At 36.9% G+C, this 143,802-nt stretch overlaps 9 protein-coding genes and 1 long non-coding RNA gene across 16 annotated transcripts; 7 read left to right on the forward strand and 3 right to left on the reverse strand.

Moving 5' to 3' along the window:
- Positions 1-550: 550 nt before the first annotated feature.
- On the reverse strand, positions 551-28,938 carry rfx1a (regulatory factor X, 1a (influences HLA class II expression)). Of its 4 annotated transcripts, none has more exons than XM_084117926.1 (18): positions 28,770-28,938; positions 24,342-24,701; positions 22,475-22,584; positions 18,851-18,946; positions 16,832-16,929; positions 15,542-15,938; positions 13,010-13,191; positions 12,028-12,147; positions 11,807-11,940; positions 11,584-11,702; positions 11,350-11,459; positions 9,832-9,983; positions 9,490-9,587; positions 8,392-8,541; positions 7,155-7,363; positions 5,905-6,058; positions 5,664-5,709; positions 551-2,062 (listed from the first exon to the last, which is right to left on the reverse strand). In XM_084117926.1, exons 2-18 carry the CDS (start codon positions 24,685-24,687, stop codon positions 1,902-1,904), a joined length of 2,682 nt encoding a protein of 893 aa, XP_083974052.1. In that variant the 5' UTR covers positions 24,688-24,701; positions 28,770-28,938; the 3' UTR covers positions 551-1,901. The 4 variants fall into 4 exon arrangements, with proteins under 4 accessions (XP_083974052.1, XP_083974051.1, XP_083974050.1 ...); XM_084117925.1 differs by having other exon boundaries at positions 13,010-13,209; XM_084117924.1 differs by having other exon boundaries at positions 15,491-15,938.
- Positions 28,939-31,299: 2,361 nt separating this feature from the next.
- rln3a (relaxin 3a) lies at positions 31,300-32,872 on the forward strand (the record flags this gene model as incomplete). Its single annotated transcript, XM_084137945.1, has 2 exons — positions 31,300-31,462; positions 32,583-32,872. 2 exons carry the CDS (start codon positions 31,300-31,302, stop codon positions 32,870-32,872), a joined length of 453 nt encoding a protein of 150 aa, XP_083994071.1.
- A 1,573-nt stretch (positions 32,873-34,445) lies between these two features.
- Positions 34,446-56,374, forward strand: il12rb2l (interleukin 12 receptor, beta 2a, like). Its single transcript, XM_084129858.1, has 15 exons — positions 34,446-34,857; positions 35,314-35,589; positions 36,796-36,934; positions 37,126-37,277; positions 39,146-39,291; positions 43,627-43,771; positions 48,293-48,369; positions 48,493-48,739; positions 50,734-50,922; positions 51,270-51,371; positions 51,831-51,962; positions 54,182-54,325; positions 54,538-54,616; positions 55,263-55,332; positions 55,437-56,374. The coding sequence occupies exons 1-15, from the start codon at positions 34,794-34,796 to the stop codon at positions 55,812-55,814; spliced, it is 2,340 nt and encodes a 779-aa protein (XP_083985984.1). The 5' UTR covers positions 34,446-34,793; the 3' UTR covers positions 55,815-56,374.
- A 1,404-nt stretch (positions 56,375-57,778) lies between these two features.
- On the forward strand, positions 57,779-77,956 carry smarca4a (SWI/SNF related BAF chromatin remodeling complex subunit ATPase 4a). Its single transcript, XM_084129843.1, has 34 exons — positions 57,779-57,893; positions 60,187-60,473; positions 60,583-60,715; positions 61,557-61,994; positions 62,334-62,432; positions 62,597-62,849; positions 62,995-63,121; positions 64,163-64,336; positions 64,492-64,665; positions 64,806-64,982; positions 65,092-65,139; positions 65,630-65,760; positions 65,930-65,984; positions 66,539-66,648; positions 66,780-66,927; positions 67,045-67,208; positions 68,397-68,463; positions 68,641-68,751; positions 68,860-69,102; positions 69,242-69,355; positions 69,827-69,934; positions 70,019-70,105; positions 70,219-70,265; positions 70,355-70,521; positions 70,661-70,824; positions 71,963-72,190; positions 72,292-72,369; positions 72,458-72,676; positions 72,762-73,024; positions 73,595-73,700; positions 73,895-73,996; positions 74,422-74,554; positions 74,702-74,838; positions 77,350-77,956. Exons 2-34 carry the CDS (start codon positions 60,252-60,254, stop codon positions 77,380-77,382), a joined length of 4,860 nt encoding a protein of 1,619 aa, XP_083985969.1. The 5' UTR covers positions 57,779-57,893; positions 60,187-60,251; the 3' UTR covers positions 77,383-77,956.
- A 3,509-nt stretch (positions 77,957-81,465) lies between these two features.
- On the forward strand, positions 81,466-92,823 carry LOC311084479 (uncharacterized protein). Of its 4 annotated transcripts, none has more exons than XM_084116536.1 (6): positions 81,466-81,600; positions 85,716-85,872; positions 90,396-90,554; positions 90,840-90,896; positions 92,128-92,184; positions 92,324-92,823. In XM_084116536.1, exons 2-6 carry the CDS (start codon positions 85,815-85,817, stop codon positions 92,542-92,544), a joined length of 552 nt encoding a protein of 183 aa, XP_083972662.1. In that variant the 5' UTR covers positions 81,466-81,600; positions 85,716-85,814; the 3' UTR covers positions 92,545-92,823. The 4 variants fall into 4 exon arrangements, with proteins under 4 accessions (XP_083972662.1, XP_083972664.1, XP_083972665.1 ...); XM_084116537.1 differs by lacking the exon at positions 81,466-81,600 and adding an exon at positions 85,570-85,588; XM_084116538.1 differs by lacking the exons at positions 92,128-92,184; positions 92,324-92,823 and adding an exon at positions 91,036-91,516.
- A 9,946-nt stretch (positions 92,824-102,769) lies between these two features.
- Positions 102,770-112,728, forward strand: ldlra (low density lipoprotein receptor a). Its single transcript, XM_084116406.1, has 18 exons — positions 102,770-102,992; positions 105,581-105,703; positions 106,219-106,341; positions 106,422-106,799; positions 107,344-107,466; positions 107,560-107,682; positions 107,798-107,917; positions 108,178-108,303; positions 108,384-108,555; positions 108,664-108,891; positions 108,981-109,099; positions 109,187-109,326; positions 109,408-109,549; positions 109,632-109,775; positions 109,876-110,085; positions 110,257-110,337; positions 111,053-111,216; positions 111,383-112,728. The coding sequence occupies exons 1-18, from the start codon at positions 102,935-102,937 to the stop codon at positions 111,413-111,415; spliced, it is 2,607 nt and encodes an 868-aa protein (XP_083972532.1). The 5' UTR covers positions 102,770-102,934; the 3' UTR covers positions 111,416-112,728.
- Positions 112,729-118,911: 6,183 nt separating this feature from the next.
- kri1 (KRI1 homolog) lies at positions 118,912-129,096 on the forward strand. The gene is made up of 19 exons (XM_084116434.1): positions 118,912-119,314; positions 119,864-119,940; positions 120,032-120,137; positions 120,236-120,338; positions 120,520-120,580; positions 121,349-121,398; positions 123,181-123,271; positions 123,409-123,486; positions 123,610-123,722; positions 124,336-124,468; positions 124,594-124,689; positions 124,996-125,166; positions 125,320-125,395; positions 125,929-126,047; positions 126,136-126,307; positions 126,468-126,598; positions 127,507-127,571; positions 127,768-127,863; positions 128,424-129,096. The coding sequence occupies exons 1-19, from the start codon at positions 119,239-119,241 to the stop codon at positions 128,911-128,913; spliced, it is 2,304 nt and encodes a 767-aa protein (XP_083972560.1). The 5' UTR covers positions 118,912-119,238; the 3' UTR covers positions 128,914-129,096.
- Positions 129,097-129,545: 449 nt separating this feature from the next.
- On the forward strand, positions 129,546-135,073 carry spc24 (SPC24 component of NDC80 kinetochore complex). Its single transcript, XM_084116520.1, has 6 exons — positions 129,546-129,647; positions 130,578-130,771; positions 131,365-131,509; positions 133,162-133,266; positions 134,473-134,549; positions 134,640-135,073. The coding sequence occupies exons 2-6, from the start codon at positions 130,597-130,599 to the stop codon at positions 134,744-134,746; spliced, it is 609 nt and encodes a 202-aa protein (XP_083972646.1). The 5' UTR covers positions 129,546-129,647; positions 130,578-130,596; the 3' UTR covers positions 134,747-135,073.
- On the reverse strand, positions 134,881-135,225 carry LOC311084497. The gene is made up of 2 exons (XR_014606541.1): positions 135,090-135,225; positions 134,881-135,030 (listed from the first exon to the last, which is right to left on the reverse strand). It is a non-coding gene; the product is annotated as an uncharacterized lncRNA (long non-coding RNA).
- Positions 135,226-136,105: 880 nt separating this feature from the next.
- s1pr5a (sphingosine-1-phosphate receptor 5a) lies at positions 136,106-140,014 on the reverse strand. Its single transcript, XM_084116474.1, has 2 exons — positions 139,801-140,014; positions 136,106-138,824 (listed from the first exon to the last, which is right to left on the reverse strand). Exon 2 carries the CDS (start codon positions 138,585-138,587, stop codon positions 137,388-137,390), a length of 1,200 nt encoding a protein of 399 aa, XP_083972600.1. The 5' UTR covers positions 138,588-138,824; positions 139,801-140,014; the 3' UTR covers positions 136,106-137,387.
- Positions 140,015-143,802: the final 3,788 nt, after the last annotated feature.

Here is a 143,802-nt window from a genome sequence, read left to right on the forward strand (position 1 = left end):
ATTCTTTGTCACGTTTGCTTTTTTTTTTTTTTTTGGACAGGATATCACACTTACAAACTGCAGTTAGGTTGTTAGCAAGACACCTACAACAACGTAGATGTGAAACTGCAGGTTTTAAGAGTGCATGAGGAAAAAAAACTACAACTTGATATAACTACATATTTGAAACAATTCACAATTTTAGAAATTATTAATTTATTCATATTTTAAATTAAAAACATCTGGATTCAATTTGATAACGGCAAAGGCACATCCATTCTCATGGTTCAGATTACTCAAAACACTGCCACACTTTTTTGTGTTTGACTTTTTTTTTTTTTAAGCAAGAAATGGAAACAACTTTTAAAAAAAAGTGAAAAGGGAAATTCATTTTGTTATGGCTGTCATACAGAGAAGGTCTACAGAGATTGTGATATGTTTCTTGTGGTTCAGTCAAGAGAATCAGAGAGAAAGAAAAGCTTTATATGCTGGTTTGAGATCAGTCAGCATCTTGTGCGCTGCTCAATACTCCCATCAGATATACAGCAGCAAAAATCATTGTTTACATATGTTGAATGATATGGGATATAGTTTTAATGTACTTTAGGTCTCTCAAATTGATCAATAAATAATCATTAATGTCACAACACAAGAAAAGGATTAAACAAACGAGTCTTGAGAAGGACAGGGCAGAAAGATCTTTTCGCTCTCTACTTCTACATTTCCTAGCTATATGGGCAGTGGTGTCAAGTTTGTTTGAAGAGTTCTAGTAAAATATCTTGACCCGAATCTCAAATACACAGCAAACCATCAAATATGCACTAAACAGTGTTAGACAATGCTGTACACATCAAGATTGTCACCATGTGACCATATTAAAAAAAGTAAAAGGACAGAAACATCTAATGTCTTGTACCAACCTCAAGAGGAAAAAGTGCAACAAAATGTTTTTAAATAAATAAATAAATAAATAAAAGGGGAAAAAAGAAGAGAGCCAAGTCATACTGGGAAAAAAAAACTTCCTCTCGTTTCTGGCAAACTGCTGTCATTTGCAGAGGTATGTATCCTAGCCCTAGAATTATTATTTTTTTTTTTTTAACAGAACCCAGCTGAATCACGTACACCTAGCAGACTCATGGGAAATCGAGTTTTTAAAGAGCTGGGCTATAATATGCTTTAAACATTTAATGACATGGCAGTCACTGAAGGCATCGAGAACTAAAAAAATGGTACCACTGACCAAAACAACTATCAACACTTCTTGAAATCCACGAACGGTCATTCGCACATGCACAAAAACACGCATTCGCGCTAGCCATTAGCCAATAAAACGATAAGGTCCCGGGGTCACTCACCATCACACAAACAACACACGGATAGGCAGAAAGTATACATCAACACACAACACACACACTTACAGTCCATCTTTTCTCCCTACACAACCCTTATAGGTTCAAAAAGCTTGACTGACAGTTTCATTCAAGGTTTCAGTAGCCAATCAGAGTTCAGTCCGTCACGAACGACTCTTGGGATCCAGTTGCAGCAGTTTTCATTTGTGTTCTTGCGTCTTAACAGCTATAGACACAGAATCAGGTTTAGATTCAAGGGCTATTCTTAGTGAGCGATACACCCGGTCTAAGATCTCGATATGATACGTTCATCGATGATCGCGTTCATGTTATGAGCGTGTGTGTCTCTGTGTTTCAGTGAATGCTTGTGTATATGTGCATTTGAGACATCGACGGGCATGGAAATGTACATACGAACATCTGAAATGTTGTGTAAATATGTAAGCTGCAGCATTTATGTTTTTTTAGATGCATGTGTTGGTTTAAGTGCACAAATCAGGGGTGATTATCATGTGGAGTGTGTGCTTGTAGGGGCATGTGTGTGTGTGTGTGTGTGTGTGTGTGTTTAAGTTCTCAGTTATCCATGCTTCCTGTGGTGAACAGCACCCTCTGGTCGGTTCGAGCCAGCTTGGCGGGCGGTTCCAGAGATTCGTCCCCGATAGCGCCCATATCAGACTGCAGAGACAACTCCTGACACTCATCCTCACTGTCTTCTTCCTCCTCCTCTTCCTCTTCTGAGGCACACAGACATACAGAGAATGTCAATTATAAAAATACATGTATTTTATTCAGTACTAAAAATGATTCATAATCTCAATCAATAATTTTAAAAGTACAATAAAACTTTATTACAAATGACTGAAAATAAGAATTACTTATTATTATTGCCTATTATTATAAATACCAATACATTTTTATTATTTTATTTTTATTTTATACATATTTTCAAAACACGTAAAATTCTTAAAAAATATCTGATTTATTATAAATTAATTTTCATTACATTAAATAATTAATTTTAAATACACATACATTTTTTTATTTTAATATAAATTCAATGTATTTTTTATAAGTTTATTTATTTATTTTTAATTCAAAAATCGATAATGTAATTTTAAATGTCAGATGTATTAATTACAAATCACTGTAAATAATAATTCATATAAATACATTTAAAGGCACAATGTGTAAGATTTTTTTAATTAAAATATCCAAAAACCACTATAACAATGTTATATTTTTTTTCCACTTGTGTACTTAAATTATCCCAAATGTTTCCAACAGTTTAAATCCAATGATGTTTAAATTGCATTGATGGCCTGTCAATGACGCCATATCCGCGTAACCCCCGGTTTCCGGTTATACTTCCGTAGAAACCATGGAAACACGTTTATTGACAGAAAACTGATCATTGTTAAATAGCTCAACACAGTTAAGGTGATGATACACGGGGAAACTTTTGAGCAATGAGCAATGTTGCTGGGCAATCCCTGTGTCTCACCCGGTTGCCCGTTGACGGCAACATGCCCAGCAACATTGCTCAAAAAGTTGCCCCGTGTATCATTCATCACCATAAGTCTTGTTTTTGTTGTTGTTCTTGTTGTTGTTTTCTTGATTTACCGCGAGTAACATGTTTTTACCACGTGTTACGTCCTATGTTATTATTTGTCTGGGGTTGTTTCTCCCCCCCCCTTTTCTCTCTTTACTTTCACTCTTAGCAGGATGATGCGGCTACCTGATTGGTTTATCCATCTGTCAATCATCGAGATGCTTGGTGACGATCCGACGCGGCTTCAACAATGAGGGCGCGCCATGTGCCTATAAAGAGCGCACCTGTGTGGGAGGCGGGAGTGATTTGCACGCTAGAGCACGCATGTTTTGCCCTGTACTATTTTAATGTTTGAGAAACACAGTGTTCTTTGAGAACTTGGTAACTAGAGGCTTATTTGGTCTGTCTTTTCTCTGTGAGTATTTTGCCGTTTTTTTTTTTCTGATCTGGTTGTTAAACCTGTTATTAAACGGGGAAGAGAAAAGAACAGGTGAGATATCAAGTGATATACATGTGCCACACTGAGTTGTCAATTGTGTATAGAACACTAGTTTAGTGACATGTGCCATTCTTTGTATTTTTCGGTTTGTAGTAAGAGTAGTTTACTCAGCGTCTATGACGCTGAAGATGGTTTTGGTTTTGGTTTTTGATGAATGTTAATTCATAATATAAATTGTTTTTGTTTATATCTAGTAAGATTGGTTTTGGTTTTGTTTCTTTCTTTGATTTGGCACGGCCTAGTTCTTTTCTCTTTACCTCTTTCTTTTGTGAACCTTTTCCTTGGTTATGATTTGTATATTTGTACAGTTTGTATAGTTGTACATTTATGTAAATAAGTATATTGGGGTATTCTTTTCATCTCGTTTCTCACTGTAATAAATTATCACCTTAACTAAATTAGACTGGTTTGTGTGAGATGTTTTCCAGTACACGTTCAGTGTTTTGATGTTGCACGCCTTCTACTCCCTAGACTCAAAAGGTTTGTAACACCATGCCTCAGAGATAATGCTATCTTTTCATGTGACTAACATAACATTTAATCGTAAAATATGCATAAACAACAAAATGAAAGGAGCGTCAGTGGCCGACTGCAGCATTTAAAGGGTAACTCAACCCCTGGCCAGAGCCTGACTCCACCCACTGGCAATATTTGAAAAATGCTGGAAAAGTGGGCAGAGCCCAGCGGAGATAGAGGGGACGAACAGAGGGCGGGACTGAGCGGGGGGGCGTGCACCTGAGACTCTTTTCAATGGCGCGTGCTCTCTGTACTGTGGGCGCAGATGAGTTGCCATATGAGAACAACTGACATCTCTATTTTTTCATACAGATTACATAAACAGAGAATATTTGTTTTCGTTTTGAATTAGATAATTTAATAGCAGCGACTTAAATGTTTATAAAGATATTGCTTATGCCTGTGTGACTAGTATTCGCTGAGTTTTGTTTAAGTTTAGAGACGTGCTCCAGAAAAAAAGTTCACGGAGGTGCACAGCCAGAAAGCACACCCTGTTTATCTTCTTTATTTTACAAAAGCACAATGTTTTGTTTCGATTGTAAGTGGACACATAAAAAATAGACATTTAACAGTTTATTTTTTTCATATTTCTTAAGTCTGTATGACCTTAAATGACAGAGTATTGTAAGTCTATTTTGCTGCTATGTGAAAAAATCCAGCAAAACGCGCCGGCGCGTTTGTCGACCGCAGAGGGTTAACTTTAGCCTAATAGGAAGGAACATAAATTGTGACTAAAAATATATGCTCACTCACATCAAGACGCCGCTGCAGTGGTGAAGTCCATGCAGGAGGAGCAGCGTTTGGCACTGCATCGCTTTTCAGCGCGAGCTGTTTGGAGAAGCTAAATAACTATATAAATGCTATGCTAACTAGATGCTAATATCCTGATCGTTTTCAATACTCGCAATTCCAACTCCTGACTCGCTACAGTGGTTTTGACGAAACAAGATGCTTTTATACCAGGGGCTGCCAAGGGCGTGGTGAGCTGGTACCTGCTTACAGTGGCTACTTTAGTTAAATTTTCCTATTGGATGTTGTGGTATCCAATAAGAAAATTTAACTAAAGTAGCCACCATTCAACCTGAAGAGGGCAGCACTCAGACGTTTTTACACCATATATTGTAATACCCAAATGTCAAAACATTTACTCGAATCAATGAACAGCACTAATAAAGCCCCAGTCTTACAAATCATTAACTAAAAAAAGTTGTTTTAGGGTTTACCCTTTAAGCATAATAAAAACAGCAGCGTAAAATGTCCCAGGCTCTCGGCCCCACCCTGCTTCATACCACAGTAACGTTAATAAAACTTTTATACATAAGCTCATCCAAGCCTGCCTGAGTCCCATCGGATTGCTTCCCATCGGCTGAGAAGGTGAAGACGACAACTCCCATGATTCCACGCTCATTCACGCCGCCAAGCTACGCCTTTGTTATTGTTTGAATAAGAGGACTTTAACAGCGAAACTTACTGTGCCTTTAAAAATACACTAAATGGTGAGTGGTGCACACTTCCTCAAGTCACTGCCATGATGCAAGGGTGTTGCTATTTGGCTGCTAAGGTGTTCTGAATGTTTTAGTGCATTGCTATGTGGTTACTTGAGTCCTTTGGGAAGCTAATGCGATTTTTTCACTAAACCCGAATTTTGTAAATGAAGGAGAAGTCTGTGATTGAGAATATATCAAGCTTTGGCATAGCAAATCTATCCGTGTGCTTGTTTGTTATTTAAAAGATTATTAAGCGTTTGGTTTTTGTGCGTAAAACTACTAACCTTTATCAGGATCGAGTGGGTTCAGACTTCGGCCAAGACTTGCAAACTTAAAGAGCAAAAGAGAGAATTATGACATTTAAAACACTCCTTTCAATTCACACTCAGTCATTCACAGTTCCCTCAGTCTTATATCCTGTTATGAGTAGCATGACGCAATATTTTTTGTTTCGTATAACTCATCGAAATGAGAAGTGTGTCTGAGATTAATGATTTTTGTTTCTGAGTGCGTGTGTGTTTGTACCTCTCCCATGACCGCAATGGGAGTTTCACCCTTGGCCTGGGCAACTCTGTGCTCGATCAGATAGTACATGTACTCATCATAGAGCAGACGGATTAGGTGAAATGAGCCGAAACTTGCAGCACTGCGGAGAGTCAGGTCTCTGATCACCATCGAGCTAAAGAGAGAACAAAGAAAGAATACAGGAAGTGTGAGAAAGAAGAGAGTTGTTGAGTGGGGAAGACGCATGAGATGAGTAAGAGGGAAACATACTTGAAAGTACAGTTAGTGGCACCAACAATCAGTGCAAACCTAACACGCAATGTGAAAACTGCTCCAAACAGCAAAATTGTGTTGCCTTTAAGCATTTATTGTTTTAGAAAAATCTAAGAGAGCGTTGCATACATCTGTCATGGATACAGAAGTCCCACAATGAATTGCAACAAACTCTGAGAATATTTTCAAGAACTTTTTCAAGAAGACTAACAGAGTTGAAGGAAATTATATATAGATATATTTTATTAAAATATAGGCCTATTTTATTCAAAACTACAAAATAGTGATAAAGAAAAATAGACAGTCTTTCTCAATAATTCATTTAATTTGTTTGATTATATATATATATAATGTATTTTTCTTTTTAATTATAAATGTAAAACTAATTTTAAAAATAACTTTATATTTATATTATATTTATAAAGTTTATTAGTAACTAATAAATTAGTTCAAATTAAGTGTTTTATTATAAATTTAATGTCTTTTTTATATTTGTGCTTTAATTTTAGTTAGTTATTTCATTATATACAGTACTTACGGAGCCCCACACATGACATACGGACAAAAATATACATATCGTGGCCCCAAAATAAGAATTTGTTCCTATTTGTTCATAGCGACACTGTACTAATTTCTGATTTTGAGCTTTCTATTCATCAAAGAATCCTGAAATAAATGTATCACAGTTTCCACAACAGTGATAATAATAAAAAAGCGAATCATAATATTAGAATGATTGGAAGACTGGAGTAATGATGCTGAAAACTCAGTTGTGATTCACACTCAAAATTCTAAATCTTTTGTAATTTTCATTTTACACATGGAAGAAAAAATTTAGCCTTTCCATCACAGGAATCCATTTCAAATAGAAAACAGTTCTCAGTAGGTTTTGGAACAGGATTAATGTGTCACTTCATGTTCTTGTCCAGCCCAGAGAACAAATCCCTCGTGATGAGCACACCCTCGTGTGAATGTTAGTACAACCTTCTGGAGCCCACCTGTAAAAGCTCCACTTCAGCAGGAAGAGTTTAGCTGCTTTTGGAAAGGCAGAGCTGGACTGGTACGGCTTTAAGACCTGCGAGACCACACCATCCAGCCAGGCTGCCCACTGCTCCAGAGAGTTCTGCTGCTGAAGGGTCAGTTTAAAGTCCTGCTCCAGCCGCTGCACCACCCGGTCCTCACACCGGCACACCCAAGAGGCCTGTTCCTACAGGAGGAAGCACATGGGGATTCAAAAACCCGAACTAAATGAAATATCTATTAATGATCCTTCAGAGATCATTCTGATATGCCGATTCACTGCTCAAGAAGCATTTATTATTATTATCAGTGTTGAAAACAGTTGTGCTGCTTCATATTTTTGAGGAAACCATGAAGTATAAAAATAAAATAAAATAAAAATTCTATTCAGCAAGGGCGAATTAAATTGATTAGAAGTGACAGTAAAGACATTTATAATGTTACAAAAAATTATATTTCAAATAAATGCTGTTCTTTTAGCGTATCGGGGTTTCCACAAAAATATTAAGCAGCAAAAACTGTTTTGTTTTTTTTACATTTTGATATTAAGAACCATTTGTCTGTCTGTCTGTCTATCTATCTATCTATCTATCTATCTATCTATCTATCTATCTATCTATCTATCTATTTTTTTTCTTTTTTCTTTTCTTTTTTTTCTAACTATTTGTTTTCTATCCATCCATCCATCCATCCATCCATCCATCTATCAAAAACAGCAAAATAAACTATATATTTACTTTCTGAAGAAAATGTGAGAATGTGAAAATGTCAGCATTTCCCTTTTTGTTATTTCCTAGCCCTAGCGGTTAAAGCTATGACCAAAATGTTACCAAAAATGGTTTTCATTCCACAAGGGTTGATCTACAAACGATCACCATTGTGCTCTTGAGTAAGACACCTTACCCAGCGGTGACCTTATTAATATGTGTACTGAAAGTCATTTTGGATAAAATCATCAGCTAAATGACGGCTGGCATACTCAGCAAAACCACTAATTAAAATCACTTTCAAGGAAACAAACTGTATGTTATGCTAAACACTCAGTTGGGTTTCCGTTTCCCTAATAGCTAGACAGACCACAAACACCCACATGCATACAAAAAGTGAGTGTTCATCTCACATGGTGACAGATGAAAGCTCTAGTTCAGTCCTCATAAATAGTGTCCAGTTTCAAATCTAACTGAAATGTGAGGGGGTTTGTTTAGTCACACACACCTGCACATTGGCAAAGTCCACTCTGTTGAGGTCACTGAGCATCTGGTTGATCTGCGCTGTGTTTTGCAGGACGGCACGAGCTGCCTGGGCCAGGTGATTTAGAGAGGTGTATCTGCGCAGAGTCTGAGCGAAAGCGCTTGCAGACGTCACCTAAAAACAAAGGCCAATTCACAGAGGAAAGATGCAATAAGTAACAGTTTTATTATCTAATGTTTAATTATTTGTTTGTTGGGTATGTATAATTTAAATAGCTAAAATACCACGGTTGTATGTATTTACTAGGGATTTTGTTTTGCTATTAAATATCATTTAAAATTAAAACAGTATAAAGAGAACTCTCTTAATCCAAATGAAATTCATTAGGGAAAGTTTTTAAGTCTTTAAACACTTTCAATTTTAGTAAACTCCCCTAGTTTAAAATTGCATGCGTGACTACTATGTTTCACAAGCACACTGTTTTAAGTTCCTGTTAGACCAAGCGCACTAACTCTTATTAGTCATTCATAAAAACAGATGTTTTATGGTATTGTACTGTACCACTGTACTACTGTAGTGGTTGACCAATGCAGACACTCTGAATGAAAATACAAATTCAATCTCTGACAGTAGATGGCGCTTATGGAACAGCAGAAATATATCGTTTTTTCCAGTTATATCTGTAAACAAGCAGCACTGCGCCTATAAACCCTATTATTAGGTGTTATTTGTTGTAACTTTGATTAACCAATTTTGATGTAGCTTGATACTGAGCCAAGCATCGATGAATTTGAACTTCCCTGACACTGAGGTAGTTAAATAGCTCCATGCTTCTCAGGCATACATCATGCAGGGCTGCTGCACGTGATCATGATCCATAAGCTTTTCAGGTTTTTCCCGCTTTCCCTTCAATCAGTAGCGCTGTTTCATTCTGGCTTTGGCAGTGCATAAAGGCTAATTTTTGTGATATCACCAACAAAATTTAGTTCAAGTTTAATTCAAGCACTTTCAAGGATCTATGTTTGTTTTCACATACTTTCAAGAAGCGTGGGTACCCTTTCAATAAGAGTACCGTTCAAACATTTAACAAACATTTAAGGTCTCTTTTTTTATTTCACTGACCTTGACACGAACCATCTCTTCAGGAATGTTCATCATGGCATTAGTCAACCAGCTCTCGAGACTCTTGGCAAAGTTTCGGATGGCTTGTGTTAAGGCACCTTGGAGAAAGAATTCAGAATTAATTTCAGCAAAATATATGATGTTGTCTGGCAGTGGACGCCCATAATTGGTACCCAACAGCCCTGATATTGACCCACAAGTTAGCAAGATGAAGGTGAATGTGAGTGAAAAGAGGCCCCTGTTGGCAAAATGTGACTTACTTGATAGATCACCACCGGCTCTTGCACATACTGCTGCATATTAAAATGCAAATCTGTAGTGAGAGTACATTGGTCAACTCACTGGGAATAGGTCTCAGAACGTCTGGGATGAGCATCTCCACCAGGCCCTGGTACAGTGTGTTGTCGCAGTCACGACTCCAGCGAAGCACTGGATCATATTTACAGAGCTGCACCAAACATGATTTGGGCAGCCTCTTCTCCGACTCATCATGTCTAATAAAACATCCGAAGAAAAACGGATAGTGTTTAGTGTCTAATTATTCATTAACTCTATGAAGCCTACTTTAACATATTTGATTCAAGAATTTCTAAGACCGTGTCTAAACCAGACGCAAGCGGCGCAACGCAACACTACAACAGAAAATAGAACCCATTAGGCCTTGTGTCCACCAAAGCGTTTTTAGCTAATTGAAAACGCTAGGCGCTCTGCTAAAAATGCCTAGCTGTGGGCGCTTGAGAGCGTTTTGGCAGCGCAGAGGTTTTTTCAGCTGAGACGCTTTGCTTGCTATTATACAGAATCATTTCACAGATAGTTTGTTTCTGTGTTGTTTCTATATAAAAATGTTGATTCATTGTAAAGTATTTGCTCTGGCTCTTGTTTTAAATTATTTTGTTCCGTCATTATGCTTTTTGTCATCTGTTGACGTCGTACAAGCGGAATGTGGCGGTTGGTCGGTGTGGTATTGTCCCGCCCCTCCTGGGTAAAAAGTGACAGTGATGAGCGCTGCTTTTTATCCAAAGTTGAACATTTTTCAACTCTCCTGTAAAAAAAACACAGTGTTCAGCGCTTCAGCATGAAAAAGACGCTCAGCTATGGAAGCTTGTTTACGCCACAGAATAAAATAAATATTATTATTTAAAATAGAATTGTGACTTTTTCCTCAGAATTGCCCGTTTATATCACCCAATTCTGACTTTATATGTCCCAATTGCGTGTTATAAAGTCAGAATTGTGAGATGTAAACACGCAATTCATGCAATTTTTTCTTGCAATTGCTAGTTTATATCTCACAATTCTGAGATAAAAAGTGAGATGTAAACTCGCAATTGTGAGAAAAAAGTCCGAATTGTGAGATAAAAAGTTGCAATTACCTTTTTTTTTTTATTCTATGGCAGAAATAAACTTCCATACTTAGCACCTCGTTACGCTCCTGGCATTTTAAAAACACGGTGCTCCCATTGAAATCAATCGGAAAAATACACCAGTCACGTGAAAAAATGCTTTGGTGGACACACGGCCTTAAAATCAGAGATGCTGTCTATACTAGATGCGGCGTTACGCAAAGCGACACAACAAATTCCAGACATTAAACTGATGCCCCGTTCTATTTTTGACGTACTTCAAGCATTCACGCTACTTCTGACATGAAGAACAAAGGGATTTGCACCGGTCGTTTTGTCACATCCTGTGTAGGCCGCCTCAAGCTGTTGCGACAACTGTCGCGTCCAGTGTAGACACGGAGTAAGGCCTCAACCACCCAAGAGCCACATTAATAAATTCCTCCTGAACTCATGTAACAGTGAAAACCTTGACATGTGTTGGTCTAAAGGAGTTTGTTGTACTGAGAAGTAAACTTACACAGCTAGTGTTGCTGAGTCTCCTGCCTGACTTTCACTGAACCTCCAAAATGTTTTCCAAAGAGTCTCCACCAAAGGGAACTGAAGGTTGACCATTACATCAAGAATGGCCTAAAGAAACACACAACATCAGATAAAAACAGCTTGAAAAGATATTTAGCTCATAAACAGATATTTTTTGCAATGCAGACAGAAAATCAATGGATTCAAACAGAGAAGAAGAGACAAGACTCACTTCGCAGTGTTCTCTGTAGAGCAGCTGAAAGCTCTTGAGATGTTCCAGCTCAATGCCCTCTGGTAAAGCTTTACCCTGCAGGTCAACATCAGGGAATTCGGGGAGAGCTCTGGACGCATCTAAATATCAAGGATTACAGCAACCATATAATGACTTGTTCAAACAAACAGATTCACTAAAACAAATTGAACACAATCAGTCATGTGTATATTAAAAATCTCACCTAGAAACTGCTGGTACTGCTGGACCTGGGTGCTGATGTCCGACAGACCCGAGCTCTGCTGCTGCTGCTGTTGCTGTCCAGAGCCTGAAGACATCCCGTTAGTGATTCCCTCCACCTTCTGTACCGGCTTCAACCTGCAGGGATACAGAATCAGACGTACTGAGAAACACAGGAACCAGAGAGACTGAGAGCATGAAATGACAGAGAGCATGTGTGTCGACCTCTGTTTCTGAGAGAAGGGCTGCTGCCTCATGGCCAGGTGCTGCTGGTCCTCCATCAGTCGGAGCAGAGACGAGTTCGCTTTGATCCGCAGTCCATAGTAGTGATATTTGGAATTCCCTCTGGAACAAACACACCAAAGCTTCAGTGCACCTGCATGACCTGAACCATTGGATCATGGAGGCTTCTAACCACATACGTGTATATATGCATGACTCACAAAAACATACACTACTGCTTAATTAATACACTAAAAACTATGAATATATAATATATATACTATTGTTCAAAAGTTTGGGGTCGGCTAGATTTTTTTATGTTTTTGAAAGAAGTATTTATTTTATTAAAAAAAATACAGTAATATTGTGAAATATTATTACAATTTAAAATAAATGTTCTCTATTTTAATATACTTTAAAATGTAATTTATTCCAGTGATGTTAAAGCTGAATTTTCAGCATCATTACTCCAGTCTTCAGTGTCACATGATCCTTCAGAAATCATTGTAATATGCTGATTTGGTGCTCAAGAATCATTTCTTATTATTAATGTTGAAAACAGTTTTGCTGCTTAATATCTTTGTGGAAAAAGTGATACGTTCTTTTTTCTTTGATGTATAGAAAGTTCAAAAGATCAGAAATATAATTTTTTTTGTAACATTATAAGTGTCTTTACTGTTACTTTTGATTTAATGTGTCCTTGCTGAATAAAAGTATTAATTTCTTTCAAGAAAAGAAAAGAAAACATCTTACTGACCCCAAACTTTTTATTGTAGTGTATGCCACATGAATTTACCGTGAGTTGATGTCTGTGAGCGAATCATTCTTATAAACTGATTCTGATTTGAATATATAGACAATGAAACAATCTAACTTAGACAAAAACTTAGTGATAAACAACTACGTTTCACTTGAATCTGAACAAACTGATTCACTTAAATAAACTGGGCGCTAACAGACAGAGGTCACGTGACCTTTCTCTCACCGTGTGCCGAGACGTCTGGTCCTCAACCCCATGAACACCGAGCGGATGAGTTTTCCAAAGGACGCTGCATTGACAGGTTCCAGCTTTTGCTCCTGACAGTGCAGCAGGTAGTGGCAGTAAAGAGTGGACCGGGGCAAACTCACCCCTTCTGCGGTCTCATAATTATCCAACAACCACTGCACCTGAGGGCCAGAGGACAGCTGCCGGGATAAGACACACACACAGCCATACACACACTCAGACAGAGAGCCCAGGCTAAAGGATGACCTAAGATACACGCAAACGCCTAAATGCAAACATGTGCGTGCGCTTTTGCATGCAGACACCGCTCATGCATATGCACTGTAATTATGCATTCATGCATAGTTTATGTTATATCATTTAAAGTCAACAAAAAACAGCATTCACTAACCCATTTTAGTTCACTTTAAAGCAAAACAAAATATTCAAGTGGAAAACAACGTAGGACAGAACTTGATTTTATTTCTCATGAATTGATTGGATGATAGGAAGCAGTTGTTCTGGATCGGAATGTGTGGAATTTTAATTTCATGTTGACTTTAAATAAACAACAAATGGCATTATTTAGCCATGTCTATACAAATATTCTCATTCTGACAGCTTCATGAAAACATACAGTGCTGTGAATGTCTTTGTCTTAATTTCTGAGTTTGTGCACATTTCTTATAGATTGTGGTAATATATAGCCTGGTGTTAAAATGAAAACAAAGTTTTGGTGTGTCTTTCATTTATCTGGTGTTCAAGGTTTCAGTATGCAAGAGTTGTAGAGTTTAGTAGAGTTGGGTAATAAGTAGCAAAAAAATTTGGTTTGGGAGAAAAATCTTGTACCAAAAGTTGTTTATATGTCTATGTGGTGTTTTTAATATGTTTTAAGGCAAACCATGTGGAAATTCATAAGTCAACATCATTGCTGAGTATTTTCTCCTTAAAACGCCATTGAACCAAAGACAGTCTCAAAAACGCAGTTTGAAATGTAGCCAATCACATCAACGTGCGGGCGGGATTTAGCATATCATGAACTGCTCTCTGAAGCAGGGGAGTCTCAAAAGAAGCCAGGTTATCCCAGTACATTTTTCTGTTGATATGAAAAATCAGGTACATTTAGCAATATAGCGGATTAATTATATATGTGACGGACATTACGATGTTAAGATGAACTATATGCCTTTCTCCACTGAGCTACTATGTTGTTCGAAGCGTTTCTAAGGATACTGATTTTCAGAAAGCAGCTGTCTGACTCTGAGATGGTGAACGGGAACATGGTTTGTGTAACATTAGCGACACATTATTAGCTGTTTGATAACGTAGTAAAAAAAAAGGCTAATCATATCAATTACTTTTATGTGTTCGGCGTTGTAAAGATCGATAACATTGTGCAGCGTTTACTACAGTAAAGTTGACCAAGTGGATCTCTGAGCTGGTGTGATTGAGTGGAGGCGGGGCTAATTAGCATATTCATGGATCCGCGTAGATTAAATGAACATTTTTTCCATTCACTGGAAAAAACTTAAAGATGAGTTTAAAGATGAGTTTTAAGGGTTAAAATTAATGACTACAGGGGGACTTTAAGTGTTTTGTTGAAAGAAGTCTCTTATCCTCATCAAGGCTGCATTTATTTGATCAAAAATACAGTAAAAACAGTAATATTGTGAATTATTATTGCAATTTTAAATAACTGTTGTCTATTTGAATATATTTGAATATATTTTAAGATGTAATTTATTCCTGTGATGGTAAAGCTGAATTTTCAGCATCATTACTCCAGTCTTCAGTGTCACATGATCCTTCAGAAATCATTCTAATATGCTGATTTGCTGCACAAGAAACATTTCTTATCATTATCAACTATGAAAACAGTTGCGCTGCTTAATACATTAGTAAATATGATGACATTCAGGATACAAATATGCAAAAATACAGAAAATCAGACAGGGGGCAAACACTTTTTTCCCCGCACTGTATGCCTCTCGACAACTGTTTCTGCGTGCCGTGGCATACAAGACGAGTATGCAATGAAACATTAAATCAATGGAATGCCTCAATCATTACCTGAAAGAATTTTGTATGTGCAGCAAATTTGGAAGGCTGCTGTATATATGAACATGTTGAACAGGACCACACAAGGCCCTCTGTCTCTCATAGATAATATGAATATGGTCATGACTGAATGTAATGTTTTCTTCGATGAATACGACAGCACAGTGAAAGCCTTAGCAAGCATCAATGATGAGCTACATGTCAACTGGACATGTGTCGTCATAGAAATAGCATTCTGACAAAGGTCAGTCTGATGGCTTTATTTAAATAAAACTGAATTTGGAAGTATCACTGTGCTCTCTGACACGTGGAACTGATCAATGAGATCGCCATGCGTTTAAATTCGTTTGGGTGGCAGAAAGAGGAGGGAATCTGTGAGTGGCGATGAGTGACGATTAAGCCCCGCCCCTGCTGTCGTCATACCTTTTTGTCTGCCGACGGCACGCTATTGTCCTCGCCTTCGTTTATACTCACGGTGGACGGAGAGGCACGGGTGGGGTGCGGATAACCGTGACCGTTTCCGCTGCTGCCGGTGCCGCTGCCGGCCAGCATATAGCCGCCCTGAATCACGTAGCTCCCGCTGCTACCGTTAGCCTCGCCCCCGGAATCTCCAGAACCGTTCGCTGATGTCCCCGTGGCTGCCACTACAGCTGTGACTCCACCTACAGCCGCCGTCGTGGGATTGGCCACGATCTGCCCTGTCCCTGCCACAAACATGGACACCCCAGGGGATCCTGTTGTGACTGAGACGGTGAGAGGGGTGCCGGGGGACGTGGCCTCAGAACCGGAGGCAGGGGTGCTCTCGTAGTACTGTCCAGCAGTGGTCTGGGTATACAGAGGGGTCTCTGTGTAGGGGAAACTGCTGGAACGACTGTGAGAAAATGACAAGGGTCAGGATTCAGAATTTTTATCAAAAAAACTTGGGCTTTTCACACATTGTGAGCATAATTAGGGGCAGTGTGGCCTAATGGTTAGAGAGTTGTAACCCCAAGGTCACGGGTTCGAGTCTCAGTATCAACAGGAAATGTAGGTTGGGGAAGTCAATAAACACACAAAACTGAGGTGCCCCTGAGCAAGGCGCCTAACCACCAATCGCTCCCCGGGCGCCGCAGCAAAAATGGCTGCCCACTGCTCTGGGTGTGTATGTGTTCAATACTCACTGCTGTGTGTGTGCACTTGGTTGGGTGAAATGCCGAGCACAAATTCCGAGTATGGGAAACCACACTTGGCAACACGTCACTTCAAAATGGTCTTGTTCTATTTTTAAAACTGTTAATTTTCAGCTGTATTTTCAGAATCATTACTCCAGTCTTCAGTGTCACATGATCCTTCAGAAATCATTCTAATATGATGATTTGACGCTCCATTTTTGATGAATAGAAATATTTTGTAACATTATAAATGCATCCTTGCTGAATAAAAATATTAATTTTTTTAAAAATGTATATATATTTCATTGACAAACTTTTGAACAGAATAGTACAAAAAAACCCGTAAAATTGGAATGAAATAAAAATTCTCCCTATCTATTCTGTCATTGAATTCCATAGTATGGAAATGTTTGGGTGAACTATCCCTTTAAACCCTGTCCCTGCAAGCTCACATTCATCTTTCTCCACTTTTGAATAAAACGGCCAAAATCCAACAACAGTGACTTTAATGAAGAGTTAACTGAGGAAGCATGTTTAGTGTGAAAAGCCCTGTAGCTGATTCAGCACAGATGCACAATGCTGGGGCCGAGCGATGGTTTCCATGAATACTCACATGGTGCTGGTGGTGTAGTTAGCATCTCCTCCTTCCACATACTGCACCTGGTTAGTATACACATGCTGGACTGGCACCTGTTGGAGCTGCTGCTGTACCTGTGGCACACATACAACAATACACAAATTGAGAAGGTACAATTGACACCATCACAGTTCTGCAATAAACTTGTTTATATATATATATATTTAATGTCTGCAACCACATTCAGTGCACTAATTCAGTGTTTCCCAACCTTTTAGTCTTATGTACCCGTCAAAAAACATCACATCCTCAACAGCAAACTAAAAGCTTTTTTGGAATGTGTTAAAAATAGATCATTTTTTATTTATTTAGATATACTTATATATTTTGTATATCTACACTACACTTCAACCATTGTGGTCAGTACATTTTTAATAGATTTTTCTATTTTATTATTAAAAAGAATACTAATTAAATTGATCAAAAGTGACAGTAAATACATTTATAATGTTACAAAATATTTCTATTACAAATAAACGTTCTACTTATTAAAGAATCCTAAAAAAAAAATCATTGTTTCTACATTGATAATAATAAGAAATGTTTCTTGAGCATCAAATCAGCATATTATATTGATTTCTAAATGTGCCAAAATGTGACACTGAAGACTGGAGTGATGATGCTGAAAGGAATAAGTTACATTTTTAATTATATTTAAAAAAAAAAACTAATTTCAAATTGTTATTTTTGTTTTTGTTATTTTTACTGTATTTATTAGCAAACAAATGCAGCCTTGGTGGGCAAAAACAAACAAACATTAATTTAAAAAACATTAAAAAATATATCATTTACAGACCCCAAACTTTTTTTTATTTATTATTAATTATAATAATTTAAGTTATGTTCTATAGTCTTTACAAAGCAAAATACCCAATGTATCCTGTGAAGTACATGGACCCCTGGTTGGAAATCACTGCGCTAACTGATCTAACACAATCTCTCGCTGATTGACCACAGCTTCACCTACACACTGTTTTAGCTAAAGTCACCTACGCTATGGGCTGAGGACATCTCATAGAGGAAAGACTGCACATCTGGCACAGCAGCAGAGGTGTAGGAGACCCCGTCTGTCTCCCAGCCCACCGACATGACAGGTAGAGAGAAGGTGACGGGCGAATAAGCGACAGGTAGAGATGGGGGGAAACAAGATGAGTAATCCAGCAAACCTCCATTAACAGTTGCGTAAGATAAACTGTCTCCAAACGTGTTAGTGAGTTTCTCTAGTAGTACTACTGCTGGCCTACGCTCCAACCAGTCTTCTATCTCTCTCTTTCTCTTCAATTCACTCTCTCTCTGTGCATCACTTCCTCTCTGTCTGAGAAAAGGGCTCTGAAAGCAACCATTAGAGGGTTAGACGACTGCCTGCTTAGAGAACTTTTCATTAAAGGAATGGTTAAGAAACTTTTTTTTAAGATAAACTATTCCTTTAATGTAAGATGGCATGATTATGAACATTACATGAAATGCACATGAAATGTATTTTATATTGGTCACGGGTTGAACTTGTCTTGACATCATAAGCCATGTTTCCATACACTTATTTTTTGTCAATTTTGGAATACTTGCATAAAAAAGCTGGATGAAAATGCACATAAAAGAACGTATGCTCTCAACTGAGGCGGATGTTTTTTTATCCAATCAGAAGATGCGCATAAACTACAAAGGAAAGACATTTACCGCAAGATAAAATTACAATGTTTTTTGAGTTTCGTCTGCGTACTCTGAGACGCAAAAAAAACCAGCCACATTGCAGTAACTTCCATATTTATTACAGAATTTCTGTGCCAATTTCCCAGGAAGTGATGATTTGGTTCTCTTGAACACATGGGATGGAAACGGTGCTTTATTCGTAAATGTTTTAAATTTTGCGCTTTAAATTCAAATTTGAAGTTAAATTCACTACTTTGGATGGAAACATAGCTAGTGGCATCAAATTGACAGCAAAGCCAGTCTGAACTGACATAATAACACATTTATATAAGAGAGACAGCTTACCTCCTGTGTCAGGTGCACGGATTGTAGGCTGGTGACATTCAGCTGGGGGCTCGGCTCGGTTTTCGTTGTCTGAGATGTGGCTTGAACTACTGACCTCTGTTAAACGATTGCAGGGGAAATGAAAAACATTAGCTCGCTGAACAAGCAACTGTAAGAATGACAAACCACAGTCTAATTGTTCAAAACTGGGCCAAGGTTTACAGCTCTAATGCTTGTTCTCATTAAAAAGCTTTACTTCTGAAAAAAAAAGAAAAAAAAGAATAGTGCTTGTGTTTTAAACTTGTGTTTAAAATGAGATAAAGACTCCAGTCATATTAGTGGCCTAATTAAAGCCGATTTATTTGGGGCAGAGATGTTGAGATCACATGTTAACCTGAATACTAATCACATTACCCCTGTTATAAGAATCTTCTCTCTAGGGAATAAATCACTACTAACTGTGAAAAGGGTATTTCTATATTGATATTGGTAACCATAAATTTACTATAATGTTTTAGCTTCATCCACGATGCTAGGTGTCAAAGACCACTGTTGTGCAATATAGCGGTACACAAATACAATATTACTAAATAAACCTTTAAATATGTTTTGGGAACACTACTGTTCAAAAATATTTTCGGTTGGTACATTTTTTAAAATGTTTTTTCTATTTGAATACATTTTAAAATGTAATTTATTTCTGTGACGACAATTTTCAGCATCATTCCTATAGTCTTCAGTGTCACATGATCCTTCAGAAATCATTCTAATATGCTGATTTGATGCTCAAGCAACATTACTCATTATTGTCCATGTTGAAAACAGTGGTGCTGCTTAATATTTCAGCAGGCTTTCGGGGTAACCCTAGTTATGGCCCTGCTACCAATCATGAACCTTTGAACAGTGGTGTACACAAATTGAGTAGTAGTGTAAACTACAAAATAAATTTGTAGTGCAACTTAGGTAAAAAAAAAATATATATATATATATATATATATAAATAGCATATTAATTTTATATAGTTTATAAAAAAACAATGGAAGCCTATGTTGTGATTAACCAGTGAAGAATAACAAATTTTAAGAATCTATTTCAAATATGCTTCCGTACATAACATGAATGATTCTGCTAAGCAAAGTTGCAATTCCTGTTTCTCACCTTTTGTCTTTAATGGCTCTTGGAGCCCCAGCTCCAGACGTTGAATAGTTAGGCTGATTGGATTAGCATATATGCGTTTGAATAGTTATGCTGATTGGGTCTGTTTCTCTTGAGCAAGCCAGATAACCTGCCTAACCAGTTTTCATCCCTACATTTGCATGCTTTGTTTGGATTTGGCTCCACCTTTTTCAGTCCCTCCCTTATAAATGTATAAAAAACTATACTGTATAGAACTAGATTAGACTGTTGGAAGAACTGCAGCAACGCAACGCAAAGTTCTCAATAAAGAATAATGTTTGAACGCGATCCCGACGTCTCCTGGTCTTGCTTCGATGAAGGAATAAAGTTTCCAACAATTTGGTGCCGTGACCCGGATGGAGAAAGTCAACAAAGAACTTCAAGCTCAAAGATCTGAATCTTGAAACTTCAAGCACAAAGAATCTCAAAGACTGAACTTTTCCAGACGGAATCTTTCTCTACAAACAAAAGATTTGGTGAGTTTCACTCCATTCAAAGAACCGTTGCAAACCAGTACAAATTTGTTTTTCCTCTGCGCCGTTCAGAGAAGAAGTTAGCAAACAGCTGTAGAGTTTGGTTAACTAAGTTATCCTCTAAAAGTTTGCTTAAAGTTTGAAGATATCCTCTGCCAGGCAGGGAAGATTAGCATTACATGTTAATATTGTTTTATCCTCTTGCTAGAGAAGGTTTATCCTCTGTAAAGTTAGTGAAGATTTATCCTCTGCTTTATCAGGGACGGTTAGCAGCATGTGCTAATATTTTGTATCCTTTGCTTTAGGCAGAGAAGGATTAGCTTTACGTGCTAGTTATTTCTGTTTATCCTCTGTTCTTGTCGGCATGGAAGTTAAGTGTGAAGTGTTGGTAAATTGGAAAGTTTACAAGTGTACCCTCTGTTGAACAGATAAGTTTTTAGTGTTTTTGATTGTGTGGTAACAAAGAAACTCACAAAATGGTTAGAAGGAATGCTAGACTAATCACCACAACTGAAAAAGGTGGACTAGCTACACCTTTATAGACAGACAGTGAGTTCAAGTCATTGTTAGCACAGCACATGGACTCCATAGTGACTGAGTCAGTCAGATTGAATGTGACAAAGAAATTTGGCATTCACCCAGAAAAAGTATGGTCTATTGAAGAAAGCAAGAAGGTGTTAGGTGCATGTATCAGGAAGAACAATGTGAAAGGCATTATCTGCTGCCACAGAGAATTTGGTTTAGCACTAGCTACACAACAGTCTCAGCGTAACTCAAAGCTAGAGAAACAGAACAAAGAGCTGCGTGCTAAAGTAAGTTTAACATGTTTAAAATGGGCTTTATTTTCTTAGAGCAGTGGTTTCCTCTGTGGTCACTTGCAATGAACGTTAGTGTTGTTCAGGGTTTAGAAAACCACAGAATCCCTCAATCGTCATGTCTCATTCGTTCGAGGTCTGCAGCCTTTTTATAAGAACTTTTTATACAAAACTCAAAAAAACCTCAAACAACAAGCTGTGCTGAATTTTTTTCCATCTGTGGACTGACTGAGGCCCAGGTGTTTAGAAATCCTCTTCCAGCTTTCCAAGCTTCAACAACACTTCTTCTGATCTGATAATCTAACTTAATTAGACCATATTCAGCGAAACATTTGGCATAAAAGAAAACCACAGTTCTGTATGTGTGCATATTATATATATATATGGTCAAAACTACCCGAATTATAATGCATTCTTTTGAACACTTTAATTCATGTTTAATTCAATGTCATATTCAAGACATTCACATACTTAAAGGGTTAGTTCACTCAAAAATGACATTTCTGTCATTAATTACTAACCCTCATGTCGTTCCAAACTCGTAAGACCTTCGTTCATCTTCGGAGCACAAATTAAGATCTTTTTGATTAAATCCGAGAGCTCTCTTATTACCAATTTCAAAGCCCAGAAAGGTAGTAAAGGCAACATTAAAATAGTCCATGTGACTACAGTGGTTCAACCTTAAATTTATGAAGCGATGAGAATACTTTTTGTGTGCAAAAAAAATAAAATAAATAAATGACATAATAATAATAATAATAATAATTTTATTTGTGTACAGATATGGGGGGAAAAATGACTGCATTGACATTTTTTGTCATCATAACCATCATGTTTTCAAGCCAGATAATTCCAAAGGGTTTCTATACACGTTTGTCAATCGGTATATTAATCTATACTACCATTCAAAAGCTTGGAGTCATTAAGATTTTTTTTTGCAACGTTTTTGAAAGAAACAGCACTCAGCAGTCACTTTTAATCAATTGAATGCATCCTTGCTGAATAAAAGTATTAAAGTATTAACCTTTTGAACAGTAGTGTAAATATTAAATTATTTCTTGATTTAAGACTTGAAGCCATTGCAGTGCATTCCAAAGTTGTGCTTGTTTAGGTGAGTGGCGGTGCGGGAGGCTTTACTGTGTATTTGGGTGCACAAGTTTGGTGTTTAGGGTTTGTGTTACCTGTTGTGCGGCCTGAACCTGCTGCACCACCTGCGTAGGAACTCCAGTCTGGACCACAGCAGCAGGAGGACTAGAATCTGACACAGAGTCACTGGAATGAAGAGAACCCTCTACAGCAGAAGAAGAAAAGAGAAAACTGTTTAGGATAGGAGGAAAAAAAATTGAGAAAAAAACAAGTATATTAATTTTAAAATAATATTTTACATTTATGCATTTGACAGACGCTTTTACACAAAGCAACTTGGTACACATTTTATTAAGTTCATGCTTTCTCTGGGAATTGAACTAATAATATGAATAATAATATGAATTAATAAAAATACATTTAAAATAAAAATATATTTATATATTTTATATATATATATATATATATATATATAATTTACCATATATATATATAATTTATGGTAAAATAAACCATTTATAGAGATGATTATTAAAGAAAAATTATAAAAATAGTTGTTGTTTTTTACATTTTCAGAAGAAAATATGAGTGGTGCTTGCCTGTATAAAACACACTGCCATGACAGATTTCCCAGATGTTGCTTGGTGGTAACTAGTAGGGGTTAAACGGATCGTAGTTGGTCCATGATCCGTACGGACCAGGCCACACGGTTCAGCACGCATGCGATTCGTGGATTAATTGCAAAGTTTAACCATCATAGACTGTTTATAGACCATTGTTTACCATTATACCATTATAGAGTTTATCGTTTGCACGTGTTTTGTCTTGCCAATTAACACATTCAAGCTATTTTAAACAATTCCAACAAGAAGAGGCAAAAGAGAACTCAATTCATTATTTGCGCGCTGTCATCTATGCACACAACCAAAGCACGGACACACAGAGAGGCTACGTACTGATAGCGCACGCAGACCGAATTGTTTCCTATTTCACTTCTCCTTGCGCTTGAACGGACACAAAATTATGTCAAAAAACCTGTCTCGGCAAGAATTCTCGTAAACACAGTTGAGAAAGAAATCAGATGTGTATCATTATATCGGATCCGTGCATTAGCTCTTAAAGTGACAGCAGCCTATGAATACCTGCTGCTGTCTGAGTCATTAATGTCAATCAAACAACAAAACACAGCTTTAACAAAGATTAATCTATTAAATCTAATTCATACAGTGAATACTAAAGTGTTATTTTACATTTAGGCCGAATTATTACATATCTGTACCTGAATACTACTTAATCTATGTTTGTAATTAGTGTATTAGTTACTTTTTGTTTACTGACCCCCCTTGCCCCAATTAATTTTTTTAGTTGAACCACTAGTTACTAATGTGCTTTATCTGGTTGCTTAGGGTTGGCTAGGTGGTTTCTAGAATGTATCAAGTGTCTATGTTATTCTGTTCTCTAGATATGTCCCTCCTTCAGTCAAAGAGCCTAAGTACCCACACTTGCGGTCTTTGCACTTGACCACTTGTTTACTTACATGACGTTTTTCCTGTATTTGGCCCAAGTGTTCAAGTAGGTGTGAAGACTGCAAGTGTGTGCGCAGAACTTTTGATTACCCGATGGGACACACTTATATATTATTGCATATAAAAATGCAAATGTTTACAGAGCTCTATTTTGATTTTCAATACTTTGCATTTTAAAATAAACATCTAAATGTATTTTCAGTAGTCCCTATGTAACAGAGGACACAATTTAGTAATTGTGGTCCTTCTAATTAAGTGATAAAAAGCAGTTGCAAAAAGTTGTGCAAAATACAATCATATCTGATGGAAGAAGACATCTATTACCAAAATGATATCTCAATATAGGCATGTATAAAATCAAGGTCTTTTGTTCCCACGTATTTTGCTCATCTTACATCTCAAGACATTCATTCTTAGAGAGTTGATTTACTCTTACCTGTAACTGTGACAACAATGTACTGTGGTGTATTCTGAGCATTGCTGGACTGCGTAGGTGAGCTCTGAATCTCAGCTGTGACATATTGAGTCTGAGTGGGCGGGGCTTGTGCAGGTGGTGCCTGGACGATTGCCTGGCTCTTCTGAGCTTGAGAGGGAGGAGGCGTGGTCTGGCCGGTGGAGGGGGCCGCTGAAGGCGTGGCACCTGTAGTCTGAAGTTCAGCCAGGAATTGTTGGGGAGCTGCTGTCACGGTGGCAGCCTGCCCTGATGTGGGAGTCACACCGCCTCCCTGGGGCTGGGGCTGGGAGCTCTGCTGCAGCTCTCTCACATAAACTGGAGTTGCCATTGGGTTCCCTTGGACTGAGTGCAATAAATCACATGGAATCACATGATAATATGTAAGGTAATGTGTAATACGAGATGTGTAATACATTGCGTAATACATCATGTGTAATACGAGACGTGTAATACGCGCCAGCCTCAAATACCAGGATGAGCTGTCATTATACGGTGGATTAACAGAGTGCATTAGTGCCTGCCCACTTTTTCAGAAGTTTTTTTCCATTCCTTTTTCCCATAGGGATTTTAAAAATTCTTTGTTAAAGTGTTTTAAGCCATTAACCAAACCAATCAGGTACAAGGCTAATCACATTACAACCTTTTTATTTTAAGCAAAAAAAGTATTTGAAAATCAGAAAAAAAGACAAATTGTACAAAACTGTGTACTTTAACTACAAAGAACTACAATCCCATGTAGCATTGTGAACAGCATGATTAATGAGAGATCGAGAAAAATAGGCCTACTCCATAAAGATGGAGAAAAACTATTAATTTAAAGTTGATTATATTTATAGAAGCAATATATTTTAAGTTTATTGCAATATATTATATACAGTATAATCTGTATAATATACAGTTCAAAATATTCAACATATATAGACACACAAAAATATTTAAAGGGGTGGTTGATTATGATTTCACTTTTCTAACTTTAGTTAGTTTGTAATGTTGCTGGTTGAGCATAAACAACATCTGCAGTTACAACACTCAAAGTTCAAAGTAAAGGGAGATATTTACTTTTACCTCCCATCACCAACCCTAAAATGTTTATAAACCCCGCCCCCGGGAACACGATTTATAGATTATCAAGACAGAATATGCTAATCAATGACTAGAACATAAGAAAACAACTTAAACAACTACACATAAGCTACATAAATTCATCAACTAACCATTCAGAAATGTTGTCTACATGTTGTCACTTCTTCTTGAGTCTCTCCATCATTTTCTGACTCCGGTTTGAACATAAAAGGCTAAAAGTTTTTGAAATTTTCAGTGCATGTCTGTGTGAGGAAAAAGGACATGAGCTGTTGAAGCTCCGCCCTCTGTGCCGGGAGCAGCAGCTCATTTGTATTTAAAGGGACAGACACAAAAACGATGCATTTTGCTAACCCTCATAAAAGTGACACTTTTAACATGCTATATAAAAATATCTGTGGGGTATTTTGAGCTAAAACTTCACATACACACTCTGGGGACATCAAATACTTATTTCACATCTTGTGAAAAGGGCATTATACCACCACCTTTAAGGATTTTGAGAGTATAGGAGACCAACATTATTATGTCATTCACAGTGCTACATGGGAGTGGGCGGAGCTAAAGAGCTTTTTAGGCACAATTTGCTTGGCATGATTCTCAGATTTGTGGAATTTTCTATACAGCATCATGGGTAATGCAGTTTTTCACCACAAATTCAACTGTTAAACAGCATTGTTTTAAAAACAAGTTGAAAAAATGCAAACTGATGGCTTCAAGAAGCATATTCCATCGAAAACAACCTCGGAGCTCTGTCTTTAATGGTTTATAAGTTATAAGTAATAAAAAAAAAGTTCCCTATGGAGAAAATGAGTGGAGTTTTTACTTCCGGAACCCAACTGTTCCACTCTATAGAGCAGGGGTGCCCAATCCTACTCCTGCCGATCGACTGTCCTGCACAGTTCATCTCCAACCCTAATCAAACACACCTGCCTTTAATTTTCAAGTGATCCTAAAGACCTTTTGGTTGCTTCAAGTGTGTTGCTTCAAGTGATTAGGGTTGGAGACCCTATGGAGGGTCGGCAGGAGCAGGATTGGGCACCCCTGATATAGAGTGAAACAGTCGGGTTCCAGAAGTAAAGATTCCATTCATTTTCTCCATAAGGAAACAGATTTTCAAAGGTTGTTAATCCATGGTATTTTCTACTGCTGAAGCCATCAGCCTGTTTTTTTAGCTTATTTTTTTAAATAATCGTGTTTAACATTGGAATTCCTGGTGGAAAACTACATTACCCATGATGCTGTACTGAAAATTACACCAATCAGAGAGTCGAAAAAAGCAACACACACCAAAATAGCTCATTAGCTCCACCCACTCCCATGAAGCACTGCGCATGATGTAATCAAGTCAATCTCTCTACGCTCTCAAAATACTGAAATGTTTGCATAATATATGCATATTTTGCAATAAATTTAAAATATAGTTTTTATGCAACATATAATCAACGTTTGTAAATGAGTCATTTTATATTTGTCCATCGTTTTTAATTTGATTACGCTGTTCACAATTTTCACACAGTCGTGTACCTTTGTCTTTTTGTCCAATTTTAAAAAACTTTTTTGCTTCAAATCAAAGTGTGTAGTGTTATGATTCACCTTGAAGCTAATTGGCTTGGTTAATTGTTTATAACGCTTTAACAAAGACTATTTTAAAATCCCTATGGAAAAAAATTTATGGAAAAACCGGAACCAGCGCCGCAGAAAAGGATGACGGGAACTAATGTAATCTATTGACGTCGGAACGTTGTAACTGACCAATCAGAATCAAGCATTTCAGAGAGCTGTGTAATAAAGAAAATATATTAGAAAACTACATTTAAATGCAGTTGTGTGAAATTTCATCCATTCGCTAGGTAAAAACTGCCAATAGTGCAGGATGAATTATGCACTGATGTAAAAACTCAGTCAAACTATGACCAATATTAATAGTAATGCTTGTTAGTTGGGTTTTTACCATTATCACTAATCACTTTTACTAAGTACCACCTTGGCACAACCATACGGTTACAGGAAAGCCCTAAAGACTACAACCATTGTTGGGCCAGCAAAAAGAAGAGGAGGTTCGGGCAGAGCGTTTGGTGTCCTATTACCAGTAACCTGATCACCGCTTGCAAATGAATGAGGGCACACAGAACAAGAACACAAAGTGGGACTCAAAAACTAAAAAATTAAAATTCTATTTAAATTAAGGTGTATTTCTCTAATAAAAAACAACCATATGTAGTCTTAGATCTTTAAAACTCCAATCTCAGTTAGTAAAACCCTTAATTGTTGCTTGTCTTCTACTGTTACCAGCATTTGTTACACAACCTACCCAATAATGTCATGTGTCAGTATCAATTTACTTCATTACTGTTAAGTTACTCTAATCTCTCAAATTCACGATTCAGTTACGCAACAATCCTCGAATCAAGCCTGTATAACGTTACATCTAGTTTACTATGTATTTCTTATGAATGTTGTTGTTGCAATTGTTTTGTTCTGCATCACTTGGTTCATGAAAGGCCCTACATAAATAAAAGTATACTATTATAATAATTATCCACAATAATAATGTATTGTAAATAAAATACAAATATTATTTACATAAATTAACAAGTATTGATATCATCAATAGGATCAATCCAGTCTATTATTATATAATATATGCACATCATAATTAAATCAAAATAAGTATTTGATCGCAGTTACTATAATCATGAAGTAAACTACAAATAATGCAGAAAGATTAAATATATATTGCAGAAAATAATTACATTTTCTTGACGCGCAAACAGTATCTGCGCACTCAAATTCCCTGGTTTGCATGAGGGCATGTGTATATTATTTACAATGAACAGAAGGTTATTTCGGCATATAATTACATATGGTTTCATATCCAATAATCAGTGAGGTTAAGGACAAGAGGGTCCCTGGTTTATCCAGCAATAACTGCGGGTTTGTCCGCGTGCTCGTCGGTGTAACTATGCCAACAGCGTTTATAACACCTGGCTCCATAGCAACGCTAGCCGAATGCTATGTATGGGTGTCTATCTAGCAATGTGTGGTATGGAGACTCGCGTATTATTGCAAACAACACCCGCCATTTTGTACAACCTATCTAGTATATCGTCATAACAACAACGAGCAGCTTTTGCTGAGGCTGTTGGTCATGTCTATCGTTTATGAGAAACATGAGCTGGCTACAGCGCGCGACTCGATCGCTTAGCAATCCCTGCCACCAATAATGATTACTGGACATCGATAGACGCCAAGAATATCATCATCCTCGCACCTGCTTCGGTTTTCAAAATAGTGTGACTTCATATGAAATATAAAAAACGGAATCACCTCTTATTCCGAGTGACTTTTCCAGCGGTACTTTTTGATTTAATGCTTTTTTCAATGAATCGGGTTGTTGTTGTTGTTGATTCTCGTTGCTGGGTTCTTGTCACCACGACTACCGTGGCTATGGCGCTTCGTCCTCACCCAGGCAACTGTTGCTACCCACTCGCTGTGTTCCCGCCCCATTTCTTCGCTCTGATTGGTCCAGGTACAATGACTATAACGCCGCATCTTCCTATTTGTGGAACTGGAGAGCCGATGCGACATTCAGCAGCTGGTTTGTCTGAAGCGTGTCAATCAACACGCGCCTCGCGCTCAGATTGTGCAAACGGGGTGTTTATGTACTGATCTGGAATCAGTCGTGTTGTTCCGTTAAAGTATTACTATTACAGCACAACTGACAGAAAGCTGATCTGAATCTACGAGCTGTTAACACGATCTAGCATAAATACGAAATATAAAAAATTGTACATACTTTGATATATACATTTTTTTTTTTAACCTTTACTCCATTTGACATGATCAAAACATGCCTTAAAATATGTCAAAATATTAAAATACATCACCTATACATTTTACGTTTTTAAATGTAATTAATTACATTTAAATATTATTTAATTAGTATTTGGCTACCTTTATAAAAAAAATACATGTCACTCATGAACGCGATGTATCTGCAATTGCTTCTAAAATAATTAAAATAATATATGCTATATCTGTATAAACTAAAAACACGAGGTCTGTGGCCACCATCCTTGCTTTTTTAATTAAACACACTTTTAATTTTTTTTATTATATTTAAATATTGTTTAATTAGTATTTAATTACTTTTAATAAAAAAATTGAATTTGTGTATTGAATTTGTAAAAAAAAAAAAAAAATGTTATGCATATATTTTGAATAACTTAATAGATCTGGGAAATGACGGACCTTCTCCTTTTATGCTTCTGTAAAAGATTTAAAATAACATATTCTATATTTAAATATTTGTATAAACCAAACACAGACGTCCATGGCCACCATCCTTGCAGGCGAAGTTGTAAACGTCAAACATTATGGTTAATGTCTCTCGAAATGTCATGCTGTTGTCATTGTTATCATCGCATTCATTAAAAATTCATTATTCTGTTGTCATTTTGGAAATTGGCGACCTTTGTCCATGTGGTTACAAAGATTACCATGTGCAATGGACTGTGTTATCATACTTTGAAAATGCCATGCTCGCTACATCTCTTTGTCTCTTAACCTTTAACCTCACAGTCATCACATCTTCTGAAAAAAAAGGAAAAATAAATGATGCATAGAAGTGCAAAGAAGGTAAAACAAGCATTTGGGTGAACTCGGGACACAGATTTATGAGAGGTGTGTTGTTACTTTCATAAGTGATCAGACTTACAATTTTCACCTATAGTGGATGATAAAACGAGTGCTTTTTTTTTTTAGCAGCCATAACCAACTAGAACCCTGTGGCAATTGCATAGCCTGGCATTCCAATATCCTGACAACCAGTCCCTGCTGAAACAATTTAACAGTACTATTGTACTATTTCCACATGATTTCAAAAATAAAAATAAAGCATTCCTACGCTTTCCACAGATGATGTCTATAAAAATACACTTAGACCGCTGAACATATAGTGATTGCTATGAGGATATGAGGAGACTTTCCTCAACCAGCATAATAAAAAAAATTCCGTAGAGAATCATCTATTGAACCTTTAATTTTAAAAAGCTCATAATCAGATTAAAATGACTTTTTTATGGATTGAGTGATATTAAATAAACATAATTTAGGGATTTCCCCTATTTTGCGTTTCTCTTTATATTGACATGCAGGTAAACAAATGAAATGCATATTTTTTTAGTAAGCGTGTTTTTATTTTTAAATTATTTATTTTTATTTTACATTTTTATGATTTAATTAAGTATTTATTTAACCTGTTCGTCATGGACCCCTAATGCACTTTTCATGTTGTAGAATGTACTATATTTTCTTTCTCTTTGTATTTTGTTATATAATAATCTTATTCAATTTATATATGTGATACATTTAGGTCAAAAGTAATGTAAAAGTAATCAAACAGTAGTCAGATTATATGTAATGTAAAAGATTACTAACTACAATTTCTGTCATGAAATGTGTAATCACCACAAACTGTAAGTCAATTTTGAACACAGCAGTGACTTGAAATGAGTCGTATTGCAAATATGATTCATTGATTTAAATGGAGAAAGAGTGTTTCGTGTCACAGTAGGCCATTGCATCTTTTATAATTACACATTCACCTTTCCTGCTCTTGCTTTTGTTTCCAGAAAGGTCTCTGACTTTATCTTACAGGGTTATCTGTGACTCCTGCCTGCCTGCGGGGGTGAGGGGGGGTGTGTATGAGCATGTGTGCCTCTCATCTCTTTATAAGCAGGAATAGGAACCCAGGAAAAATCATCAAACAGGCATCTGGTTCTGAACCAAAGGGATCCCAGCAGGTAACCAGCTTCTGAACATCAACCGCTGCTGTCAGTGAATATCTGCTCTCAGCATGATGTGGAAAACCACAGCGCTCGCAGTGTGTCTGCTGCTGGCCGGAGTAAAGGCACTGGACGGCCCCTCGTATGGGGTCAAATTATGCGGCCGGGAGTTCATCCGCGCTGTCATCTTCACCTGCGGAGGCTCTCGATGGAAACGCTCCTTAACAAACACAGGTTAGTATTGAACACTTATCAGAGCAGGAGTCTTAATTTCACTTTTTACTGGTCAGTTATTTTATTTTTTTGTAAAACTTATAAAATGCTTATATATTTGATTTTTAAAAATGTTGAATTTTAAAATACTTTGAATTAAATGTTAAATGTTTTTTGTAATGTTTTTTAAATGTTTTAAATTAAATGTTTTAATATTTAAAATAAATATTACAAATACATGACCGGTCAAAAGTTTGGATAGGCTACACTTACTCATTCATTATTTTCACTGGGTTTTACTATAGCAAAGTAATAAAAATTCTAAAATAGCAAAAATGGAACTATGGGAATTATGTACACTAATATTCAAAGGTTTGGGGTCAGTATAATTTATTTAAAATAAATGAATTAATACTTTTATTCAGCAATGATGCATTAAATAAATAAAAAAGGGACAGTAAAGACATTTATATGTTACAAAACATTTAAAATAAATGCTGTTTTGAACTTTCTATTCATCAAAAATGGTCAACACAACTGTTTTCAACATTGATAATAATAATAAATGTTTCTTGAGCATCAAATCATCATATTAGAATGATTTCTGAAGGATCATGTGACACCGAAGACTGAAAAAAAAAAAATTCAGTACTATTTTGGATGTTCACATCATTTAAACTTAAATCACATTAAACTGACTTAAAAATGAGTTGAATCTTGTATAACTTATATAAAAAAAAGTTTAAAAAATGCCTAACTTATTTTGATGAGTTAAAGCAATGTAAAAACATATGTTGTCATAACTTCATGTAATATTTCACAGTGATGATGCTGAAAATTCAGCTTTGGCATCAAAGGAATAAATCACATTTTTAAAAATGGAAAACTGTTATTTAAAATTATAATAATACGTCACAATACGTTTTTTTTATCAATAAATGCAACCTTGTTGAGCTTATCCTTCTTTCAAAATAAAATAAAAATCACTCCAACTTTTGAACAGTAGCATATGATTTAAAAACAAAAGCTCAAAACTCTTGAGATTCTTCAAAGTGTATACAAACCTTGTACATATATCACTTACTTATCCATCTTTTGTTTTACAACTATTACATTTATCAACATCTCTTATGTTGCACAGATGAAATACTGGACCTCTTGAACTCGAATGACAATAATGCTGCAGTTACCTCGGTGCTGTACGGTGCTGCAACATCCTCCCAGCATGCATCTGACTCAAGCCTTCCATCACTGGCACAAGGTGAACAGGAAGGTGACGTGTTCATCAGGCCTGCGCGCTCTCTCATATCAGAGGAGGTGCTTGAAGCCTTGCGCTCCGTTGACAGAAAGGGACGCGATGTAGTGGTGGGACTGTCCAACGCCTGCTGCAAGTGGGGCTGCAGCAAAGGAGAAATCAGCTCACTTTGCTAAGACTAACCTTCTCTGTGGCATGAGTGAAGAAAAGAGAGTATGTGTGTGTTTGTGCTTCTACACCCCTTCCTCTTTCTGTCTGTTCATTGCTTGAGAAACTGAAATTGTTTGTTTGCATTGAGCTCCCATGTCACAATTCATTTAAACAGTGATTTTATACATGTTGTAATGTAATGAGTTACTTTTTGTATTCAGTATGTTTAATTTCAATATTTCAATCTTGAATAAAGATGATTATTTGCATTGATCGTTAATGAATCAGTCTGTGCTGAAATATGAACAAAATACAGCGTGTTCACATTGGAAGCTTTTAATTCTATACACTTAGATACAAGTTTAATGCTTTAAATGTAAAATATACAATGAAGAACAGATATTGGTAACACTTTACAATAAGGGTTCATTAGTTAACTAGAAAACATAAGAATTAACAATACTTAGCTTTTACTAATCGTAGTTAATGTTCATTTCAACATTTACTAATACATTATTAAAATCAAAAGTATTTTGTTAACATTAGTTAATGCACTAGTCTTTGAACGAACATGAACAAACGATGAACAGCTGGATTTTTAGCAACTAACATTAATAAAGATCAATAACACTGTAACAAATGTAATGCTCATTGTTAGTTCATGTTAGTGAATACATTAATGAGACAAATGTAAAGTGTAACCCAGATATTTAATGTTAAATTAATTGAAGCACAAGATGGTATTTGGAACATCCTGAAATTAGAGGTGAAATATTATGGGAGACATATCAAATGCTAAAAAAAACAAATCCTGCCCTTTTGTCTTAAATAAGGAAAAATACCACACATAAGTGCTTTCATTAGTTGCAGACATTTGGACAGTGTCTACTCCATTCAAAAGGGGAAGCTAAAAAATCGTTTAGAATGGACAATTTCCACACACACAAAAAAAAACCAACAACAACAACAAAATAACCACTTCCTGGATGCCCACCATGACTAATCATGCATTGACAAATCAAATGAGCCAATCCGCACAGGCACAGCACAATAAGCAAAGCAAAGCCGATATAAAAGAGCTATGGTTGAGTCTGACCCAGTGTAATCAAAAGTGGATCCATTTTTTCTTACTAAATAATATTTTTGACTTGAATAAAAACCAGTTTATTTAGAAGATACCATGTAAAGCACATTTTTAGTTGACCAGTTATATACAGTGTGAGTTTAGTTGGCGCATAGTCTCACAGAAACAAACTAACTTAGTCAAGCAGTTTCCCCTTTTGCTAAAGTTCATTTTACTGTACTGAAGGAATCCAGTAGCTCCTCACTGCAGCACACGAGATCAAGTTCATGTAACGGAAGGAACCAAAGGAAGTTTTTTTTTAATTTTTTTATTGAACACCAAGAACGTAACAAAAACAGAATATACATCTACAATGGCATTGAGAAATACAGATAAAATGAGTTTTAAGCAAGGCACATGTCAGTAAAAATGAACCAAAGGAACGTGCAGAGTATTTTCCCCCGTGATCTGATTGGTCAACGGTTTTGCGTAGTAGTGACGATGTGGGCTTGCCTCGTGCCGCCGCGAGCTCACGTACAGGCGTGGATTGTACAGCGAGTTCACTGACTTCGAGGTTGTCGGAAGAAGGACGAGCACAGCGAGTGCAACTAAAGCGACGGAAAACTTTAGCTGTAACAAACATAAGGGAACAATACAACAAGAAATAGAAAATGCTCGTTCCAGGCTGTAGAGAATGGCGTTATTAAGTGATTACTTTTAAGTGGACCGGCTGAAGAACTTTCATGTGCTCCTTAATGCTGTCAGCGATGTCACTTAGCAGCGAAACAAACAAATGCCTGGACTTCCCGTAAACGTGCTATTACTCGGTTAACGGAACGTTGCGTAATACCGGACTTTTTTTGCGTGCGCGGATGCCGTGAGCGATGGCATGGCAGAATGTAAAATTAAATTTTCTTATGCTACTTCACATGTGGATATGCTCTCAAGGTGAGCAAAACATTTTGTGTGTGTGTGTGTGGAATATTTTATTCTATCATAAATTCTGTGACTATTATGCTTTTTTCGGGAAATGAATATAATAAAATATGTATTTTATATCTTAATATATAATAAAATATAGCACACCTTTCACAAAAATAAGTTTTTAAATGATGAAACATCACAGTTTCAGACATAACAGTACTAATAGCAAAATACCTTACAAAAGTGAAGCTCTAGCAGCATTAGTTGACATCTATTCCAGTAACATTTATACATTAAGTGTCCAAATACTTTTTAGGCAACTTTAACTTTATACAAATTTGTTTTTAATCAGTTTTCACATACATTAAATATTCAAATCATGTCAAAAATATGCATGTTTTTTGTGGAACTGAGTGCAAGTCTGCATCTTTGCTCCCAGTCTGTTCTTGTTGCCTTTCATTGTCTTCTTTATTTATTCAGCCTCTTTTGAAGTGGATGTAAACTGCTGGTGGAATCAAGCTCATCCTGTTGGACACAATGTGTCCGTTGTGTGCCACACGAGTGAACGGGGAAGAGCAAAAAGTTGTGATCTCTTCCAGCTTTATGTTATCACGCCGGGGCATCTGTTACCCAGCATATGTGTCAGTACCAAAGAAACCTTCAACTTCTCTATCGCAAGAGAACATACAGGAGATATTCGCTGCGTGTGCAATGGAAAAACAGACGATACCTGCAATGTAACAGTAAGAGGAGGCTGTGAGTATAACAGAATTGATCATTTATCAACAATGACTTCATTACTGAATCTGGGAATGTTCTGGGTTTCATAAGTTTTATGTACAAGTGTCTATGTTCACATGACACACACACACACACACACACACACACACACACACACACACACACACAAGGATCCCTGAAGGGAATTGTTTACAAAGAAAAACTAAGTAATTATACACAGGATTTTGTTACTCATAACCATAAAATGTAAAGCAGAACCTTACAGCCAAAATAACACACATTAATGAACCGAAATAGGGATGCATGATATATCAGCCACCACATCGGTATTGCCGATATATGATCATTTTTATTATTCTCATTATCGGCCCAATACGAAAATTTGCCTGATATATTAAAGCTGATAAAGAATGGATTATTCCCTTCAGTTGAGACACTTCAGATGCACACTGTTTTCCATAATGGTTTTGAATTGCTTGAAATATGATTGGTATCACCTCAAAAATAGGAAAGTCTGTCATATAGGCTACATAAAATTATAATGAGAACATTATAATTGTGTGCTTGGGACATGGTAATGGTGAGGCTTTTGTTTTTGTAATCTGGCTCTCAAAAAATGATATAAAAATGTAGATTTATCGGCCAAGATATCGGTTATCGGCTTTCAGATATAAAGAATTATCGGTTAACAGTATCGGGCAAAATTTTCATATCAGTGCAAATACAAGATGCATATTTTTTGTTTCTAAGCTCTCTAGGATGTCTTGCCCCATTGGCTTCCATTGTAAGTGCATTACTGAAAGTTGTGTTGCTGTAGCTCAACCAGTAGAGCATGGGTTAAAATCCCAGGGAATGCATGAACTGATAAAATGTATACCTTAAATGCAATTTAAGTAGTTTTGGATACAAGCATTAGCCAAATGTGTAACTGTAAATAATTTTATTTGGTAACAGAGCTTAATCTGAATTGAGTCTGGAACATTCTTTGAGAAATGCTTGTGTTTAAATGATGTCCAAAATTAGACAAGGAGGGGAAGTGTGTGAACACTGGCAGCTTACTTTTGCAGATTTACACATGTGACTTCCTGTTTTCTCAGTCTTGAAATTAAAGGTGCAGCTCTTTGTGTTGGCTATTATGGCTTTGTTTGTTTTTATTTCCCTTCTCTTTACCTATACGTTACTTGTTGGCTTTCCTCAAGAATAGTTTTCCATCTTTTACAGATCCACCCTCTTCCCCATCCCGCCCTAATTGTGCGATTGAAGACTCGAATGAAGAAGACATTCACTGCTCCTGGACGAAATCCAATGAGACAATGATTCCAACCATTTACACTCTTCACTGGAAAGATGGTGTGACAAGGTGTGACAGTGTTCACTTACTAATAAGAAGTCAAAACTTTGTCAAATCAGAAGTCAAACCTCCTAAGTCCAATCGCAAATGACTAATAATTCAAATTAAATATCTAAACTTCATATCATAACTTCATAATCAACATATTTAAACTTCAAATATAAAAGATTAACTTGAACCTTTTTTGTGTTTATATTCAGGAACATTACCTCAAGGGAGAGCGATCAAGAGAATGTGGTCATAAGCCGAAAGGAGTATATAAAAAGCACTTACATTACAGCATGGGTCACTGCCAAAAATGTGTTGGGTTCTGCACAATCTGAAGAGTCTGTCTTCAACACAGGCCATATCAGTAAGTCATGTTTACTCTATTGTAAACCATTTCTCTGAACCATGTGCATGTGCATTTATTGGCTGCATTTGAAGCACAGTAGTCAATTTTCCCGATAATGCTTTATCTGTAGAGTGATAAAGGGATCCTCCATAGGGAGAGACGAGGATCCCTTTACCACTCTACAGATAAAGCGTTGTCGGGAAAATTCGTTTCGCGTACCTACCCCGAAGTGACAAAATAAAATAAAATTCTGTATCAAAATTTATAAGGAAAGACCAGTACTTTGTTTAGGCTTGGTTTGTAGGGAATTACAAACCTGCGCACATATATTCAAACGCTGTGTAGAGAGGATGGTGTCGTCTTAGCGGCCCCTAATTTAATAACAAATGATTGTTGCGACGGAAGCGAATCAATCAAAACTAACTTTAGCTGGAAAATAACTTTATTAAAGAACCGCTATAAAGCCAAAACAATCTCTGTTACCTTAAATTATACGTTTATCTCTGTAAAGCTGCTTTGAAACAGTCTACATTGTTAAAAGCGCTATATAAATGAAGATGACTTGACTTGACTAGTCAGTATACACACTATTCTGATGATGATTATTATTAATAAATGTTTAAAAAAAAGAGCCAGAGTCTCTCTCTTCTCCCTCGATATACAGTACTAATCAAAGTGCTTTTTTAAAGAAATCTGCACAACCATTTTCAACATTAATAATAATAAATGTTTATTGAGCATCAAATCAGCATATCAGATAGCCTGGGTTTCCCCATGCTGCCTTGCTACATATCAGAATGATTTCTGAAGGATCATGTGACACTGAAGACTGGAGTAGCCTAATGCTGTAAATCACAGCTTTGATCACACAAATAAAGTTATTTTAACAGTATTTTATAATATTTTAAGTTTTGATCAAATAGACAACGTCTACATTTATGTGGATACATTTGAAAATGGCGTTTTAACTAACGTTAAAAAAGCTTAAGTCATCTTATTGTGCATGTGTAAATTATAATAAAAGCTCACTGAAATGATACAGCGGGACCAGACATAATAAAGTTCTCAGGCTATTCTTCTGACACGATCGCTTTATTAGCAAAATCTCTCACCACTTCTAGTGTGTCCAGGTCGCATTCAATCACCATTCCATGTATGGAAACGCAATTGCGCTCATGTTTTGACACAGAACAGCAATAGCAGGTACATTTTCTGTCTTCTATTTTGCAGGAACATAATTTGAAGATTGAACAAAGTAACATTTATTTTTAATACATTATGCAAAAACAAGACCAAAGCACGCATATCACTGTCAAAAATATGGTCCGGGCTGGGTGCTCGACAAAAGAAATAACAGAAAAAACAGAAAAAAGTCAGCACACCAAAGCACCAAAATTTGCACAAAATCTAATAGTGGACTCACTCCGTGTTGTTGAATTAAATTTTTTGCATATTTTGGAGCTTTGGTGTGCTGACTTTTGGTGTGCTTAAACACTATGTAAATGAACAGCAGGAACTACAATGCCAGTACACATAGATAACTATCAATATAATATATGTGACATTACTAAATATGTCATCGCAAAAATGGTGTTTTCAAATTTAGCCACTTGGGATAGTGTCTTCAAAAAGCTCTTCTCAGTGTGAATGGAAGGCCAAAACATAGAGGAAAAATATTTGTTTTCAAATGTGGTTAGTGTAGACATGGTCATAAATTGAGCCTTTATTGATCATAAGAGACTAAGAGCCCAGACTTTTGAATGGTAGTGTTGCTCAAGTTAATGAAACTTGCAGGCAAAAACTGTAAGTTTCATCACTTAGAAAAATAATGAATTTAAATGCTTAGTTCTAGCTTTAAATCTTTTCCCTGCTTTTTAATTTTTTAGTTCGTCCAGACCCCCCCGACTATATTACCCACACCTTCATGCCGCTGGTGATCTACTGGAACATGGACTGTATCAGTGTGGGCCCCTTAGACAAGACGTGTCAAGTGCAATACCGCGCACACGATTACATGCTGGACTGGATTCAGGTGAGAGGAGGAATGGAAAATCCCATTTAATTTGATTCAGTTCTCATTCACAAAATTATTATCCGATTCTGATTCAGAATATTTAAAGATTGGTGTCACTGGCTTCATTGGCATTTTCACTCAGGTGTTCAAAAGTGAGTTTCTGTAGTGAGTTAGTCCAGAAGAAAATCCATTCATCTGCAGAATCAGAGGTGTGCGTAAAGTTTAATGAAGTATAATCACATCCATTAAAACAGATGTAGATTAAAAGATGGATCTTTGGGTTTTAAGAATCAGTATTGGATTATTAAAATACAAATCTTAGTAAAACAAAAAGTGTAGATTTTAAACCAGGCCTTAGTAGGACAAACACATTTTTCACTTTGTTTGCTTTTTAATGTAAATTGATTTTTGTTATGACTGTAAGAATGCAATCAAAGATAGCTCGGTTTCACTTTATTTTGACAGTCCACTTTAGACATTCTACTAATTATAAGTTACTTTGCAAGTACATGTCTACTAACTCTCATTGATTTGCATTTAATCATTTAGCAGACGCTGTTATCCAAAGTGAGGGGAGCACTAGAAGCAATCAAACCAACAATAGGGCAACAATATGTAATACAATATGTGCAGTACGGTGTACATTTTAGGACATCCTCAGACCTCAGACATATGTAGACAAGGCATCATGCCTCAGACTAAAAGGCTTCAGTCATTGGACAAAACGGCATCGCGCCTCAGACTGAAAAGCTTCAGGTCTCAGGAAAAACAATGTCAGGTGTCAGGTCTCGTACAATTAGGCATCAGATGAAACAGCTTCAGACAAAAAGGCATCAGACGAAACGGACTCAGACTAAAAGGCATCAGACGAAACGGACTCAGACTAAAAGGCATCAGACATAAATGCATCAGACAAAACGGACTCAGACTAAAAGGCATTGGACGAAACGGACTCAGACTACAAGGCATCAGACATAAAGGCATCAGACGAAACGGACTCAGACTAAAAGGCATCAGACATAAAGGCATCAGACGAAACGGACTCAGATGGAGTTTGGAGATTCGCATTGCCCCGCCCCATATGACATCACATGTACGCGGTTCATAGCTCGAAAGAACGCTTTAACTCCACGATAGTTTGCCAACATACAAACTAGCAAGTTGAAATATGGCATCTAAGTTTTTAAATGTGCAAATAAAACTTGCGAAATGCATGTTCTCTTCTGTAAAAAACATAATTAGTGTAACATTTCATTAAAGCATATATATATATATATATATATATATGCTTTAATTAAATGTTACACTGTTTTAACATTTAATTAAAGCATATAATATATACATAGCTATATATATATATATATATATATATATACTGTATACAGTACAGGCCAAAATTTTTGAAACTATACAATTTTTTTTTTTTAACAAAAAAAGTTTTTAACCCTATACAAATATGGGATACATGCTAGGACAGAGAGAATGTTTTTGAAAGAAGATTCTTCTGCTTATCAATCCTGCATTTATTTGATAAAAAATACAGAAAAAATGTAATATTGTGATATATTATTACAATTTAAAATAATTGGTTTTCAATTTATTATACTTTAAATTATCATTTATTTCTGTGATGCAAAGCTGATTTTTCAGGATCATTACTCCAGATCCTTTAGAAATCATTCTAATATGATGATTCATTATCAAAGTTGGAAACAGTTCTGCTGCTTAATATTTTTTCATAACCTGTGATACATTTTTAGGATACTTTGATGAATAAAACGTAAAAAAATAAAAATAAAATAAGAAGCAAATGTTTTAAAAATATAAATCTTTTGTAACAACAATATACACTGGTCAGTAATTTTGGGGTCAGTAATTTTTTTCTTTCTTTTTTTGAAATAAATCAATACTTTTATTCAGCAAGGATGTGTTAAATTGATAAAAAGTGATAGTAAAGAAGCAGGGGCGGATCACCCCAGTTGGCAGCAACGAATTAAAAATTATGGCCAATTTAACTGTGATTAAATTCAGTATATATACGTCTGCCATATGTTGCCACCCCTCAAAAATTCCTGCACCCCTCTCGCCACACCATAATATTTTTCTAGATCCGCCCCTGTAAAGAAGATTTCTATTATTAGAAAATGTTGTTTTTATTTTGAATAAATGCAGTTCTTTTTAACCTTTTATTCATCAAATATATTAGGCAGCAGAACTGTTTCCAACACTCATAATAAATCAGAATATTAGAATGATTTCTAAAGGATCATGTGATAGACTGGATGTCACATGTGACACTGAAGACTGGAGTAATGATGCTGAAAATTCAGCTTTGCATCACAGAAATAAATGATAATTTAAAGTATAATAAATTGAAAACCAATTATTTTAAATTGTAATAATATATCACAATATTACATTTTGATCAAATAAATGCAGGCTTGATGAGCAGAAGAAACTTCTTTCAAAAACATTAAAAACAGTCATGTTTCCAAACTTTTGGCCTGTACTGTTTATACACTAATTATGTTGAAGAGAACATGCATTTCGCGAGGGCATGTTTTAACATTTAGCCTAATTAAAGCATATAATATACAGTATATATAGCCTATATATATATATATAGCCTATATATATATATATATATATATATATATATATATATATATATATATAATATATATATGCTTTAATTAAATGTTACACTAATTATGCTGTATGCAGAAGAGAACATGCATTTCACGAGTTTTATTTGCACGTTTAAAAAGTTAGATGACATATTCAGCTAGCTTGTATGTTGGCAAACTATCGTGAAGTAAAGCGTTCTTTTTTTCTTTTTCTTTTTTTTCTTTTATTGAATATGTATCAGATAACAAGCGGATATAAAGGACATAGAACTTCTACAGGAATTAAATTATATCAAGTATATGTAAAGCTTCACATATATAAAATAAATAAATAAATAAAAGACATACACAGAGGAAACATTATGCATCAGTGGTATTGTCAAAAATATCATCATAATATTTCAAGAATCTGTCACTTTTCTTGTTTTTAATCAACCTTAGAGACTTCAGAAATGTATCAAGTAAAGCGTTCTTTCGAGCTATGAATCGCGTACATGTGATGTCACATGGGGCGGGGCAATGCGAACCTCCAAACTCCATCTGAGTCCGTTTCGTCCGATGCCTTTTAGTCTGAGGCTGTTTCATCTGATGCCTAATTGTACGAGACCTGACACCTGACATTGTTTTTCCTGAGACCTGAAGCTTTTCAGTCTGAGGCGCGATGCCGTTTTGTCCAATGACTGAAGCCTTTTAGTCTGAGGCATGATGCCTTGTCTACATATGTCTGAGGTCTGAGGATGTCCTAAAATGTACACCGTAGTGCTGTGACAAGTACCAATTAGTCTAGGAAAGTACACCTAGCAAGTTTTTTTTATACATGAAAAAAGAAAAGGAAAAAATGGTTAATAGAAATAGAGTAGAATGTAGAGTAGAATAGAGTGTTAATGTTAATGAGTGTTCAACTAATAAATTGTTCATTTCAATGTGACTTTGTCAACTAACTCTCATTAGAGTATTAGTAGACTGTTATGGTTAGGGTTAGTTTGTATAATAAGTTGACATGTAGTTGCGAAGTTACTTATAGTCAGTAGAATGTCTGTTGGTGGAGCATCAAATTAAAGTTATAGCAGATATTAAGCCTCATGGCTGCCAACTTTCACGCATTTAGCGTGAGATTCGCACAGTTCTCAAGTTCCCACGCCACACATCCATTTTCTCACGCAGTGAAAAATCACGGAGCAAAGAGGACAGCATTAGTTGAGAGAATTTAAAAAAAATTAACATGTAGCTACTGTATCTGATATTTATCCAAATGAATCAATATTGAATCAAGATTGGAATTGACTTACATGTTTATGAATTGAAATTAAGTCAAGCACAGTAGCCTACCAGTCATCGTACCATGTAAACATAACTATTAAACTTCAAAAATCCAAGTGTTTTGACAATCACAACACTCCAAGCTAAACTCAAAAGTTGGCAGCCCTGATTACGCAGACCGTCTAATAACACTCTAATGACTGGTAGTTGAAATGTAGTTGCAAAGTTGCTTATAGTTAGTAGAATGTCTAAAGTGGACCATCATAATAGTGTTGCCAATAATTGAATAGTTTTCATAGTGTCAGAGATTTGTCAATACTAGTTGTAAGATTTAGTTCACCCAAACTCATTAGGAACACCATTGAGGGTGAGTAGCCTAAATGGTGACAGAATTAAAATTTTAGGTGGAACTGAACCTTTAATAAATTGTTCTAGTTAAACCAATTGTTGAATTTTAATTGTGCAGGAGGATGATTTCCAGTCCATGTTTCCGTTGGAGGATTCTCAGCCATTCACAGAGTACTGTTTTCTTGTTCGCTGCCACTGTGGATATGAAGAGAAAGTCATGAGTAACTGGAGTTCAGTGTTTTCAGTCAGAACGCCCCCTGCAGGTCAGAGAAAAACACACATTATCCATTCATTTAGGACATTAACCCTTTAGAACCTGAAGCTAAAATAGGTGTTTTTCACATAATTAGATTTTTTGACTGTAAAATTCTAAACAATGTGCTATCTTCATGTGCAAGGTGTCATCTTTTTCAGAAAAAAATAAGCTTTCAACAAACTACAGTTATTTACCATTATTGTGTGTGGTGAGTTTGTAAATAGAATTTAAATAGACAAAAATAAAAAAAACGAGAATAAATGTACTGATTTTTATTTAGAAAAAAAAACAGAAAAAATCATGAACGAAAGAAACTACCACTTTAAAGTTGAAAAATGAACTATTATACATACAGTGAGGAAAATAAGTATTTGAACACCCTGCTATTTTGCAAGTTCTCCCACTTGGAAATCATGGAGGGGTCTGAAATTGTCATCGTAGGTGCATTTTCACTGTGAGAGACATAATAAAAATAAAAAAAATCCAGAAATCACAATATATGATTTTTTAACTATTTATTTGTATGATACAGCTGCAAATAAGTATTTGAACCAAGCGGCAACATTCTGATCTGAAAAATGAAGCCTACCCGGAAGTGCGAAAAACTGCAATACATCGAAAATCCGCTAGAGGCAGGTCCCAAAAGGGAGCAAATGTCCATAGCCCCCATGTTAAAATGTCCGTTTTCACAGCATAAATTCATGTTTTTACAGGTTGGTCCCATGGACTTTTATTGTATTTTTCGATAGCTTCCGAGTGCCTGACAACTGTGAGGGGGGTGAATTTTTTTCTAACTCGTTAGTTTAGATCGTATTTAGATATAAAATGTATGACAATAAGGGCATGGTTAACTTTGATTGACAGCTTGATTGACAGCTGACAAGGCAGCGCCACGGAGAATGACAACATAAGAAGCGCCATTTTTTAATACAGTTGACATATAATACTACTGTTTCTGTATCATGAAATGTAGTTTTAAGAGTTTTTCAGGCGAGAATGTAGTTGTTTAAAGCTCAAATCTGTGGTTTATTTAAAGATTTATGAAGATTTTATCCAGTTGATCCAGCGATGACCGGGCGCTCGGCGCTTATGTACCCCGCCTGGAGCAACCTTTCCTCGCCTAGACGTTCGTTGGTTTGCCGCCAATGCCGCTGACTCTGGCGTCTCTGTAGTGGTTAAACATGAGATATAATGCGTCTTGTGTATATCTAATGGCCGATTTTTGGTCTCGTGAATCTATAATTTGTTCCCTGGGCAATCGTTTTGGCTGAGGGGAAGTTTCATAACTTTATAAGCTATTTAACTTTACCGTTGTATGGTTAGACTAGAGCGCTGACTTTGTATGTTTGACTGAATTGTTTGCTTTATTTGTATAGCTTCTTATAGCTTTTACTTATACTTTTATAATGGCTAATATTGATAAAACTGAAATTTAATAAAAAGAGACTGGGTTGAGTTTTGTCATTTTAAATTTTAATATAACGAAGATGATCTGTAATGTTGTTTACTGCAAAATCTGTTGTTTAGTACAAATGCACATATTGCCTGGACCATAAAATGTTTAATATTTTTATATTATATTTAAAATGAAAAGAGGCAGGTTTGTGTTTTATATTTTGTTTTTTCATAAATAGGCAAACGTTATGTGCAGTTGAATATAATCAATATGCGTTGCCTGAACCACATTTGTGTGGCTATAATGTTTAAGATTTCTTTAAATGAAAACGAAAAGAGTTAGTATGGTGTTTTATAACATATTTCGTTGCCTAAAATATACAGAGATAACCGGAGTAGCAGAGCGAGCTGAGTGACGCGCGCTGCGTCAGAAGGTGGGCGGGGTTAGGATTTCCCAAGATTTTCCAAGATGGCGCCGCCCATACCCCCCATAAACGGCTTCAAACCCGTTCTTCAGAAAGTCTATGGGTGACGTCACAGACGCTTTGTCCATATTTTTTACAGTCTATGATTTGAACACCTGAGAAAATCAATGTTAATATTTGGTACAGTAGCCTTTGTTTGCAATTACAGAGGTCAAACGTTTCCTGTAGTTTTTCACCAGGTTTGCACACACTGCAGGAGGGATTTTGGCCCACTCCTCCACACAGATCTGTTCAAACAATTCAGTCAAACATACAAAGTCAGCGCTCTAGTCTAACCATACAACGGTAAAGTTAAATAGCTTATAAAGTTATGAAGGCGCAGCCTATGCTCGTTATCAGCTGTCAATCAAGCTGTCAATCAAAGTTAACCACGCCCTTATTTGTCATAAATTTTATATCTAAATACGATCTACTAATGAGTTAGAAAAAAATTCACCCCCCTCACAGTTGTCAGGCACTCGGAACCTATCGAAAAATACAATAAAAGTCCATGGGACCAACCTGTAAAAACATGAATTTATGCTGTGAAAACGGACATTTTAACATAGGGTCTATATGGACATTTGCTCCCTTTTGGGACCTCCCTCTAGCGGATTTTCGATGTATTGCAGTTTTTCGCACTTCCGGGTAGGCTTCATTTTTCAGATTAGAATGTTGCCGCTTGGTCAGAGCCTGACTCCACCCACTGGCAATATTTTAAAAATGCTGGAAAAGGGGGGCGTGACGTTACCATTGGGGGGCGCGAGTGAAAAGCTGAGAGGGAAAATTATGTTTGGTTATTCTGGTTAATGCCAATTTTTGTATTTTGCCTTAATTGTCACTAGGGGGCGATCACAGTTTTAAAAGCTGATATAGCCTATCTTGTTTCAACTGGTAATAATACCCGCTAGCAGCTAGCAAAACTTTTCAGAGTGTAGAAAATAAGATGGATCGTTGGCTGATTTGTAAAAATATAATCGTTGATTCTATGCCTAAAATAACTGGAGCAAACACAGGTGAACCGAAATCTAACAATGACACACCGAAGCTAGAGGAGGCAGAACCTGTGGAGGCAGATCCAAGGCAGATCGAAAGACCCGTGGGAACTGTGCATAGCCTGGCGGGGGGTACAGTGGCGCCAGTGAAAGTGCGAGGGTAACGCAAGCATTCGCAGGCCCACTTAAATTCAACAAAGCGAAGGAGATATCAAGACGATTACATTCGGTATGGATTTACGTGTCTCCAGGTTGATGGGGATGCACGTCCACAATGTGTAATGTGTCCAGAGGTACTAGCAAATGACAGTTTGAAGCTGGGGAAAATGAAGAGACATTTACACACCAAACACCCAACACACATTGATAAAACAATCGTTTTTTTCCGTCGCAAGATTTGCGTGGTCAAAAGCAAGTATTGACTACACAGACTACAACAACTACCAAACTCCAGGCTGCATCTTATGAAGTTTCATACTTCATTGCAAAATCTAAGAAGCCACACACAATTGGCGAGACGCTCATTCTCCCTGCAGCAATAGCCATGTGTCAAGCAATGGATAATGAAAAAATAGAGTCAGCTTAAACAGGTCCCACTGTCAGATAACACCATTGCCCGACGAATAGATGACATGGCAAACGACATAAAGATTCAGCTTATTGATCGTATAAAAAAACCTGGAAAATTTTCCCTACAACTTGATGAATCGACAGATATATCAAATGCAGCACAGCTGCTCATATTTGTCAGATACTGCTATGAGGGGAAACTACACGAAGATATGTTATTTTGCAAGATGTGACCCATATGTATGGGGGGGCCCGAGGCAAAAAGTTTGGGAACCTCTGTCATAGGGCACCACAACTTCCAATAGGAAAATTCAACTGCAATAGCCACCATTAAACCTGAAGAGGGCAGCACTTAGACGTTTTTACACCATATATTGTAGAATTAAAACACTTTATACCCAAATGTCAAAAAAATTACTTGAATCAATGAACCGCATAATAAAGCCCCAGTCTTACCAATCATAAACTAAAAAAAGTTGTTTTAGGGTTTAGTTACCCTTTAATGCACTCATTTACTGTTTTTGAGGATGATCTTGATTCAAATTCACACAGCAGCAGAATACAGTTATCAGTGCTAAATAAATACACACGCAATTCAGTTTTAAACAAGAGTGAACACGATGTTTCGAATCCACTCTGACTCTTCACTATGGTTCAGAAGTTTGTGGTCGCTAATTTTTAAAAAATGTTTTTCTCTTATGTTCACCAAGGCTACATTTATTTGATCAAAAACAGTTAAAACAAACCGTTTCTGTTTTCTATTGTAATATTATTTAAAAATGTCATTTATTCCTGTGAGGACAAAGTTGAAAATCATTCTAATATGCTGATTTGGTGCTCAAAAAACAGTTCTTATTTATTTATTTGAAACAGATTTATATTTATCATTATAAATGTTTTTACTGTTCTTTTTACCCAACATATATATATGTATATATGTATGTATGTATGAATGTTTGAATCATTTTTAAGTTTTTTTTTAATGGTATGGTGTACAGTACATACTACTGCACAGTATGCTTTTAGTATGCTAGCGTTCCATTTTAAATCTATTATATAAAATAATCAATGACGATAATTGTCTGTAATATTCTGTCTTTTCAGCACCGGTTGGACAGCTGGATGTTTGGAGTGATTGTGCCCCTTATTCTGACTACTCCTCCTGTAACATCTATTGGAAAGTAGGCTATACTCCCATAATACATCATTCTAACGGGTTCTTGTTCAGTGGGTCGGTCACGATTCATTACATCATGAATGAGCTGTAGAAATTTGACTGTCTGACATTATTTCCTGTCTCTCAGGAAATGCCCCTGTCTCAGGCTAGAGGGAACATTAGCAACTATATTGTGACACTGAAGCTTAAAAATGGAACTGAGATCAAGCAGGTTACCAGGCAGCAGAGTGACACAGGAAGTAAGCACTGCACCAAGAAGAACTGCCTGCAGCTTATGCGTTTCCCTCTCAAGATTGGTGTTGTGGGAGTTTTTGTGTCAGCCAACACCTCACTGGGCACGTCCGTCCCCACATTCATGCCGTTTCCTGTGAGGGGTATGTCAATGCAAAATTCTGATTCAAAGTTATATTAAGTTATGTTGAGCTTATAATTGATATTTAATTTCAAAATTATTAGTCATTTGCCATTGTCTCTCATTTTGTTCAAGTTCTACTTAAAAATGCAATATATATATATTATAATATAATATTATAATATATACATATATATACAGTTGCAATCGAAATTATTCAACCCCCATTGCAAATCAGGTTTATTGGCAAAATGACTTTCAGCTGTTTGCAATGAACAAATCAAACAAAAGTAATTGAAGTGTTGAGCCATATCAAATTTTCAAGTGGTTTCCCCAAATTTGACTGAAAATGCAACTTTTAATGACTTCTGCAGTTTCAAAATTATTCAACCCCCTGAATAGAATCCCTCACAGCAGCACAAATCTGCAAAAAAGGTGATGTCTCAAGCACACCTGAGCTACACAATCAAGGGCTTCATTAGTTGCACCAGGTGTGCTTGAGCTAGAACACATGAAATATCTGAACTGGTTAGGTTTGTTGAGTGTGACGTTTGACTGCAAGTTAGAAATATGGCCAAAAGAAGTCAAAAGAATGGTCCAAAAAGTTAAGAGAATATATAATTGCCCTTCACAAACAAGGAACAGAATACAAAAAGATAGCGAAGGCACTAAATGTTCCTAGCGATGCAGTTGAAAGCATAGTTTGCAAGTTCAAAGTTAAAGGAACAGTGGTTAAACTACCTGGACAGGGCAGAAAAACGCAGCTATCCAATGGCTGCAACCAGATTGCTGAGAAGGCAGGTTCAGAAAAACCCTAGAGTGACAGCAAAAGACCTGCAGCAAGATGTACTAAACTCATGCGGTTTCCATGCCAGAATTCCAAGACATACACCACTACTGACCCAAAAGCGCAATAAAAGTCTGCTCCAATATGCTCAGAATCACATAAATAAGCCACAGAAGTTTTGGGATTCTGTTCTGTGGACCGATAAAACAAAACTGGATCTTTACTGGAAACCTGCAGCGTGTGGAGGGCAAGATGGATTTATTGAAGTATCATGAAATCCTAGGATAAAACGTCATGTCGTCAGTGAGGAAGCTGAAGCTTCGGCGTCATTGGATCTTCCAACAGGACAATGATCCCAAGCATACCTTAAATTCCACCAAGGCTTGGTTGCAGAAGAAGTCTTGGAAGATTCTACAGTGGCCATCACAGTCACCTGACTTGAACCCATCTCTAGTGGAATTTGAAGAAGGCGGTTGCAGCACGCAAACCCAAGAATATTACTAACTGGAGGCCATTGCTCATGAGGAATAGGCTAAGATTCCTCAGAAACGCGGCCAGAAGCTGGTGTCTGGTTATACATCTCGTTTGCAGCAGATCATAAAAGCAAAAGTGTGTTCTACCAAGTACTAAAGATGCTTGCCATGAAGGGGTTGAATCATTTTGAGACTGCAGAAGTCATTAAAAGTTGCATTTTCTATTGAATTTGGGGAAACCACTTGAAACATTTGTTGTGTTGAGCTATTTCATTTACTTTTGTTTGATTTGTTCATTGCAAACAGTTGAAAGTCTGTAAATGTTGCCATTAAACCTGATTTGCAATGGGGGTTGTAATAATTTTGATTGCAACTGTGTATATATATATATATATATATATATATATATATATCTTTTTTTTTTTTTTTTTATAATAAAATGCAATATACACTACCTTTAAAAAAGATAGTAAGATGTTTTTGAAAGAAATAACACTTTTATTCAGCAAGGACACATTTAATTGATTCAGCATTGAAAGTACAGGAATAAATTATATTTGAAAACAAACATTAAAATAGAAAACAGCTATTTTAAATTGCAATAATATTTCACAATGATACTGTTATTACTGTATTTTTAATAAAATGAATGCAGCCTTGCTGAGCATGAGAGACTTCTTTTTAAAAAATCTTGCCAATCCCAAACCTTTGAATGGTAGTGTAAAATTACATTTCTATGATATTTATGCCCTGCAGGACAGACAACACCTGAGGTGTATCTGAGTGTAATGGGTGAGAAACAGACACTGCGGATCTCATGGTCTGTACACCCACAGTTCTCTGACAGTGTCCTGGAGTATGTTGTCCAGTACGTGTCAGTACCTCGCTGTCCGTGCCTGAGCTGGGTCAGAGTAAACAGAACCAAGACATCTGTCACAATCACAGGTGTGTGTGTGTGTACAGGTTTTAGCTATACTTGTGAGGGCCAAATGTCCTCAGTGAAATATTATTACAACTGACTAGTGAGGACTGGTGGTCCTCACTAGTAAAAAGGATAAAAAAAATCTGCCAATTTTTTTTCTTTAAATCTAGTGTTTTGCACATGTTTCTGTAATGGGTAGGTTTAGGGGGGTTGCTTTAGGCCATAGAAAATATCATTAACCTAATGTAAAATCAATGCAGGTCTATGCAGTGTCTTCACTAATATAGTGAAACAAGTGGATTTGTGAAAGAGAGAAAGCTGTAATTTGTTCCGACCCTAACATTGATTTCACGTTTGTCTCCATCCAAAGGTGACTTCAGGAACTACACAGCATATAATGTGTCACTGTATGCTGTCTTCAACAACCACAGCACTTTCCTCAAGTCAGCGATTGCATACACACTTCAAGGAGGTATGACATCCCTTAAATTACTGACTGCACTTTTGGTTGTTTTATTAACAACAGACCAAAGTCCACAAGACATCAAATAAAATCTGGCTTTTCCGTTTTAATTGCAAATTGTCCAATACGACAGAGAGCCAAAATTCAGAAAAATAACATGGATATTACAATTAAGTAGCAGTGTGTATTTACAAACATACACCCCTGATTAACAGTTTTAATATTAAGCTTATTTGTCAAAAGACACATCCACTGTAGAAGTATATTGCATTGTCAATAATTAGTTTGAATAGTGTAACAATTCCATTCACTTAGATTGATTTCAAAAAAGTGTAATGCATTCCATTCATAAAACATTTTCTCACTTTGAGTTAGTTGTGGCAGTTTTAGGGCACAAAGTATCCTGTAATCAGATTTGCTAGTCATCAAGCCTTCATATTGGTATCATCTCTTTATCTCCCTGCCCAGTTCCTCCTGAAGTCCCACAATTCCTTGTGAAGATCGTCTCTCACTCTTCTGTCATTCTGATGTGGAGCCCTATCCCTGTGCATGAGAGCAAAGGTGTCATCCTGCATTACTTGGTGGGCATCAATGAGTCAGGTAATCCATTATCTCTCCTTTAATGTAAATCTTAAGCTCGGGACAATCCAAACTAATGTAGGGCCGTTTTTGAGCGTCTAGGGCTTCGTTTTTTCAGTGTGTTCTGCACCGTTGGCTCTAGCCAGGTGCCGTCTGGGTTTCTTTGACCGATTCAGCATGTTGATTGAACAGCTAACCAACTCTGATTGGCTGTTCAGCTTATCAAATGAGAAAAGTGAAGAAAGCGAGCAAAGAGGTCAAGACGGTACAGACAGAAGGCTGTTATAATTTTACATCATCTTACCTGAGCGTTCGAATGCATGAATATTTTCATAATGGAATGAAGAAAGTGATCAGTGTGATTGATATTTCAAAATGGTAAACAAGCGCTGCTTTGTTTACGGTTTGTATATCTGCAGTCCTAGTCTCGGTTTCCCTTTTTGAATGATGAAAATAGACTATTGATACCCGTTGATATAGTCAGGTATTTCCTCACATGCAGGAGCAGAACACACGTGCAAGTTGAAATTCGCCTTTAGTCCTTTTGGTGTGTTCAAGCGCAGCTTTTTGGCCGAAACGCAGCTGATGAGAGGCGACAACACAGTCAGCTTTAATCGCTGCTAGTCCTTTGACGTCGGCTTAGTGTGTCCCGGGCTTAAGAAAGTAATGCTTAGTACTTTCATTATATTGTAGACCCTGAGTTTCTATTATTTGACCAACATTGCAACATGAAATATTAATACTTAGACTACCAAGTTTGGGGTCAGTAAGATTTTATTTTTATTTTTTTGAGAGAGAGAAATGCTTTTATTTATTGACCAAAAGTGACCATAAAGACAATTTTAATGTTACAAAAAGAATTATTTTTCTAATAAATGCTGTTCTTTTGAACTTTCTATTCATCAAAGAATCCTAGAATAAAATGTTTCACGGTTTCGACAAAAATATTAAGCGGCACAACTGTCTTAAACATTGATAATAATAAGAAATGTTTCTTGAGCATCAAATCAGCATATTACAATGATTTTTGAAGGATCATGTGACACTGAAGACTGGAGTAATGATGCTGAAAATTCAGCTTTACCATCATAGGAATAAATAATTATTTATTTTAAATTGTAATAATACTTAACAGCATTACTGTTTTACTGTATTTTTGATCAAATAAATCAGGGGTATTCAATTCAGTTCAGTCTCTATATTTCTTTCCCAGCAGAGGTCCGGACAATACTTTAGTAATACCGCAGCCATAGTACTGTAAAAGAATAAGTCCTAAACACTCAAAATATTCATAAAAGATGGGAATCTTGGGCCCCAAGAGCCAAAGCATAGATGTATAAGAATGTTTACCACTATTTACCAAAAAATATATATTTCTCTCAACTGGATATGGATATAAAAAAGGTCAGATGTTTTATCCGGCTATTATTTATTTATTTATTTATTTATTTCACATTTAAACCATGTATGGCAGTGGCACATAGAAGGCCTTGGGACTAAGAAAGCGGGGGGTGCAGTGTTTACCTCTTAAGGAAAGAATGGACCATTTTTATATTTTGCTCAAGTAGGTAATAAACTTCTAAAACAAACAAACTAATAATGAGAACTCTCATCATGGGCACAAAACAAAGTTAACTAGTCATTTCAAAGTTTTTTGTCTTCCCTTGCCATCTCTAAATAATTTTCCAGTTTATAACATTATTTTTTATGAAATGCTTTTAATAACACTAAATGTAAAAAATAATTGTAATTACTGCATTCTCATTTGATTTTCTGCAGCGTTTTAGCAAAAGTATCTATTTTGCTGCTCACCGTGTTTCTGCTACTGTTGTTAAAATAGCCACGTCATCTGCAGCTTTAATGTCTTTATCGGGAGAGAGAAGCGACGCGCACGGAACGGAAAGAGCTTGAATGAAGCGAGTTTGGCTCTAGATAAAAATATTAGTGGATATAGCGCTGAAATAAATGACCCTGGGCGCTTTTGGTGTGAACAGCTCCATTGTTTTGACACACTGCTCACTTTAAACTGTTGAAACGGTAAAATGGCCCGGTACAAATATGTACTTGGTTCCATCTGGACCGCGGGACATAATTTTACTGGGCCCTTTCACCATTTCTACAGGTCCACCATTTGAATACCACTGAAATAAATGTAGCCTTGGTGAGCAGAAGAGACTTCTTTAAAAAAAAAAAACGTTTTAACAGTAGAGTATATCTTTGTCTTCTGGCCTCTTTAACAGGGTATAACGTGAGCAGTGACAGGACCAGCATGCATCTGTCAGACCTGCAGCCGTCCCGGCAGTACCAGGCCTGGGTGAGCGCTGTGAGCGCTGCTGGTGAAGGCGTGAGGAGCATCACCACTTTCTCCACCCCTAAAGAAAAGAGTAAGATGAGCTGTTTCTTTCTTCCTTCCTTCCTTCCTTCCTTCCTTCCTTCCTTCCTTCCTTCCTTCCTTCCTTCCTTCCTTCCTTCCTTTGGGGTTTACATTGCATGCATTGTCCAAAATACTAAGAGGTCTTTGTTTGCATACAGTATGTAGTTCAAAAATTCAACATCAGGTAGTTAACCAGTCATTTCTTTCCATCTCATCTCCTAGGTTATTTTTCTTCAATACTGATGGCTGTATTCATACCATTGTCTTTCCTGATATTAGTCATTGCTTTTAAATGGGTATTGTGAGTATTACCTTTCATTATAATTCCATCATACAATATATTGCCAAAAGTATATGGATGCCCCCTTCTAAATAGTGAGCTTGACTAGTCTAGTCATTTCTGTGAGGATAAATCTTGACCTTAATCTTAATCTTCTACACTTAATGAGCAGGTTCGGGGAATCCACATAATTTTGGCCCTGTTGTGAATTGCATTCCATTCAATTATCAGATAAAAATTATTCCAACTACAGTAGTCAACATTTGAAGTGGATCAAAACAAAACCTTTCATCAAAGTTATACATGAATTTTGAACAATACCTGTTCTTGACTTAGGAGAACTTTGATGAACTTTTTTGATCCACTTCAAATATTGACTACTGTATATCATCCTATTATTTACCATTGCCATGCCAAGCTATCCATTGTATGAAGCGCTATATAAATAAACGTGCCGTGACTTTGCTGGAGTGCCGAATTGCAAAGCTCATGCAAACATACCCACATCGCTATGATCAGATGCTTTCTTAACTGGTGTTTTAGAATTGTAAAAAATAGTACATCTTTTTTTCACCCCTAAGCAAAGAATACAAAAAGAACTATATTAGGTCCTCAACTGGTAAATTAGACGCACTTTGGTAAATTAATATCTGCTGTCTTGGTACAGGTTACGTTACTGTTCCCAGAAGATCCCAGATCCATTAAACAGTAAATCATTTAAACATATGAACTTTCAGGTAAGAATCTAAAGTTTTATAAAGCTATATGAAAGAGATTGTCACCCTTATAAATATGGTAGAATATTTGTTCTTCTAAACTGTGATCTTGGCTTTTCTTCCAGCATGCATGGCCATGGCTCTGTTCTCCGTCGGAAACGCCTCTGAAGATCTGTGAGCTGGAGATCGTGGAGAACCTGCATCCCAACACACCTTCCTCTCCCTCGGAGAATGAACTGGAGAAGATTTTAATCGATGTGGAACCCCAACATTTCCAGGTGCCAGATGGACTGGGCAGAATAAATGTAGGTGGGGAGAAGTGGTTGGAAGACTCTAAGGAATCAAACAGACCAAACATTTCAAAGCAGGACAGCTGGAGAAAAGAGTACAGTGAGATGGTTGATACTGATGAAGAGGAAGGCGCTGGTGGTGAAGAGTGGTGGGACCAGCAACTTGTCTCGGACTATGAAAGACATTTTATGCCGTCCGTTGAGGTGAATTAACTCTGCCATTTCATATTTCATGACGTTTGATCTGTACTGTAGTGCCTTAAATAGAACAATCAGAAATGTCGATTGTTTTACTGAAGAACAACATGTATTGTACTTTATACTTGCACTGAAAAGAGTATTAAGACATGTTATTCATGAAACTCCAAATGTGTCTGTGGGAGAGATCTTGCAGAGCTATGCACAGATTTTTCCAGATTAGCTGCGCTGTTTACAGTTGATGTACAAGTTTTGCTGCCTTAGCGTAATCAAATGGCATAAGGATTGTTTTCAAACGGGTTTCCAGTTCCTGCCACAAACTAATGCCATTGGTTGAGCCAATGTTAGGCTGTTCGGAACAGACCTCAGATCCACAGTCCCATGTGGTTTACACTTTTCAGGGAATTCAGACTACAAATGTCTTATAGTCTCTGCTCATTAAACCTTGTTGGAAAAAGGTATTTCAACATTGAAAACATTGCATTTATGATACGAATGAGACTATTACTGGAAATTATCTTGAATTGAATGTAGATAATTGAATGTTTTTGTACATAATAAATCTTTTTTATGGATGTGCTTCTGTAAGACTGTATTTTGTAATCATTTGTTTGACATGATGTTAGGTTTGCATGTAAACACAGGAGTAGTCACGATTATTAGTCTGTGATGTAGTTTACCTATATTTTGGAAGACTTTTTATTCCTGAGAGTAAAAAATAAAAAGACAAATAACTTTATTTCTAAGCTTAATTGCAGCTTTATATGTCACAAATTATGTTTATTTAAAAAATAAAATAATTTTTTTTTTTTTTTTTACTCTGAGACAAAAACAGGCTTCCATACCATATAGCTTTTTGAGGAATATCAGCCCAGAGCCGGGATGCTTATATGCACAAACATTTTTTAAGACACGTCAACTCAAACTTCTAGCCCCCTAACCCCTAAAATAAAATGACTATTACAATAGTGCCAGTCCTGTAAACACTTGTTTGTCTATATTTGACAATCAAATGGAAGAAAGGTTGAGGATTGGGATTATAAAGTAGATCCATTTAAATAACAGAATTGTTCATATTTTTGTAAGAGGTCTCTTATGTTCACCAAGGTAGCACTTTTAATTAAAAATTACATAAAATACAGTCAAACAGTAATTTAAAATAACTATTTTCTATTTTACTATATTGTAAAATGTCCTTATTCTTGTGATTTAAAGCTGATTTTCCGCATCATTACTCCAGTCTTCAGTGTCACATGATCCTTCAGGTTCTCAAGAAACATTTATTATTATTATCAATGTTGAAAACAGTTGTAGTGCTGTAGAAACTGTTTATGTAACTATTATGTAAAAGTTTATGTTTATGTAAATTTCTTTACAGTCACTTTTGAACAATTTAATGAATCCGTGCTGAATAAAAACTAATATATCTCTCTCTCAAAAATAAAAAAAAATCCTGCTGACCCCACACTTTTTAATGTTGTGTATATCCATGTTATAAAAATTGGTATTTTAGATCCGGTGCTAACAAGTTCAAAAAGGAAAGAATTAGTCAGGATAAAATGTTTTATTTAACCAGCTTTGTTTGTTCATTTATTCGCATAAATATTGAGAAAGGAAAATCAAGATAATCCTCGTTCAACACTTGGTGCCATATTACAGAAACATTCTAACTCAGAATTGTATGTATTTCGTAAACATGCCGATTTCAGACAGGCTTTCTGCAACATTAATTCTCAGAACCTGATTTACTATGCTACAAAACAAAAAAAAATGGACTATGCTACAAAAACTAAAAATATATACAGATATAAAAAGTAGGTTTTCAGTAGGTTTAACCAGTAGCGACACCCATCCCCCATTGCGCCATGCAGTCTACATTCCATCCTACATGATGAGGCTCAACCCAACGGCTTCCGGTCGCTGATGTTAGGGGGCGCTCGCGAGCCGCTGACTGATGCATGCACAGGCCGCTCTAGAGATGCAATCAGACCAGATGGGAGGGGGGAGTGAGAAGGAAAAAGGAACTAGCTGAGCTGCCCTTTGTTTCTAGATTTGCCGAAGAGTACGGGGAAGAGACCGGCGCGAATCTACACTGTAAGTCACGCTCTAAACACGGCACAATGTTTGTAGAACACATGACGTCATGGCGGACTTTTAAATTGATACATTTTTGGAACACCGATAGAACGCGAACAAGTTCTTTGTATCGCCGGTTTGCTTGCGCTCCGATCAGTCCGACATTACAGTGCCAGAGCAGCGTCAGAATGAATGAAGAAGTTTTGGTAATGTAACGCGAGCGGGGTACCGGGGTCAAGCGTACGGAAGGCGGGTGGGATCAATCACCTTTAAAAAGATGCTCGCGGTGTTTATCTCTGTGCTCGAGTTGGATATCTCAAATTATTTCCTTTTTTTTAAAGCACACACAGACAAGGAGAAGCACAGCATGGCCGACTGTAATCACACATACACACAAACCGGCCTTTTGCCCTTCTTTGTCTTTCCTTTTCGCTTTTGTTTATTATTTCCAAACCATTTAAAATGGTATATATAACGTTTAAACTCTGCTCCAACACACACCGTCTTGTGAACACATATCGGGAATGTTTTAACCAGTTAAAAGTCGTTTTGTTTTATGTCTTTGGTTTTAATGGAGCTCTAATCTTCCTCTTGTTCCCTAACGTTAGATCGTTCACGTCCTCAAAAATCACTTAATAGTTAACGCTTTACCACAATTTCCGGTACCTTTGTGAAATGTCCTGCAGCATTACAACGAGATTTATTATAACGTTGAAAACAAATATTAGTGAAGTTAATGGGATATTGTTGGCTAATGTTTAGCTATTCAGTGTTAGCAGGCTGCTAATTCTCGTTAGCCTTTGGGGGAAAATTTGACGTTTATTGTTTTTATCACTGTTTATTAAATCTGTTTTTGATATATTTGTTTTGCACCAATATTAATAATAAGTGTTTGTGAATATTTGGTTATTTTTTTATATATATAAACCCGCTGAAAGCTTGTTAACCGGCATATGCATTTAGCAAGTAATTAATTAACGTTACCTCATTAAAGTTAATTGTTTTGCGTTATTTAGACCTCAGAATGTATTTTCAGTTGTTTCATAAATTAAATCCTATTATGAGAACCGGTAGAAGACGTACTTTATTTTATTCTATAGTTAACCCCGGGGCTAGTTGTCAATTTTGGCTCCAGTAAACATTTCTCAGGGTGGGTTTATTTGTGTCAGTGTTATACTGTTTCTTTGCTACAAAACACTATTGAGCTTTTCCGTTGTTATTTGCAGTTATTAAAATGATACATTTTCCGTATGTCATTATATAGCTGACTGTTGTCTGAATGTATGCCAGTGTAGGCTATTTTTACAGCAATAATACAATTGTAATATTAGTGTACAAATTCTTATTTAAGTTTTCACTGCTAAAGAAAACACATCTGTGTAATTTTATATTTATTTATATATATTTTTTTTAAATCTCATTTTATACTGTTGCAAGCTGTAGTTTATGGTCAAGTCTGATTTGTTTTAAGATATAATAGTTTTTTTAAAATAATATAAAGGCTTTTTATTATTGTTTTAAGGCAAAGTAATTTCTTACGATTTGTTATTTGTTTCAAAGTCACTTTTGAGCAATTTTGAATATTTTAAAATAAAAATATCATGTTTTGCATATTTTAAAGTGACAAAAATGTTGATATAGCCTACAATAGGCAAAATGAAATGCAATCTGATAAGAAAAGCCTCCTTTGGGGTCTTCACTAAAATGTATTCATTGGCATACATTAAGGCACAGATTAATTAACCCATTTTCTTGTCTTATTTCAAGGGCCGTCCTTTTGTAGCCATAACTGGATTAATCTGAAGTTCATGTGATGTATGCAGTGTAATATGTTTTTACAGTTGTACAGAAAATTAGTTTTTTTTTATTTATTAATTGAGGGTTGTGGTTGGTTGCTATATACATGAGTATGAGCTTGAGGAAATATTTGAAGAGTTCAGATGCAAAAGCCTCTAAGTGCCATCTGAAATTTTCTTCTAGAATGATCATTTTTATCAAGCTCGTATATTTAAGTTCAATAATTTCACTTAAATGGCAATGCAAATTACCTATTAATTGTCATTTAAGTGAAATTACTGAACTTAAATATACAAGCTTTATAAAAATTATCATTCTAGAAGAAATTTTCAGATGGCACTTAGAGGCTTTTGCATCTGAACTCTTCATTTTTATTTCTCCTTTCATTGTCATCATTATCATTGTTTTATACAGTATATATTGTACATATGCTGTTTTTAAGCTAGTTTCGGCGTGTTTAATGTGTTGTTGTTGTTTATCAAGCTGCTGGAATTCATCTTATTTTATTTCCCAGGCCTTCTGAAAACAGATACAGAACACTGTTTTTCCGCCTCTTACTACTTCTGGCTCTGCTGAGCGATGTCCACCCCTGACCCTCCTATGGGCGGGACCCCTCGGCCGGGCCCTTCCCCGGGCCCTGGGCCGTCTCCAGGGGCCATGTTAGGGCCTAGTCCTGGACCCTCACCTGGCTCTGCTCATGGCATGATGGGCCCCAGCCCTGGGCCCCCCACCTCAGGACACCCACTACCTCCACAGGGCCCCTCAGGTTACCCCCAGGACAACATGCACCCGATGCACAAGGTACTGACAGGTTTTATCAACATGCATCTGATTCATTTTTAGTTGTGTTCCATGTTTCATTTATGCTGTTTGGTCCATATCATTCTTTATTTTTTTTTATTGTTTGAAGCCCATGGAAGGCATGCACGAGAAGGGCATTCCCGAAGATCAACGCTATGGTCAAATGAAGGGTATGGGCATGAGACAGGGTGGGCACAGTGGCATGGGACCCCCACCCAGTCCTATGGACCAGCACTCTCAAGGTATCTATCTATTGTTCTGTCTGTTATTCTTTTTATCTATCTGTCATTCTATTAATCTTTCTAACTCATTCTATCTATGATATATTATGTAATATACACATGCACATGTGTGAAAATAAGGATATGCAGATGTTTGGTGCGCTCTGTGTTATATGGCAAACAGATGGTGTGCTCGCTGCTAAACTGTTGAGACTGGGTATAAAAAAGCCATCCAACCTGTTTGCTCACATTTCCCTTTGATGTGCACTGCTTTGTTCCTCCACTGGGGCCACACGCACGCTTATTTTCCAGACAGAGAAATGTAGATTGAATGGGGTTGCCCTTTTGAAACGGAAAGACAGACAGTTGTTGGAAACCACAAAGTCATGACAGAAAAAGAAACAAATATTATAAGCAAGCAACAGACATAAGTGTTTTGTGTTTTCTGCAGCTCTGTAATTGTTGTCCACATGCCTAAATTTTACAACTAAATGGCTTGACATTTTTGTCCAGAAAATTTGACTTTTATTTAAAGTTTGCATTTATATTTGTTATAATCTACTAATATAATCTAATATCTTTGTATTTGCCTTAAAGCAAACATCACTGTTGTAATTGATCATACTTTTACCCCATCCCCAAGTATTAAACTGTGTAACCTGTGCGTAACAGACATGAATGACACCTCAAATTGGGATTTATGTACTATAATGTAATTCAGAATGCATTCGCAATTACATTAGCAGTGCATTGAAAAACATCCATGACTCAGCAGTGAATTATGTGAGGGCTAATATTTTTTGGGGAAAATCTAACAGTTACATAAAAAAAAAACAATGACATTTTCTTTCATTTCTTCCAGGTTATCCCTCTCCTCTTGGCGGTTCTGATCATGCCCCTAGCCCGGTACCTTCTAACGGTCCTCCATCTGGCCCCATGATGCCATCTGGTCCTGGTGCTGTCCCAATGGAGGGTGGTGACCCGCAGAACCGGAGCGTAGGTGCAGGTTCGGGACCCAGCGGAGGACCTCCAAATGCAGGTGGGCCTGGTGGACCCGGCGGACCCACTCCTTTCAACCAAAACCAGCTTCACCAGCTGCGGGCACAGATCATGGCCTATAAGATGCTGGCGCGTGGGCAGCCTCTACCTGACCACCTGCAGATGGCGGTGCAGGGGAAGCGGCCCATGCCAGGCATGCAGCAGGGGATGCCCAACATGCCCCCTGCTTCAGGACAAGGAGCAGGACCTCTTGGACCAGGTGGCCCTGTTCCTGGGGGACCCAACTACAATCGACCTCCTGGTAAGGTGACATTTCATAAAAAGTTCATAGCTCTCCAAAAATGCTTTCCTACGGTCAGCCTACAGCGTGAAATTAAAAATGAAAAACATTGCCTACCGTACCTTTAAGATTCTGTTATTTACAAATACTTGATGTATTTTAACATTTTATTCTTTTTAAATAGGCTTTCAGTCTTTCAAAATGCCAAAAAATCTTCTAAACGGTCTAATTGCAAAGTAAAATTTAACAACTTTTTCTTTGGTCTTATAAAGTTTTGGACATGTTCTTGACAGATGTTGGCAGATTCTTACAATTCATTTATTTTAATCTTATTCCATTACAATTGTTTGGATGTTTCAGGAATGGTCGGTCCAAACATGCCTCCTCCAGGACCCTCTGGTGTTCCTCCAGGCCTGCAGGGACAACCCACCAATGGGCCACCTAAATCTTGGCCTGAAGGTCAGTAAATTGTGAAAATTGTCCACAGTCACTACCAAAAAGCAATTTAAATTTAGACTTTGTATTGGATCTGGGAAACCTCAACAGTTATCAGGGTTGTATTAAATGAATTTCTGAGAAAGTAATTTCTTAGTCGCATATTTACGATGCATTTGTAATTCCAGGGCCCATGGTGAACGCTGCCGCCCCTGCAAGTGCCCCACAGAAGCTGATACCTCCTCAGCCCACGGGCCGCCCTTCTCCAGCGCCACCTTCAGTTCCTCCCGCTGCCTCTCCCGTCATGCCCCCTCAGACCCAGTCTCCAGGACAACCGGCCCAGCCGCCCATGGTCCTGCATCAGAAGCAGAACCGCATCACACCCATCCAGAAACCTCGGGGTCTTGACCCAGTGGAGATCCTCCAGGAGAGAGAGTACAGGTGAGATGAGGGTATCCTGATGTGTTTAGGGAAGAAATGGCAAATATTGATGTTTTAGAGTAAAACGCACTTAAATTCAATTCTGGAAACACCACCTTGTTAACTGGTTTCACCAACATTTGATGATGTTGTTTCCATCGGTCAGGTTGCAAGCTCGTATTGCTCATCGTATTCAGGACCTGGAGAACCTTCCAGGCTCTCTGGCTGGAGACCTGAGGACCAAAGCCAACATTGAGCTCAAGGCACTTAGGCTCCTGAACTTTCAGAGACAGGTATGATTTGCATCATATTATTTAGGGATGTGCCAGAGTTACGAGGTTTAGTCACAAGCTCTTAGTATAAAGCTGCTTAATATAAAGTTCTGGTATGAAGTATAGGCAAAAAAAAATATTAATTTTCCAGGCCTTTCCGAATAAGGTATTCGGCTTCGGACACTATTATTATTATTATTATTATTATTATTATTCAATTACTGTTTTATTTTTATTTTTTATATGTGCATATATTTATTTATCCATTATTTGTAATTAATACATTATTTTTATTTAATTTATTTTATGTATGTGTTAATACTACTATGTATTTATATGCCATTATTATGCATTTATTTATTTATTTATTATTTTTCTTATAAATTATAACAACTAAAAATTTATTTAAACATGATTTCCCAAGAAATATCTCACATCTCAATAATTATAATGCATAATGCTCTGGAAGGTGGTTGTAATTGAGTCCTGCCTCATTTTAAAGGGATATTTCACCGCTGGAAAGATGAATGTGTATTTAAATTGGGTCATTTATGTAGTAGAAATGTGAAATTATTTTAGAAGTTGGTGCCTTCTAGACTGAGAAAAGCCATAAAATGTATTTTTGGCTTATGTGGATGAAAGACAACAACTCCCAGAATGCTCTTGCTTCGCTGCCTTACGAGGCCACTCCCAAGCCACGCCTACCGGTTACAGAGGGCAGTATCGGAAGAAATGATACAACTAGGCTACTAGTTGACTCGAAACTGAAAAGACGCAGTTTTATTGTGAGATCCCCCTATGGGCGGGTTGAAAACATGCGGAACGAGCTCCTACTACTGGCTGTAGTCTCGAGCCTCTGGCCAAAAAAGTCTCAGATGACGCAAAATGACGATTTTTTCCAGACACACAATACAGAAATCTCTCGTCTCAGGGGGACATGAGGAGGGAGGGAAGCACGGTCATTCGAAAATACTACCGGGTTTCTACTGATACAAAGCTTAATGCTAATCGGTGAAGTATCCCTTTAATGGTTTTTGACCCATGTTGTCCATGCCAACACAGCTCCGGCAGGAAGTCGTAGTGTGCATGCGGCGCGATACGGCCCTGGAGACCGCGCTGAACGGCAAGGCCTACAAGCGCAGCAAGAGACAGTCCCTGCGTGAAGCTCGCATCACTGAGAAACTGGAGAAACAGCAGAAGATCGAGCAGGAACGTAAGCGGCGACAGAAACATCAGGTACGAGACCGTTCTGGCCTGTTCTTTTAGAGTTCAGTCATGAGACTGTTTTACAAAAGATATGTACAAAGTAATGTTTTAAATGTGACCTGATTCACAAATGACAAAAGACATTGTTTGTGACGGAACCGCCTGTTCTTTTATTGCATTTGTAGGAATATCTCAACAGCATCCTGCAGCATGCTAAAGACTTCAAGGAATACCATCGCTCCATCACCGCAAAGATGCAGAAAGTGACCAAAGCCGTAGCCACGTACCATGCCAACACTGAGAGAGAGCAGAAGAAGGAGAACGAGCGTATCGAGAAGGAGAGAATGAGAAGGCTGATGGTGAGGAGATGCACAGACTTCCCATATTCTCTTGAAATAAGAAACGTTTTTTTGACTTGACAACAACTCAACTTTAAACACAAAATTAAAGCGTTGAACAAATGTCTAAGAAAAGTATGTTTTGTGTGTGTTTCTCTCAGGCTGAAGATGAAGAGGGTTACAGGAAGCTGATCGATCAGAAGAAAGACAAACGTCTGGCTTACTTGCTGCAGCAGACGGACGAGTATGTGGCCAACCTCACCGAGCTCGTCAGGGCTCACAAAGCTGTCCAGGCCCTCAAAGACATGAAGAAGAAGAAGAAGAAAAAGAAGAAGAAGGTGAGTGGATTTAATGGAATAGAATGGGTTCCGTAATGGAATCTAAATGGAGTTGTCCTTGTTTTTCCAGTAGTGTGTGAGATCTTTATGTCTGCTTTTCTACTCACAGAAGCCAGAGAACGCAGAGGGTGTTCCTGCTCTCGGTCCAGATGGAGAGGTGAGATCTTAAAATTGGCAGATATTTGGCTTTTTACTATTAGCTTGGCTGGTCATTTGTGCTAATGTGTCTCTTGTGGCGAGTTTTTTTTTTTTTTTCTCTCTCTCTCTCTCCTTTTTTTTATTTTAAGTTTTGTTTAAAATTTGTAGGTTTAGTTTAAACAATTTTGGGTATATCATATCTAATTGCAGATATTTCTTGGACATGTTGCAGCTGCAGTTGAGAATCACTGTTACATATTATACATATTATAAATATGCTTTTATGTATTTATCATTATTCAATTATTTTAATTTATTTTATATTTTATGTATTATTTATTACTATTATTTTATGTATTTATATATGATTATTATATGTATTTATTTGTAATTTTTCTCATAACTTATAAAATAACAATTCTTTCATTTTTATCAGTTTAAATTGATGAGATGTGTGTGTGTGTATATATATATATATATATATATAATGTTTTTGTCCCCCATTGTAGCCTCTGGATGAGACCAGTCAAATGAGTGATTTACCGGTGAAGGTGATTCACGTGGACAGTGGGAAGATTCTCACCGGCATGGACGCTCCTAAAGCTGGACAGCTGGAGACTTGGCTGGAGGTGAATCCAGGGTGAGTAAGACACACTTTGAGCATCTCATTATTTCAAAATATGAGTATATGCTAATGAAAAGGGTTGGAGTAGCACATCACAACAATTTTATCCCATATATAGTATATTTATATTTATCTGACTAAAGCAGTAGGTTTGTTTGAATGTTATTTTGTTGATTTTCTGTAGGTACGAGGTTGCCCCGCGGTCAGATAGTGAAGATAGTGGCTCAGAGGAGGAAGAGGTATGGCTGTTCTTCAGCTCTCATATCTGGATGTTCAGCATCTCTTGAGCAACACACTGTGCTTTCTGAAAGGGCTTTAAATGCATTTGAAGAGAAAACTCTAGTGTGTGGGCGTGTGTTAACAGCCTTGAGCTGTCAGCAAGTAGGCCATCATCAGAATAAGATTAATGGCTATTTTACCCTGAGATACTGCTGCCATGACCTGATACAGATAGCAAATATTTGCCTTTATGCTCATTTTAACCTTCTGATACTGGTGTCCAATACAGTAGGCTGGTATTTAAAAGCCATTTTAACAATTCACAATACATTCTATAACCTCAGTTTAATTTGATTTATGTGGTTAGTAGTTTTACATTTATACATTTCATAACCATTATTTATTAGCACATAATATATCAAATAAAAAAACTTGAAAAAATATTATGTATATGTAAAATTAATGATTACAAAAAGCATCTAGTTATATCAGCATCTATGTTTAAGTTATTAGTGTTGAATACATATCTTTACATTTTATTGTATTAATGCACCATTGTATTTTCTTCTTAAAGGATGACGACGAGGAGCATCAGCCATCTCAGGCCCCAACAGAGGAGAAGAAGATCATTCCAGATCCAGACTGTGAGGATGTGTCTGAGGTGGATGTCCAGCACATCATTGAGTACGTTACTGGCTTAAAGCTGTACTTTTTACTTTATACAATTGGGCTAATTTCAGACCCGTCCCATGGTCCTTTTTGTAATTCTATTCTGTCATAATGGTGTAAATAAATAAGATCCCTCTCTCTCGCAGGCATGCCAAGCAGGATGTTGACGATGAGTACGGTAGCGCAGCGTTCGCTCGCGGCCTGCAGTCTTACTACGCCGTGGCTCACGCCGTCACGGAGAGGGTGGATAGACAGTCGAGCCTGCTAATCAACGGACAGCTCAAACAGTACCAGGTACACACACACACATACAGACCAACCAAACTGCAAATACACCTAGATGACCTATTTGAACTGCTGAGATTTGATAAATGGCATGTGCTGAAGTTCTTGCATCTGTCCTGTCTGCAGATCAAAGGTCTAGAGTGGCTGGTGTCTCTGTATAACAATAACTTGAATGGCATTTTGGCTGATGAAATGGGTTTGGGAAAAACCATCCAGACCATCGCACTCATCACCTACCTCATGGAGTACAAACGCCTCAACGGACCCTTCCTCATTATCGTCCCCCTCTCGTGAGTCACTTTTCACACTCTACACCAGGGCTATTCTATTAGCTTCATTCGAGGGGGTTTGGTTTGGGGGTTTAGCTTATTTATTGAAACATAACAGTATTGCAGATATATAAGATATATAAAATGTATACCATAATATATAAAAATGTGATCATTTACACCTGTGTGCAACTATTTACTATGAATATATGTATATGAATTATACAAGCTGATAGCTATTGGTAAGAATTGTTTTATTTATAATTATTATAGGCTTTAAATGAAAATATTCTGACAGTGAGACTTGGTAACCACAGATAAAACCATGCATGGATACTCACTCACTACCACTGTATAAAAAATGCCTAAACACCTTCACAAGGACATCATTTCATAACAAAAATGAGTTCTATATTCCTCTACCCACCTAATAAATCTAATGCAGTATAAATGACTGTTTCATCCGATTTAAAACTAGTTAAATCATTGAGTAATTTGTGGTTTGTAACAGAGAGATGTGTCGAATTGAAACGCTTCTCACTGGATGTCGAAACGCTGTTTAATAATGTTGATCGGGAGTAAACGCAACAACTTTAAGCTTGCGTTCCGTTATCCGTAATCCGCAAGTGCGTTTGGCCAGTTCATGGAAAAGAGAGAATCGAAACAAAAGAATTATTAATTCACAAATGATTGGTATCGCTGGTTCATTCGACAGAAATACGCACGGAAAATGTTTCTCAGGTCAGTCAGAGCGCTCATGGTACGCAAAGTGCGGATAGCCATACAGCTGCAGGTGTCAATGCGACCACGTATTGAACCAAATTAGCTGGAAAGGAGGAGGGAGGTTTGGGGTGCCCTCGGGCCGGATGGAGATGTTTGGTGGGCCGCCAATTGAATAGCCCAGCTCTACACTAAGAAATAGAAATTTTTGATAGATGACTTAAATATCTACATTTGGAAAGAATTTATCTTTCTAGAATGATTAGGGTGATTTTGTTGGTGAGTGCATCTGCATAAATAAAAATAAAAACTTTTTGTATGAATCGTCCTTTTGGTCTGGAAAAATGTGGGGTGCTTACACGTGTAATATACTCTTTGCAAGAACAAACTTAAACCTTCTTTTTGCCATTTTTGTATTATTGGTCTATTATATTTGGAAACATTTCAACAGAAATCATTACAGTAATATTTATTTGTTTTCTCTTACAGGACTCTGTCGAACTGGGTGTACGAGTTTGATAAGTGGGCTCCATCTGTGGTGAAAATTTCTTACAAGGTAGTTATACTTGATACATTTATGTAGTATTTAAATGATGTCAAAAATTATTTTTGGCAAATTTAACTGGTTTTCCAAAAATGAATGCAAAGGAATACAAAATAAAACTGTATCTGGAGAACCATGTAGAATATTACAGGATTATTAACTCATTTTCTTTGCTTGTTTTCGTCTTAGGGCTCTCCTGCTGCTCGCCGCGCGTTCCTTCCCATTTTGCGCAGCGGCAAGTTCAACGTGCTAGTCACCACTTACGAGTACATCATCAAAGACAAGCAAGTGCTGGCCAAGGTACAGACCTGCCGATTGTCAAGTTATCATTGTCACCCATTTACATTTTTTTTGCAAAGCTTTTTGACTGCGAGTTCAGTTCCTAATGATTCTTTCTGTCTCTCTCAGCTCCGCTGGAAGTACATGATAGTGGACGAAGGTCACCGTATGAAGAACCACCACTGTAAACTGACTCAGGTGTTGAACACACACTACCTGGCGCCCAGGCGTGTGCTGCTCACCGGCACGCCGCTGCAGAACAAGCTGCCCGAGCTGTGGGCGCTGCTCAACTTCCTGCTGCCCACCATCTTCAAGAGCTGCAGCACCTTCGAGCAGTGGTTCAACGCTCCCTTCGCCATGACTGGAGAGAAGGTAAGCTGATTTCAAATCCAGACGCAAGAGAAGTTTTAGTAGGTGTACTAGCACATTTGGACTGGATACGACAAATTGAAATTCTGTTTTTGTGTCATCTTGCCCTGTAAACGTAGTCGTACAATGTTATGTTTTAAAGGTGGACCTGAATGAAGAAGAGACCATTCTGATCATCCGTCGTCTGCACAAAGTGCTCCGCCCCTTCCTACTCAGGAGACTCAAGAAGGAAGTGGAGGCCCAACTGCCGGAGAAGGTTTGTTTTTGTGCTTGCAAACTATTCAGATAAAACTATTCAATATGGATCTCAATTTGTGTTTGTCCTGAAATACCATACTTTTTTTTTTTTCCTCCCTCCTCAATCAAAAGAAGGATGAAGTAATATTAAACATGTTTAATGCAAGAAATTGTAAAATTGTACAATATTCCAAGCATGTTTTCCACACCGTTTTTTTTACTAAATGGACACATATTATTTAACTCTTTATTTTGTGTTTGTATGCCCCAAAATGACAGTGCTTAGAAATAGACAGCAATATTTATCTACATACACTACTGTTTCAAAATGATTTTGAAAGTTTTTCATGCTCACCAAGGCTGTATTTGTTTGATCCAGAACAACTTTTGTTGTTTCTATTTTAGAATGTAATTTATTCCTGTGATCAGAAACATCTTTTTTTTAAATGTTGAAATGTGAATTTATCCGCCTCTGTTTCCTTATGTTCAGGTGGAATATGTGATCAAGTGCGACATGTCGGCTCTACAGAGAGTGCTGTACAGACACATGCAGGCTAAAGGAGTGCTGCTCACCGACGGCTCGGAGAAAGACAAGAAGGTGAGAAGACATGATTCACGCCGAGAATGTGTGAGGAACGTTCAGTGTCTTTGAACTGGTCTAATATCCATCTACCTGTTACAGGGTAAAGGAGGCACTAAGACTCTGATGAACACTATTATGCAGTTGAGGAAGATTTGTAACCACCCGTACATGTTCCAGCACATTGAGGTGATCATTTGTTTCACATATTCTCTGCCTATGAGGTCTTTTTCATCCTGTATTGCTTATCTTCTGGATTTGTGGCACCTTGTTTGACATATTTTTTGTTGTCTGTTTTGCAGGAATCTTTCTCTGAGCACTTGGGCTTCACCGGAGGCATTGTTCAGGGGTATGTAGAGCACTTTTTCAAGTTTATAAATTTGCATTCTCGTTGGTTTTATCTGTGATTTACCATATTCTGTATCACGTCACCTTTAGACTTGATTTGTACCGTGCCTCTGGTAAGTTTGAGCTGCTAGACCGTATCCTGCCGAAGCTCCGCGCCACCAACCACAAAGTGCTGCTCTTCTGTCAGATGACCTCGCTCATGACCATCATGGAGGACTACTTCGCCTACCGCAACTTCAAATACCTGCGCCTGGACGGTGAGTTGACTTTGACCAGGTTCACATAGATTTTTTTTTTCATTTAATTAAAGGTCTTAGATTTATTAGTTCATTTAAAGACTATCAGTCAAGTTACAGACAGTCTAATCGTGCTGATATCTTTCTTTTGTCCTTGTAGGAACCACTAAGGCTGAGGATCGTGGCACGTTGCTGAAGAACTTTAATGATGCGTCCTTTAATTATTTCATCTTCCTGCTGAGCACCAGAGCAGGAGGTCTGGGGCTGAACCTGCAGTCTGCTGACACTGTTATCATCTTTGACAGCGACTGGAACCCTCACCAGGTACAATACTGTCCCTTGAAATATTTAGTTGTTTATTAAGAGGGGGAGCTCTTAATGTCCACTGACAAAAGTGACTGTATTTTTCACAAATCCTACTCACTTTATTATAGACTGAATAGTTGTATTAGTTCTAACATAATGTATGGAATAGAATCTTTGGAATCATTAGTAACAAATCTTTAGGATAGATTCATTTTCGATTAGAATACTTTGTTCGGAATTGTATCATTTGAATCTTAAGAGTCATTGTAGAATAACATTTATGAATGTTATTTTGTAATTTTTATGTTTTCTTTGCAGAATCTAATCTTTAGTATAAAATCATTGTGGAACAGAATCTTTGGAATAATTCAGTGTTGAATAGAATCATTCTCGAATCATTGTAGAATAGAATGTATAATTGAATATTAATTTGTAAAAAAAAAAAAAAAGTTATAATTAGATTCATTGCAGAATTTAATCTTTAGTATAAAATAATTTTGGATTAGAATCTTTAGAATCATTTGAATAGCATCACTATAAAATAGAATCTTCAGAATCATTTGAATAGCATCACTATAAAATAGAATCTTCAGAATCGGTAGTTAAAGGATCTTTAGAATAAATTCATTGTTGAATAGAATCTTCTGTCTAGAATTATTGTACAATATAATCTTTAGAATTATTGGAATAGTAGAATAGAATGTATAATTGAATGTTAATATTTTTACAATATTCATTGTGGAATCGAATCATTTGAATAGCATCACTGTAAAATAGAATATCTAATTAATTTTAGAATAAAATTTATAAGAGAAAGTTGAATTTATGAACATACTAATGTTAATTTGTTAATTCGTGTTTATTCATAATTGTTCATTATACATCTTGAAATGTTAAAAATTGATTTGTTTATGGAGAAATGAACATCCCCCTCAATTATAATATTGTAATAAATGCTTAAAATGTTTTACATTGCTTGTTAAGTGTTACCATTTAAGCTTTAGTTGAATCTGTGTAAAAGATTCAATGCATGTATCTACAAAGTTGTTCAATAGAATCTTTGGAGTCTCTATATTGCTATAATATTTCTTGTTTTTATGAGTCTGAATTCCGCAATGTTTTATATCTCTGATCGCCTCTCTTTGTTTCCTCATAGGATCTGCAAGCCCAGGATCGCGCCCATCGTATCGGGCAGCAGAATGAGGTGCGAGTGCTGCGTCTGTGTACCGTGAACAGCGTGGAGGAGAAGATCCTGGCCGCTGCCAAATACAAACTGAACGTGGACCAGAAGGTCATCCAGGCCGGCATGTTCGACCAGAAATCCTCCAGCCATGAGCGCAGGGCTTTCCTGCAGGCCATCCTGGAGCACGAAGAGCAGGATGAGGTACAGACACTCATTTATCATGGGCAATTTCAGTGTCCTGTCGACAGGCTCCGTTTTCTGTTGCTGACGTTTACTCTCCTTTGTTTTCTCTCATATCTCAGGAGGAAGATGAAGTACCCGACGATGAGACCGTTAATCAGATGATCGCTAGAAGCGAGGAAGAGTTCGATCACTTCATGGTCAGGAGTGCTACTTGTTTTCGTTTAACTTTTGTCAACTTTTTTTCGACTTTGTTATTCCAATTCTTCCTGATTTCATTTCGACCAGCGCATGGATCTTGACCGCCGTCGTGAAGAGGCTCGTAACCCGAAGCGCAAACCCCGGCTGATGGAGGAGGACGAGCTGCCCACCTGGATCATGAAGGATGATGCGGAGGTGGAGAGGCTCACCTGCGAAGAAGAGGAGGAGAAGATCTTCGGCCGTGGCTCCCGTCAGAGGAAGGAGGTGGACTACAGCGACTCCCTCACGGAGAAACAGTGGCTGAAGGTGAATGAGGAATCCCCACACATCACATTGTTGATTCGTTTGTTGTAAGATGGCAAGCGTATTGACCTATTTTACTGCTTCTCAGGCCATCGAGGAAGGCACCCTTGATGAGATTGAGGAGGAGGTGCGCCACAAGAAAACGACCCGCAAGAGGAAGCGTGACCGTGACCTCGACCTTCCAGGCCCAGCCACGCCCAGCTCCAGTGGGCGGAGCAGAGATAAAGACGACGACAGTAAGAAGCAGAAGAAACGCGGCCGTCCTCCTGCCGAAAAACTCTCTCCCAACCCTGCCACGCTCACCAAGAAGATGAAGAAGACCGTGGATGCCGTTATCAAATACAAGGATGGGTTAGTCTCTTCGATCATGTTCCTGTCTCATTTTTTTCTCAGTTTGAATCATGAACATGCATGCAAAGTGTCGACCCGCTGATGTGTTGTAGAATGTGTGTACAACATGTATCAGTTTATGCATGTTAACTTTGCTGGGAATTGAACCCATGATCTTCTCTACTTTTATTTAAAAATGAAGCCATAGTTACAAAACTGTTTATAAAATGTACATTTTGTAAATGAGTGTTTAAAAATTTGTTGTTTGAACTTAATTTTAAGGGTTTACTTTTTTGGTGAATTATATTGAACCCTATTATATTATATTATATTATATTATATATATTATATTATATTATATTATATTATATTATATTATATTATATTATATTATATTATATTATATTATATTATATTATTCATAACGATTATATCCTGGTTTTTAACATAATACAAGGTCTAGACAAACACAGTCTTACCAAATGGTTCCAGACCAGATACATGCAGTGTTTCCATGCTTATAGAGGTATTTTATGCTTTAATTGATGTAGATTAGATAACATTTTGGAGTAATTTTTTATTTCTCAACAGCAATGGGAGGCAATTGAGTGAGGTGTTTATTCAACTGCCGTCTCGTAAAGAGCTACCGGAATATTACGAACTTATTCGCAAACCTGTGGACTTCAGGAAGATCAAGGTTTGTCAACCATTCATTTAAATGATTAATTTAAAGTTTGTTTTTTTAACTTAAATTTGTTTTGCCTTATGAATGCTTTGGCTGGTTCACAAACACCCATTGAAATACACTAACAAAATCTCAATAGGTAATTCATAATAATATATTAGTAAATAAAGATTCAAGTGTTGAATCCTGTTTTCTGTTCTGTACAGGAGCGCATCAGGAGCCACAAGTACCGCAGTCTGAACGACCTGGAGAAAGACGTCATGCTGCTTTGCCAGAACGCTCAGACCTTCAACCTGGAGGGATCACTGGTAATATTCATCATCCATGTTACACCATTAATAATTACACCAATCAAAAAGCACTAATGGATCAGCTTGTTCTTAAGTTTGTAGGGCATTTTGTTTAATCTTTAAAGTTATTTTTAGGACCATTAAGATGTTTTTGCATCATGACATTGACAATTAGGTTCACTTTCTCCCTTCACTTTATGCTAAATATACCCAAGATGTTTTATTATCACTAATATACTATTGTAGTTGTGTTTTTTTTTTTTTTTTTTAGCATTTTTATATATTTTTTTATTTTAAAGTTTTATTCATTTTGTTTGTAATTTTTGTAAATGTCTTTATAACTTTTAAAAAAAAATTCAGTTCACCTTTTAACTTGTTGAAAATAATAACCCTAGTTAGTCGTACTTCATTTAGCTGATTCAGATGAGATTATTATATTTCAGATCTACGAGGACTCTATCGTGCTGCAGTCTGTGTTCACCAGTGTGCGGCAGAAGATCGAGAAAGAAGTAGAGAGCGAGGGAGAAGAGAGTGAGGAGGAAGAGGACGAGGTAGATGAAGGATCTGAGTCTGAATGTAAGTATCGATGATGATGATGATGATACTGCCACTGTAATTAAAATTTTTGTGAAATTCAGCTATTTTCTAAGCAGAGTATCATGCATGTACAACTCAAATTTAATTGAAGTGAGTCCATGATTAACACACGTGTATGTGTTTTAGCTCGTTCCGTGAAGGTGAAGATAAAGCTGAGTCGAAAGGACAAGGTGGAGAGAGGGAAAGGAAGACGCCGAACTGGACGCAGCTCGCGCCCTAAACCTGTCGTTAGCGACGATGACAGTGAAGATGACCAGGAAGAGGTACTTATGAATAATGAATATTGAACTTAAAGAGAGAGTTCATTCAGTAAAAAGCCTCGTCTTTGTCTCATCCTCATGCCATCCCCACCCAATGTGTATGACATTCTTTCTTCAGATAAATGTAAACAAAGATTTTTAGGAAAATAATCCATGACTGTGAGTCTAAATAACGCAAGTGAATCCGTGCCGCTTGTTTGACACTTTAAAACAGCGATCGTGATTTTAATCCATGCGGCCTCAGTGGATCAACGGCCCTGTTTACACCTGGTATTAAGATGCATTTTGGTTGATCGGATCACAAGTAGACGAGGGAGACATTCCAGTTTACACCTGGTGTTTTAATCCGTCTCTTCTGTCCACTTTCAACCACTGAGGGTCTATGGGCAGTTAAATGCATGTGTTTTGTGTTTTTTCAGATCTTTCTTGTAGTTTACATGAACACGACCGGAGAAAACAGAAAAACATACGGAGAGCATCAGCTTTCGTTTCTTTTCTCACAGCTGCAAGACCATGCAAAGTTGACAAACTCAAAGTTTTAGACACCGTATTTAGCATTAACCAAAACACATCTTAATACTAGGTGTAAACGGGGCCAATGTCTTCTACCGAGAAATGATGTGTTAGAAAAATAGTTATGTGTTAGAAAATTACTATTTTAAACTCTTTTAACTGTAAATAATTACTTGTGGTCTACTATCATACGAGCGTTCTTGAGAGGGACTTTCAAGTACGGAAGAGTTCTTGTGATGTGACATAAGTGTGTTGTGAAGCTTGTGCGAGGAAATAATTTTGAAGCACATGGAACCGCCACAAGTGGACACTGGTGTAGTATGGATTACCCTCACGATCACGTTTTTTTTTTTTTTTTTTTTCTAAAGTGTCAAATGAGCGGCACCGATTCACTAGCATTATATGGACTACTTGAAATAGTTAACCTTTGGTCATTGATAACCCTGGGTAAACGGAATCCTGCATGGGTTATCTTGCTTCACGTTTCACACTGATCATAATCTACCTGAGGTTAACGTTAATCCTGGGTATTCATAAACTGCTGTTTCATACTGTACATTCCTAAACCCTGGGTTAACATTCTTATTAGCATATTTGCAGTGTTAGGCCCCATCCACACTACTGCGTTTTCGTTTAGAAACGGAGACCTTTTGCTACGTTTGCACCTCCCGTCCAGACTAAAACGGCAAAAACGAAGACCTAAAACGGAGAAGTTTAGAAACGCTGCCGACCCTGTTTTGCGTTTTGAAACTCCGGAGGACGTTTTAGTGAAGACGGGTCAAAACGGAGGACTTTAGAAACGATGACGCAGAGGCTCACGCTCGGCTCTATGATTAGGTGTCATCAGTCATGGAGTATGACACAGGTAATATTCAGTACCAGTAAACTCCACCCGCTGGAACAGTTTCTTACTGTAAGAAACTGCCGCGTCTCAGGCGCGGAAAACACGTGCATGCTAGAAATAGAACCGACGCCTATTTTTCATGCGACACGCAAGCATGTTGGAAGCATTTCCAGGCAAAATATAATAGGAAAATATGTTTATATGTCATTTTGACACAAATACATATTAATAAATTACATTTTGATGTTTAAAAGCATTTTTTTACAGTATGTTTGAAAGTCTCTAGGTTTACACCGGCACGCGCATGCCCAGTGTTGGTGAATGGTCACGTGATCCGTGTTTTCAGTCGTTTTAATGTGGACGGAGATCAACTCTAATACGCAGCTAAAACGCTGGTGTGGACGGAGATCGTATTCGTATTTTAATTCTCCGTTTCTAAACTAAACCGCAGTAGTGTGGATGGGGCCTTAGTGTCATTGATTTGATGAACGCTGTGATAGGTTTACATAAATGCTCAAGAATTGCGCATCCTCATATTATATATAGCTGACTTTACTATCAAGTTTGGATGAATGCCGTGATGTGTTAAATAGCACATTACGTGTCCTCATATTATGGTCCTAGCATTATAGCACTAACAAGCCTGCTTAAGGTCACAGCCTCTAGTGTACCTCTTGAGGTCAGGGGAGTGAGGTTTACTCACACAGCTCTTACTAGCGGGCCTCTGTTGCACTCACCCCCTTAAACCTCACTACCATCCGGGTCACGGCACCAATGTGAATGGTTCGAATCCAGCTTGGAGTGGTACGAGTAAGACCGGTCTCAGCAGCATGGGAGTCGAGAGCAAAAGACCGCAAAAGTGGTGTTAACGCTGCTCTGGAGCAGGGTTTCATAAATTACAAGTGTGAAACGTTCCTTTACCCAGGGTTAAAAGTTAAAAGTGTTTAGAATGACAATAACTCGAGGTTAAGCACAGTGTGAAAAGCCCTAGAGATTTCCTAAAAATCTTCCTGTTTATCTTAAAAAGGCATATATATTGGGAATGGTGTGAGGGTGTGAGTTTCAGGTGAACTATCCCTTTAAAGAAAAAGTATAGATATTAAAATATTTATCCTCTTGTTTTTCACTTATGCTAATTGTTTTTCTGTTTTTTACAGGAGCATTCTGTTAGTGGCAGTGATGAAGATTAAACCTCCTTCAGGACCAATTTATGTCTCTCGCTCACTTCTGCAACAGATGCCCTCTCCCGAGGGCCTAGTTTTACCCTTTTTTAGAGAGAGGACACTGATTAAATGAGAAAATGACACTATAAAATGCAGAAAAAAGAAGGCCCCCCATTTGCATATTTAAGCAGACGATATCAATTTATGTATAGCAAGACAGTTTACGTATTGAGCTTTAGTCTTTTCTTTCCATATTTGTTTTTATGATTTTTCACAAGGACGTGACATAAGATGGACAGATATTTGACGGACTGACTCAGTGGACCAGTAAGAGTGGATCATGTTTCAATGTCTTCTTGATTTTAACCGCGTGAACATCACCCCTTCATCCCCCACCCCAGAACGCATTTTGTTTGTGGAAAACGCAACCAGTTAGTTCTCTTTCTGTTTTTCTCTTGATGTCTCTGTTTAAATTAAGATTGCAAACAGGATAAAGGTACTTCCTCCTCGTCAGGAGAAGTGGGGGAGAATAGGGTGTAGGATTCTGTACTGTCAGTGTCACTGGATTTCCAAAATGCACAATAAAAGCGTCTCAGAAATACTCAATGCTTCAGAGTTGTTTTGCACACAAGTCATCTCAGAAATACTCAATGCTTTTGAGGAGTTGTTTTGCACACAAGTCAAGACTTCAAAACTGGTGAAATGCATATAGTTGTGAGTAGAGATTGACCAATTCATAGTTTTCATCTGATGTCACACCCTTTGTAGGAATGCCCTCCATTGCCTGCCAGTTATTTGTTCAAATCACTAATGTAGTAAGGCAGTGATATTAAAAGACCAAATTCAATATACACCTTATTGATGATGCATACAGGTAGACCGATGAACCCATAACCGTAACTTTAACTAGATTTGATCAGTTGACAGTCACATGACCGAAACCTGAGTACTAATCCATTGTGTAATAAATAATTGGCAGATCAGAATAATGGTTTTCCAACTTGATCTCACAGCAATTTGTATGTATTTTATGAGGTGGCTAAATTCGCCCCTAAACCTACCCATCACTGGGATTTAGACATCGTGAGAGGGATGTTGTATGAATTTGTATGCCACCTCGTAAAATGTGTATGAATTGGTCGCGAGATAGCGTTGGATTTTCAATTGTTTTATTTCTGCTTGTAGACTCAATACATTCTTCATCACTATTCAAGGTGAAAGGTGTACTTCATGATTCAAAGAATTAGGATAAAATTAAGAGGTTTTATTGGTGATATAGCAACCAGTGCTCTTAACGTTATAGAAGTCTTTGGATTACAAGACTTTGCACAATTTGTCTTTTACTGTGTGATTCGTGTTGATTTTAGCACTGTGTTGCTACATGACTTTTTGACCCCACTGGCCGATTTCTGTAGTTTTTCTGTTGTTGTCCACTTACTCATGAAGGATCATAGTGCATTTCTCCAGAAAGTCAAACACTGAACTGTTGGTTTTGTGATGTTTGTAAATGTCCTAACATTGACTAACTGTGGAGCACTGGAAATTCCTAACAAGCTTATTTTATCTGATTTGTAAGTGTTTTTTCTTTTTTCTTATTCTTCTTGAGTTAAAAGACTATAATATGTGCAAGACTATAACACGAGAATGAACCTCATTGGTTCTTGTGGAAGCTCAAACGTGGTGCGTAACACGAGAATGAACCTCATTGGTTCTTTTTTTGTGATCAAATTTTTATTTATTTTTTTTCTTTTAGAAAGATAATACATACAGGTATATACAAGCCATAAAAATAGAGTAACCTCATTGGTTCTTGCGGAAGCTCAAACATGCTGCGTAACACGAGAATGAACCTCATTGGTTCTTGTGGAAGCTCAAACGTGCTGCGTAACATGAGAATGAACCTCATTGGTTCTTGCTGAAGCTCAAATGTGCTGCGTAACACGAGAATGAACCTCATTGGTTCTTGAAGAAGCTCAAACGTGCTGAGTAACACGAGAATGAACCATATTGGTTCATGAAGGTCAAACGTGCTGCCTAACACGAGAATGAACCTCATTGGTTCTTGCAGAAGCTCAAATGTGCTGCGTAACATGAGAATGAACCTCATTGGTTCTTGAAGAAGGTCAAACGTTCTGCGTAACACGAGAATGAACCTCATTGGTTCTTGCTGAAGCTCAAACGTGCTGCGTAACACGAGAATGAACCTCATTGGTTCTTGAAGAAGGTCAAACGTGCTGCGTAACACGAGAATGAACCTCATTGGTTCTTGCTGAAGCTCAAATGTGCTGCGTAACATGAGAATGAACCTCATTGGTTCTTGAAGAAGGTCAAACGTTCTGCGTAACACGAGAATGAACCTCATTGGTTCTTGCTGAAGCTCAAACGTGCTGCGTAACACGAGAATGAACCTCATTGGTTCTTGAAGAAGGTCAAACGTGCTGCGTAACACGAGAATGAACCTCATTGGTTCTTGCTGAAGCTCAAATGTGCTGCGTAACACGAGAATGAACCTCAATGGTTCTTGCTGAAGCTCAAACGTGCTGCGTAACACGAGAATGAACCTCATTGGTTCTTGAAGAAGGTCAAACATGCTGAGTGACACGAGAATGAACCTCATTGGTTCTTTTTTTGTGATCAAATTTTTATTTATTTTTTTTCTTTTAGAAAGACAATACATACAGGTATATACAAGCCATAAAAATAGAGTAACCTCATTGGTTCTTGCGGAAGCTCAAACGTGCTGCGTAACACGAGAGTGAACCTCATTGGTTCATGAAAAAGGTCAAACGTGCTGCGTAACACGAGAATGAACCTCATTGGTTCTTGCTGAAGCTCAAATGTGCTGCGTAACACGAGAATGAACCTCAATGGTTCTTGCTGAAGCTCAAACGTGCTGCGTAACACGAGAATGAACCTCATTGGTTCTTGAAGAAGCTCAAACGTGCTGAGTAACACGAGAATGAACCATATTGGTTCATGAAGGTCAAACGTGCTGCGTAACATGAGAATGAACCTCATTGGTTCTTGAAGAAGGTCAAACGTGCTGCGTAACACGAGAATGAACCATATTGGTTCATGAAGGTCAAACGTGCTGCGCAACACGAGAATGAACCTCATTGGTTCTTGCAGAAGCTCAAACATGCTGCGTAACACGAGAATGAACCTCATTGGTTCTTGAAGAAGGTCAAACGTGCTGCGTAACACGAGAATGAACCTCATTGGTTCTTGCAGAAGCTCAAACATGCTGCGTAACATGAGAATGAACCTCATTGGTTCTTGAAGAAGGTCAAACGTGCTGCGTAACACGAGAATGAACCTCATTGGTTCTTGCTGAAGCTCAAACATGCTGAGTGACACGAGAATGAACCTCATTGGTTCATGAAGAATGTCAAACGTGCTGCGTGACAAGAGAATGAACCTCATTGGTTCTTGCAGAAGCTCAAATGTGCTGCGTCACACGAGAATGAACCTCAATGGTTCTTGAAGAAGGTCAAACGTGCTGCGTAACACAAGAATGAACCTCATTGGTTCTTGCAGAAGCTCAAATGTGCTGCGTGACACGAGAATTAACCTCATTGGTTCTTGAAGAAGGTCAAACGTGCTGCGTAACACGAGAATGAACCTCGTTGGTTCTTGCTGAAGCTCAAATGTGCTGTGTAACACGAGAATGAATACTCTTTACGAGAAGTGCCATGGGATTTTTAATGACCACAGAGAGTCAGGACCTCGGTTTAACATCACAACCAGTCTTAGGCTACAGGGTATATGGCTGTGGATGCTTCCTTTTTTCAGGAAAGGGAAAGACATGTTAAGGCACAAATGGATTTTATGTTAAAGGGTTATATGTTTGTTCGGAGCATTTTGTTTTGTAAACGAGGCAGTGTAATGGAGACATTTTCGCGCTAGAACGCTTGTTTTTCAGCGGGAATGCAATTCATTTATTGGTGATATAGCAACCAGTGCTCTTAACGTTATAGAAGTCTTTGGATTACAAGACTTTGCACAATTTGTCCTTTACTGTGTGATTCGTGTTGATTTTAGCACTGTGTTGCTACATGACTTTTTGACCCCACTGGCCGATTTCTGTAGTTTTTCTGTTGTTGTCCACTTACTCATGAAGGATCATAGTGCATTCCTCCAGAAAGTCAAACACTGAACTGTTGGTTTTGTGATGTTTGTAAATGTCCTAACATTGACTAACTGTGGAGCACTGGAAATTCCTAACAAGCTTATTTTATCTGATTTGTAAGTGTTTTTTCTTTTTTCTTATTCTTCTTGAGTTAAAAGACTATAATATGCATGCACTCAAAAAAGGATTGTTACCTTTTGTTCAGTTTAATTAATTAAAATGAGCAAAAGTAACCTGACTTTTTAACATTTTGTCACAGCTTAATTTCATTGTGTTCAATCCACCTACTATATTTAAAACTTAGAGAGAGTTCACCCAAAAAATGAAGATTCTGTCATTAATTACTCACCCGTTCCAAATCCGTAAAACTTTTGTTCATCTTCGGAACACAAATGAAGATTTTTGATTAAATCTGAGAGCTTTCTGTCCCCCAATAGACAGCTATGCAATGACCACTTTGACGCTTCAAAAAGTTCATGAAGAGATCGTAAAACTAATCCATATAAATTGAGCGGTTTAGTCAACATTTTCTGAAGAGACTCAATCGCTTTATGATGAACAAGTTTAATTTAGGGTTTTATTCACATATAAACATTGATCAGAGAACATAAACAGAAGCTCAACCGAGCCTGCTTGATGCGTGTGAACAAACCTCATATGGAAGCTCAAACGTGCTGTGTAACACGAGAATGAACCTCATTGGGTCTTGCTGCCTTAGGACTGCCGCATACTGGATGTTTTTCCCTTTTTACACCATTCTTTGTAAACCCTAGAAATGGTTGTGCGTGAAAATCCCAGTAACTGAGCAGATTGTGAAATACTCAGACCGGCCCGTCTGGCACCAACAACCATGCCACGCTCAAAATTGCTTAAATCACCTTTCTTTCCCATTCTGACATTCAGTTTGGAGTTCAGGAGATTGTCTTGACCAGGACCACACCCCTAAATGCATTGAAGCAACTGCCATGTGATTGGTTGATTAGATAATTGCATCAATGAGAAATTGAACAGGTGTTCCTAATAATCCTTTAGGTGAGTGTACAAGCCATAAAAATAGAGTAACCTCATTGGTTCTTGCAGAAGCTCAAACATGCTGCGTAACACGAGAATGAACCTCATTGGTTCTTGAAGAAGGTCAAACGTGCTGCGTAACACGAGAATGAACCTCATTGGTTCTTGTGGAAGCTCAAATGTGCTGCGTAACACGAGAATGAACCTCATTGGTTCTTGCTGAAGCTCAAATGTGCTGCGTAACACGAGAATGAACCTCATTGGTTCTTGCAGAAGCTCAAATGTGCTGCGTGACACGAGAATGAACCTCATTGGTTCATGAAGAAGGTCAAACGTGCTGCGTAACACGAGAATGAACCTCATTGGTTCTTGCTGAAGCTCAAATGTGCTGCGTAACACGAGAATGAACCTCATTGGTTCTTGCAGAAGCTCAAATGTGCTGCGTGACACGAGAGTGAACCTCATTGGTTCATGAAGAAGGTCAAACGTGCTGCGTAACACGAGAATGAACCTCATTGGTTCTTGCTGAAGCTCAAATGTGCTGCGTAACACGAGAATGAACCTCAATGGTTCTTGCTGAAGCTCAAACATGCTGCGTAACACGAGAATGAACCTCATTGGTTCTTGAAGAAGGTCAAATGTGCTGCGTAACACGAGAATGAACCTCAATGGTTCTTGAAGAAGCTCAAACGTGCTGCGTAACACGAGAATGAACCTCATTGGTTCATGAAGAAGGTCAAACGTGCTGCGTAACACGAGAATGAACCTCATTGGTTCTTGAAGAAGCTCAAACGTGCTGCGTAACACGAGAGTGAACCTCTTTGGTTCATGAAGAAGGTCAAATGTGCTGCGTAACACGAGAATGAACCTCATTGGTTCTTGAAGAAGGTCAAACGTGCTGCGTCACACGAGAATGAACCTCATTGGTTTATGAAGAAGGTCAAACGTGCTGCGTAACACGAGAATGAACCTCATTGGTTCTTGCAGAAGCTCAAATGTGCTGCGTAACACGAGAATGAACCTCATTGGTTCTTGTGGAAGCTCAAATGTGCTGCGTAACACGAGAATGAACCTCATTGGTTCTTTTTTTGTGATCAAATTTTTTTTTCTTTTTTTTCTTTTAGAAAGACAATACATACAGGTATATACAAGCCATAAAAATAGAGTAACCTCATTGGTTCTTGCGGAAGCTCAAACATGCTGCGTAACACGAGAATGAACCTCATTGGTTCTTGCGGAAGCTCAAACATGCTGCGTAACACGAGAATGAACCTCATTGGTTCTTGAAGAAGCTCAAACGTGCTGCGTAACACGAGAATGAACCTCATTGGTTCTTGAAGAAGGTCAAACATGCTGAGTGACACGAGAATGAACCTCATTGGTTCATGAAGAATGTCAAACGTGCTGCGTAACACGAGAATGAACCTCATTGGTTCTTGAAGAAGCTCAAACGTGCTGCGTAACACGAGAATGAACCTCATTGGTTCTTGAAGAAGCTCAAACGTGCTGCGTAACACGAGAATGAACCTCATTGGTTCTTGCTGAAGCTCAAATGTGCTGTGTAACACGAGAATGAACCTCATTGGTTCATGAAGAATGTCAAACGTGCTGCGTAACACGAGAATGAACCTCATTGGTTCTTGAAGAAGCTCAAATGTGCTGCGTAACACGAGAATGAACCTCATTGGTTCATGAAGGTCAAACGTGCTGCGTAACACGAGAATGAACCTCATTGGTTCATGAAGAAGGTCAAACGTGCTGCGTAACACGAGAATTAACCTCATTGGTTCTTGCAGAAGCTCAAATGTGCTGCGTGACACGAGAATGAACCTCATTGGTTCTTGCTGAAGCTCAAATGTGCTGCGTAACACGAGAATGAACCTCATTGGTTCTTGCTGAAGCTCAAATGTGCTGTGTAACACGAGAATGAACCTCATTGGTTCTTGCTGAAGCTCAAATGTGCTGTGTAACACGAGAATGAACCTCATTGGTTCATGAAGAATGTCAAACGTGCTGCGTAACACGAGAATGAACCTCATTGGTTCTTGAAGAAGCTCAAATGTGCTGCGTAACACGAGAATGAACCTCATTGGTTCATGAAGGTCAAACGTGCTGCGTAACACGAGAATGAACCTCATTGGTTCATGAAGAAGGTCAAACGTGCTGCGTAACACGAGAATTAACCTCATTGGTTCTTGCAGAAGCTCAAATGTGCTGCGTGACACGAGAATGAACCTCATTGGTTCTTGCTGAAGCTCAAATGTGCTGCGTAACACGAGAATGAACCTCATTGGTTCTTGCTGAAGCTCAAATGTGCTGCGTAACACGAGAATGAACCTCATTGGTTCTTGCTGAAGCTCAAATGTGCTGTGTAACACGAGAATGAACCTCATTGGTTCTTGCTGAAGCTCAAATGTGCTGTGTAACACGAGAATGAATACTCTTTACGAGAAGTGCCATGGGATTTTTAATGACCACAGAGAGTCAGGACCTCGGTTTAACATCACAACCAGTCTTAGGCTACAGGGTATATGGCTGTGGATGCTTCCTTTTTTCAGGAAAGGGAAAGACATGTTAAGGCACAAATGGATTTTATGTTAAAGGGTTATATGTTTGTTCGGAGCATTTTGTTTTGTAAACGAGGCAGTGTAATGGAGACATTTTCGCGCTAGAACGCTTGTTTTTCAGCGGGAATGCAGTTCATTTGCTCAAAACACCAATTTGACCAATTGCATTAAGGCTACACTAAACCAGGACAGTAATTGTAATATAGGCTGCACGCAAATGAATGTTAATGTAAATTAAAGACCAAGGCAAACGTCTCCTATAAACTGCATGTTGAAATTAGAATAGCACTTAACCATAAACACAAAAGCCACACCACACAATTGGCATTTAAATGGTAAACATGTAACTATAATTGTTGAGTTCTTTCCATCGATCAATTTCTTACTTTCACATTTAAAAGATTTCAAGAGGTTACTTAACTTATACCCTACTTGTCAGTCTGCACAAATACCGATCAACATGCTTGTTTGCTTTTGCGGCCCCTTTAAATAAATACCATGAAGAAACAACATGTTTTAACTTAAGGTAATTAATTAAATCTCTGTAAATTAATAAACAAAGTTATGTTGGACCAACATAAGATTTTCACTTAAGTGTCACTTCTCATATACGCACAATATTTAACTTTTTTTTCTTTCTTTCTTTTTTTTAGGTGGGCGGGTGGAGGCTTAAATGAGACAAATTGATAGCGTTCACGTATTTACCAGCAGTGTCAGACTCAAGAGTAGACGTCCACCTGCTTAATCAGAATATGGGGATCTCATTTATGTTCTTACTGGCAGTCGCTTTGTTCTGTCCTGTTCAAACAAGTGAGTAAATTGTTTTGTTTTGTTTTGTAAAATGTAGGTCTTTCTCTCTTGAAAGTTTTTCTTTTGCTATTTGAGCAAATGGAAAGAAACACTTCTTTTTTTTCCCCATTAAACAACATACAATATAACACAATATTTATAATTCAACTATTAATGTTCTCTTTATTCATTAAAATGCATAGCATTCAGTTATAAATAATTCAAGTCTTAACCTGAAAGCCAAACAATTTGTTATAAATTTTATTTTATAAAATGTATTTAATTTTATTTTATGTTGTATATATTATTCTATTATTGCGGGCTAAACATTAAATGGAAAGGATGTATTAGCCTACTTTATGTAGCCTATACAATAAGTTGCAAGGTTGTGAATGCATTTGTATTTTTTGATGCATTCAATTGTTTACGCATTCAATGCACTTGTAACAGAAATTACATTTGGCTTTAATTTTCGGCTTCTTAGTCTTCTTAGTCACAATCATGAAAGGTTTAAGTAATAGCACAAGTGCATTACCACTTAAACTATTCAGTAGCCTACTATTTTGACATATGTAGCCTACATGCAACTGATGGTAGCATAAACATCTTACATGTAATGTATGGCTCCGCTACATTATGCCTTAATTGTCCATCCGTGTAGGCTACTGTTTTTCTTTGCAGAAGCTTTGTGTTTCCGTTTAGTGAGCTAATAAAATATTTAAACTCAAATCAATATTTTGTGGCAAATAACAGCGGTGTAATAGCCTAAGTCCCGCTGCGGAGTCCAGAGGGTTGTTCCATAAAAGACGCTTAGAAAAGCGGGGATTAAACTCCAAAACCGGACTTGAATGAGCCTAACAAATAAGTTGGGGCTAAAGTGGTTCCATAAAAGGTAATTGAAGTTCACGCAATCTCACTAATTTGATCCAGGTTTATCAAGTCTAGATAATTGCGTGTGCACGCGTTTTTGAAGCAGCCCTAGAGGTCGATCGTGGATCAAATCGATCCACCATCAAACAGCGTATATTTTATGCTGTTTTTTTCCCCCTCAGTGCAAAACTTACATTTTACAGTTATATTCTCCATCTGTAAATGTTAGAAAGTCATGCAAATGTATCCATTTTGCTGCTAATCTTCATATTGAACGAGCGCTGCTGCGCGCATGCGCGCCAAATAGGAGCGCAATAATTCTGACTAAAATATACATTTTGCTTGGAAAATTAATACACGATATTTTATAACACTAGAAATATCTTCTAATTATAATAATTTATCTTTAGGATGTTGGATACGTTGCAGTGAACTTCTAGCGAACAGAAGTACTTCAGTGAACAGAAGTAGCCTAATTCAGGGAAGTTTATTTTAAGAAACTAAATATATAAAGATACAAAATATAGTTTTGGGTATAGGACCTATGCTACTTAATAAAGATGATGTATACTTATTTAGAATGCTGAGAATTACAGCTTTTAATGCAATACTTTTTGGAGAAAGCAAGAATCCCCAGTTTTAAATGAGTAGATTTAGTTTCTAAAGTAGCCTACATTATGGAGAGGATAACATGAAATTAAGAGCAAATGTATACATTTTGAAAAGATATGTGCAACTCTAAAATCAAAGAATATTCCATAAAATAAAGGAATATATATTAGCCTACATTAACTACATTTTTATATAACCCTCCATTTTATTTCTAGTTATTTTATTTATTTACTTATTTAATATTGAATATTTGATATTTAAATAATATTACTTGAATAACTATTAGGAATTATGTGTCATTATAAGAGTTTGATATAAATATGTGAATGTTAGATTTTGAATAATATTTATTTATTGTTTTTTGTCTTTTTCCCCTTAAATCATATGTATGTGTTGGTGGGTATTATCACAAAAGAAAAAAAGTAGAAGGAAAAATAAGGAATATTTATTGGGGGAAAATATGATGTCTTTAAAGAAACTGTCCATTTGTATAATTGTGTTAAATGTGTTTGAATTGAAAGACATAATATATATATATATATATATATATATATATATATATATATATATATATATATATATATATATATATATATATATATATATATATATATATATATGCTAAAATATTTGTTAGTTGGACATTAGATCCCTTATTTAGAATTTTAAACCTACAAGTGTATTTTTATGACAGCAATAACTGTAAAGGGACTATTGGGGTAAATCAAATGTAGGTTAATATACTGTCAATTACTAAGCTCAGATTCATCTTACCAGTTAAAATTTATATTGTGCTTTTGTAATTATTTATTTTCAATTTTGTGATTTTAACTTCTGCTTTAAAAAGCTTTTTTTTAGATTGTGTTCTAATGTTCTTCTAATAATCATAAACATGTACTACAGCTGCCAAACAAAACCAGAGAGAAATGTATTCATAAATCTTTAAAACAGTCTAATTAAATCTTGGGCACAAAACATTCAGCCAGTAAAAAAAGAAAACCTGTAGTATATATATTGTATTTATCTATCTATATCTATAAATACAGTACATATATATATATATATATATATATATAGAGAGAGAGAGAGAGAGAGAGAGAGAGAGAGAGAGAGAGAGAGAGAGAGAGAGAGAGAGAGAGAGAGAGAGAGAGAGAGAGAGAGAGAGAGAGAGAGAGAGAGAGAGAGAGAGAGAGAGAGAGAGAGAGAGAGAGAGAGAGAGAGAGAGAGAGAGAGAGAGAGAGAGAGAGAGAGAGGTCTATATTGTCTAATTTATCATTGTAGCCTTATTTAAATTGATTTTCTGTATACTGTGTATTTATTTTTGGACTAATAATGGTTAATAAAGTCCAATAATGGTATGAGAGAGTGTCAGTGGTAATATCATTGTCTTCCTATTGGTCAGTGTTAGAGGATCTGTGTAACAGCTGAGGCTTAGCCTGACAGTTAGCCTGCCCTGGACCAGGCTAGTTTCCCAGCAAAAGTTGCCAGGGTAACTGAGTTTGAACTATTTTAAGTTTGCTTTATGAAACAGAATCCACCGACAATAAGTCTGACTAACCAAAATAAGCCTGGCTTGTATTCTAATCTTGTTTTATGGAACAACCCTCAGGTAACCCTGTTTGGGTTTATTTAGCAAGAACAAACATCTGGGTGTAGGATACATTATCCTTCAATAGTCTATTATTAATTAAATTTAATCCATGATTTTTTATATAAACGAATATTTGTTCTTTAAGATGAAATAGCATTCACTTTAAATCATTTTTAAAAACATTTGATAAACAATAAACATGTACATTACATGAAGCAACAGATTTGATTTTGATGTTAGCAGCATATGAAAGAAAATATTCCCCTCATCCTTTCCTCGGGTCATTTTGACCCGAAACTCACTTTGAAAAAAAATATATATATTTTTTTTTAAATTGAGTGTTTATCAGAGTGGACTTTAGGACTTTTGTCACACTTGAACCATGAGTACACTTTTTTTTTGACTGGATTCAAGGAATTTTGTGGTTGAAATTTTAAACGGTAACAAATCCTTCCCTCGCTGGGAAGAGGAATAATGGAATGCGAGGAATACTTTGCCTCGGTATATAGAAAAACATAAAAATGCTAAAACTTTTTCAAAAAATTATTTTTATAATGTCTACATGTGTATCTCAAACATAGACAATCTCCCACCCTGATATTCAATAAACAGATTTGTTTGACAGGGAAGCTGTGCATATACACACATGTATACACGCACATGTTCGCGATTGTGCCGCATTCACTCACAAAAAAATAAATGTTTTATATATTTACGGTAGGAAATGTACAAAATATCTTCATGGAACATGATCTTTATATCCAAATGATTTTAGGCATAAAGGAAAAATCGATCATTTTGACAATGTATTGTTCACAAATATATGTGCGACTTGTGACTGGTTTTGTGATCCAGGGTAAAGAAAAAAGCACCCCATTAAAAGGGCACCTAAAGGGCAGGTGCTGAAGCCCCCTTTGATGTCTATGTGTGCATGTGCCTGGCTGGCATAGACTCAAGACCAGATGAAAACTAACAGATACAACAGGTGCCAATAACGCAACTTTGGACATTAAAATGTTGTTGTCAGTCCAAATGCAAAATTCACATGCATATGAACTGATAAAAATATATGCCTTCAATCCAGCATACTTTTCATTGAATAAAATACAAATACAAATACCCTGAGTGGGTTGTTGAGAATCTGACAATTAAAAAAAAATAGATATTTTTTTTTACATGTTGGTCTGTGCACCTGCCTTTAACCTGCATCCGATAATCAAATCTGTCATAAATAGATTTATATAGGTGATATTTTGGAATCAGTGTAATTAATGCTTAAAACGCTTAAGATTTATATTTGGTTTTAATAAATACATTGTTAATGTAAACATACAAAATAGTATTGTATTAGATGCTATTGAAATATGCTGTTGATATTGTGCCTTGAACATGACCTTTCAGAACTCTGTCACTGAAGTATAACTTCTGCCATCAGATGTCATGATTCTCAGTTTGTTTTTGCTTTGATCAGAGGCCAGGACCTGTGGATCCAGTTATTTCAGCTGTGGTGATAAACGCCAAATATGTATACCTATGATATGGAGGTGCGATGGTGACAAGGACTGTCCGAATGATGCGGATGAGGAAGGCTGTGGGGAAGGCTTTCCGTTGCCACAGATAAAAACTTCACGTAAGTATGCAAACCCAGACAGATCGAAAGTGTTCTCTGTGAGCTGGTCCTGCAGTGCGCTATCAGAGCGCCTCTGAAATTCAGTTAAGGGAACCATCTTTCATTATTTTAAGTGTTTGCTGAAAGCATTTGTATTTTTGAGGAATCCAGTGCTGCCAAATCAGTTTTAATGAATAAATATAGTCATACAATGCAAATAATAAAACAAACAAGGCTTGAACTAGAATAACAGAGTTGCTAGGTAACGTTTAACATTCTCCTCTCTCTCTCTCTTGATAACATTAGCTTCTCAAGGTGAAGATGTGCCAGTCACAAGCAAGAACCAAACAGTGCAAAATGAAGGTAAAGCTCATGCTTACAATCTTACAACCATGAGTTAACTAACATGCAGTAGCAACAGCATTCTGCCAGAGAATCTTTTACAACTAACAATGTTTCTGTCACACCCTAATGTTATTAATGTTTTTATTTTTTAATTAAGATGATTTGGGAGGCACTCAGGTGACACCTGCGGCAAGTGGCTCGGACACTGAGAAACACAGAGTCCCTCCAACCAACATTACCATAAATCATGTTATAGAAAAACAATATGAAGTACTGACACTGGAAAAGACTAAGCTAATTTTGGAAATACAAAATCTGAAATTACAGAAAACTAAACTAAAGTTGGAGCTACAAAACCTTGGACATGGAGTGTAGATCTCGTTGACAGTTTACCAAGAATTAATTCATCAATTAATTATATTTGAGATTTTCCTATAGACTTAAGGCCTGTTTCCACTAAGAATGATAACTATAATAACTATAAAGATAACTATACTAGACGTAAGCTCCACCCATTTTCTCTGCAGTGAGCAGCTTCTCGTCTACTTTGCTGGGAGACAAGCAGACGTAGCCTATGTGTGTGAGGAAATATCATATTGTGTTAAAAAATAAATAAATAACAGCGCATGAGAACAGTTCCAGTCTCTGTTTTTATTTGAGCACCCTCAGATACACCTAAGAACATTGTTACGCTGACGCAAAGCTCAAGCTTGAGGTGTAAAACGGCAGTTATGCTCATTTACACGTTTATAATTTGTTTATGGGGTCTACAACTAGAATACAATTACATAATTTAATGTTCAAAAAACATTATTTTTCTGAGAATTTACATTGTTGCAGCACCTGTTTTCACCCTCTGACTGAATGCTCTGTTTTAGTTTCGATTCCTTTAAAACCCGCCTTCTGTCAAGTGCATTTTGCTCTGATTGGTCAGCCAGCCCCAGTCTGTTGTGATTGGTCTACCGCTTAGAGTGTGTCAGAAATATAACGCCCAAGCTCTTACCATAACCGGCGAGTATCTGCTCCAGAGGCTTCCTGAGGCGATGTAAACATGACTATCTGATGATGCACAAAACGAAAGACACAATATGAATGAGAATTGGAACTTTATATCTCACATCTGTGATTTTCTCACATCTTCGACTATTTCCTGTAACTGATTAATTCTCGTGATTGCGACTTTATCTAACAAATGTGTTTTCAGATAGATAGATAACATTCTCCTCTCTCTCTCTCTTGATAACATTAGTTTCTCAAGGTGAAGCTGTGCCAGTCACAAGCAAGAACCAAACAGTGCAAAATGAAGGTAAAGCTCATGCTTACAATCTTACAACCATGAGTTAACTAACATGCAGTAGCAACAGCATTCTGCCAGAGAATCTTTTACAACTAACAATGTTTCTGTCACACCCTAATGTTGCTAATGTTTTTATTTTTTAATTAAGATGATTTGGGAGGCACTCAGGTGACACCTGCGGCAAGTGGCTCGGACACTGAGAAACACAGAGTCCCTCCAACAACCATCATTACCATAAATCATGTTATGGAAAAACAATATGAAGTACTGACACTGGAAAAGACTAAACTAATTTTACTAATACAAAATCTGAAATTAGAGAAAACTAAACTAAAGTTGGAGCTACAAAACCTTGGACATGGAGTGTAGATCTTGTTGACAGTTTACCAAGAATTAATCCATCAATTAATTGTATTTGACAATTTCTGAGATTTTCCTATAGACTTAAGGCCTGTTTTCACTAATGATAACCATAAGGATAACTATAAAGATAACTATACTAGACGTAAGCTCCACCCATTTGCTCTGCAGTGAGCAGCCTCTCGGCTACTTTGCTGGGAGACAAGCAGACGTAGCCTATGTGTGTGAGGAAATATCATATATTAATAAATAAAAAATAAATAAATAATAACACAGCGCATGAAACAGTTCCAGTCTCTGTTTTTTTTTTAGCACGCTTGGATACATTCTGTTGCCGTTCACTGTCACTGTCAGGGACTGTTTTTCTGGCGGAAAAATGGCATGTAATGATTTCACTTTAAATGAAATATGTTATATGCATTCTGTGGTAACAGCAGTTCACACATTCATAACCTAATTCAGATTCACAGCATAAGATTCGCAAAACACTTTCATAAATGCACAAGTTTGTTTCAATGTGCATTGGACTCTGGATAAGGGAACATCAGGTCTTTTTACCACATGAGCTGAGTTTCAGATAGAGAAAATGTATTAAAATTAATTCAAAACCCTTTTATTTTTTACCTGTAGTTAACATGTTGTATTACTGGCAAAGAATTCTCATCTGTTCACAAAAATGCCCTACATTCACAGGTTTAAAATACAGGTCCTTCAGATTTATTGATTGTTTTCATTAGAAATATCTAAAATATATTTGAAGTGTTGTTTATATTTCTATGTGGTGTTTTTAATATGCTTTAAGACAAACTATGTGCAAATTCATAAGTCAACACCATTGCTGAGTATTTTCTCTTTAAAACTGCATTGAACCAAAGACAGTCTCAAAAACGCGGTTTGAAATCGCGGGTGTTTCTGACATCACAAACTACCTTTGTAACCAAACACGTCAACGTGCCGGTGGGCTTAGCATATCATTAACAGCGAACTAGCAGGGGAGTCTCAAAAGAAGACAAGTTATCCCAGTATATTTTTCTGTTTATGTTATGATGAACTATATGTCTTTCTCCACTGACGTTCTGAGTTGTTCAAAGCGTTTCTGATGATTGTTAGAAGGCAGACTGAGATGGCGAACGGGAACAGATGCTGCGTCCCAATTCGCCTACTTATACTACGCCCTAAAAGTATGTACTCTTTTTGTGAAGAAAAAGTACATACTTTTGAGTGTGTATAGCAAAAGAGTAGGCAAGCTTTGGGACATAGCCTACTACTTAACGGACAGATCTGTCGCGTGCATAAACTGCCCTGTCAATCATCTTGTCACAGTTAAAATCCTCCATTCAATCTAATTTAATTTCCTACCGTTTCAGAGAGAAATATATTTGCACGTTTATCTATCTGCCAGTCGTGGGTCTTTCATGCGGAGACTCTCCTCATGTGCTTGCAATATGAATAATGATGCATTTAAAAGTTAATGGCTAAACGTATCTTTACAAAAGTTCACAATGCATCTGCAGATGCAATATAATGTAGACAACATTGAATAAATACATTTTTGTCAGGTTAGATACTGATAATGAATCACTCAAACCCCTTTATCTAAACCTCTCTACATAACCGCCAGACTCGCGCGTCCTCCATGTCTGTAGTTTTTTTTTTAAAACACTTTTCACTCGTGTTTGTAGTTCTACCGAATCCTCGTCCAACGCGCGATGGCTTGTGGGCAATATTATTAGCCGTTAGAGTGTGCATCGATCTGCACTTCGGATTCTGACCGGAAATAGACCATCCGGGTATATTTGGAACACTTATTTCAACATACTACGATTTGGGACGTACTAATTCTATTTTCGAATGCTATTTAGGACGGATAGTATGCGAATTGGGACGCACAGATAGTTTATGTAACATTAGCAACACATTATAAGCTATTTAATAACTAGTCAAGCAAAAGGATAATCATATTAATTATTGTTATGTGTCCGACGTTGTAAAGAGCCATACCATTGTGCAGCGTAAGTTTACCTCAGTAAGTTTGCCGAGTGAATAGAGTGCCGAAGTGATGACGTCATTTTGTAGGACAACCCGGAAGTTAGCGGCGCATGGGTTCCCTCGATCGAAAAGCAATGCATTTTCCCCATAGACTTTTGGAAAATCGCAAAAAATAAGATCTGTGTTCAACAAAGAGTTGTGACCCTAACACGTTTTGTCTATCAAGATAATATTTACAAGCTAATCCAAAATTTATACATTTTGAAGCCTAAATAAAGCCGTCAGATATAAAATGCTAACAGTAGGCTATAAACGGACTACAGCACACCAGCACACCATGGTCGCGGATCAACGTCATCATCAAGCTTCTTCAAACTTTATTTAAAAAACACGCTCGCTCATTATGATCTGCGCTGTGTATGAACCTATTTTTACAGTCTATGGTATGAACACTTATCCACTTTTTCATGAGAAATATTGCCCATTCGTTTTTTCCAAAAATGTTAGAAACTAATTTTGTTTATGCGTGCCTCTCTGAGATTTTTTTTTAAATCTTTTGTTAATGTTTTATTTATTCGTTTATTATTTTGTTAGTTTATATAAACCTTAATATTATTTTCTTTGTGATTAAGATTATTATGCCTGATCATTGTGCCCCAAATAAACTTTAAAGATTATCTTTCACTGTATTATGTTTGATTGTATGTTTGCATACCATTTGCTAATTCGCCAGGAAAAAACGCGCTTTCTCAGAAGCACTAACGTTATGGCCGTATCAATTTCCAGTCCTTTTTCTTAGACGATAGAAAAACCATAAATCGAGGAGAGAACCACTATAAATCTGGACATGAACAGTGCAGCTTAGATTCTGGTTTACTTGCCGGTATTGTAAGGGCCAGCAAGAGGGACAAGGTTAATCGAGTCTTGATAAGTAAAACTAGGGAGAGATAGAGGAGTTATAATAGTGTTCTATGTATTTAAGATAACTATACAAATAATCTCTGAACAAGCATAACACAGTTAAATTCCAAACATTTAATATAATAGTTGTATATAATTATATATGTTGAATTTAAAGAGAATTGTCCAATAGCAAATGCTTATTATAATATATTATAATTAAACCATATATGTTCCCTAAATAAACCACATATACTAATTTTGTTAACATTTTCTAACGTTATATATTTTTACCTGGTAATCCACAAGCCCCAATGTGAGAGCCAGTGTAGTAAATTTTATCTCACATTCACATTACTGTGAGCTACCTGGAGTGTAGTTACAATAGTATACAAGTAGTATACAATAGTTTAACATTTAATTTGTGTGTCAGACAGGCAACTTACAGTGCATTAAGGCTATACATATCAGCGTGTTCTCTGGGAATTGTCCACGTTTATATAGCGAATTAAATATAGTTAACATTTACTACTAAAATAACAAAGATTAATATCATTGTTACCTAATGCCTTATACCGGTAATGCTGTTTACAAATACAATCATATTATTATAAGTGGGTAAAAGCCAAGTTCACAAATATCAGGGTGCAGGACCCACCCTTTCTATAATTATATCCAAACAAGTTACAATAAAAGTCAATAAACCAGGTATTATTTTGAATATTTTAATTAAACATTTCTCAACGTAACGTTAGCCTTTAATAAAACTGCAGCGGATCTAATCTATTAAACAGTGGCAAAGTAAACAAGCTTTTAGATATTTTAAGAGAAAGACAAAAGGTATTTTAGCTGTTGATTTGGTTATGAAAAACGCTTATTCTTGCTACTGCTAGCCTTTTTGACTCCATCTGGCACGAACTATGGGCACGAACCCAGAGTCTCCGCTGGGTAACATCGGACGGAAAATGGTCAAACGAGATTTCATTCGATGACTTGTGGTTGCATCTCGGGACAAAACAAAAATAACGTTATGTATATTAACTGAAAGGTAAACTTCTAAGACCGTGAAGCTGAAACGCGGGCTCGTGAGAGATTTCATGTTTGTCATGATGACGTCTAAAGTCCCCGCCAAAGGATGTAGTCCCTTTTAGCAACTTGTTAGCAACCACCGTTTTTAAGACACAATAAAGTAAAAAAAAAATCACAAGCAGGTTATAACTGGTGTGTTTTATGTCATAGATCAAAACGTGAAAATATTTAGAGGCTTTGTTAACCACAGACCTTATTTCAGGCGATTTAGCAAAAACCCATTCAAAAAACCCATAGACTTTAGGGCGAGGGAACCGGTAGTGCTAAAATGCTAACTCACTTCCGCGTTTTGGCCTACAAAGTGACGTCATAACTTCGGCACTCTATATATGAGCTGGCGTGAGTGAGTGAGTGAGTGGAGGCGGGGCTAATTAGCATATTCATGATCCTCGTTACTAAATGAAGGATGTAGTTACATTCAAGCTATTTTAAGGCATGAAGTTTTTTTTTTCACAGGACAAAACGTATAAATATGTCATTTTGGTGATCAAAGATGAGTTTAACTGGGATAAAATTATTCACTACAGGGGGGCTTTAAGATAGCCTAAATGAATACAATTTAGGCCATCTGCCCTCTACATTGCTCATAACAGGCATCCATCTAATCTAATAAGGTCACACAGGGTTGCAATCTTATTCTTATCAAAATGCTAAACAAGTCACAATGCTAGGCTGTTGTTGAGGTGTTTGCCAAAGCATTGCTATGTTTTGGGAGGTTGAGAAGGGAGCCATAACAGGTGTATTTATTGTATTTATTGTGTATGCTTTCTTTTTGAACACAAGGTGGCGCTGTTAGGCAGAACTAAAAAAGTCTGACCTCACCAGGAACACACAAAACCTAAATGTTTATATAGACTTTTGAGAACGTTTCAGTGTCTACTAAAACAATTAGTGGAGGCTTATTTTTTAACAAGGTAATATTACAGCATTTCCTTGCCTGATTAAATGTGCAGGGCTGCCAACTTTTTGAGTTTAGCTTGGAGTGAGAATTTTTGTTAAAAGGTTTGTTAAAAAAAAGCACATAATAGTAATCAAAATGTGTATTGTGATTGTCAAAACATTTGGTAACTAAACTGAATTTGAGCTTAGTGACAACATGTTACAATGTTTACATGGCACAATGACTGGTAGCTTATATTGTTTTTAGTGCTTGACTCAAATTTCAAGATTTCAATTCATAAGCTTGTAATTCGATTCCAATCTTGATTCAATACTGATTCCTTTTAGAAAAATATCAGGTACAGTAGCTGCATATTCATTTTCTTGAAGGAAAAAATCTCTCAAGTAGTGCTGTAAACATACAGAGAGCCCTGTCAGCTGGTATTATTATTAAAGGCTAAAATTAACAACTCAGATATAATGTTATTATAATAATAACAACTTTATCATATTTTATTTGTGATGTAAGAGTAAAAATACATGTAATATACTGCATATATTTAGCGAAATACTCCGATCTATAGTTAAATTGTTCTTGCTAACTAAGGTAAATGTAACATGACATTGTTCACAGCTGTTTCGAGCCATTAGATGAGACATCATTCATTTCAGTAAGTTGTACTGTATCTTTTAACATTCCTTCTAATGTTCATTTCTGTTTATTTACTATTTTAACTAGCAGTAAAGAGGAAGAGATGATTGGTTCAGGAGGCGTGCCACATTAAAGAGTGCCAAAACGTTATATATTGTTTGAATTTCTTAATAAAACTGATGTAATTGAAAGCTGAGACTTTGTTTCATATCAGAGTAACCTGCTCTGTGAGTTAGCAGCCCTGTCTATTACCACAGGTGTGTCCTGGGGCTGAAAAGTCATCATTTAATCAAAGTCTTTTATCATGTTAATACTGAATTATTGACTGATCTGTTTCCATAGTTTTTAAGAAGCAATCTTGCAAGTCTTGCGTGTCTTTATGCTTTGACACACCTCTTAATCTCTTCCGAAATAACGAACTCTCTTTAAGTCAAATAATTACTTGATTGGCCTGTTCCTATGTTTTATGATGATGTTAGCTACATTGTGAACCTATTGGAACATCTCCAATAAAACATAGTGTACACTTTGAAGACCGAGAAACATTCCACGCAAATCTGTGATATAACACTTGAAAAATACCAGTTAGGACTAGTCTAGAGCAAAGCAAAATATACAACCGGGTGAAATATTTCTTGGAGCGAAGTGAAGACCAACTTTCACATAATGAGAAAATATGAAGAAAAACAAAAACAAAGTAACTCTACCCAAAACTGGATGAACTCCAAAAATAAGTAGCTAGACAGGAAGATCCAACGGTCAAGAGGCTTACGGAAACCCTGAAGAAGTTACAGTAGCTTCTATCTATCTATCTATCTATCTATCTATCTATCTATCTATCTATCTATCTATCTATCTATCTATCTATCTATCTATCTATCTATCTATCTATCTATCTATCTATCTATCTATCTATCTATCTATCTATCTATCTGTCTGTCTGTCTGTCTGTCTGTCTGTCTGTCTGTCTGTCTGTCTGTCTGTCGTCATCCGTACATCCATCCATCCATCCATCTAACTGTCTGTCTTCAGTAATTTAGGAAATGACAATGGGAAGAATTAGCTGGATTTGCCCTTGGGCGTTTTGGTGAAAAAGACAACAAAAGGCACATTATGTGTTCAGTTATACATTCATCTTTAATTGTTATTGATGTCGTAATGGGCGTTTTGGTAAAACAGACAACAAAAGGCGCATTATGTGTTCAGTTACACACTCATTTTTAATTGTTATTGATTTTGAAATATCTGTTTTTTATTCGGTTATTATATGCCTTAATGTTCAGGAATGTCCATGAACGGTTCTCGTTCAAATACTTCATGAGTTTTAATGTTGTAACATAATAGAATGTGCGAAAGCCAAAGGAGTTGAATAAATGTGTACTGTATGCAACTGATCAAGGTCTAAGTGTGTGTTTGCACATGCTAACTAAATAACCTGATTTGCTCAAAGACCATCTGTTACTCGCCGCGCACGGTCTGGTGATAAATGAAGGTGTGGCGAATGAGCCTATTGGTTATCAACACCGGTGACACAAAAACATCCAAGTCACATATCATCCATAAATTAAAAGAAACAAAGAAACTATTCTGAATTGAGAAAACAGCCTGTTTTGAGAGTTGTGGGAAAAAAAGTGCTTATTTGTCAATGGTTCATAAAAGCCTAATTATCTTTATCCAAAAGTATAACTGTTTCTTTCTATTGATTTTGAGATTGCATATGACCCAGGTGTGTTCATGACAGTTTTTGAGAGATTCACCCTAAATATTTTCTGTCTCTGCTAAGAGATCATACAAAATCTTTTGGGTTTTTGCTTTGACAGTCTGTGCTGAAATCATGACTGCATGGTTCAGATGTCCTGTATCCTATCAGGTGATGGGGGAGGTATTTTACTAGGCCACTGGGACCCTGAGAACACTGAGACCTTATTGTTAACATCCCACCCCCTTTGACGGGATGTCATAATCAGCAGTCAGGGCAAGATATTTTGACCGGGGGACTTTGGGGGTTCAGTTTGCTTATAAAATATGTTTGTTCAGTTATCAAAGACTTGTCAGACCTGCTCAGTTTGTTACAAGGAAGTCTACATTTGGGTTCTAGGTGTAAAAAAGCTTTGTTGAGTAATTTAAAAAGATTTGATCATGTGGTAAGATCAAGTCTGACTGTTTTTGCTCAACTAAAGCTTTTTATTTCATGACTAATGCAATCTAGTATACCAGCCAAATACATTTTTGAGAGTTAGACATGCAAGAGCTCCGCATGCTTTTTATATTTTAAAAATGTTGTTGGGATATTAAGTTACATATTCAGTTCTTTTAATCACTTCATTTAATCATATTCATTGTGTTTGCATGTTAAACAGAGAATAACGCTCTCAACATCTAGACAATGCTGTTACTACAAACAAACTAATGTAAACTATTCAGGATGTGAAAAAAGGATGAAGGACACATTAAACTCCCAAACAAGCGTGAAAACACAACTTCTGTGCTCTTACTTTCTATTTGCAGAGTTTAATTGTTGATATAAGATATTGCTTCTGATGCTGAGTTGTTTTTCCCTCATTTTTCTTGCTTTCACATTGAATTATTATTATTATTATTTTTTTTGCATTTGGAATCTATAGTGGCAACAAAAAGCATCAGAAAGTTACATATACACCCAAGTATAAAATGGCTTGTTTTGCTCAAAAACTGGAATGATTTTTTTTTTCTTTTTTTTTCTGTTTTGACAAGCTGGGAAGCTTCCCGGTATAGCTATTAATGTGAGTGATGGGTGGCAGAGTGACGGATCCGGTTTCCGATTGGGGCCAGATGCAGTTTTTCAGGTGAAAAAGAGAACAGATAAGTGTGTTCACCTCACTTGCCCTACACACAAACATTGGACTTTTTATTTGCGCACACACTTGTTGTTTCCTAGTAGGTGTTTTGCGCACCACACACCGTTCTGGCAGAAAACAGTCATTTTTGCAATATCTTTTCATAGTTTATTTCTTCTATACTGTTTATTTGTTCTAAGCTGTTATGCTTACCCAAATATAAACTAAAACTACACTAACATTAAACAATTTATACAAGATGCATTCAGTTGATCAAAAGTGACAGTAAAGACATTTATAATGTTACAAAATGAACTTTTAATTCATCAAAGAATCCTGAAACTTTTTTTCCAACATTGATAATAATAAATGATTCTTGAGCAGCAAATCATCATATTAAAGTGATTTCTGAAGGATCATGTGACTTGATTGGAGTAATGATGCTGAGAATTCAGCTTTGACATCTCTTTACAAATTACATTTTAAAATATATTAAATTAGAAAACAGTTATTATAAATTGCAATAATATTTCACAATATTACTGTTTTATAGAATTTTAGATTATAGAAATGCAGCTTTGATGAAAACTCATCAGCTGTTACCTTTTTTGAATACTCATACACTCATTATGACTTTTTACAACTACATTTTTATGGCCACAACGGTTTCGTTTGTAGACCCGGATGCCACTGTGAAGCTACTACTTTGTTTGTATTCCGTTGATCTGATAGATCACTGCGGTTCCCATGGATGTCAAACACAGAATTTAGCAGAACTGGTTCTAGGGGCCTCCAGCTCCAACTTGCAAATATTTTTCCTCCTTTATAGTTAGGGAAAGTAAGTCTGTTTACACTTTATGATGTGCTTTCAGTAACTTAACATTATTTCTGGCATGCATGCTCTGGAGAACATTTTGACCTCAATTTTTAGCTAAATATTAAGTGAAAACATCATGAAATGTTCAAAAATCTACTCAAGACCGGACAGGAAAAATGACAGGACAACATTGCATTGTTTTGGTGAATGTACCAGTGCTAGTTTAAGAAGACTCTGTGTTCTGATGACGTCCGGGCCACAAGTTCAAGGCTATTGAGTACTTTTTACACAGTGTTTTTACCCTGCTGCTAATTTGTCTAGTTAAACATTTGATAATGTGCCCCCACAATATAAGCCATAAGAAAAAAAATCTTACATCATTCAATTAATTTTTAATTAAAAAATATATATGTTGATCACTTTTATAGACGATAGCCTGTGCATCCATATGGTTTCGAAATGGATTCTATATAAAAAGTGTTATTTGTTGTTTTCTGTACATAATCTACAGCCTGCATCGGTATAATAGCCTAATCAAACGCCTTAGGTTTTTAACTCTCTAACAAAGATAACTAAGAATCTACCGAAAAGCAAACAGCCCATTATTATTGAGCCCATAATGTTTTTATGACTGTGGTTTCCTTTTAATTTCTACGCATGTGATATGACCATTAAGGATAGTAGGGCTAGGCTATATTAAATATGTCAAGGTCACAAAAATACGGATGTGATTTAGATTTATGATATATTATTTAGCTTTACGACATGTGTCAGCCTTGAGAGGTTGGACAGGGTAGAACAGATACATGTTTACAATGGTTTAGCCTACAACAGAAGTCTCGTCCGCGTAGGGCCTGATGCTTATCATCGTCACGTTTTCCGCATAAACGATAAGCAGGTAATTGATGAATTTTTCTCATCACTCTAGACTTCTACTAGGAAAGAGGAATTGTTTTTGATGGACGTGGACTTTGACCACGCCCTCTATTGTGAAACTCTTTAAATCACACCACCTAATTCTGATTCCCCGTCACTAAGCCCCGCCCACTCTACGCACCCCGTTCAAATTCGAATGGTTCAAGTTCAACCACCACAACACAAGTGCCTTAAGTAACAATCTCCCCTCAGCGTCAGACACACAGGATATCTCCTGCTTTAACAAAGCCATTATTACAAACGTTATTACAAACATCCACTATAGCCTACAAACCACATCAATAAACAGAGAAACGAGGGGCTACAGCTCATTGAGTGACTATGGGGATCTCATTAATGTTTTTACTGGCAGTTACATTCTTCTGTCCTGTTCATTCAGGTGAGTAAACAGGTTTTCTTTCTCTTTAGGGGGTCTTTAATAATCATTCATTACATTTTCTTATTTATTATTACTACCTATAGCTATTATAAGATATAGTCTAATCTTATCAGTAGCCTAAATAGACTAAATGTATTTGTTTTCAGTATTCTACATATATTCTGTTACACTGAAGTGGCCAATCTGGTCTGTAAGGTTGGATTAACCAAAAAGTTTTACTTTTTTTATTATAACTAATTATGCATTAATAAATACAATAATATTTCCATTTCTGCTTTTGATGATGTTTACATAATTATTTCCTACTTATTAGCTCATAAAATATTTAAAGAAATATATTCTGATTATATTATTATGTGTTAGAATCTGATGTTTAATGATGCTAAATGTTGTATTGAGTACTTTTCAGAGGTGTTATTGCTTTCTATTGAATGCAAACTAACCTTTGCATCATTCACTACTGTTTTGCTGAACATGAATGAATTCTCCAGCCTCACAAAGCAGGGCGAAACATAGTATAGCCTTACAGTAACCACGTGTGTATATACTGTGCATGTTTCTGCTATAAGGGGGCCTCATTCCATAGTGATTTCCTAGCCATGCTTTCCCAGAAGTTCTGAATCATTTACAGTGTGTGATGTCACAAGGACAGTAGTAGCATATCCATGGGATGAACCAGAAACCTGTAGGAACTGAAGTTTTCAAACAGGCTTCAAACTTACATAAAATATGCATTACTCATTTTGTCAGATTAGAAAAATAAAGGTTTAAATGAGACATAATGGCTATGCTTATGTTGTATGGTCTCTCAGTGTTGGTTTGGCAGGTCTTTCTGGATCGGTGTGTAGATGAACCGAATAAGCTGAGGAGGGATACTTGAATAGCTGCTATTGTTTAAATGTTTTTGTTGAGATGTCACTTTTGGCATTCTTTATTCTAGAAAACATCTATAAAACACAATATAAACCTACATGCAAACAGTCTTCATTAGCTTCAGCTGTAGCTACAGTACATTTGGGTGTAATTGTAGATGTAGGCATAGACAGGCTTCAACGTCAAAGACTTCATATTATTGACAGGTCTCGTGAGATTCACCCATGTTCACTACATTTATGTTGACCTAACTGTTATGGTCTGACAGATCATTTTATAGCTAGACAACAGCACTGATGGTTTTATTGAACACTGTTAACCTCATTCACATGGGAGAAAGTTGAAAGATAAACCAGTAGACCAAAGCAAGAACAATAGACCACAAATACTCCATATAGCCTTCTCGTAGGCCAGAAGGTTTCTTGAAGATATCAGTTATGCATTATAGTTTCCGATGCAATATGATAAGGCAGATACATAACTCCGTTGGATTGGCTTCCATGTGTTTTGATCCACCGTGAAGATATCTTGATAGACTGTTTAGATAATTAGACACATTGAGAGTGTCGAGAATGATGTCCATGAAAAAGCAAACAGCCACGTTGCATTTTGTGGCCACCAACTTCAGCCGTGTCTGTAAACAATGAACAATGCATTATGCTTTGGAGAGATGATGTGTGATGTCAAACCAAGGTCATAAAGGTCAGTTTTATATCAATGGAAGGTTTGTCTTTCAGTACAGATAAGACCTGTCTACATGTTCAATTTCTGTAATCATTAATCAGTTTATGTTCACATTTGAATGATTAAATAGACCCTGAATCCTTATTGGATGATGCCAGTTTGAAAATGGTCGATAAAGTTAATATTTTTCTATATTGTGAATATAGTGTGAAGTTGCTGCATTGCTTAGCAATCACTTACAACCTACAGTAAGGCTAATGAACTATACTACTTGATGTAAGAGCTGTTTTTTTGTGATTATTAATTTTAAAACGACATATGTTTATCTAATAATATCAATTGTGTTAATAAATGCATTGTTTATTGAAAATTACCGAATTGTTTTTTTCTTTTCTTTTTTTTTTCTTTTTTTACAAAAGTGATAAGCCACTTATAAGGTTGTGTGTACAGCAATTTTGCTACTTTTGAAGCAAAAAAGAAAATCCTGTTAAAGAATATCCTGACGGCTTTGAATAGACTCTAATAAACGTCACATAACTCTTCATTATATGCAGAATATCTTCTTTAGGTATTTTTGTTTGATTGTATCATCAATTAAAACGGTTACTACTTTCACTAAAAGTCAACCATTTTACATGCAGCTAGTGTTAAGTGCATGTTTCTTTTTGTTTGTGTATGCACGATTATCTTTAAGATTGTTAGCATCATGTTTTAGTAGTGCATGCAGTGCACGCATCCTCCAGAACTAAGACTATACACGCATTTTTGGATAACAAAGCAGGAAAAACTCGTTTCAATACTTGTTGAAATCACTTCCCAGTCTTAGTACTAGAATGTGATTGTGATATGCTTAGATAGCAGGACTAAGGAAGATGTCTTAGACAATTATAAGGTGCAAAAGTGATTCATTCAGTCCTAACCCCCTGGTATTTTAGCTCTTTAATGTGACCACAAATGACTAAAACAGCTGGCTTAAGGTGTTAGATAATGTGTAATTTATGTGAAGCATCACTTATGTCTCCATCTGTCAGGTGTCTTGACTTGTGATCCACGGCAGTACAAGTGTGGCAATGGAAAGTGCATCACATCCAGATGGGTTTGTGATGAGACTGATGACTGTGGAGACGGCACTGATGAACTTCCTGCTGCCTGCTGTAAGTCTTCCTCCACCTAGTCAATGTTAGATTAGTCAAATGTCCTATGTTGGTAGTATGTTGGTGTAACATTAACGACAGTAGGCGCAAATGGAATCTGCAAGCTTTCGGTAAATTCTTCTTGCACTGATTGTGAGGGGGGAAACTGTAAAAAGTATTTCAATGTGGTTAACTATGTTAATCTATAGTTGAAAATGATACACTCTTATTAATAGCTGAAAGAAATGTATTACTTCAAAACTAAATTTTTGTGGGCACAGGTACAGAAAATGAATTTGAAAGGGCTATCTCTGATTCTGGCCCATACATATAAGCTGATAATTATTTTGATGTTATGTTTGATACTTAAAATTCTGTATTATTTTTTTAAAAACAAGCTAAAAGCAAAATGAACATTTTTAAATGCAAAAAAGTGAATTTTCAATCATTTTGCTAACTGATATGGATATTGTACATCCCTAGCTAGTAGCAACACTCACATTTTTACAAAATCTTGTTTTTTCACTCTCTTTCAGCGATGAGGACCTGCAGACCCAGTGAATTCAGTTGTGGTGGGCGACTAAACCAGTGCGTGCCTAAGACTTGGAAGTGTGACGGCAAAGCGGACTGTGAGAATAGTGCGGATGAGGAAGGCTGTGGTGAGTGACATCTTGAAATGTATATCTTTATGATGCTGCCAGTGTGCATGTGTGTTGAAAATCTCCATCACCACTCACAGCTCCTCGGCGGTGTATGGATGGCGAATTCAGGTGCCGCAATGGCCAGTGTGTGACGACTGCGTTTGTGTGTGATGGTGAGATAGACTGTGACGACGGCAGTGATGAAGTCTCCTGTCCGCCCACCACGTGTAGCTCCACCTCCTTCAGGTGCAACAATGCACAGTGTGTGCCTCGATTGTGGGTCTGCGACGGAGATGCCGACTGTGCTGATGGCTCCGACGAACTGCCTCAGAAATGCCGCCCAAGGACGCCTAAACCTACTAAAAATCCATGCTCCTCTATGGAATTCCATTGCGGCAGTGGGGAATGCATACACAGTAGCTGGAAATGCGATGGGGGAGAAGACTGCTTGGATCGCTCAGATGAGAAAAACTGCTGTAAGAAATAAGACTTGTTGAAATTACATTCGCCAATTCATCCTGCTATTCTCAATGGAATGTTCCCGGGTCAATACAAGTTGAGCGCTGTCGAACTGACACACTCACATAATCTTTGAATGGCACATAGCATGAAGGATCTGTTTGCATAGAGAAAAGACCCACAATAATTACCTTGAATAATAATGCATATTCTCATTCGTCCTAGATTAGTTTTACCATCACTAAAAGGATGATAAAGACAACTTCACAGTGCACATTTAGTATAGAAGGATAACTATGAAAAAAAAAAAAAAAAAAGCACATTTCTGTCCTCAAAAATGTCTTCCCCATAGAATTCCACTGTAAATGCAATGTTTGTTTCCAGTGATAATAGTTGTCTGTCCACAAAGAATGCAAAATCAAAGTCATTCAGAAGATATTTGAAGTTTAGTGTACAGTTAGTTTCACAGTGGGCAGGGCTACACATAAGAAATTGAAACCAAGCCTTTAATAAAATGTTCCTCAAGAATCATGAAATATTTTACTTTTTCCATATGAACAGCCTTGCCCACATGCCGACCGGATGAGTTCCAATGTGGCGACGGATCTTGCATCCACGGCAGCCGGCAGTGCAACCACATAAATGACTGCAAAGATTTGAGTGATGAGCTGGGCTGTGTTAATGGTAAACCATACGAATTATGCCCTTTATGCAAAACATATGCTTTAGGTGTTACTCTGAAATGCATCACTTATTTTTCTCCTCTCTGAATTGCAGCAACCCATTGTGATCCACCACACAGGTTTAAGTGCCGCAGCGGTGAATGCATCGGCATGGAAAAAGTTTGCAACAATAAACGTGACTGTAGAGATTGGTCCGATGAGCCATTGAGAGAATGCGGTAAGTATCGCGGCATTCAAAGAGGCCCATTGCCTTTGTAGACCTGGATCTTCTTGACAAGGTTTCAGAGCAAAAGCCAATCTGTGCTACAATTTGTGCTTTTTTAAATTCACAGATTCTAATGAGTGTCTTTACAACAACGGTGGTTGCTCTCATATCTGTAATGACCTGAAGATTGGTTATGAGTGTCTGTGTCCCACTGGCTTCCAATTGGTGAAAAAGAGGCTCTGCGAAGGTAAGAATCTGAAATTGGTTCCCATACTGAAACAGATATTGAAAATCTTGCCCTAGGAGGTTTGACCTCTGATAACAGACCTTGGTGCAGATCCAGTTCAAAGAATGATTTAACATGGACTTCATACTTCATGTTTGCTTTTTTTGAGCTGGAAATAAGGTTAGAGTTTGTTCAGTAAGTCCATGATTCAGTGCTTTTACGGACACTGTACTGATGCAGCTGAATGACTTCATGCCCTCATTTTTGTTTGATTTCTTCAGACATCGATGAGTGTGCCAACCCAGACACCTGCAGCCAAATCTGTGTTAACCAGATTGGTAGTTACAAGTGTGAGTGTGAAGATGGCTACCAGGTGGACCCAGCCAGCAAAGCCTGCAAAGCTATTGGTACAGATTTTAAAATTTCAAATTGTCCTTTTCCATGGTCACATACTGACAAACTCATACTCACAAACATGGTTTTACAGGAACCATCGCCTACTTATTTTTCACTAATCGGCATGAGGTAAGGAAGATGACCCTGGATCGTAGCGAGTATGCACGTGTTATTCCCCGCCTGAAGAACGTTGTGGCGTTGGATATGAATATTGCTTCCAGGGAGATCTACTGGTCGGATTTATCCCTCAAAAAGATATACAGGTAAAGAGAGGATCTTTGGACTCATGGTCAGTTTTGGGTCTCTTAGGATCGTTTGCTTGTTACCCAACAGACCGGTGCCTAGTGTCATATTTTGTATTTCTTTCCCAGAGCACCAATGGATACTGCAGATAACTCCTCCCAACACAGCGTTGTGATTGGCAGTGGCTTAGATGCACCTGAAGGTATTGCTGTCGACTGGATCCATGGAAACATCTACTGGACGGACAGTATCAAAGGTGCCATATCTGTGTCAACAGCGGATGGAAGCAGACGCAAGACTCTCTTCAAAGACAACCTGGCTAAGCCGCGTGCTATAGTGGTTGACCCTATCCAGAAGTACGTTAAGTCCCAGAAACTCTAAAATGTAGGGGCAAACTATGTGGGCAAGTCATTTACTATGTTAAATCTTCTCCGATATGTTGTAGCTTCATGTTCTGGACTGATTGGGGCACACCAGCCAAGATCGAGAGAGGTGGTCTTAATGGAGGGGACCGCAGTGCCCTAGTTACGGATAACATTGTCTGGCCCAACGGAATAACCCTTGGTATGAACATGTCCACTTGCATAACTGTTCAGCTGTGTATAAGTGTACATTTGGTAACTTTGGTCTTTGGTCCTTTTTCAAACATAGACCTTTTGAACCAGCGTCTGTACTGGGTTGACTCCAAACTTCATACTCTCTCCAGCATCAGCGTACAGGGAGGTGGTCGGCGTACACTAATCTTTGACCAAGGCAAACTTGCTCACCCACTGGGTCTCACTGTTTTTGAGGTAATACTCTATTTGAACTTGTTGAAAGACCTTTTTTTAGGAGGTTACCTCAATGCTCAATCAAGAATTCTTCATCTTCAGGAGAAAGTGTTTTGGACGGATGTGAGCAATAACGCAATTCTAAGTGCCAATCGTGTGACTGGAGGAGACATCACAAAAGTGGCCGAACACCTCTCATCCCCAGAGGACATTGTCCTGTACCACAACCTCAAACAGCCCACTGGTATGTTGGCCTTTATATAGCCATTCAGTGAGTTAGTTTCCATCCAAAACTAAATTCTTCTGAACTCTGAATGTCCTCCCAGGAATCAACTGGTGCAAGGTCAACAACGGTCGCTGTGAGTTCCTGTGCCTTGCTGCCCCTCAAATCAATAGATTCTCACCCAAGTACACATGTGGCTGCCCAGACAACATGATGTTGGCCGAAGACATGAGAAAATGTATTCCAGGCAAGTCAGATTTGGTGCTTGTTGTCAGGACTGGGATTAGGCTATTAATGTAATTCCTGATGATTCCTAAATCCAACAATTGTGTTTTTATTTTGAACAGCTGTTGTCACACCAGCATCTCCTGTCAGGCCTGAAATAGTTACAACTAGTCATACTCCATCAAAGACGACACCAAAATCTGCTGGCCCTTCCACTACCAATGCGCAACCTTCAACCACTCCTGCTCCTGTGACCCCTAATCGACCCACTCAAGCTTCCCCATTCAAGCCTTCCCAAACCACAACTAAACTTCCTTTATCCACCCAGACAGGTATGTCTTGCTTTATCCACCTAGACATTACCCTCTGTCCCAGCCTTCTCCTTGTCCTAGCAAAATCAGACAAACCTTAATCTCAAGACCCCAGGGATTCCTCAAGATGATATTACAGTTTCGTTGAAATGTGAGAAAACTGTTTTAAAAATGTTTGTGATTTCTCCTTAGATGACAACTATGGTAATTTTAAAGCTGTCTCCGAACCATCATCTTCCACACCGTGGGCCTTGTACATTGTGGTTCCTCTTGGTGAGTGCTTTAGTCCGAATGCTAAGGCAAAGAAAAGATATGCTGTGTTATAAAACCTAGTGAGTTACCTACACATTTTAAGGGTTTATGAAGATGTGCTCTGGACACAGAGGCTGTTTCAATAGGTAGGCGACTTAAAGTCACGATGTAACAGAGGTATCAATAGATATTTTCTTCTGTATTGTGACATACATCCAGGTGAACCGGAATTATCTAAAAGAAAAAAAAAATGTAGTGTGTGAACTTAGTTCTATTCATCGGTTGTTGGTTGGATGGAGGCAGATCTCACTGCAAGCTTGCAGTCGAGAGGGATGGGGTTTATGGGAGTGTTCATATGGGAGTGAGCATATGTTCATAATTCAAGATGGTGGACAAAGCGAGAGAAATATTTATTATAAATATATTTCATTCAGTGCTGACAAGGATTGAGTGTTGAATTTTTAAAGCATATTAGAACATTAGCTTAGTGAATCAGTTGTGAGTCATGTAAGGAGAGCTGTTTGTGTAGTGCGCAGTGTTGCTGCCAATGTAGAACATTCAAAATAACTCACTGATGAGCTTCCATGATGGTTAAGATGCTACATGGACAGCAAAGCAACTCACTTGGTTTTGTAACGGTGCGATACTCTTCAAAACGTATCTATTCTATTCTCTAATCTATTCCATCACTTTAAAACTCCCATTCTAATCTGAATGTCTTATTATCTTCTCAAAGCAATCCTGTGTTTGGTTGTGGGTGGCGCTGTGCTGTTCTGGAGAAAGTGGCGTCAGAAAAACACCAACAGCATCCACTTTGACAACCCGGTTTATCAAAAGACCACTGAGGACCAGGTGCACTTATGCAGAAACCGTAGTTCTGATGGCTTTATTTACCCGCAGGTAAGATCTTATAAATATCTACTGACTACTGAACACAATATTCATGATAGTAGCTTTAGCTAATGTCTTAGCACATCTAAGTTTACTAATATCATATTTAGATGACTGTCTGGTATATAAGGTAACTGATGTGTCTAATAATGATGGTCTTCTTTGGCTTATACAGAGACAGATTGTGAATCTTGATGATGAAATATGATGATGACATAGAGGTCCTTGCTGAAACTGACAACGTTTCAAGACTAGAGCCATATTTGATGTCTTACCAACTTGGAAGTCAGTTCTTCAGCAAAACAACATTTGTGGAACAATGGAGATACAAACCGCCTTTCCACACAAGGCAATCAGTGCAAAAACAATCCAGGGCTGATGATTCAGGACTCAAAAAAACATGAAAACAAAGAAACCTCAAACAACAACAACAACCTCAGTTTATCAAGGCTGCTTAACATTTCACTATATATAAATAATATAAAAAATTATATATAGAGATATATTTTAACAGCACTTACAAATCAAGGTTTTATTTTCATGAGATGTCCATGATAAGTTATTGTAAATAGAGTATGTATTAGTATATTTTAAAGAGTTAAAATACATTTTATATGTATTTTAAAAGTTTTTTTTTTTGGAGGGGTCAAAAATTACATTGCATAGCCTACCATTAACATTTTCCAAAATATTTGGTTCATTTAGTTTAATTAATTAAAGATACGGTGCATTTGAATATTTTATGCAAAAATAGACCATTTACTGTCATAAGCTGTGCCAAGTTTGTTTTCCTAATGTTTTATGCCATTGTTTACACCAATTGCAGTCATCCTGTTTTTTATTTTGTGCCAAAATGGTCAGCGTTACATATGAAACTACTTGTTCACGATAAAAATACTTTCTCGTATGCAGTATTGATATACAGTGCTCAAAAAAATAACACATCCTAGATCTGAATGAATGTCACAGAAGTGTGACTGACTTGGAGTTACATTGTGTTGTTTAAGTGTTCCCTTTATTTTTTTGAGCAGTATAGTTTCTTTTCATCTCAGCAATTGATTCCTTACCAAATTTATTATGAATTTACTGTGGTGAAAATGTGGAAGATTCATGCTAAATACTGTTTAGGGAGTCAGGGAATGTCTTTCATTTTTATTTCAAACATATTGTAATCATGGCAATGTGACACATTTGTTTTACATTCTCTATGTGAATGTGTAAATAATTTATTTGTCTATGTAAATATGTTTATTATGTTGTATGTTATATATATATTGCATTTGTATTTTTAAGTATACAGTATTGTATATAAAGAAATGTTTTATTTATTTATTTTAAATCTAAATCTTTGGATGATAATTGGCTTTCTTTGCTGTGTACTGTCAGTTGTTTATTTGAAGAAAAAAAAGTACATTCTGATTTATTAACTAATCTGATGCATTTTATAAAAAGTCAATCACAACTGTTCTTGACCTGTGTGTAATCCTTCCTTGAAATAAATATTTTGAAGATTTTACTATATACCGTTTTTGTGTTTTTAATGTTGTAATTTTGTCATGACAAACATTTTCCAGGGCTGCTTAAAGGGGGTGGTATAATGCCCTTTATACAAGATGTAAAATAAGTCTCTGATGTCCCCAGAGTGTGTATGTGAAGTTTTAGCTCAAAATACCCCACAGATATTTTGTTAAAATTGTCACTTTTTGAGGGTGAGCAAAAACGCACCGTTTTGTGTCTGTTCCTTTAAATGCAAATGAGCTGCTGCTCCTGGCACAGGGGGAGGAGCTTAAACAGCTCCACTCACACAGACTTGCACTGAAAATTTCAAAAACTTTTAGTTGTGTTCAAATGGAGAGACTCGAGAAGAAGTGACATGTAGAAAGCAACAGGACCTTTCTGAATGTTTAGTTGATGAATTTATGCAGCTTATGTGTAGTTATCTTCTAGTCATTGATTAGCATATTCTCTCATGATAATCTATAAATCACGTTCCCGTGGCCTTTTTATGTAAATTATAGGGCTGGTGACGTCACTAACCCGTGAAGAGGCTCATTGTAGTCCCTACCAGCCGTTTGTTGTAGTCCTTAAAAAGCAATTTCTTTAAAAGCAAATATCTCCCTTTGCTTTGAACTTTGAGCGTCATAACTTTGTAGATGTTGTTTATGCTCAAACAGCAACATTACCAACTAACTAAAAAGTGAAATCATAATTAACCACCCCTTTAATATTACAAAATCCAATATATATCCAGTACACTTCATGGCTTCAGTAAGTGAAGTTAGAATGAAAACTGAAAAGGCCTATGAGGATCAGTTTCAGCAGATGAGATGATCAAATGGTCAAATCCTTGAGATCAGCCAAATGTAAGCCTTCATATGTAGCACATGAGGCCCATACTGAAAAAGACTTCTAAAAAAAAAAAAAAAAAAAAAAAAACACATAACAAAGGCAGCTGTAAAATGTGAACCTATAAAGGCCTATTTTTTTCTTTTTCTTTTTTGCTTATAAATGAGACCACTTTTCTTCTGGATGCATATATAATTCAGGTAGAGAGTGACCTGTAAAACCACAAAGGAACGATAATAAAGCCATGACTGGTATTCTAGGAAATGAGGTGATGTATTTCTAGGAAATGCATTTCTAGGAAAGGCCCCTCACAGCCCACGTCTCAGTTTTCAAAACACACTTTCCCCATGAGAAGACCCCATGATTTACAGACGTCCTGAGAAAAGTGGGCCATGGATTAGTTGGGGGTGGTGGGTGTTGTTTTGTTATCGCTCAGGTTTCTGGAGCTCCTTTGAATAGTGCGTGGGGCGACCAGAAAACAAGGCATGAAATGAGGTGGGCGGGATTTCATGTGAACGTAGGCTACTACAGCTTTATTTGACAAGCAAAGTTCAAGGTGTGCATCTTGGGTGGTTACAGAAGATAAAAACACAATCATTTGTTTTAATCCTAATCTTTCAAATGTGTCTATCTAATCTATGTATTTACACCTGTTCAAAAGACTGGGGCTGGTGGGATTTTTTATTTTATTTTTTTATTATGTTTTTGAAAGAAGTCTCATGCTGACTAAGGCTGCATTTATTTGATCAAATATACAGTAAAAACATTAATATTGTGAAATATTATTGCAATATAAATTAACAGTTTCTGTTGCAATGTTTTGAACTTATTCCTGTGATCAAAGCTGAATTTTCAGCACCATTACTCCAGTCTTCAGTGTCACATGATACTTCAGAAATCATACTAGTAGCCTATGATGATTTGATGCTCACAAAACATTTATTATTATTATCAATGTTGAAAACAGTGGTGCTGCTTCATATTTTTGTGAAAACCGTGATACTGTTTTTTGTTGTTGTTGTTTTTTTCAGGAGTCTTTGGTGAAAGTTCAAAAGAACAGATTTGATTCAAAACAGAAATCTTTTGTGTCCTTACTGAATAATAATAATAAAAATCTTACTGACCCCAAACTTTTTGTTTTTGTGCTGATTTTGCCATATTGCCATATTTAGTTCATGCTCATTAAGAGAGTTCCAGTGTTTTATTTCTTATTTTGCTTTAATTGCTGCTAAAAATACCAGCTGTATATCACAGTGTGTCCAGAATGTAATTGTTTTCTTTCCACCGAGGGGGGGGGGGGGGGGGGGGGGGGGGGGGTCCTCATATTGCTTGTTAAGTTTAATACTTTTAACTTCTCTTTTACTTCTATGAGGTAAGATCCTCCTGAGTCAAAGTCAAGAATTTCACAAAACAGTTCAGTGATTGAAGAATTTTGACTGTTTTAACGGTGAAACATAGCCTAGGCCTACTCAGTGGACCAGCTATTCTAACACACCTTTTTTTGGTTTTGGTAGGCTAGTTAAATACACTCAGCTCTCTATTATTATTTACAAAGCTGATCTTCTACTCAGTAGTGGTCCCAAAAGCATCGTTAGCCAACTATGGTCCCAAGTTCCGTCTTTATCTTCTTAGTTCAACGAGTCGGTGTTTCCCGAAACCATCGTTCAAACGAACATTCGCAAACAGCATCGCAAAGTTGTGTGGTTGGAACGACAGCTCTCGAGCTGTGGTTAGAAGCATAGTTTCTTTTTTGAATGACACGTGGACTCAATAAATCCTCATCTTTAGCCAAATAAGCAAGCTGACATTCAGTACAATCTATAAATTTTATTTAGAATAGCCTACATACAAATGTCATTTACGTCTTTTAGTTTGTCAAGAGATTTCAAGCACCGTTTTTGAAGAGTGCGCATGTGCGAACGTGCTCGAGCCTATGATTGAATCTGGAAATAAAGCAAAATAACTGAGAAAAATGAGAAATAGTCCTCAGATGCCATGTCCTGTCCGTAATTTATAGCAAAACATCTAGCATTAATTCAATATCAAACAGATTCATGTAAAGAAAGTAGTCCAACAGCATGACATCATTAAAGTGATAGTTCACCCAGAAATGAAAATTAGCCCATGATTTAGGGGAGAGCAGGGGCGAAAGTACCATTTTTCAGAAAAACTTCATTTGAAAAGATGATATTTTAGACAGAGATATATTTTTGCTGTGGTCAGACACTTACAAGTGTGGTCTATCAATAGCAGGTGGTATTTTGAAAAAATGTAGAAGGACTTCAGTATAATTTCACTTTGAACTTAAGACTGCTTATGTTACTTTCGACCCCGTCAGTTGGGACGAAAGTAACACACAGGTGGGTCAAAAGTAACACAACAATATACAAGCTAGATTTTTTGTTACTCTTGTTTTTTTTGTTTTTTTTTATTAGCCTAAATATACCTGAGTATATGACCTTGTTAATATGTAACTGCAAAGATATTTTGGCCTTTATATAAGCAAAAAATTGTTAATTTAAATTTTCATTTTCAACTTGAATTGTTTAAAATCTTTTTTTTTATTGGCAATGTCAATCTATTTTATAAAATGTGTTTTCAACATGAACAATATGAAAATTAAATTAAATTACCATAATATAAATTCACAACATAATGTAACAATAGGCATGTTTCCATCAAGCTGTTTTTATGCATAGATTTAAAATCTGCATAAAAACATCAGGATGGAAACCCTGCAAATCCATAGGTGGAGGTAGAAAAGCTATAAGGTATGGCTAAAACCTAAATGTGACTAGGGTAAATGGAAACAGATTGAGTGTAAAAAAATGGTGACACAGAAATCAGCTGATTTAAATGTGAACGCCCTCTCATAAACATCTGGCTGAATCAGACCTCTATCTGTCTTACTGACCCTCACTTTTGCCATATTCTGTTAGTATAATATGACATAAACATGTTTTAATAAATGCTGCAACACAGAAAAAGTCACCACATTAGCAGCGCGACAAAAGAAACACTTGTTTTCACTATAGAGGGACAAAAGTAACAAGTGTTACTTTCGTCCCGACAGGAACTCCGGACATTTAAACCCGATTTACTTTTATACTGAAAAACTCTGACAAGGCAAACTTCAGGATGTGTTACAGCACTTAATAACCTGTAGATTGATCATTACTGTGTGACATGAAACTAAAAACACAACTTGTAATTAGAAAAAAAGTACCGCTTCAGTAATTTACTTATCGCACTCGAAAACTGCTTACCGGACCTAACCGCGGGAAACGATGACGAAATCGCGTGATATTTGGCAGCTCTGTCAAGGGTTGCGTACTAAACGTGCTGTCAAAGCTTGAAATGCTAATATAGTCAGGGCTCTGAGAAAATTGCTTTGTTACTTTCGTCCCGCGTTACTTTCGCCCCGGTTCTCCCCTACTCACCCTCAAGTCATCCTAGGTGTATATGATATTCTTCTTTCAGACTAATACAGTCGGAGTTATATTAAAAAAATGTCCTGGCTCTTCCAAGCTTTAATGGCAGTGAATGGGCAATTTTGTTTTGAAGTCCATAAAAGTGCATCCATCCATGATGAAAGTCCTCCACACGGCTCTGTGGGGTTATTAAAGAGGCTACATGCAACTTTTTCCCCAAAATAAACGTAACAATAGCCTTTTTATTTGACCATTTATGACTCAAACATCTCCTGATGAGCATACTGACACCTTGTCAGCTCACAGTGGGTGCACCTATAAGCCTGTATCCTATTTTTCCTATTTTCTGTCGGGTTGGATTTTTCGCGCGCTGTCTGCGGATGTGACGTCAAGCGCGTTCATGTTAAACGTTTCAGATCACTCTGCCACCACCGCTAGTCAGCAAACAAACTTAGTTTCTCAAACAATATATGTATTTGACTGTTCTACCTCTGTAAACATAATGTTGACTTCTTTGCAGCGGATGACTTGTGAAGTGTGCACGTACCAGAGCGAGCAGAAAGGAAGAGCAGTTCCGTTTTTTGGCCACAGGTGTCAGTCGCGAGTTTAAATTTCAGAAAATCGCATGTAGCCTCTTTAAATAAAGGCCCTCTGAAGCGAAGCGATGCCTTTGTGTAAGAAAAATATCCATATTTAAAACTTTATCGACTAAAATAACTAGCTAGTGTCTGAAAGAAGAATTGTCATACACATATGGCTTGAGGGTGAGTAAATTATGGGGTTATTTTAATTTTAGGGTGAACTATCCCTTTAACCAATGTAACTTAGTTGAACGACCAATTTGCGACAATACAGTGACTAGCTACTTGATTTCTTCAACGATGCATCGTACTATGGTAGTTAAGCAGCGAGTTTGTTGTACGGGAAACGTACCTAAGTGTAGGAGATAGAAAACATTGTTATATATATATATATATATATATATATATATATATATATATATATATATATATATATATATATATCCTACTGTTGCCTATATATTAATGTGTAATTGTCAACCAATCAGGTACGTGTGAGTCGAGACTTACCTCAAACTTTGATCAATAGTTATTGGAAAAGGGGGTTCTACTCTTTACTTAACTATTTATTCTACATTTACAACTTTCTTTTTTCTATAGCTGCTTTCAAGTTTATTAAAGAAAGTAGGTCAGAGTCATAGAATCAACACTGAACGCTGACAGAGAATATCAAAGCAGTGAATAACAGGTAAAAGCTGAACTCTGGACTTATCCTTATGTTTTGTATGTACCTTGGCCTCCTGCCAGACCTATATGTAGTAAAGGGAATTGTTTACCTTTCTCCGTAATCAAGTAGGTGCAACACTGAGTCAGATACAGAGGCCAGAGTAGGGGCGGCTGAGAGGATATGATACATGTTTGTGTATTAATATTAGGCTACTAATATAATTACATTCATTATTACATTAATATATTGGTAGGTGAATTCAAGTTGTTTGGGACACTTTTTCCAAAACATCTCAATGGCAAAAAGTGTCCCAATCACCCTGAATTCACCATATATTATAAATGTTCATTATTAATAATATTGTTATTATTATTATGTTACTAAAGAAACTTTCTCAAAACAACTTATTGTCTGAGACACAGTGGCTTGTAGACCCAAGCATAAGGTTATTCCACCCTCAATATAGGCTATATATGAGGATTACACAAAATCAGATTAAAATCACACAGATTATGGAAATTGATAGGCTAAAACGAAATTTTAACGACATCGAAAAACAATTTCTGTCATAGACAAACATTTCTTTGTTAGACTGGTTAGTATTTCACATTATATACTGCCCTCTAGAGGTCTGAACATTGTATTGGACATGGGCGTGGCTTCTGACATCACGCTTGATATGGGCGGGGTTGGATGTCCAGACCTACTTCCGCAACGAAGCCACCGGAAGAACAAAGACGCACGTGTTTAGCCAGAATCCAAAATATACGTTGTAAATTTGTGACAAAATAGATGGTTTAATTTCTACGAAGAAATAAATTGTTAGTTAAAAAAAATCCACGATCTGAGAAGATATTTGAACCCTGAACTCTATGACGTTGGAGGGTCATAGGTCACGTGCCCATGCTGTTCAACAGAGGAACATGTTTAACGTGAGGATTACTCGATTTATTGAGATATTAATCTGATCTAAAAAAAGAAGATACTAATACAGGTGTAAACGATCATGTCGGATCTCAAGATTAATAAGAAGTTCGCAGAAAAATATGAGAAATATCGTCAGAAAGAAGAACTGCAGAGACGTAAGCTATCTAAAACTCCTACACTTGAAACACAAGCAAGGGCTGTTTACTAGACAGATATTAATAATTTGCATTTTATTATATGTATATTTTATGTGTTGAATATGGTGAACACTCCTTATATCAGTCTTAAACCTTAAATGTGCAATCATTTATTTTTTTGTCTCCGTATTGTTGTCGAGCAGGTTAATTTATGTTTATAACGATTAGTATTAACATTTGTTTATCATCATAACCATAAAGTTACCATAAAGTTACTAGTCAAACTGTGGTAAGTTATTACCCACGAATGTTAATAATCTAGAAAGTATATATTTTGAAAGCTTGTTTTATGTATTAAATATTAAATATAATCATAATTTTACAGTAACAATGAACAATGTAGGTAGTATTTTCACAGACACTGAGAGACACAACTTAAACTTCCGCTACATATCTCCTTTTGTGTCATACAGGCAATCATACATTTCAATTTTGGAGTTAACTGTGCATTCGAATCTGTTGATTCAAATAAAGTTTAAATCTGTGTGTTTATTTTGAATGTTCCAGTGAAGGACCGTTACGGAGATCAGGATGAGGAGAATTCATCTGGCTCGTCCGACTCGGACTCTGATGAGAGCGAAGTGGTAAAATATTCAGCACTTTCTTGTTTGAAACCCCTTTGCCAACATCATACCCAGGTTTCCATGTCTAATACTCTGATAAATGATTATATAGGAGCTGGACCCAAAGTTGGACAGGGATTTTTACAGAACGCTCTCGCTTCTGAAGAAGAAAGATCCAAAGATCTATCAGAAAGATGCAAAGTTCTACACCGAGAACAGTATGTAAAGTATCTTCACTTTATGATGTTGTACTCTAGTTAAAGGAGATTGTACTGATTTCAGCACACTGTGATCTTATCTGTGTCTTAATAAACAGCATCTGGATTAGGCAGCGATGAGCAACCGTCCACTTCGAAAAAGTCAGAGAAACCCATGTTCTTGAAGGATTATGAGAGGAAGATCATCCTGGAGAGAGGAGGGTAAGAACTCATGTGTTTATAAATGATGGCTGTATTTATATATCTATCAATAATTAAATTAAAGTGCCAATGGTGGAAGCATTATGACAATCAGTTATAGTATTTAGATAACTGATAGTCTTTTTCATGTTCTGATTGGGTGTATATATAATAAATATGATTGAAAATAATTAATTTTTAGAAAATATGATGATGATGAGGATGACAGTGCTGATGAAGAAGTCTCCAAACAGATGCAGGAGGTAATTATACTTTAGATATACTATGTTAAAAGCCAATGCAGAATGAAAATTGACCCTTTTAATATGAAAACGTTACTGAGCACAATTAATGTATGCACATTATGTCATGTAGAAAAACAAAAACTTAAGTCTATCATTTTTAATTTTAATTTAAAGAAGCAAAATGGTTTGCAAATGTAGTTTCATGTTGACATTCAAATTTGTGTTTGGATGTCAAAGGGTCTGTGTAGATTTTAAGTGTGTTAGGATCTTGTAGAATGACAGATAAAATTAAAGCTGCAGTCCGTAACTTTTGGCGGGTCTTGCGGAAGAACATTGTAGCCGGAGCTACATCTCTCTGTTTATGTCTATGGCGAGTCACGCAGGCACTGGGCTACTCCGCAGTAGTACGACCCATACCAGTCTAAATAGTCTGAATATAAACACTTATTATAGATGTACCGTAGTGATTCAGGATAAGACAAAAACACAGTTTGGAAAATGGATGATGTCATGTCAATGTCTATGTCATTGAATGAATCATGATGTACTCGCTTATTATATCAATTTTGTAAATTTTTAACACAAAGTTACGGACTGCAGCTTTAATTCAAATGGAAATTTGGACTTGGTTTTTTAAAGGAATAGTTCACTTAAAAATGAAAATTCTGTCATCATTTACTCACCCTCAAGTTGCTTCAAACCTGTATGAATTTCTTCAGTATCTAAACCTGCTTCATGTCTAACATATATAATACATAAGTGAATGTGTTTGCGTTTGTATTACAGAGAGCTGCATCTCCCACCTATATCCAAGAACAGAAGGATCTGCAGGAAAGGTAGATTGGAGATTGTCTTTACACCATTATCTGTTTGGTTCAAGTTGCTTAATGTAAACCATATGCAATTATTTAGCTGTCAATAGCCGCTTTCCGACCGGAGGAACCTTTTCACAGTTCCTAGAACTATTGGCTAAAGTACCCGGATGTCGGCGTGTTCTCACCGCAGGAACTAGGAACGATTTTAGTTCTAGGAACTCCATTTGGAGGAACTAATTTAGGTCCTACTTCAGAGTAGGGTCTAAACCAGCACTATAGGAACTACCCGTGACGTTAGTGTACGCTGATTTGCCGAACGCACGCGGAACACCAGCACCCGCCATTTTTAAAACAGCTAGAATGTAAACACACAGATTATAGCCTATATATTTACTCCAGAAACTAACTATACAAACATGGAAAACAGTGATAGATGGGTCTCTAAACCTTTATGCTGAAGAGAAAATCCAACGCAACTTTGAGGGGACCATGAAGCCAAACATGATTGTGTATCTGCCCAGCTAGCAACACTGGACATCAACCACACGGCATAGGCTAATAACCTTTTTTTCATATACTGTCTACTTTCTATAACAGTTCTAGCTAATAAGATATTAAACAGTACTGTTAGACAGATTGCTAACTAATAAACACAGAGAATGCGAGCATTGTTTGCTCTGGCGTTCTCAGCGCCTTCAAAATAAAGGTCCGTCGCGCCGTCAAAATAAAAGTCACCGTGCTTGCGTCACTCCCTTACCCCTCCTACCAGTTCCTATGGCCACTTGGCCAGTGCGAACGCAAACAGCAAAACCGAGTTTGGGGGAGAGTAGTTCTTAGAACTGTTTAGAAGTGGACAGTTCCTATAACTAAGTTCCTGTAACTACTTGGTCGGAAAGCGGCTTATGTGTCATTTATCAATTTTCAGAAAGAGGGGTTGTTCAGTCAAAGTGAAAATTCTGTCACCATCAGTGTTTTAGGGTAACGCATTACAAGTAACGTGGGTTACATAATCAGATAACTTTTTTCAAGTAACTAGTAAAGTAACACATTACTTTTAAATTTACAACAAAAAATAGTTACTTTTTTAAATAAGTAATGCAAGTTACTTTGCTTTCCCATTTATCGACTGACAGCTCTCCTGTCAGAGAAATCGTGCAGAGGCATTGTGTGCGCTGTGTGAACATGATGGTTATTGTAGATCTAGATTCTAGACTAAATGAGAGCATTTACTCATCTCACTTGTACAAAAACAGATTCAGTATTCCTCAAAATGAATAAAAACGGTGAAATGCAAACTCAGAATATTATGCAAACCTGCATGAATTTAGTATTTTAAATCCCGCACAAAAAAAAGAATATGTATATATATATATATATATATATATTTATTTATTGCTCTGCCCTCTACTGTACAGATGTGCATTTCTTTCAGCCTGAGGCTTATTCATTTCACTTAAGGTGTGAAAGGGCCTTTACATTTGCCAAAAAAAAAAAAAAAAGCAAGCCCAGCCCTGGTGAGAAGTTACAAACAAGTAACATACAGCATTACTTTTCATAATTAGTTACTTTTTTTGGAAGTAACGCAACATTGTAACATTACTTTTAATAGTAACTTTCCCCAACACTGGTTAGGATTTACTTACCCTCAAGTTGTTCCAAACCTGTATGAAATATTTCCTATATGAGAATGGAGAAAAGAAAGACATATTGATTGAAACTACATGAGAGTGAGTAAATAATGACAGATTCATTTCATTAATTCCATTACAATGTTTTACTTGAGTCTTTACTTTCATTTGGCAGTTTGCGCAAGTTTGTGCAAGACAGTGATGAAGAGGACAGTGATGGTGACGGACAGCTGCTGACGCGGAGAACCAAAACACAAGATGAGAAGGTGCTGAAACTGAAATTCACTTACATGCTGTAGCTGATTTTCTGGATGTTAAAGTCGGATGTTGGATAATTGTGTAAAATAAAAAAGTATCCAATCATAAACTTTTCTTTGTGCTTGTCTTTTCCTGGTTTCTTAAGGACAAAGAGGAAGCCGACTATGTGGAATGGCTGAAGGGTCAGGCAGAGCTGGAGGGGCCGGAGGACGTTAAGGACATGGTCAGTGTCTTGTTCTGGATTGAAGATGTTTTTAGGATGTAATGGTTGATAACTATAGGCTTTACTCGCTCTTGCTCTGTTTTTGATTGGATGTTGCCCGGGCTAATTTCGATATAAATCCAGAAATACCTGCGAGATTACTGGAACGACCCCCAGCTGGATGAGAAAGAGTCTTTCCTGCGAGACTACATGCTCAACAAGAGATACCTGGAGGAGGATGAAGAAGAAGAGGAGAGGTGGGTTTTGTTTGTAGTATAACAGAATTGAGTCAGTAAGTAATGCAAATACATGAACAAATAGCCTATCAGATGTGTAATTCTATGTAAATGTACAGTACACCACTGCTCAAACATTTGGGGTCTGTACGATTTTTTTAAAATGTTTTACAAAATAAGTCTCTTCTGCTCACCAAGGCTGCATTTATTTGATCATAAATACAGGAAAAACAGTACTATTGTGAAATATTAACAAAATAACTAATTAGTGTTTTGAAATGTAATTTATTTCTGTGATTTTCAGCATCATTACTTCAGTCTTCAGTGTCACATGATCCTTCACAAATCATTCTAATATGATTTTCTCAAACAACATTTCTTATTATTATTATCAATGTTGAATCATCAACAGTTGCTTCATATTCTTTAATAAATTGAAAGTTCAAAAGAACAGCATTTAAATCAAAAAAAATATATATTCTTTTGTAACATTATAAATGTCTTCACTGTCAATTTTAATCAATTTAATGTATAATTTCTGAATAAAAGTATTAATTTCTTTCTTTTTTTAAATCGTGCTGTTCCCAAAGGTTTGAACGGTAGAGTAAGTATCTCTATCTGTGAATGTTTTTAGGATCCCCACCTACAATGAGCTGATGCAGGATGATATGGAGGACTCGGAGGATGAAGGAGAATCATTCCTGCATAAACAGGAAGACTTTGAGAGGCAATACAACTTCCGCTTTGAGGAGCCTGATGCTGGAAAGGTAGCAGGATGTCAACATCAGCCTGATTTGTCTTTATGTTCTGTTAAATGCCCATGTGAGTGTCTTCGTGAAGAGCAAAACTCTTTCTTATGGTCATTACCCATCAACCCTCTATTCCTCCACAGGTCAAAACATATCCACGCAACATTGCCACATCTGTCCGAAGCAAAGATGACAGAAGAAAGAGGAAGAGGGAGGAGGTTAAAGAGAGGAAGAAAAAGGTAAACTATCATTTTTTTATTCAACTATCAAGTAAATGCACTACCATTTGAAACTTTGGGGTTTATTTTAAGTCTCACGCTTACCAAGCCTGCATTTATTTGATCAAAAACACATTAAAAACAGTAACATTGTGAAATATTATTATAATTTAAAATAACTGTTTTCTATTTGATTATCTTTTAAAATGTAATTTATTCCTGTGATGGCAAAGCTGAATTTTCTGCGTCATTACTCCAATCTTTTCATTTAAGTAGATTCAGAATCAGATTTAATTCCGTACAATTCCCGTTCCTAACATCCTGTAGGAGAAGGAACAGAAGCAGCAACAGCTGAAGGAACTGAAGAACCTGAAGCGAGCAGAGATCATGGACAAACTGAAGCATCTGCAGGAACTGACGGGAAATGAGAAGCTGGCCTTCAATGACGTCGACCTGCAGGGAGACTTTGACCCCCAGAAACATGACCAACTGATGCAGGTGGGGCAGAAATTACCCATTAAATGGACTATAGATCTGGAACATAACTGCATGTCAAGAGTCATCCAAAGTCACAGCTTATTTGATGTTTGCATTGAGCTGCATGTACTTTCATGGACTTGATTTCTCATATTCTTCATTTCTCATCTGCAGAAGTTCTTTGGGGATGAATACTATGGAGAGGAAGAGGAAGAGAAGCCACAGTTTGATGCCGATGATGATTTAGAAGGTAACATTGTGTCTCTTGGATGGATGTGTTCACATACATATTTCCTTTTTTGAAAGAAATTAATACTTTTATTCAGCAAGGACACGTTAAATTGATCTAAAGTGACAGTAAAGACATTTATAACTTTTCATAAAGGTTTATGAACTTTCTATTTATTTAAGAATACTGAAAAAGTGTATCACGGTTTCCAAAAAAATATGAAGCTGCACAACTGTTTTCAACATTGATAATAATCAGAAATGTTTCTTGAGCATCAAATCATCATATTAGAATGATTTCTGAAGGATCATGTGACACTGAAGACTGCAATGATCTGAGGAATAAGTTACATTTTACATAATATTAAAATAGAAAACATTAATTTTAAATAAATATTTCATATATTACTGTTATTACAGTATTTTGATCAAATAAATGCAGCATTGGTGAGCATAAAATTCTTCTTTCAAAAATATTGAAAAAAAATCTTGCTGACTTTTGAAACTGTTTTTGATGACGTGTTTTTTTTTTGTGTGAATGTTGTGTTTTGTTAGAAAATTGGAACTGGGATACATGGATGGGAAAAGAGGAGAATGAGGAAGAGTATTTGGAAGAGGAAGAAAATACTATGGAGGAAGATAATCAGCCCAACTGTGAAGATCCTGACTTTATAGTAAGATTGTTTCTCATTGAGGCACAAATGCAACAGCAAACTATTGTATGCCGTCCGCTTCCAATCACACTTGAATTTTTTTCAATAGATGGATGCTGACTATGACCCAAGTCAACAACCCATTTCTAAAAAGAAGAGAAAGAAAGTGAGAGAGGAGAAGAAAAAGAAGACCAAAGAGGACGCCCCTCTCATGGGAAAGAAGAGGAAGAAGTCCCTCTTTTCTGAGATCATCAACAAAAACAAGCCCGTCTTTGATCCAAGTGAGTGTTAGATGTTTAAAACTGACTTAGTGTCTAGTTTTCAAACAGGACATTCTGTCATTGGTTGAAAAAAAAAAAACGCCCAAAATGTACACACTTGTATTCATGCATTATCCAAGGTGTAATCCTAAAATCGTATTTGTCCTGGTCACGTTTCCAGAGGAGAAGACCTTTGAGCAGTATTTGGACGAGTACTATAAACTGGACTACGAGGACATCATTGATGACCTGCCATGCAGATTTCGCTACAGAGAAGTTGTACCAAATGACTTCGGCCTGTCCACTGATGAGGTGAAGAGCTACGAGCATCAGTAATGCCTGGATGATGATTGACTCTGTGTGTTCTGTGCTGATGAGCTGCGATTGTGTCTGACCTGGTATTGCTGTTCCTTCGGGAATAACTCTGACCAGGGTCTGAGGACTGTAATCTTCTCTCTGAGCAGATCTGCATTAAAGACCACCAGTGTAGATTAGCGTTCGTCTCACATTTAGACCGTAGAGGATTTGAGAGCTGTATGTTTGATCTTTCATTGCTGGTGCTGGAGCTTTAGATGGATTTTGATGAAGGATGCACAATTTATCTGGACCAATTGACATTGCCAAAACTATTGATTTAATAATAATTCATAATTACTGTGTTGTATTACTTATTACTACTACCATTCAAACGTTTGGGGTCAGTAAGAATTTTTTTTTTATGAAGAAATATATATTTTTTTTATGAAGAAATTGAGACTTTTATTCAGCAAAGTAAAGTGACAGTAAAGATGTTGAAAATTTTACAAAAGGTTTCTATTTCAGTTATAAATGCTAACCTAAACAAACACTCCTAAGAATGTATCACGTTTTCCACAACAATATTAAGCTCAACTGTTTTTTTAACATTGTTGATAAGAAATGTCTCTTGATCAAGTCAGAATATTAGATTGATTTCTGAAGGATCATGTGGCACTGAAGACTGGAGTAACGATGCTGAAAATTAGTAGTAATGGATTTTTTTTTTTTTAAATCTCTCATTTATCGGTAAAAAACATGAAAATAATTATTATGAGGCACAGAATTGTGTCTGATTTAATATAGATAACTTATCATAAATTATTCTCTGTGACTTATTTACTAGTATCTTATTGAGGGGGAAAAAATCAGAAATCATCTGGCTAATATTTCCATGTTATTCTCACCTGAACCTCTTTCCATAGGTCCTGAAAGCAGATGAAAAGGAGTTGAACCGCTGGTGCTCGCTGAGGAAGACCTGCATGTACAGGTAGCGTACAGTAGTTTCTGGAACTGTTGTGAAGTTTTGAATATATATATGTGATAATAATTATGTGGGGGAAATACCTTCAGCTAAATAAATAGGTCATAAACATTTTAAGTGCACTTTCCAATTATGTTCTTGTGATTATTCTTCTGCCCTGGAATAAATTTTAATGTTTTTTGCTTTATTTTTCCTTGTTTAGGTCAGAGAGGGATGAATATTGTGACGTGAAGAACTTCCAGATCAAAGCACAGAATATCAAGAAGAAACAGCAAGTGTTTGTGTCTCTGTATAATGAGTGAGTGTCCCTTTAAACATCATAGTAAAAAAAAAAACTCGGAACCTTCAGGCTTGACAATAAGGACTGCTCGTATACGTCTCTCGGGACAGGTGACGCACCTGTGGCTTGCCCGATTGGGCCTGTGCTGCATCACGAAAGTTTATCATTTGCTTGTGTTTTTAAGCCTTGCCAATTTAAATATTCAAGCGCAAGAAGACGTGAAACTCAGAACTAATTCAAGAGAACTCAGTTCAATAGTGTGAGAAGTTTTGCTTGTGCACACATTCGAAGCTCACGCTTCTCAGACAGCGTGCGAATGCTGTCGTCTTGCGATTGACACATTCACACAAAATTGCTTCAAAAAACACCGGACTCGGCGAGTATCCTAGTAAACCTAGTCTGTTATATCTTAAGTGAACAAACAGTTAATAAAAAAAACTTAATATTGGACCTGAACCTCATACAAATGAGACTGAGCATTGCACCAGTTTACGTTTGAAAATGCTTTTCTGAGAACCATGTTCTCCTCCCATCAAATAAGCACTTGTGTTTAAGTGTATTTGTGTTTTATTACCCAGGAACGCTGGTGAGGAGGAGCTGATGGAGTCGAAGGGGAAGGTGGGTAAGAAGACGAGGGATCGTCTAAAGCAGTCCGAGGTCACGATGGAGAAGAGAGATCTGACAGACGAGACATCTGAAAGCCTTCCAGAGCAAGCAGACATCAAGGACTTCAAAGAAGCCACTGCAAAGGATGAAGGGGAGGATGATGAGGAGTTCCTGGTTCCTAAGAAAAAGATGAAGCCGGAAGAGACTGCAGTAACCCCGAAAGAGGAAGTGGCCAGTAAAAGGACTGAGAAACCTAATTGGCCTAAAAAGAAAACAAGGCGGCCAGGTGGACGCCTGCTTTCCAGATCCATGACGGTGAAGATGGCTGGCCGAGAGTTCAGCAGACAGAGACTCCAAGCCTACGGGCTGAATCCAAAGAGACTCTACTTTAGAGAGCTGTACAGACAGAAACGGAAAGAACGAGAAAAAAAGGAAAAGCAGCAGAAAAAGAGCAAACCATGAGGCTGACAATAAATGCCTTTTTGAAAAAAATGTGTTAATGAGTGGGACCATAAACTGTCTTTCTAATTTTAACACAGCTTTAATCTGGAAAGTTTTCAGTTCACCAGTTACCTGGATGTTTTATCTTTATTATTAAAAATGTATAAAAGGGAGTTGTTGTGGAAATAAAGACAGTTCTTTTCACATTTGTTTTCTTCGTGTTTTGCTTTGACTACTCTTGCAAATGGAAAACTTTTGCACTTTAGTTTCATCCTTTGTTTATAAGTTCTGAGTTATTTCAGACCCCCTTTTAAAATAAACAAAATTTCAAATATCTTTCAATATAGCTTTGTGTGTGTGTGTGTCAAATAATAGAATAATACAAATAAAACAAGTTTGGTTAGGGAAAAACGAAACCATGACGTTGTTGCTGGTTATCCCTAAATCGCTTTGACAGAGAAGACGAGGCTTTGGTGGGTTTGACCATAGGGGTTTGACTTGACAAGCTATATTTAGGTGTCGCACACAGTTGCCTGACTGAAATTCTAGAGTCGCTTTGAAAAATAACCTTAAACTGTTTAAATGGGCACATAATGAATTTTATATAGGATGTGCTATATTAAAACAATGATCATGATGAGGTGAAACAAATGCTTGAGTTTTTGAGGCTGGTTTTTATTCAGGCGCGGCTCGGGAAAGCGCGCCAAACAGCCACCAGTTTGAAATCCGGATAAACCAAACAGCGCGTGCACTGGGTGAGACTATTTACTCTGAAATGCATAGAAGAACATCGCTATATTGTACATTTTAATTGATATTTGTTATTTGGGTCCGTGTTTAAAACGCTAGACTGACTGAATAAAGAAAATATGTATTTTTGAACGCGTCATTGTGTGGTTGTTTTAGGCTGGTTTGTTTTTGAGTTGTTTGTGTTTTCTCAATAACAGTCTGCGATTTTAATATAAATTATACACCATTCGTATTAGACTATATATTTTAACACCTAACAGAGCTACTAACTAATGATTTGCCGTGTTATAACCATTCACTGATGTTGTAGTACATCCATTATTAATGCCTTGCTAACTTAAATGTTTGGTTTTGTGTGATATAGGCTATAGGCCTACTACGTTATTTTTGTAAATTCTAACGTACTTATTTATGAGCATGGTTTTGATATATTTATTTTAAAAAATGACACTGAAAGCATCAATAAGAGTATTTTGAGAGCCCTGTATGCCGTTTAAATACAGTTACATTACAGCTGTAGAATTTCCAACTGTTGCAAATTTTATGAAGAAACCTCGACATTTAATGAAAAAAAATACATTTTTCCAGAAAACTTACATTGCTAAAAGTAAAAACATAAATTGTGTGGTAATGCCATGAACTGTATAAAAAACTGTTTATTGGTTTGGTTAAAAATAAATTTACTATAACTCAAACTTAGTCATTTTTTATTAATAGTATAACAGAGATCTTTTTTTGTATGTCATCTCTGCTCTAGTGTTTAATCTTTTTTTTTCTTTTTTTTTTTTACATGACATTAATTGCATTCTATGTATAGTTGACTCCATGGCAAGTTGCTTGTTTTGCTCCTCATTTGCTTTGGATGAAAGTGTCTGCTAAGTGAATAAATGTTCTGTCATGGCATCCTATAGCTTCACCTCTTCTTTTATCTGCAGAAATATAATTAATGCAGACATGTCACAGAGTGAAGAGATGCAAGATGACGCCCTTGAGAAATCCGGGGAAACACTGATTGAGTTCATCAAGAGCAGCAAGGCAGAGAACGTACTTCGAGGAGCAAGAGAAAAACTGCAGGAGTTCTTTGACCACCACATCAAGACCAAGAAGACTACAACCGAGATCTTAAATGGTATTACTTCAGTACTAATATTAACTTTTAACTTGCTAATCAATATTAACTGATACAATTAGCATTAAAAAGCAATTAATGACTATATTGTAGTCACTTGTTCACATGTCTCAATCATGTTGCATATTTAATTCCACAAGTGACATCCAGTTATCAGAAATAAATATGGTTATTTTGTGTTTTTAAAGTCACCATGAAATCAGATGACTGCACGTGAGTTCGACCAGTAGCAAACTATAACATCCATCCGTCTTTTTTTTTGTTTTTGTTCCAAAAGCCGTTTCACTCATATTTATGTAACAATAAGGTGGAAAAGTGTGCTGCGTTTTTCGTTCCATGCTGACTTTAATCTAGTTTTGATCAAAATAAAATAATAAACCAAGGAAAAGATTAATATGCTGCTAATATTACACCTCACTGGAAATGGAAGGTTTAGGCATGTTGCATTGTGGGATACTGTATTGTGCAATCCCAGTACAATGCTGAACATTCTGGCAAATGTAGGCGTAGGCGTTCATCGTGGTTTTTAATGCGCCCTAAACATTTGGATATTAAAAAATGTTAAACTTGAAATGTTTCTCTCTGTGTTTAAGATCTTGTGCATGCAGAGGAAGTGGTCGGCCACAAGCTTCTGGATTTAGAGCGGCAGAAGAGCCAGATGGTGCAGGAGATCGAGAGGATGGAGCAGGAAGTGCAGCGGAGTCTGTCCAAAAGCCAAATCCTGGACTCAGAGCAAGAGTATCCTTCCCAAGACCTGAACCAGAACCTGCTCTCAGTATAACCACTGGCCATATTTATTTACATTACTGTAGATGTCAACTGACCAAGAGACATTATACATTTGATGCACACAGACTTTCTGGTTGCTGAATGTGTAATTCTAGTGCATCACAAATCGCACGCTCTATCAGTTTTTAGATAAAATAGGTTTTCTTTTAAACGTACAGTATGTAATTTTTTTAGCCACTAGGGGTCGCTAACCTCTTACAATAACAAAGGCGTATTTTGATGACGCAACATTTGCTAATAATTATGGATCTTGTCGTCAACGTCAAGCCGACCGATCTAATAATGTTTATGGATGACTGAATACATCGATGTTTTTATCATGACTGTGATATGAAGCAGTTCGGGATTGCTAAGAGACAGCTATCAGCTCCACACGCGACCCGAGTCCCGCGGATATAAAAGGAATATGGACATTTCATTCTACCGAACTACACGCAGAATTACTACTCACAGGTCAGTTTATAAGACAAATTAAACTTGTGAGGTAACGCAGCGCTGTTTCACTTGGTCTAACATTACACTAGCACACTAAACTGCATTTGAATGTGTTGAAATGTATGTGTTAGTTTGTCTGTATGAGACTAGTAGTAAGCTAGATCAACATTAGAATAACATACAGATCATATTCTAACATTTTATCATTGTTGAACTATATAACATTGATTAGTTTTATGTAAATGTGCTCACCTGTTTAATAAAGTACATGTAGGAGCGGTCGAAGTCTCGGACGTGGAGCTCTCGTTTATATACTGTCTATGGGAGCTCTAGGCATCTTGAAAACACCGCGCTGATATTGATTCTCGTTTTAGTTCTCCTTTTTTATCCAAAGTCTGCTTGCCATGGTCCATAATGTTTGAACGAAACAACAACAGCGTGCAAATAGACATTGCGAACTACACATTTGTCCACGTCTGTCGCCTTGGTTACAATCAGAGGACTCTAGTTGCTATGGCAGTACGAGCGGAAACCAGGGAGAATGCGGATATGACGCCATTGACGGCGACAAAACGGAAATAAAGAAACGGGACGTGTCTTCGAATTAAATTACAAATTTCTCCTGGTTTGAAAGTTGTTGGAAACAGTCGGGATAATGTAAGTACACAACTAAAAAAAATATATAACTTAGATATAGTGATTTTTGCTATTTTTAAAGCAAAAAAGTTACATATTGTGCCTTTAAAGGGATAGTTCACCCACAAATTAAAATTCTGTCATCATTTACTCACCCTCAAGTTGTTTCAAACCTGTATGAATTTCTTTTTTCTGCTGAACACAAAAGAAGATATTTTGAAGAATGCTCGTAACCAGACAGTTGATGGACCCCATTGACCTCCATAGTATTATTTAATTCCATACTTTAGAAGTCAGTGGGTTATTTGGTTATCCATATTTTTCAAAATATCTTCCTTTGTGTTCAACAGAAGAAAAGAACTCATACAGGTTTGGAACAACTTGAGGGTGAGTAAATTATGACAGAATCATTTTGGGGCGAACTATCCCTTTAATAAAGCATGAGTGTTGTTTCAGTTGCTTTTCGATCATGCACATTGTTGTTTGTTTGGTTGTTTCGCTCTGGTTTTTCCCCTTAACTGGTGGGTCAGATTTTTACAGAAAGAGTTGGAAAAACTCAGAGATGCTGAGCAAGAAATTCAAACCCTGCAACAGGAAGTGGACGAGGACACAACTGAGGTCATTCCTTCAGCCATGTAAGCACTGGACTGGCTTTAGTTCACCTTGTGAGAGTGTATCTCTCAAGATCTTGGTATAGTTGGGACAAAAAAGGGTAATCGTCTTAAAGATGTGTGTTTATAATGACAAAGGACTAGATAGTACAGGCTCTACCTGCTGAAACTGTCCAGTTCTCAACCCTTCAAAAGTTTGGGGTCGGTAAGATTTCTAATATTCACGGAGGCTGCATTTATTTGACCAAAAATACTGTAAAAATAGTAATGTTGTGAAATATTATTACTGTTTAAAATATCTGTTTTCTGTTTTTAAATATTTTGAAATATAATTTATTCCTGTGATCAAAGCTGAATTTTCAGCGTCACATGATCCTTCAGAAATCAGTCTAATATGATGATTTGATGCTCAAATAATTTTTGTATTATTATCAATATTGAAAATGCTTGTGCTGGTTAAAGTCACCATGAAATCAAAATTGAACACTCCTATTTTTTAATGAAATATTACAGTATTTATTATATATGATTTATCTGTGCACATCATTAATTTTTATTAAATGCATGGCCCTTTTAATCTTTAATCAAAGTAACATCTCTTCTCTGATGATGTGTTTACTGACGTAAAGGCGGGGCAACCTGTCACTCACATCAGATCCACCAATAGCAAACCACAACCATCCAATCAATTCCCAATCGACAAAAACGTCAAAATTGTCTTGTTCGAGAAGCCGTTTGTCTCGAACAGATGTCACAATAGGGAAGAAAAGACTATCACAACTTCCATTTCATGACGATTTTAACATTTTTGTGGAAACTGACCTTTTTTTCAGCATTCTTTGATGAATATAACATTTATTTAAAAAAATTTTTTTGTAACATTATAAATGTCTTTACTGTCACTTTTGATCAATGTAATGTATCCACCTTGCTAAAAAGATTTTAAAAAATTTGCAACAACAACAACAAAAAAATCTTTTGAACGGTAGTGTATATTATGACAGTTACCGGGTTCACATGGTCATGGGAATTTCCAGGCTCAGGAAAGTTTTTTGCAATCTTTATTATTATTTTATCAAGTCACGAACGAATGCAGAAGTCACGGAAAGTCATTGGTCCGATTGTGTGGTGATATGGTGAAGTCTGTATTGCCTGACTGCTTTGAAATCATGTCCACTAAAAAAATTCTGTTTTGTATTTTTATTTTATTTTTCTGCCCATTTGATTTAGATATGTTGCTCAGCTCTATAATAAAGTAACCAAGATAAAGCTGGAGGTGGACCCAGAGCCGCACATACTCAGGGGAGGTAATGCTGACACATTTACTATATATGCGGATGATGACCATTGTAGCTTTATATTCAAGACTGTATGAAATCCCTTTTGTCTCTTGGCAGTTCACTACGGTGCGGACGTGGCAACCCCCATCAACATAGACACCTCCACCCGTTCCCCCTGTGAGGTCAGCGATGACCTGTGGAGCCTGGTCAATACTGAATGGTAGACCTGGTGCACATGAATCGTGTTCGCAAATGTACTGTTTGTTTATATATGTGTGTGTGTGTAACTGTGTATATATGTGTGTCTACAGATATGTGTTTTAAGTCTGATAATAAATTGGCCACAATGATCACTACCTCTTGTGTAACACACCACAAGATGTCACTATGCATTCACAATTTACCCCCCACAGACTGAAAATGCACTTTTTGCATGCCTAGAATGGCATTTTATGTGTTTTTTTTTATTCATCCCTTGCTGTAATTCCATAGAGCAGAGAATCTGATCCTATGAAAAAAATAAAAATAAATTCTTTGCAGATTGCACAGCACTGGTGGAAACATAACAATGAAAATTATTACAAAGACAATTTTTTGACAAAAAATGATTGTCAAGGACATGCAGCATGTTTAAAAACACAGGTGTAGATGGGTTGTAGTTGTCATTAACATGAGAGGGAGTGCTTTTTAGTTTCTCTCTCGGTGTGAATAGGCATTTTGTTTGTAATTCAAGCTTTTATTGTACATTGTTGTAGATAGTGTTGACATGTCAATAAAAAAGGGTTAGAACTTATTTTTCTTATTAAGATTACCGGTAGTCATTTTATAAAGCTCCTGCCTAAATATAATTTAAATATTTTAATTGATGTTTTTTAAATGTATAATGTGTTAGAATGTAGGATATATAACATCCATTCAGAGATGGTTTCATTTTCATCCAGAATGATTTTATATAGTATTGCAGAGCTTTGTGCAAGTCATGTTTTTTCCTCATCTTTTCTTTCTTTGCTTTCACTACACTACTTTCACTGTATTTAATTTCACTAATTTGGGATATTTGCTTTCTGTCAGTGCATATGGGTGGGTATTCTTTCAAAAGCCTAGTCATCCTACTCTGTTTGCATGAGCAATTGAACCTTTACTTGTCTAACTTCAAAAATGAGTCACATAGTGCCCTTGAGGTGCAGAGACGAGGCTTTTCAGCTTCAGTAAACATCCGGACTGGCACGAGTTTAAGGCCTTTTTTTTGTAGGGGTTTTCTGCAAAGACAGAGCAGTGAGAAAATTGTGTGTGTGGCTCATGACAAAACCACAATATAGTTTAGTTTATGCTTGGTTAACATGTGGTGTGGGTGTGATTGAGCAGCCAACTGGAAATCAGCTCGACTCACTTTGAGAAACTTTTTCATTGCGTTTGAGCAGCATTTTTGTATTTACATACACCTACATATCTATATTTTGTCGCACTCTAGTTTTATTTGTCATGGGAAACAATGAAATATGTAGAAGCAAATTCAAATCCATGTAGCGCAAGTCACATTTGCTAAAAAAAATTGTCACTAAACAAAAGACAAATTGCAAACATTCAAGAAAACACTAAGCTTTTAATGAATGCACTTATAAAAGATTTTTAAGGCTCATAATTTAGGATCAAGAAAAAAAAAACATTTAAACATACTAATGCATCGTTTTCCGTACATAGACACATTTTTACAGAAATGCAATATTGCTAGAATGTCAGTGCTGTTTTTATCACTGCAGAGTCAGACTGCTACACATAAATGTTGCTATTCCATACAATAACATACAAAACTTTGATACAATATTTATAAAATATTCAATATTTATATAGCTTGTTCCACATAATGCATTGTTCCAATTACTATATAAGAAAATATAGACACACTTGCACACTGGTTAAAGGGAGCTTTAACATGAAAACTTAGAAAAAAAGATTCAGTGAGCTTCAATATAGAACAATAGGGATCATTAATGACAAAAAGGTTCTAAATAAGGAGAAAACGACTGCATAATGCTTTCATGTTTAAGGGGAAGTTTCACTTTTTCTACTAATAAAGTATTTTTGAGCTGTTAAATTCATAAAATTTAATAGAAGTTAAAAATGACTTACAGAAGTAATTCAAATTAGAACTCCTAAAAGGTTCTATATATGAAGCGCCTGACAGAAACCTTTAAGGTTCCATATAGAACCTTTTCTTCTAAGAGTGTATTTCCCAAAAAAATACGATTGTAAAAGGAAACATCTTACAGATTAAAAATAGTCACTTGCCTTGTAGATTTTATTTGTGCGTATATGTATTCGTTAAGCTCCCGAGGACTAACGTGCCTGTGTGTGGAGGCATCAACCCGTCATTTTCTTTGCATCTTTTCACCACAAAGTCTCTGAACATTTCATCAGTTATTTGGAGGTGAAAATGACTCGTTACCCAAGCTCATTATTTCTGGAAACGCACATACGAGACTTGTATAACATCACAAGAGTTCTTTTCAAAGCATTTTTGCGCTTTTGCTCAGTTCAGCTGTATAACTGTTTGTAATTTGCTGTTTTAACAAGAGACCGAAGCTCTTGTCTGGCAGAACGTCCATTTTAAACATTGGTATTTGTCACAGTAAAAAAATTCCACTTGTCTGGTCTACCACGCTCTCGGGCAGCCTCATGGTTTGCTTTAACGCATGTGGAGGAATCCAAGTCCCAAACGTGACATTTTTGAGTTCCATCTCTCCAACTTCTCCTGCTTTCATGTCTAAGCACCTCAGACTTGTTTACTTGTCAGCTTTATAAATATTCAAACTGAACCAGGAGAAGTTGGACTGTGTCCGATGGAGCTTATTGCATTCTTCTTCCTCAGCTCTTTAATATCCTGGGGTAGATGGCTTTAATAGTGGATGGTGTGATGTTCCCCGAGGAGACTGTCGTCTCCAGACCCTCAAGTCTGTGTGACGGCACCTCTGCCTTACTGGTGCTACAGTCCAGGAAAGACATGCCAAACTTCTTCACTTGTCCATCTTTTGTTAGCAGACAGTAGCTGCAGATAAGTCTCAGAATGGCTCTCCGCATGTCTTTACTAGTTAGGGTGTAAATGATGGGGTTTAGAAGTGAGTTGATCATGGCAATGCCCAGAAAGTAGTCTGCCTTGAACAGCACCTCGCATCCTTGAGCAGGGCAGCAGAAGTCCAGCAGAAGGAGCACAAAGAGCGGCAGCCAACAGGCGATGAAGACGCCGAGAACGATGGTGACCGTCTTCAGCAGAGCCAGATACTTCTGGGACTTCTTCGCCATACCTTTGCGCTGAGGAGCGCAGCCTAAGCGCTGGGTGTTGGACTTCACTATGCGGAAGATGCGCACGTAGAGCACCACGATGGCCAGCAGCACCAGGGTAAACACGGTAATGCAGAAGAGGATGAAGCTCTTGGCGTAAAGAGGAAGGACGGTGGAGCATTCGTCCAGGTTTCCTATGCAATTCCAGCCCATGATGGGGAGAATGCCGAGGAGCACCGACAGGACCCAACTTGCACCAATCAAACCAAACATTCGGCCACGCTTGGCCCCTTGATACGGCTTCATCCGGACCATCGTGACATGCCGCTCGATCGCTATAGCCAGGAGACTTATGACAGACGCAGAAAGAGTGATAAACACACCGCCTTCTCTCAGAAACCACAGCACTGGAGTCATTTTGAGAGTGTTTGCCCCCGAAGTTATGATGTTCACCATGTAAGTGAAGCCTGCTAGCAAGTCAGACAGCGTCAAGTTGCCCAGCAAGTAGTACATGGGCATGTGGAATTTTTTGTTCTTCCATATTGCCACCAGAACGATGGCATTTTCCACCACAATGAGAAGACAAATGATGAGAAACACAATGGCTTCGGGTTTCAGTCCATCCCGGTATTTGTTCTCTTTCAGCTTTCCGGTGAAGTTGTAATGGGCCATGATGACGGCGTTGCTCTGATACTCCCGAAACCTTCGGAGCAGGTAACCTGGAGACGGGGTCATCGGCGGCAGAGTTGGAGCAACGGCAGCGCTGGCAGCGTATGAAGCTTCCATTCTTCCTATTTCTTTTGCTGTCCTTAAAAACTTTCCTTAAGGATCTCTGTTAAGCATGTAGTCCCTCTTATTGCCATATTCCACCAAAGCACATAAAACAACTCTCAGGAGGATTTAACATGGCAGTAATATATCTTGAAAGTGTGGCAGGCTCATTTGTGTTGAAATATTCACTTCTTTTACTTCGTGATGTTCAAATCACAGCTTTGCTATATCTTCCAAGGCCACCAGAGGGAACTGAAATAAAGCATTAGAAAATAATGTTAAATAATTATGACATTAGAAAATAAAAATAAATCTGGCAAACATAGTTTAATAGTAAAAACAAAACAGTTGCAGGTAAACCAAATATTTTGCATTTATCGTATTTCAAATTTGAATGATACTTTCATAGCCAATACTTTATTTCAGTGTAGACAGTAGATACATTTTTATGGAAGTACATTTATAGGAAGAAAACAGAAATAATTGTATTAATAAAGTAAATTGTGTGTATCACGGGAATGTGTGTTGGGGGTAGACAGTAAAAATTCTGTTTTTAACAGTACTATAAAAAAAATAAAAAATACCTGCTATAGCTGCCAAACTTTTACCATAAAACTAATACAGTGGCAATGTTACAAGTATTGTCTGCATACATCTCTATTGTATTGTTGCAAGTATGACTTTATGTCAGTAAATATTTTTAAATGTTAATAAAGCCTACCAACATTTTTGTGAAATTTTTACAGATAGAAAAACATAATTTTAATATTTTACTGTAGAATTTTGTAGAGTTAAATACACATTTCTAAAACATTTTCTCCATATTTGCTGTGCATTTACGAGTTAATCTTTCATATGACATGGAAACCTTGTTAACGAATTAACAGGTTTGCCGTAGCATTTTTCCACCGTTAAAATTATTACCTTTTTTTTTTTTTTACAGCGCAGTAGCCAGTAGGACAATCGAGCGACCGCAAACATTTTCTGCAATTCTATTCCGCGTTTTGACCTCGTTTACGCAATCGTACACAGAGGCTTTGCTCTAACTACTTATTAATATAGCTGCAGTTTTACAAACTGGATAAACTTAAGCAACAGTTCTGTGACTGCATCCATGCAAAACCATGCACGCGCGTTCACATTAAACTCAGTTCTCCTAAACTGACTTTAATAGTCTCGCTAATCTACATTCACATGTAACCTCGCGTATTCGTGTAAATAAACGTACCTGTTATGTTCGTAGCTGTGTCTGAAATTGACAAATCCTCCTCTGCTCCACTATCTCTCCCCCATGTCCTGCGCACGTCTGACAAGGCTGATGTGGGAGCTGAAGCTTGGGTCAAGACTTGTCTTGCAGTGGGCTGGTCTTGGCACTCAACTCTTCTCCTCTTCTGTCTGCTGGGCTGCTGATGCAGCACTTATCATGGGTAATGAATTGCTCTGCTAACTTGGAGGTACTTTGACATTATAAATGGGTCAATGACGTGACGCTTTTTTCTAGATCTTTATAAAAATACACAATTCAGCAAATGTGAATAGTTTCCTTTTTGTGAATTGGAAGCATTTATTTATACTTTTGTTGGGTTTAATGATCAATGTTATGTGGAGAGAAATACTGAAAATAATGATTCAAGAATTAAGTGCATTACTTTAGTAGCCTACTTTTTACTTGGTGATGATTATATATTATTTACTATTTTTATTTATACACATCTAAAATTTTGAGTTCGTTTAAATTACAAATGTGATTTAATATAATGAAGGAGAATAAATAAATAAAATAATTTTATTTAAATTTAATAAATAGAAACTCTAAATATTATGTTATCTGAACCACATTAAGTTGATTTGCCAAAGGTTGTGGTAAATCATGAATATAATTGTTTACTATATATATATATATATATATATATATATATATATATATATATATATATATATATTTAATGTATTATAGCCTATATAGAGAGAGAGAGAGAGGCCTACATGTTTTTCAAGACTGCAGCCCTAAAATTTGTTTTATTAAAAAGTTTTTATTTTTTTATTTTATTTGTGATCTGAGGCCAGCATCCTTACTTACTGACCTATGGTTGCTGCTAATAGAGAGTTAAAATGAATGATTCATGTTTTGGTTTAATTTAAGAACTACTAAATTCTCAGAGTTTGTAATGCCGGATGCTGTATTGTCCAATACAGTATTCCTTCCTTCACTCTGACGTGCAAACAGGCACACAAACAAGTTGCATGACTAAATAAATAAACCTAGTCATTATAATTGTGATGCACACGCATGTAAAACATGAGCGGTCTTGCAATTGCATAGGAATTACATAAGGCAGTGGGGAGTGTGAGTAAGTCAGGAGCCGGATCCTGCTTTCTTAAACAGGAAACTCTGTCATTGTACCTCGAAGGGAGAGGGATTTCCTTGAGAACCACCTATGAGGTCATATTGGGCCGTGCCGAACAAAGCACTCAAGAGGAACACTGTGTCCCCTCTGTGCAAACTATGGAATAGGACAGCCACTCGTTTTCCAAACAGAATAACTTGAAGTATTTATTATGCAACTATGCCTTTACACAGATGATGAAAACATATGGACGATGGATTCTTTGTTTTATGACATGAAATAGGAAAAAGTACCAAGCATTGCATTCTTTAATTTTTCCTGGCAGAAGTTAAGCATGTGGGAGAAGTCTGTCTCGTTCACCTGTTCACAGGGCAACAAGGGGCATATATTTGCAGTGCTCTGCACATTCTGGTGCTTTCCAGTGGGTGGCCGGAGTGCCAGAAGTGAACGGTGACTTGCTTTATCAGTCATTTTTTTTTGCTTCTTGCCCTCAGGGTCCGCTAATGGCATTATCAGAAGGGCTCCACCTCCTCACGAGAAGCTCCAGCCAGCAGACAGACTCATCGCTCCTGCTGTGTCTGGATATCTTGGGCTCAGCATGTTACCTACATTTCCACACAAAGGCCTGATAATCAAGCACTCTACTCTGATACTCCCCGCTGAGACTGTTGGCTCACCCTGATTCTTGGCTCCTGTTTCAGACACTTGAATGTCTGGTGCTCCTGTGATACAGATGTGATTGTGAAGGTTTCCCGAGAAGAAGTAGGTGCAATTCCAGATGGAGGTTTATATGCATTTTTTTCCCCATTCATTCTGTGATCATTTCAGCAATTGCATTTCCCCTGTTGAGGCTACCAAACATTATGCATAACTCAGAAAGCATTTGCTTCAAGTAAAAACTAAAAACAATATTTTTTTTAGGTTTTAGTTTTTATTATAATAAAGTAAAAACACCCACTTTAAAACTAATAATTATTATTTATTTTTTATATAAAAAAAATCATTTTAATTCCTCATTTTTAATTCCGCTTTGTTAGATTCCGCTGGTGAAACTGCAATGCTATAGTTAAACTACATATATAATCTTGTTTGTTTGTTGTGTTTTCTTTTGTCTTTATTCATCACTCATGCATTGTCATGGACTTCAATGGGCCATTCAGTTCTTTACTGTTGTGATGACTCTCTTATTCAATTGACTGAAATTTCATCAGTTAAGTGTTCAAATCGTCAGTTAAGTGTTAAAAAGCTTGAAATCACAAGTTTTATCCCACATGATCCAAATTAACTGTCGGTCACTTACAGAGATGTTGCCAAATCAATCAATTTGAACTTCATTCTCTCTGGCAAAATCGCATTAGCTGAATACACAAACTTTAAACAGCTCAGCCTTTTCTTTCAATTCATTTTATTGTTGTTATTTGTGGTTGAGTGTGATGGAAAGAAACTCCCTTAATTAAATGCTGCTATGGTGGCGTGGGAAAAAGGCATTCAGTTTCAGTAATTAAACTCGCTGTGATGTCGCACAGAGAGACTCATTGGCACTAAAAAATTATTGAACTTGTGGCAAACCAACAACTTTTAGTTGACCATTAAATAAATGCATTATTCCAGCTGCGCAGGCCTTATTTGACCCGGACGTTTTTCCAACTTATGATGCACTTTATGTGTTTGATACGCCCTACCAATTCAGAAAAACAAGACTGTGGTCTCATCTGTGTATAATCAATGCTTATCATAGTTTCAATAAATAGGTGAAGTGTTTCCTTGTGTTTCATGGTGGAGAGAGTTCAGTTCAGACATTACATTCGTGTCTTCTTGTCCTCGGCTTGGTGGAAAGGCTGGACCTATGAGGTCATGAGACTTCCTGTGTCCTGTGAGGGGGTGGGTTTGACCCTGCCCAAATGTCTGAAGCCTAAGATACCAGAAATAACAACAGACCTGATCTATTATGTTCTCGCAAGTAAGCATAACTTGTTCTTTTAAAGCAATACATATGTGGATGAAACATTTGAATGTCTAGATTGAATTTGAAAAGTTCCAAATGGAACGGAAGAGGTCATCATTCTTTATTTTAAAAATTAGTTTCAGTGGGGTTGCAGAAGAACAGCGATTGACATTGGCACGTTATTATTTTTAAAAAAAAATCTTGGATTAGTTTCTCTTCCGTTGCTTGTTGACTTTCGCTCTTTTGGGATTCATCTTGAGGCCAACGTTGTCTGTCGCCAAAGCGACTCAGCCATGTTGTATTCAGTAAACAGCCCTTGGCCAGAATGCTGGTTAAACACAGTGAGCCTATCACAGCCACAACACTTTGAATGATGGGTCCTTTGTTATTCGAATTTGCCTCCTATCGTAACGCTCAACTGTCGTCTGGTGATGGGGGGATTTTGTTTGACAGACGGTTATGCAAAAAAACAAACCATGTATGGAAATATATCGGTTTAGTCTGTCATTTTAATGTTTGCAGCTTTCTGGAGTATAGCTCGAATTGCCTTGCTTGCTTAATTTCTTGAGAAGTTTGCATTCGAGAGAACGATGGCCTGTGTTGACAGGTCTTAAGCTGTAAAATTTAGATTACAGTTAATGCATTCGAATGTGCCAAATCGGAATTTCCATTTATGCAAAACCGAGGGAGACTAAAGAGAGCGTTTTGTGGCAATGGATACTGTTGTGGTCAGCAGGGATTTCTGGTACAAATAAACACAGGAAGTAACGGTCATTTGGGAACATTTTGATTATACTCAAAGCCAACATGTATACTATTCGACTTTATAGAGTGCAACAAACCTCATCATTTCCTCATTTCCTGCATGAACTTATTGACCAATTCTTCCAACTTGAGATTTGAAGTGAAACAACATTAACCTCCTGTTGTTGACTAC

This window comes from Abramis brama (assembly GCF_963993115.1).
Source record: "Abramis brama genome assembly, chromosome: 1".
Classification (NCBI taxonomy): domain Eukaryota; kingdom Metazoa; phylum Chordata; class Actinopteri; order Cypriniformes; family Leuciscidae; genus Abramis; species Abramis brama.

What these genes read in the sequence shown, in the direction of transcription:
- rfx1a (XM_084117923.1), bottom strand. Translation starts at nt 24,687, where the DNA reads ATGGCAACTCCAGTTTATGTGAGAGAGCTGCAGCAGAGCTCCCAGCCC. An exon ending in CATTGTTGTCACAGTTACAG is followed by an intron (nt 22,585 to 24,341) that starts GTAAGAGTAAAT and finishes CTTCTGCTGTAG; the next exon opens with AGGGTTCTCTTCATTCCAGT. An exon ending in TCTACAGAGAACACTGCGAA is followed by an intron (nt 11,460 to 11,583) that starts GTGAGTCTTGTC and finishes GTGTTTCTTTAG; the next exon opens with GCCATTCTTGATGTAATGGT.
- il12rb2l (XM_084129858.1), top strand. Translation starts at nt 34,794, where the DNA reads ATGGCATGGCAGAATGTAAAATTAAATTTTCTTATGCTACTTCACATG. An exon ending in CTTCAACACAGGCCATATCA is followed by an intron (nt 37,278 to 39,145) that starts GTAAGTCATGTT and finishes TTAATTTTTTAG; the next exon opens with TTCGTCCAGACCCCCCCGAC. An exon ending in TGCATACACACTTCAAGGAG is followed by an intron (nt 51,372 to 51,830) that starts GTATGACATCCC and finishes CTCCCTGCCCAG; the next exon opens with TTCCTCCTGAAGTCCCACAA.
- smarca4a (XM_084129843.1), top strand. Translation starts at nt 60,252, where the DNA reads ATGTCCACCCCTGACCCTCCTATGGGCGGGACCCCTCGGCCGGGCCCT. An exon ending in GACAGCTCAAACAGTACCAG is followed by an intron (nt 66,928 to 67,044) that starts GTACACACACAC and finishes TCCTGTCTGCAG; the next exon opens with ATCAAAGGTCTAGAGTGGCT. An exon ending in ACATGTTCCAGCACATTGAG is followed by an intron (nt 70,106 to 70,218) that starts GTGATCATTTGT and finishes TCTGTTTTGCAG; the next exon opens with GAATCTTTCTCTGAGCACTT.
- LOC311084479 (XM_084116536.1), top strand. Translation starts at nt 85,815, where the DNA reads ATGGGGATCTCATTTATGTTCTTACTGGCAGTCGCTTTGTTCTGTCCT. An exon ending in GCCACAGATAAAAACTTCAC is followed by an intron (nt 90,555 to 90,839) that starts GTAAGTATGCAA and finishes TGATAACATTAG; the next exon opens with CTTCTCAAGGTGAAGATGTG. An exon ending in CCAAACAGTGCAAAATGAAG is followed by an intron (nt 90,897 to 92,127) that starts GTAAAGCTCATG and finishes TGATAACATTAG; the next exon opens with TTTCTCAAGGTGAAGCTGTG.
- ldlra (XM_084116406.1), top strand. Translation starts at nt 102,935, where the DNA reads ATGGGGATCTCATTAATGTTTTTACTGGCAGTTACATTCTTCTGTCCT. An exon ending in CATGAGAAAATGTATTCCAG is followed by an intron (nt 109,776 to 109,875) that starts GCAAGTCAGATT and finishes TATTTTGAACAG; the next exon opens with CTGTTGTCACACCAGCATCT. An exon ending in ATGGCTTTATTTACCCGCAG is followed by an intron (nt 111,217 to 111,382) that starts GTAAGATCTTAT and finishes TGGCTTATACAG; the next exon opens with AGACAGATTGTGAATCTTGA.
- kri1 (XM_084116434.1), top strand. Translation starts at nt 119,239, where the DNA reads ATGTCGGATCTCAAGATTAATAAGAAGTTCGCAGAAAAATATGAGAAA. An exon ending in ATCATCCTGGAGAGAGGAGG is followed by an intron (nt 120,339 to 120,519) that starts GTAAGAACTCAT and finishes ATTAATTTTTAG; the next exon opens with AAAATATGATGATGATGAGG. An exon ending in AGGAGCCTGATGCTGGAAAG is followed by an intron (nt 124,469 to 124,593) that starts GTAGCAGGATGT and finishes ATTCCTCCACAG; the next exon opens with GTCAAAACATATCCACGCAA.
- spc24 (XM_084116520.1), top strand. Translation starts at nt 130,597, where the DNA reads ATGTCACAGAGTGAAGAGATGCAAGATGACGCCCTTGAGAAATCCGGG. An exon ending in GAGGTCATTCCTTCAGCCAT is followed by an intron (nt 133,267 to 134,472) that starts GTAAGCACTGGA and finishes CATTTGATTTAG; the next exon opens with ATATGTTGCTCAGCTCTATA. An exon ending in GCCGCACATACTCAGGGGAG is followed by an intron (nt 134,550 to 134,639) that starts GTAATGCTGACA and finishes GTCTCTTGGCAG; the next exon opens with TTCACTACGGTGCGGACGTG.
- s1pr5a (XM_084116474.1), bottom strand. Translation starts at nt 138,587, where the DNA reads ATGGAAGCTTCATACGCTGCCAGCGCTGCCGTTGCTCCAACTCTGCCG.